Source organism: Pistacia vera, unplaced genomic scaffold (genome assembly GCF_008641045.1).
Source record: "Pistacia vera cultivar Batoury unplaced genomic scaffold, PisVer_v2 Contig301, whole genome shotgun sequence".
NCBI lineage: Eukaryota > Viridiplantae > Streptophyta > Magnoliopsida > Sapindales > Anacardiaceae > Pistacia > Pistacia vera.
In genome coordinates this window covers 110374-251962 of record NW_022196115.1, presented here as the reverse complement: position 1 = coordinate 251962, position 141589 = coordinate 110374, and the positions used below count along the sequence as shown (strand labels likewise).

General features: G+C 37.2%; 11 protein-coding genes and 1 long non-coding RNA gene across 20 annotated transcripts; 10 read left to right on the top strand and 2 right to left on the bottom strand.

The window, feature by feature from the left end:
- Positions 1–41827: 41827 nt before the first annotated feature.
- Positions 41828–42785, bottom strand: LOC116135564. Its single transcript, XR_004128917.1, has 3 exons — positions 42651–42785; positions 42314–42360; positions 41828–41895 (listed from the first exon to the last, which is right to left on the bottom strand). It is a non-coding gene; the product is annotated as an uncharacterized LOC116135564 (long non-coding RNA).
- A 32608-nt stretch (positions 42786–75393) lies between these two features.
- LOC116135652 (exopolygalacturonase-like) lies at positions 75394–77345 on the top strand. Its single transcript, XM_031421368.1, has 5 exons — positions 75394–75763; positions 75861–76187; positions 76277–76566; positions 76663–76876; positions 76968–77345. Exons 1-5 carry the CDS (start codon positions 75530–75532, stop codon positions 77196–77198), a joined length of 1296 nt encoding a protein of 431 aa, XP_031277228.1. The 5' UTR covers positions 75394–75529; the 3' UTR covers positions 77199–77345.
- Positions 77346–79026: 1681 nt separating this feature from the next.
- On the top strand, positions 79027–81320 carry LOC116135649 (exopolygalacturonase-like). Its single transcript, XM_031421364.1, has 5 exons — positions 79027–79471; positions 79706–80032; positions 80127–80416; positions 80512–80740; positions 80821–81320. The coding sequence occupies exons 1-5, from the start codon at positions 79229–79231 to the stop codon at positions 81040–81042; spliced, it is 1311 nt and encodes a 436-aa protein (XP_031277224.1). The 5' UTR covers positions 79027–79228; the 3' UTR covers positions 81043–81320.
- A 233-nt stretch (positions 81321–81553) lies between these two features.
- On the top strand, positions 81554–83569 carry LOC116135589 (multiple organellar RNA editing factor 3, mitochondrial). Its single transcript, XM_031421304.1, has 4 exons — positions 81554–81981; positions 82080–82177; positions 82794–82859; positions 82992–83569. The coding sequence occupies exons 1-4, from the start codon at positions 81626–81628 to the stop codon at positions 83243–83245; spliced, it is 774 nt and encodes a 257-aa protein (XP_031277164.1). The 5' UTR covers positions 81554–81625; the 3' UTR covers positions 83246–83569.
- A 764-nt stretch (positions 83570–84333) lies between these two features.
- Positions 84334–89472, top strand: LOC116135572 (uncharacterized transmembrane protein DDB_G0289901). 4 transcript variants are annotated; one of them, XM_031421282.1, is made up of 3 exons: positions 84334–84458; positions 84573–85911; positions 89005–89472. In XM_031421282.1, the coding sequence occupies exons 2-3, from the start codon at positions 84583–84585 to the stop codon at positions 89176–89178; spliced, it is 1503 nt and encodes a 500-aa protein (XP_031277142.1). In that variant the 5' UTR covers positions 84334–84458; positions 84573–84582; the 3' UTR covers positions 89179–89472. The 4 variants fall into 4 exon arrangements, with proteins under 4 accessions (XP_031277142.1, XP_031277141.1, XP_031277140.1 ...); XM_031421280.1 differs by lacking the exons at positions 84334–84458; positions 84573–85911 and adding exons at positions 86869–86883; positions 86998–88336 and having other exon boundaries at positions 89005–89470; XM_031421281.1 differs by having other exon boundaries at positions 84352–85911.
- A 2693-nt stretch (positions 89473–92165) lies between these two features.
- LOC116135595 (ethylene-responsive transcription factor RAP2-3-like) lies at positions 92166–93712 on the top strand. Its single transcript, XM_031421312.1, has 2 exons — positions 92166–92415; positions 92803–93712. Exons 1-2 carry the CDS (start codon positions 92256–92258, stop codon positions 93369–93371), a joined length of 729 nt encoding a protein of 242 aa, XP_031277172.1. The 5' UTR covers positions 92166–92255; the 3' UTR covers positions 93372–93712.
- A 4602-nt stretch (positions 93713–98314) lies between these two features.
- Positions 98315–99160, top strand: LOC116135602 (ethylene-responsive transcription factor RAP2-3-like; the record flags this gene model as incomplete). The annotated part of the gene is made up of 1 exon (XM_031421316.1): positions 98315–99160. A coding segment is annotated over one exon (603 nt), but the record flags the coding sequence as incomplete, so codon positions are not given.
- Positions 99161–105594: 6434 nt separating this feature from the next.
- On the bottom strand, positions 105595–106377 carry LOC116135576. The gene has a single exon (XM_031421286.1). It carries the CDS (start codon positions 106194–106196, stop codon positions 105702–105704), a length of 495 nt encoding a protein of 164 aa, XP_031277146.1. The 5' UTR covers positions 106197–106377; the 3' UTR covers positions 105595–105701.
- A 446-nt stretch (positions 106378–106823) lies between these two features.
- LOC116135575 (60S ribosomal protein L19-1) lies at positions 106824–108883 on the top strand. The gene is made up of 5 exons (XM_031421285.1): positions 106824–107022; positions 107642–107764; positions 107876–108189; positions 108521–108561; positions 108648–108883. The coding sequence occupies exons 1-5, from the start codon at positions 106911–106913 to the stop codon at positions 108670–108672; spliced, it is 615 nt and encodes a 204-aa protein (XP_031277145.1). The 5' UTR covers positions 106824–106910; the 3' UTR covers positions 108673–108883.
- Positions 108884–109652: 769 nt separating this feature from the next.
- On the top strand, positions 109653–119231 carry LOC116135582 (phospholipase D zeta 1). Of its 2 annotated transcripts, none has more exons than XM_031421292.1 (20): positions 109653–110073; positions 110520–110621; positions 110746–110861; positions 110956–111097; positions 111797–111967; positions 112232–112405; positions 113173–113415; positions 113517–113633; positions 114187–114326; positions 114442–114591; positions 115177–115333; positions 115421–115930; positions 116571–116681; positions 116971–117117; positions 117198–117395; positions 117586–117687; positions 118170–118301; positions 118463–118528; positions 118652–118713; positions 118796–119231. In XM_031421292.1, the coding sequence occupies exons 1-20, from the start codon at positions 109831–109833 to the stop codon at positions 119040–119042; spliced, it is 3330 nt and encodes a 1109-aa protein (XP_031277152.1). In that variant the 5' UTR covers positions 109653–109830; the 3' UTR covers positions 119043–119231. The 2 variants fall into 2 exon arrangements, with proteins under 2 accessions (XP_031277152.1, XP_031277153.1); XM_031421293.1 differs by having other exon boundaries at positions 110048–110073; positions 110771–110861.
- Positions 119232–120722: 1491 nt separating this feature from the next.
- On the top strand, positions 120723–122954 carry LOC116135588 (probable protein phosphatase 2C 34). 3 transcript variants are annotated; one of them, XM_031421302.1, is made up of 6 exons: positions 120723–120918; positions 121022–121268; positions 121362–121661; positions 121976–122093; positions 122199–122422; positions 122514–122954. In XM_031421302.1, exons 2-6 carry the CDS (start codon positions 121029–121031, stop codon positions 122748–122750), a joined length of 1119 nt encoding a protein of 372 aa, XP_031277162.1. In that variant the 5' UTR covers positions 120723–120918; positions 121022–121028; the 3' UTR covers positions 122751–122954. The 3 variants fall into 3 exon arrangements, with proteins under 3 accessions (XP_031277162.1, XP_031277161.1, XP_031277163.1); XM_031421301.1 differs by having other exon boundaries at positions 121011–121268; XM_031421303.1 differs by having other exon boundaries at positions 120723–120923; positions 121011–121268.
- A 2503-nt stretch (positions 122955–125457) lies between these two features.
- LOC116135584 (probable protein phosphatase 2C 34) lies at positions 125458–127695 on the top strand. Of its 3 annotated transcripts, none has more exons than XM_031421297.1 (6): positions 125458–125665; positions 125753–126010; positions 126104–126403; positions 126718–126835; positions 126941–127164; positions 127256–127695. In XM_031421297.1, the coding sequence occupies exons 2-6, from the start codon at positions 125771–125773 to the stop codon at positions 127490–127492; spliced, it is 1119 nt and encodes a 372-aa protein (XP_031277157.1). In that variant the 5' UTR covers positions 125458–125665; positions 125753–125770; the 3' UTR covers positions 127493–127695. The 3 variants fall into 3 exon arrangements, with proteins under 3 accessions (XP_031277157.1, XP_031277156.1, XP_031277155.1); XM_031421296.1 differs by having other exon boundaries at positions 125458–125660; positions 125764–126010; positions 127256–127694; XM_031421295.1 differs by having other exon boundaries at positions 125458–125660; positions 127256–127694.
- The last annotated feature ends 13894 nt before the right edge of the window (positions 127696–141589 follow it).

Below are 141589 nucleotides of genomic sequence, written 5' to 3'. Positions count from 1 at the left end.
AACGGCCAAATCGGTTGTAAAAAACGACCAGATGGCCATAGATCTGGCTAAAAATGGCCAAATCTATTCATATCATAAATGGCTAGATCCATCGATTTGGCAGAAAACAGTCAGATTGACGTCCGACCAGTCAGATCCGATCGGTCGTGCGCTGTTCCAACCACTGCCGCTGCGGCCAGCGGTTGACAGTGGCTTGGGGTGGATGGGGTGATTTTTTTTAAAGAAATTAAACTTTTATGTGGTTGGGGTGTTTTAGCAAAATCTCAAATATAAGGGTTTAAAAGAAGTGATTCAAAAAAATAATATTATATTAAATTATTAATATTTAAAAAGGAGAGCAATCTTGTAATCTATATAACATAGAGCTGGGCAAGGGACCAGTCACTCATGGGCTTGGGACCGGTCCCAGGCCCATGAGAAAATCCAGGACCCGGACCAGGCCTTAGGCCTGGTCGGGACCGGTCCCATGGGGTTTGGATAATTTTATTTTCCCCCTTTAATTTTTTTTATATTTTGGGGGCAAAACGAAATTTTATAAGGGGTTTTTAGTATTTTTTAGGGGTTGATTAGTAAGTTTCTAAAAATTTAATTAATTTTAAAAAATAATAAATTAATAGTTAATTTTAATTTTTAACATAAATGTAATATTCACATTTCACACATTCACGCTTCACAAATAAATATTTCAATAATTTTTTTATTAAATTATTCATCTTCAATTTCATCGTCAACACTAGTTACATTATTCAAATCTGTATTCCTAAAGATTCGAGTAGTTCGGGATCTTCAGGGGTGCTGTTGTAGTTTTCTTTCTGCATGAGTCCAATCCCGTAAACACGTTATCACTTCAATCATCTCATCGGTTAAAGAACATCTTCTGTCTTCAATAATCCGACCACTCGTTAAAATGTTGACTCGGATGCAATTGTAGAAACCGCACAGATAAAATGTCACGTGCCATTTGGATATAATGGGGAATAGACTTTCATGTTAGTTCCACCATTGAAGAATATCCATGTCAAGTTGCTCCTTCATCGTCATAAAAGTCAGGTCCACCTGTAGGTAGCGAGTCATCTCTTTGGGTCCATGTATGTACGAGCTGGAGCTTCCCACGTTCCACATATGCCCACTTGCTCGATCCTTGAGGGGGGCTGCATCAACGCCCTGATCGCCTCTCCTAGACGTCTATTTCCACTTCCACTTCCACTTCCATTGTACCTGTTCTCATATAAAGAAAAAAGCCTATCCAATTTGGTTTAAAGTCAGTCAAATAAGACGTATACATCAGTCCTAAATAATGGCCTAACTCAGTTAATTCACCGTTAACTAACTAGATAATTTAAACTAGGATCTAGAAAAAGGCCTAATCCATATAAGAATGGAATATCTAACCATACTCTTATATTTTTCTTCCATACTTGAAACAATTCACTTAAAATGTTATCATATCTATATTGAGTAAAAGTTTTAGCAATTTGAACTAAAATATCTAACACTAAATTAGTAGTTGGATAATAAATACACTATGTATTAGTAGCATCATAAAAAATTTTAAGAAATGAATAAAAAAGTTCACAACCGCCCAATCATCATAGTCGACAACTTCCTCTGGATAGTTTCTCCGATTGGAGAAATCTGTAATTTGTTTCGCGGTTGGCAAAGCTTTTTCCAACATCAAGTAGGTAGAGTTCCACCGGATGAGCATGTCTGTATATAACTTCAAAGGTCGAACCGGTGGCTCCTCTTGCTTACAATATTTGACGTACTCCTGCCATCTTTTATTGCTACCGCCGATGATAAATCTGATAGCTCTACTCACCCTTTCCATCTTTGAATGTATAGCATCTAAACCTGCTTTAAACTATCAATTGATGATGTGACAAGCACATCTCTGGTGATAAAATTTGCCTTCACTAACGGATCCAATTTCTTTTCAAATAAAGAATTGCCGCGGTGTTAGCACTCATTATCAAGCGTTAGCGCTACAACTATATTAGTTAATAATTCTTGCAAAACTTAAAAGATTGTAAAATAAATGTTTCAGCACTATGTTTTTCATATAATGGTTTAAAATCTATCAATTTTTGTTGTAAACCCCAATTATGACTGAAATGTAATGTGACAGTTAAAAAATCAGTTTTTGATTTACAAGCCCATATGTCTGATGTAAGTGCAATAGATATATTCCTAAAATTTTGAAATTCGTTTTAAGTTTATATTATTTTGTTAAAGTTTTAGTATATCTCTTCTACTTGTATTCTACTAACAGGGGTATCTGCTGACAAAATGCAGTTTTAACCATATTAACAAAAAAAGGATTTTCAGATAAACAAATGGGAGAGTCCGTAAAACTATAATCTTGCTATTTCCTCTCGTGCAACTGTGTATTGTATTGCCATGTTGAGAGAGTTGAGGATTGTGGATTAAAATTAAGTTGAGTTTAAATTTGTCTACCTGATCCGCTTGAAGATGCATTTATTGGGGATGCTTCTTCTCTACGTGTCATCGCATCGTTGAAGTCCATTCTCAGCGCCAATATGGTTCCACATAAATTACTGTCCCATGATTCTTCCCCCTCCCCATTTGTCTTTGGCCGTTTTGATTTGGTGAAGTATCGCCAGACATCAGACACGACCCTCTTTGACGGTCGAGGGGGTTGGCCTATGTCCGTGCCTGTTGACTCGCAGCTCGCATGTGTTTGGCTAACCTCATCCCGACCGAATGTGGTTGGAATTACAACTGCGTCCTGGAGGAAATGATGAAATGGATTGAAGGCTTCAATTTCTTCGGTGGATGGAGCGAAACTCATTTGGGGAAGACATTATAAATTTATGATAAAAAATAATAATAAATGAAAAGAAATTAAATAATAATATGAAATTATGATGAATTGAAAAATAGAAAAAAATTTGAATATATAATAAAATATATGAATAAATTATAAATATAAATTGAATGAGAAATTGATTGAGATTTGGAGTAGAGAGATTGAGAGATGAAAGAATGAGAGAATGTGGGTGAATAAAATGAAAGGTTTAGGGTTATTTAGTTTAGTTGTGGGGGGAAAATGAAAAAAAAACTTATAATATTTAGTTTATAACCATTGGCTGCTGTTTGACTGTTGTGCCAACGGTTACAAAAAGTAAAAAATAATATATATATATATATTTTTTTTTAATAAATTTACAAAATTTCATTTTAGCCCTTATAATTTATACTTATTTAGGAGTTTAATGTATTTTACAAAAGACTTAAATGAAAAAAGTGCAAAAAAATTTAGGCCCACGCCCGGGCCTTGGAGGAGGGCCCCTCTAACGGGACCAGGCCTCTTAGGACTGGTCCTAAAAACTGGGTTTTGATGCTGGGCTTTTAGGCCCGGCCCATGCCCAACTCTAATATAACATACCTACCAATTAATCCAACCTAACCAAACACATTTCTCTAAACATTCTCATACTCTTTGTTTCCATTATATAACATTCCATAATACAACATTCCCTAAACCAAACATCCTTAGGATTATTCGCGGATAACGAATTGTAGCTAGACTCATACATCAGTTAATTCTTTCTTTCTCCTTTTACTTTCCGTCATTTAGGATGAAGTTTTGATTGTGTATCTAATTACCTTATCTTTTCACTACAATACACAGTATCAATTTGCAGTAACATAGATGCAGCAGACGAACGTTGGAAACCACAAAAATTAATGAAAAGAATAATCAACAGTTCAGCAACTACATGCCACTTTTTCAACAAAGTTTTCTGATGCTACCTTGTTCCTGTAAAGCTTCAAACGAGATTAGGACCATAAGAAGATAGGTTTTCTGACGCTGAGTGTGTTGCATCTTAAAGATATGAACTCATTATCATCATCGTAAGGCTTATTGTTAGACCAAGTCAATTTTGCATATTCCATGCATATCAACATGAAATTTAACCCCTACCACAACATGTCATTCAAAAAGTGAAAGATTCACAACTTTGGAAGCCTATATAGACCATTTAAAAATTCATTTCAATTTATTCATATATATCCATATCTATATCATTTTTTTTTTTTTTTTTTTTTACCAATTTCCCTGGGCCTGAAGTTAACGACTAGATAAACCCTCCAGTGGTCACCTCTATTAGCAATAGAAGGGAATCTAACTTAAAACCTTTTGAGTAATACACTGAAAAGTCTTTATCACCCCATCCTCCGACCACCCAAGGATAGTTAAAAAAATAACCCATCTTCAAACTAGCTCACCACTTGCCAACCTTACATGACCTTGCCTTCTCTCTCATCACATATAAGATATTATTTTCATATCTCAGAACATAAACTTATGCTAATGGATTGGAAGAGAGTGGAGGAAAATTATTGTCTTCTCGATCCCTGGTTAGATAAAATTTAATTCATCTTAGTATATTTATTATGGCAAGAATGAGTTGATTTTGGGTTAACGATTCATAATATTATGGCAAGAATAGCAAACTTTACTAAATTAGTTGAACTTGTAAGCAGAAATAGAATTTATTTAAATAATAGCACTGATTAATTCAAGTAGAACTGTCAATTTAAGAAGTAGCAAGCTAGAATTAACAATTATCACCAAAAAATAAAATAAAAATAAAAAACCGAAATTCTATCATAATATCACATCTCTGGAGTTATCATGTATAGATCAATTGGTAGTTCCGATTTCCCGCATCAAAGATATTGTCTGAAGTCATGACAAGAAAAGGTTCTCAATAATCCATTTTGGAGCATCTATTATCTTAAATAATTGACAATACCCTGCTTTTTTCTTATATAAAGTGAAAAATGAAATATAGAAGCTCTTTATACCAAATGCTATGCATGCATAGGGAAATTGTGTTTAGTGCCCTGAACCGAAGTGCTGCTCTTTTTTTATTTTTATGTAACCAATAATTAATACTGGAGTTGTAACTGAATTAATCTTTTTCTCAGAGAACGAACATGAAAGATTCATACACACCAGAAAATTAGCACGGTTGATAAAAATAAGTCAATTTTTTTTATAATTTTTGGGCAGGCACTTTGTTCTCCACTCTAGATTCCTCTACAGTTAATTACTCACCTTAGAGTTGCTGCCATTTGTGATATTACGTATATGTTTGAATGGAATCATAAAAAGCTGAAGAATATTTGAAGGCCAATTTGCTTCTTTTTCTAGCTTCCCACAATACTAAATTACAAGATATCTATTCTTAATTATCTTAATTAGATTTATGATTAATAAAGTGAGAGCTTTGGACTGATGATTCTATATAAAGGAACCTGACTTCAAACGTTGGCACCAAGACAAACACAACAAAAACTACGCTTCTTGTAAACTTACACTGCTAATATGGCCTTCAGGCTCATCGGCAGATCATTACTGTTGGAATTGGAAGCAATAACTTTAACACTTTTACTGAAGGAAACGATGAACTCTCATCATTTTCATTAATGTTTAACTACTTTTATACAACAAGGAAATACTACTTCTACTTCAAACAGATTCTACTTTCCTAGTTAGATACAGCAAACTCTTATGAACTAATATTCCTAATCAAGTTCTACTTCCCTAATTTGACTCAACCAAATCTCTATGAATAAGAGTTATTCTAAAACTAGAATACTAGAAAACAAGAAAAGAATAAAGCTGGAACTTTTTGCGGTCCTACGCCTTGCGCATTCGCCGCGGCCACCATCTCCATCGCCGCGGCTGTCGTTCTTCTTTAAGTTCAGTGCTCGCTGCAGCGACCAGTTCTATCGCTGCAACGATCGATCATCTCTTTTTCCTTCGTCACTTTACTGTAGCTTCCCACTTCTGCCAATGACAACTTCAAGCTCTCCAAAATAGGTTCACACTTTAACACTCCTCCTTGAACCTTTTTTGTGCCCATCCCAAGCAAGTTCTTCAACATTTCAAATCTTGATTTTGGCAAAATCTTAGTGAAGATATCAGCTGCGTGAACTTCAGAGCAACAATACTCCAGCTTGATTTCCTTTGATTTTTCAGCTTCACGAACAACATGGTACTTTATGTTGATGTGCTTGGTTAGAGATAGCGCATTTATTGTCACATGCAATCACCGTTGCATCCATTTGCTCCTCTTCCAAGTCTTTCATTAACTTTCGGATCCAAATTGCTTGATTAGTGGCAGCTGCTGTGGCGACATATTCGGCTTCTGTCGTGCTTTGCGCCACAATCTCTTGTTTCTTTGAGCTCCAACAGAATACTCCAAAACCAAGTGTCAAGCAGTATCCAGTAGTGCTTTTCATATCATCAACACTTCCAGCCCAGTCGCTGTCAACAAATCCTTTAGCCTCTCCTCTTCAATTCTTTTGAACCATACTCCATGGTCCTTAGTTCCTTTTAGATACCTTAAAACTCTCTTCCTAGCAGTGAGGTGTTCTTCGCTTGGTTCCTGTATAAATCTAGATAAAAGATTAGTTGCAAATACTATATCCGGTCTCGTTGCCGTCAAGTACATTAAGCTCCCAACCAAGCTTCTATAGCTTCTACTATCAACCTTTTTCTTCCCATCAGCTTTCATGAGTTTTAAGTTCAGTACCAGAGGAGTTGCCGTAGGTTTGCTATACTCCATTTTAAATTTCTCAAGAATTCCTTAAGCATACTTCTTTTGACATATGAAAAAACCATTTCCCACTTGGTTCACCACTAGACCTAAGAAGTAGTTCATTCTTCCCAAGTCACTCATCTCAAATTCCTTCATCAAGCTTTGTTTGATGTCTTGAATTTCCTTCTTTTCATTGCCTGTTATTAACAAGTCATCCACATAAAGAGAGACAATTAAGGTTCCTCCACCTTTGCTATTCACGTACAACGTTGCATCATTCATATTCCTCCTAAATCCTTGACCCTTCAACCAAGAATCAATTCGGCTATACCACGCTCTTGGCGCTTGTTTCAACTCATATAGAGCCTTTCGCAACTTGTACACCTTTTCCTCTTTTCCATGGACGACAAACCCCTCAGGTTGTTGTACATAAATCTCCTCCTCAAGCCAACCATTAAGAAAGGCCGACTTGACATCTAGATGAAGTGTCTCCCACTTCCTTTGGGCAGCTAAGGCAATCAAAAGCCTTACGGTGTCTAGTCTAGCAACCGGCGCAAACGTATCAAAATAATCCACTCCAATCATTTGCGAATAACCCTTCACAACTAATCTAGCTTTCAACTTTTGTATCGTCCCATCCGGATTCAGCTTAGTTCTATACACCCATTTTACACCAATTACTTTTTTTTTTTTCTTTTGGTTCATCAACAAGCTCCCACGTCTTGTTTTTTTCAATCATAGCAATCTCTACTTCCATTGCATTTATCCATCCTTTGCTCAGGCATGCTTCATCAAACGATATTGGTTCTAACATGGCACTATTACATCTTTGATAGATATCATCAAGTGATCTAGTACCTCTCACTCCCACATCATCCACCTCTTCATTTTCTTCAATGTTTTCCTCTAAGGACTCTTGAACTTGCTCCTCCTTTTGTTGCTTCCAACTCCATGATGCTTCTTCGTCAAACACCACATCTCTACTCACTGAGATCTTCTTCGAATTTGGATTATACACACTGTATCCTTTTGCTTGGCTGCTATATCCCATGAACAGTACCTTTTCTGCTTTCTCATCAAGCTTGCTTCTCTTCACTTTAGGAATCCCCATGTAGCAAACACAACCAAACACTCTAATGTGTTTGAGCGATGGTTTTACTCCACTCCAAGCTTCACAAGGTGTTTTGTTCTCTACAGCTTTTGTAGACAATCTATTTAGTAAATAAATTGCGGTATTCGTAGCTTCAGCCCAAAACTCCTTAGGCAATTTTTTTTTAGCCAACAAGCAACGAGCCATCTCCATGATAGTCCTATTTTTCCTTTCGGCTACTCCATTTTGTTGTGGGAAATAGCTCACGGTCTATTGACGTTGAACTCCATTATCTGCACAAAAAGAGTCAAATTCGACAGAAGAAAATTCTTTGCCATTGTCAGTCCTCAAACATTTTAAAGAGGTTCCACTTTGGGTTTCCACCATTGCTTTGAAACTCCTAAACACATCTAACACGTCAGATTTTAACTTCAAAAAGTATATCCACGTCATCCTTGTTGCATCATCAATGAACAAAAGAAAATATCTACCTCTATTTAGGGACGGCATCTTCATTGGTCCACATAAATCTAAGTGAACCAATTCTAACCTCTCTTTGGCTCTCCAAGTTGCTGAACTTGGAAAAGGTACTCTATGTTGCTTCCTTGGTTGACAACTTTCACACACCTGATTACAAACCCCGATAGTAGGAACATCTTTCACCATATTTTTATCTACAACGATTTTGATTGAATTGAGGTTGAAGTGCCCCAATCGTTTATGCCATAACAATGACTCATTCTCCTCCCTACTACTAAAAGCTTTGACATCCATAGAGCTCCAATTTACTACAAAACTCCTATTTTTCATAGGCACACACATAAACTCTACCCCACTAGGATCTTTTATCTCACATTTATTATCATCAAATTCAAGCCTAAAACCCTTTTGCATTAATTGACCCATACTCAATAAATTTTGATCTAAGTCAGGTACTAAAAGAACATCAGTGATAGATTTAATGCCTTTTGTTGTTGGTACAACTATGGTGCCATTTCCCTTGATTGAAACTCTATCTCCATTGCCAAGTTTGACCATCCCTTTCATGTCTTCCAAATGCATGAATATTTCTCCCTTGCCAGTGATATGCTGAGTGCATCCACTATCGATAAACCAAGAGCTTTCTTGTTGTTGAACTTCTGCCATCAAAGCGGTAAACAACAACTCTTCTTCATCTTCATCTTTCGCAAGATTTACTTGTTGCTGTTGTGATAGACTGGATTGTGCTTGATGTTGGTTCTTCTTTTGATCACAATCTTTCTCTAAGTGACCAGGTTTACTGCAGGACCAGCATGTCTTTGAGGAATCTCTCTTCTTTTTATAACAATCAGCTTCCGCATGACCATTCCGCTTGCAATAATTACAAAGGATTTGACCTTTCTTTTTACCATCTCCCTTGCCCTTACCAGAGTTTTTCCCGTTTCTCTGAAATTTGGTTTTGATCACAACCTTTGTTTGAAAAGCAACTTCTAACCCGCTCTCATTCCTCATCTTCCTCCTTTGTTCTTGTGCTTCAAGAGCACTTATCAATTCAGCCATTGACATTGATTTAATATCCCTGGAATCTTCAAGAGACGAAATCTTGGACTCGAACTTTTCTGGCACACTCACCAGAACTTTTTCGACTAACCTCTCCTCTGGAAGAATTTCGCCCAAGATTGTGAATGGATTCTGATTTCATTCACAATCTTCATTAGCCTATCAGAATATTGTGATACACTCTCCGTCTTTGACATCCTCATACTGTCGAGTTGCCACTTCAACGTGACTATCTTCATGCTCCTTGTCTTCTCAGAACCTTGATACTCTGTCTACAACTTATCCCAAATCTCCTTTGCGGTAGTGCAGGCAATGATCTTCATAAATATGTCTTCACTCACAACCAATTGCAGGTATGACAGAGCCCTTGCTCTCTTCCTATCTGCTGCCTTTTGTAACTCCATTTGAGTGATCGTTGGATCCTCTGGCAGTTCTTGAAAGTCTCCTCCTGTCTTGGTGACTTCCCATAAATCAGCAGCTTGTAGAAACCCCTGCATCTTCACCTTCCAAATATGGTAGAGATTACTTGTAAATATAGGAATTGGTGGCATTGAGTATGATGGAGCCATCTTCTTTTTAGATTCTTTTCTCTCTCAAGTGTATTTGCTCTCCCTCTTAAGAACCCTTCCACAGATCCCTTAAGAAAACTTTGCTCTGATACCAATTGTTGGAATTGGAAGCAATAACTTTAACACTTTTACTGAAAGAAACGATGAACTCTCATCATTTTTCATTAATGTTTAACTACTTTTATACAACAAAGGAAATACTACCTCTACTTCAAAACAGATTCTACTTTCCTAGTTAGATACAAGCAAAACTCTTATGAACTAATATTCCTAATCAAGTTCTACTTCCCTAATTTGACTCAAGCAAATCTCTTATGAATAAGAGTTATTCTAAAACTAGAATACTAGAAAACAGGAAAAAGAATAAAGCTGGAACTTTTTGCGGTTCAGGATGCTCACCGCGACCACCATCTCCATCGCCGTGGCTGTCCTTCTTCTTCACGTTCAGCGCTCATTGTAGCGACTAGTTCTGTCGCTGCAGTGATCGATCATCTCTTTTTTCTTCGTCACTTTGCTGTAGCTTCCCACTTCTGCCAATGACAACTTCAAGCTCTCCAAAATAGGTTCACACTTTAACAATTACAACCGCCTTGCTAAGGTTGGCAGGGAAGGCTTTGCTCTGTTGGAAGAGCTCGAGATTATTCCCCCGCCGAAGAAGTTTGGGTGCAGGCATGTCCCTTAAGCACATGATTTTCATCGTTATCCTCAGCATCAGTATGAGCCCGTGATAGATAGCAACCAGGCTGCTCAACTCTACGGTGGCAAGGTGGTTCTGGATCATCGTATAAGAAAACAAATTCCCAATAGTGGTTATTTTCTTCAGAAATAGGCATACATAATAGCCTTAACATATGCTATCTGAAGTATGCAATTTGTACATATCTTCTTGTTATCCTTTGTGTATTATATATCTTTCTTGGTCTCCCATAGTTTTGTGTAAGCCTAATTGTCTGTCCTTTGTTATATGCTATATGCCTCTCCCTTAGTTATCTAAGTTATTAAGGAGTAGAGGGTGTCAAAGTTTTATCAATCTGAAACTATGAAATTATGTTGAACGATCTATAAAGAAAGCCTTATTTTATGCTCTGAAATTATGTAGTTGGTATAAATGGGCTGTTGGGCACTTGTACTCTTATAATTTTGCCTCTCTCTCGTTTATATAAAGGAGGAGACATGAAGTTGGAAGGTTACATGTACTCCAAAATTACTCAACAATAACTTTGGAGGCCGAATTCAATATATATATTCTGACCAGTATAATCCTTGCTTTCCGTTTGTTATATGGTTTTGCAATGTGAATTAACCAACTAGATTTGTGTGCTCCTTGCAACTACAGTGGCCGCGGGGCCATGATAGGAGTAAAGTAATGGAAACACAATTGTGAAAATTGTTTTTGCAGAGCTTTAAAAGATGGTTCTATGAATAATTGTGGCAACAGATAATAAACTGAAGGGAGACTGATCAAGACATTCAAGAAATTTAATTTAGAGAATTGGCGGTTAAAATTCTTTGTACTTTCTCAAATTAGCCGTTTGGTTAGTCATTTATAATAACATTCTATGCTATTTAGCATTTTTGGAAAATAGGATATAATTCTGAGAAGTTTTTTGTACATTTCTTAATAGCATTTTCTAAAAATATTTATATTAATTTAACCCCCTAAGTTTGTTAATTTAACTAAACACCCCCATCCACCCACATATTTTTGGCAACCGACCACTACCATCGAAAGGTGGCTGGAATGGTGTATGACCAGCTAGATCTGGCTGGTTATGCGTCGATCTAACATTTTTCAGTCAAATTCACCATAGATCTAGCCAAAAACGGCCAGATCAACAGCCATAGATCTCTGGTCAGCCAAGATATGACTGTTGTCAATAGCCAGATCTTTCCAAATCTAGCCGTCAACCGCTAGATCTTTGGCCATTGTTACAGCGGAGGCAACGACGGTGGCGATGACTGTTGGCGGGTGATAGTGGCTTAGGTGGGCGAAGGTGCATTGTTAATTTTAAAACTTCTATTGAGAAAAATAATTGTTAATGTTTTGAGTTGAATATGATAGGATTAAATTTTGAAGAATATTAAAACAAATGCCTTTTTGGGTTTTCAGGAAAGGATGTTGGAATAGGATACTGGGAAAAAAGCGTGCCAAACGGACGCATAAATATTAATCAAAACTTAGGTGAGTTATTTTTTTTTTTTTTTTTAAATTGTATAAAACCCATCATCCAATCTATGGTTCGTTATGTTATCAGTTAACAGTAAAAAGAAAACACGCCCAAGTCTTTGCTTCATTAGAACAAGTAGCTGCTGGGCTGCCAAATGGTCCATACACATTACTCAATAGTAATAAACCAAATTGAATTCTAGTTCGACAATATTATTCTATAGCAATTAAATCCATGCATATTAATATACTTGTTTTTTAACCAAAAACACATAAAAAACATTAAATTATTAAAAGAATTATTTTGGAATTAAAAACAGTAGTCATGATTCCATTTTGATCTTGTTGATATTGTTTATAGCTTGGGCTCTCTTGATTTCTATATAAATGGAGCTTTAAAGAAGAACGTCACAAGGGTTTTAGAGGTTCTAGTTAATTTTGTAGTTGGTATTATGCATGGTTACTTGCAGCTGAGTCTCTTGGAGTTCAGCAATTTTTTAATGGAGTACTTTGTATCTTTTACCTCTCCTTCTGTTATAAATAAATAATAATCTTCGGTTGTTATATTAATTATGCAGTCTCTCTTCTACTATTGTTATAATCTACATAATTCTCTCTAGGTGTTTTGGATAATGGATAATAATATTAATTGTTTAAGATGTAAATATGCGGCAGGACCCAACAGCAAGCTGTAAAGTTCCTAAACACTTATAGGAGTAAGATTTAATTATAAATTTGTGTTATCTATGAAACTAGTTAATTAGAGATTAATTTGCAGATCACTTCATGTTTCATAAAGTATCTCTGCTTAGTCTTGGCTTGAGCTCATGAATGTGTGTTGGCGAGGAAGAGGTTTTCTGTCTATACTTTATGACACACCATAATCATAGAGACAGAAATTGCAAAATCGGCCGAAAATTCTCTAGTGGATATTAATTTTTTATACAGGATTATGAATATGAAGGAAAATTGAGTACAAGATTTCTTACTTCTTAGTAACTTACAAAGATAAAGTTTATGATCTTAAAGATTGTTTCTTCTTTGTTTTTACTTAAACTTTAAATATTTAGCTAGACTCATACATCAGTTAATTCCTTCTTTTCCTTTTTACTTTTTCCTGTCAAATAGGATGAAGTTTTCACTACAGTACACAGTATCAATTTGCAGTAACACAGATGTCAGCAGACTAAGTTTGGAAACCACAAAAATTAATGAAAAGAATAATCAACATTTCGGTAACTGCATGCTACTTTTTCAACAAAGTTTTGTGAGATTATTCACCATAGACTGAATCCATGAATATAATAATGCTATTATTTATTCCTTGTAAAGCTTCAAACGAGATTAGGAGAGAAGAAGATAAGGTTTTCCTTGTGGCATTCATGATATACTGTTCAAAAAGTGAAAGATACAAAAGGCAAAAAAAAATCATGCTTTCTAATTAATTAGATATCTTCTTGATCTTTCTTTGAGTATAGCCTCTCAGGCATTCTTGATCATAAATTTGGAAGCCTGTATGGGACCTTTTAAAAATTCGTTTCAATTTATTCATAGATATCCATGTTCTATATCTCATTTATGTGAGGAAGAACTGACATGGCACATGCTTTACCTAGAACATTTGATAGGAATAAATAACCCATCTTCAAAGAATATCCTGCCATTTGCATTCGCAAATGACCTTGCCTTTTCAATTCACACATAAAGAATATTATTTTTCCAATCTCAAAAACATAAATATGCTAATGAATTTCGACACATATCGGATTACCCTGCAAGACAAATTCTGTCTTTGCAACCCTCTGAAAACTCTTGACAATGCAAAATCTTATCCCCTTCTTCATATGTTTGATAGATTGATGACAGAAGAGGATGTTAGAGGACATTGGACAAATATAAAACGACATGTAGTATAGCTGTAGTTTAATTTGTATATAAGCTGCTGCTTTATTTTCTTTTCCTTTATATTTCTTTACTTTACAGATGGCATTCATTAATTTGTATATACGGTTAGTTTGTTACATTTTTTAGCTGTATATAGCCCAACCTTGGGCTACTGTAGTCGATATTAAAAAAGGGGAATAACAGTACTTCATCTTTTCCATCGCTCTTGGCCTTTCTACTCTGTTTTCATTCTTCTTGGTGCATTTTCTGCATTTTCCTTTTGTTCTGTTACATGGTATCAGAGCGCCTTAAGAGGAATCATCGATGGAAAACTTTGGACTTTCAACCCCTCCTGATTCGCCCAAATCCCTAAACCTCAACACCTCTAATCCATACCTTAACCTTGCTGATCCCACCAATCCTTTCCGGCTTGACCACGACGACAGTCCTGCCGTCACTTTGGTTCCTGATTTACTCACCACCGATAACTATCCCACCTGGTCTAGAGCCATGTGCCGAGCCCTTTGAGCCAAGAATAAACTTGGTTTTATTTTCGATGCTCTTGTCAAACCTACTTCCCCCATCGATCCTTTACTCGATTTGTGGGAGAGATGCAATGACATGGTGGTTTCTTGGCTTCAAAATTCCATCACCTCTTCCCTCAAATCCAGCGTGGTGTTTGTTGATAATGCTGCCGATATTTGGCAAGATCTCCAGGACCGTTTCTCTCAACAAAATGGTCCCTGGATTTTCCAGTTGAAGAAGGTGTTGGCTGGTCTTCTTCAAGAACACGATTTGATCAGTGTTTACTATGGTAAGCTAAAGTCCATTTGGGATGAACTTTCCATTTATGATCCTTTACCAATTTGTACTTGTGGCAGCTCAAAAACCTTCACAGATCTACACCAGAGGGACTCTGTCCTTCAATTTCTGATGGGGTTAAACGATTCCTATTCCCCCATTAGAGATCAAATAATGTTGATGGATCCCATTCCTCTGGTCACTAAGGTGTTTTCTCTAATTCAACAACAAGAGAAACACCATCAACTGATCCCTAGGTTTTCCCCCACTGAAACACTTGCCTTGCCGCCTAGAAATCCTTTCCACCCAAATCTAACCCTAAATCCAAAAAGGACCGCCCCTATTACACTTATTGCAAAATAACTAGCCACTCTATGGAAAACTGTTTCAAGCTTGGTAATGCCATTGCCCCTCTGTGCTCTCATTGTAACCTCACTGGTCACTCTGTTGAAAAGTGCTACAAATTGATTGGCTATCCTCCCGGGCACAAATTCCATACCAAGCAGAATTCCCCTTCTGTCCCACTTGCAAATCAAGCTTCACTATCTGTTGACCATGAATTGGAAGTCTCCAGTGATGACTGGATCGGTTTGACCAAGCTTCAATATCAACAGCTGATGTCTCTGCTTCAACCTCAGGATCCTTCAATAGCGGCTTCTGTTCTTTGTTTGGACATCACCTCCAAACCTCCTAATTCTATTCTCTCAGCATCTAAAATGTCTAGTATAGCATCATGCTTTTCCACACACACGCACGCCACTCTCCAAAATTGTTCTTCACGTTGGATCTTGGACAGATGCTACAGACCATATCATTTGCAGCACTACTCTTTTTACCACCATTTCTTCTGCTGTTGCTTATTCTGTGAAGCTCCCAAATGGGAGTCTTGTTTCTGTTACCCATATTAAAAATAAATAAAAGACCGATACCATTCTTTTAAAGGATGTTCTTTGTGTTCCTTCTTTCTCTTTCAATTTAATTTCAACAACCAAGTTAACACAATCTCTGACTTGTTGTTTGTCATTTTTCTCTAATTCTTGTTTCATACAGGACCGATACCATTCTTTTAAAGGATGTTCTTTGTGTTCCTTCTTTCTCTTTCAATTTAATTTCAGCAACCAAGTTAACACAATCTCTGACTTGTTGTTTGTCATTTTTCTCTAATTCTTGTTTCATACAGGACCTGCTTTCTTGGAAAACGATTGGGAAGGGTGAGCTTCAACATGGTTTATATCACCTTATCTGCTCCTCGGTCTCACCTTCAGCTTTTGTTCAGTCACTTTTTGATTACACAAACCATACTTCCCCTGTTTTACATACTTACCCCCCTAGTGCTCATACTGTTACTCCATCTGACCTATGGCATTGTCGCCTCGGTCATTTATCTTTTCCTAGACTAAGGATGATTTATGATCCCATTGTAAGCACACAGATTAATTCAATGAATGACATTCCTTGCAATGTTTGTCCGCTAGCCAAATTTCATAAATTACCTTTTCCTGACAGCATGCATCAATCATCCAACATATTTGAATTTATTCACTGTGATTTGTGGGGTCTTAGTCCCACCATTGCCCCTGATGGTTCAAGATTATTTTTAACCATTGTAGATGATTTTTCTCAATCCACTTGGTTGTATTTGCTTGCTTCCAAAGCTCAAACCCGACCTTGTATTGAAGCTTTCTACAATTTAGTAGAAACTCAATTTGGACTGAAAATTAAAACATTAAGAAGTGATAATGGTGCTGAGTTCAATATGACAAATTTTTTTAATAACAAAGGCATATTCCACCATAAATATTGTGTGCAAACCCCTCAACAAAATAGCATTGTTGAGAGGAAGCACCAACATTTGCTTAATGTGGCTAGAGCACTTCGGTTTCAATCAAATGTGCCTATTCAATACTGGAATGACTGCATTTTAACAGCCACTTATATCATCAACAGACTTCCTTCTCCTTTTTTTAAACAACAAAACCCCTTTTGAACTCCTTTTCAACAAAAAACCTTCATATGCTCACTTGAGAACTTTTGGTTCTTTATGTTTTGTTGCTACCCTTTCACATGCTAGAAAGAAATTTGATCCTAGAGGTCGTCGTTGTGTCTTTCTAGGCTATCCTTTTGGTATCAAAGGTTACAAGTTTTAGACCTTTCCAGTCACACTACATTCATTTCACGTGATGTTATTTTTCATGAAAACATTTTCCCCTTTCATCAATCTATACATCATTCCCCTGCACATTCAGACTTACCCGTGTTCTACCCCTCCTTATACCCAATACAGCACCCTCCTGCAACATTTCCCAATCTTGATCATAACTAAGAATTTTTTCAATCTCTTTGCATACCACATTCTCATAATCCGAACCCTCCTACTCCTCCCATTACACCTCCCACCCTTCCTCCCACTTCCTCTCCACCTCCACCCCCACCACCACCAAACCATTCCATACTCCTCCCTCGATGGTCCACTAGAACTAGAACCGCCCCCCAATACCTCAAAGATTTTCACTGTCATCAAACCATGCTTGCTGCCCCTGCACCTTTTTTTTTTCCAAGGAAGCATCTCCTCTCAATGGTAAGCCTTTCCCTCTCAATAAATGTCTTTCTTATCATAAATTCAGTCCCTCTTTTCAAGCTTTTGCTTCTTCCATTTCTGTCCATACCGAGCCCACTTCTTACAAACAAGCATTGAAGGATCCGGGTTGGTGCAAGGCGATGGAAGCTGAGCTTGAGGCAATGGAACACAACCAAACCTAGACACTTACTGCCTTACCTCATGGGAAGGAAGCTATTGATTGTAAGTATGTTTACAAAATTAAATTTAAGTCTGATGGTACTGTAGACAGACTTAAGACTAGATTAGTTGCCAAGGGATTCACCCAACGAGAGGGTATTGATTTTCATGAGACCTTTTCCCCTGTGGCTAAACTTGTTACTGTGAGGGGCCTTCTTACTGTTGCTACAATTAAGGGTTGATAGTTGCATCATTTTGATGTCAACAATGCCTTCCTTAATGGTGACTTACAAGAGGAAATTTATATGAAGAAACCACCCGGCTACACTAAAGGCCCACCCCACCATGTCTGTAAATTGCTTAAAAGTCTTTATGGCCTCAAGCAAGCTTCAAGATAATAGAATTTTAAACTTACCTCTTCTCTTCTTGAGTTTGGTTTCATTCAATCCAAAGCTGATTACAGCTTATTCACCAAACAAGATGGCAGTTCATTCACTGTTTTGCTAGTTTATGTGGATGACCTTTTACTTGCTAGCAATTCTCAAGCTTCTATAGATTCCATCCGGTTTTTTCTCAATCATTAGTTTAAAATTAAGGACCTTGGCTGTCTTTGATATTTTCTTGGTTTGGAAATTGCTAGATCCTCCAAAGGGATCCATATTTCTCAAAGGAAATATGCCTTAGACATATTGGCAGATTCTGGCATGCTTGGCTATAAGCCCCTCAAACTCCCCCTTATCAGAATTTCAAGTTAAGCAAGGATGAGGGAGAACCTCTCCTTGACCCATCTACTTATAGACGTCTCATTGGTAGACTTTTATACCTCACTATTTCTAGACCAGACTTGTCTTTTGCTGTCCATTTACTGAGTCAGTTCATGGACAACCCCTTATCTACCCATTTGGCAGCTCTTTACAAAGTTTTGAGGTATATTAAATCTGCTTCGGGACAAGCGATTCACTTATCTTCCTCTTCCAATTTTTAGATTAGAGTCTTTTGTGACTCTGATTGGGCTTCTTGCCCGAACACTCACCGGTCAACAACTGGCTATTACATCTTTTTTGGACATTCTTTGGTCTCATGGAAATCCAAGAAACAAATTGTGGTTTCTCGTTCTTCAGCTGAAGCGGAATATAGGGCTATGGCCATCACTTGCATTGAAATTATTTGGCTTAAGTTTTTGCTTCGGGATCTCGGGATTGTACACCCACAAGCTGCCCTTCTCTATTGTGACAATCAAGCCGCTCTTCACATTGCTGCCAACCCGGTCTTTCATAAAAAGACCAAGCATATCGAGCTCGATTGCCACCTAATCTGAGACAACATACAAGCTGGAATTGTCTCTACTGCTCATGTATCTTCCAACAACCAGTTGGCTGACATCTTTACTAAAGCTCTATCTTCTCATGTACTTGCAACACACCTCTCCAAGATTGGAATAGTTAACCTCTATTCTCCATCTTGCAGGGGGGTGTTAGAGGACACTGGACAAATATAAAATGACATGTAGTATAGCTATAGTTTAATTTGTATATAAGCTGCTACTTTATTCTTTTTTTCCTTTATATTTCTTTACTTTACAGATGGCATTCATTAATTTGTATATACGGTTAGTTTGTTACATTTGTTAGCTATATATAACACAGCCTTGGGTTACTATACTCGATATTCAGAAAGGGGAATAACAGTATTTCATTTTCTCCATCGCTCTTGGCCTTTCTACTCTGTTTTCATTCTTCTTGGTGCATTTTCTGCATTTTCCTTTTGTTCTGTTACAAGGAAGATTATTGTCTTCTCGATCTTGGTGAGATAAAATTTCATTCATCTTAGTTGAATATTGGTTACACTAATATTTAAAAGCTACCACGTCAACTAAAATGAGTTGATTGAGTTAATTGATTTCATATTTATTATAACTAGTGTTATACTGAGCCAAAAAACACAAACATAAACCAGATTTCAACTCCACACAGATTACACAAAACATCCACACAAGAAACGCAAGATTTTTACCATGGTTCGATTATCCTATTTGGATAATCTACGTCCACGTTGAGCTCCGGAAATGGAGAGCTCACAGCATTACTAATCTGAATAATATCAATATAGTACAAGATCCAACACAACTAGATCAAATCCTCTCTATTTCTACCCAAGAATCAACCCGTAACTCACCCAAGAACTCTCACCTGGAATCCTCAAGCCACAAGAGTAAAACTACCCTCAGATTAACTATCATTCACTAATCAACCTACCTAGTTACAATGATTCTAAAAATACAGAAAAAACCAAGAAGAATTGATAACGCAAACTGCAGAAAAACGCAAAAATTCAGATCTAATGCATAGTGAGCAATTCCCTCTTTTATACTGTTAACTCTGTGAAATGCCTCAGCCGTTGGATTTCTGCAGATTGGATGGACAGGATGCACACATGACTCAGGCCAAAACTCTGCGTTTCATTTAACTGTAAAGCTGTAGCATTTTCAGTCTTCACTCCAACAATCTCCACCTTGAAGACTTGAAAACTAATCAATAGTGCAGTAGGCTCTAACCATATCCCTCATAGCTCCAGTTGGTATTGAATTACTCCATAGACAGCAACTTCAAGCAGTGCTTGAATTTTGCTAGTGTGATGATCTTGGTCCCCATATCGGCTGGATTTTCTTCAGTAGGGACTTTCTTCAGCTCAATTAATCCTTGGGCTACCACATCTCTTATAAAGTGAAATCTTACGTCAACATGTTTGGTCCTCTCGTGATAAACTGGGTTCTTACTCAGATGTATAGCACTCTGGCTATTTGAGTAAATTGTGACCTTCCCTTCAGTAAGATTTGCTTCTGTCAGTAACCCCTGTAGCCACACAGCCTCCTTAATCACATCAGCAATGGCTATGTACTCTGCCTCAGTTGATGAAAGTGCAACTATAGGCTGCAACTGAGATTTCCAGCATATGCAGTTTCCTCCTAGTGTAAAGCAGTAAGCAGTTGTGGATTTTCTGGTGTCTTTATCACCTGCAAAATCTGAATCTACAAACCTAACAAGATCAAGCACAGTATTGTTCTTACTATAATTAAACCAACATTCAAAGAATGTTAATGTATCTTATAACCCATTTAAGGGCAGTCCAATGTTCACTACCAGGGTTAGACATGAATCTACTAAGAAGTGATATAGCAAACGACAGATCAGGTCTAGTGCTTATCATAGCATACATTAAGGAGCCAATCAAATTTGAGTAGGGGATATCATTCATTTTTATCAACTCAGCTTCAGATTTAGGACACTGTTCTTTACTAAGTATGAAATGATTTGCCAAGGGCATTGTGACAGGTTTTGAGTCATTATACCAAATTTGTTATCCTTCTGCAAATAAGCACTCTGTCCTTTTTAAGCAGTTGTTCCTCCTATCTCTAGATATTACCATCCCTATATTTTCTTAGCATTTCTCCAAATTTTCATGTCAAATTCTAAATTTAATTTCTTTTTCAGATCTTGTATCCTAGGCTTGGATCTACAGATTAACAGCATATCATCAACATACAGCAAAAGATAAATGGGCAGATTTTTATCAAGGTCAAAGTGAAGCAACTGTCATACTTGCTTCTCCTAAATCCCAGGCCTGTTATAAAGGTGTCAAACCTTTTGTACCATTTCTGGGGGCCTGTATAAGCCATATAGGGACTTGTGGAGAAAGGATACATGGTCAGGGGCCCTAACATCAATGAATCCTAGAGGCTAGCTCATAAAAATTTTCTTATCCAAATTTCCATGCAAAAATGTAGTAGTCACATTAGTTGTTCTAATTCTAGATTATGGTGAGCAGCAGTAGCTAACATTAATCTGATGGTTTTATATTCACTACTGGGGAAAAGACTTCATTGAAGTTATTCCCTCTCTTGTGGTGTAGCCTTTGGCAACTAGCCTGGCTTTATACCTGGTGGGTCAAAATTGAAATACATCCTTAAGTTTATAGAGCTACTTACATTGGATCAGCTTCTGATCTTTGGGTTTGGTACCAAAGTCCAGGTTCTGTTTACCTCTAGAGAGTGCATTCTGCCTATTGCTGCTTCCCATTTTTCTTATCCTTGGACTTCATAGCTTCATCATAAGTCTCTGGTTCTGTTCTCTGGACCTCGTACCTGTAAGCAAAGCAGAAAAAAATCAGTTCTGCCTAAGAATAACGAGCTGGTGGCCTTACCTCTCTTCTGGCTCTGTCTGGCCAGTTGGACGTGGAGGGCAGTTGGTACTGTTGGAGGTCAGTTGGTTGCTGTTCAATGTCTCTCAGTGGTTTCTTCTGTTGGTGTTCAAGTTCAGTTTCTGATTCTATTGGGTTTTAGTTTCAACTTGGGTGGAGTGAGGCTGATGTGTGAGTTGCTCCCCCTCAATTGATGTACTTCCAGTTGGGTTAGGGTCAAGATCAGTGTTTTTAATGCTTCTTTGATCAGTAGCAGATCCTTTGCAAGGGAATTCACATTCATTAAAACACACATCTCTGCTTACATAATCTTTACCCCTAGAGTCTCCCTATCCCACAATCTATACCTTTGTGCCTTCTTGGTAACCTAGAAATAGCACTTGGTAGACCTAGGTTCAAGTTTTCCTCCTACAGTGTGTGCATAGGCAGAACACCCAAAAATCCTCAAATGGGCTTAAGTCTAGTCTTCTACCAAACTAGATTTCTTCGGGACACTTTCCATTAATAGCAATAGAAGGACTCCTATTCATAAGATATGTTGTGGTTGCTAGGGCTTCCCCCCAAAAAGTGTTTGGTAACCCTGAAAAAAACAAAAGACACCTAACCTTTTAGTAAGGTACGGTTCATCCTTTCTGCCACACCATTCTATTGGGGTGTCCTAGCTACAGTTCTATGTCTCAAAATACCATGTTCTTTACAAAAGTGTCAAATTATAATTACAGAATTCCAGACCATTGTTGTGCGAAGTGCCTTCACTTTCTTTCTGATTGGTTTCTACCAATGTTTTCCAATCCTTAAACTTGGTCAAAGCTGATCTTGGTATTAGGAGGAAGGTCCAGACCTTTCTACTGTGGTCACTACAATGGATAAGAAATAGTTGTTCCACCATGGGATTTATTTTTCAGGTCCCCAGAGGTCAGAGTGTAAGTATCTAAGTAGTTCTTGGCTAGGTGAGTTCCTTTGAAAACTAAGTCTATGTTGTTTCCTAACACAAAGTTTCACAGAATTCCAGGTTATTGATGGTGGCCTTTCCAAAACCTCCTGATTACTAGGATGTGCATGCCCTCTGACTCATGTGTCCTAGCTAAGGTGCCATTTTTAGTTATAGTAAGTTTGGGTGGTGACAGAACTGTGCTAAAGCATCAGGGTCAGAATCACAACATAAATGTAAAGACCATTCCTCTTTTCCCCTTTGAGAACCAGGTTCTGGTTTTTGTACACATATAAACAACCATTATTAGCCCATAGGAACACCCAGCCTCATCAGAGTTCCTAAAGAAAAAGATTCCTTTTTAATTTAGGGATATATCACATTAGTCAACTTTACAATTTTTCCATTGTAAGCTTAAGGGTTATACTGCCATACCCTTCACCCTACATGCTTGGTTATTCCCCATATAAACAGTTTCAGTTCCTGAGATTCTAGGTCTGGAACCAGATTTTGTGTGGACTCATATGGAAGGCAGCTGAGTCCAAGACCCATTCCTAGCAGTATCAGATGTTGATACTGTCAAGACTAGGCTCCCCCCATTTGTTATCACTAGAAGCAAGATTACTCTCAGTATTCCTCTGTTATTTTTCTTCAACCATTCAAAACAGTTTTTCTGATATGACCAGGTTTATTGCAAAAGAAGCACTTCCTAGTGTCTGATTTTTTATTACTGTTTCCCTTCCATTTTTTCTGCTTTTGGACCCATGTTGGTTCTGAATAGATTTTCCTGTTTGACTAGATTCTGCCCTACCCTTTACAAACAAGTTACTCCCAGTCTTTCTGAACCTTAAGCTCTAATTCCTAGCTTTAGACCAGCAACTATTAAATCCAGACTAGGTACAGTCTGTACTGAAGGGCATTCTTTACAACTAGTAGTCTTCAGATAAGGAATTTAATAGGATCATGCTAAACTAGTGTCACCTAGTTCGATCAATACCTTTAAGAATTAAAGTCATCTTAAGGAATTCATCTAAATTATCCTCAAGAGATTTAGAACCATCCATTTTGTACGAAAATAAAGCACCCTTAAAAATGCAAGGTAGGTGCTGACTGTAAAGAATACAAGTTTCGAGGACCCCACGGGCTAGTGGTGTTTCTAGCCCATCTACCTTCCGCAGGACGTTGTCTGACAGATTCATACTACGAGGTTGTATGCTTCCTCATTGATTATCCTTCTTCTTCAGCTTCTCTTCTGGCCATTTGGTTTCGTCTTTCTCCAGGGCAATTCCCACCTGTTGTGGGACAGCAGTGCTTCATTTTTCTTTTCCAACTCCAAAATCTATCTTGCCATCATAAGGTGATTTAATCGTGCAGTTGACATCTTGTGTTTGAACAATTTGATACTGACTCAAGAAACCCTAGATCGAACTGAATGTAAATCTTGAATGAATTACTAAGACTCAGACCTGAACTTCACCAAGATTTCCTCAATCAGTGAATTTACCACTCGAATCTGTAAACTAGGACCAAGATTGCTAAGGGAAGCCTTAATTTGAAAAACCCCCAAATTTAGACAAACCCTAATTTTTCAAAAACCCTAAATCACCGAACAGTCTCCAAATCGATCAAGCCTATTTTCTAATAGCTTGATACCACTGTTATACTGAGCCAACAAACACAACATAAACCAGATTTCAACTCCACATAGATTACACAAAACATCCACACAAGAAACGCAAGATTTTTACCGTGGTTCGTTATCCTATTTGGATAATCTTGTCCACGTTGAGCTCCGGAAATGGAGAGCTCACAGCACTACTAATCTGAATAATATCAATATAGTACAAGATCCAACACAACTAGATCAAATCCTCTCTATTTCTACCCAAGAATCAACCCGTAACTCACCCAAGAACTCTCACCTGGAATCCTCAAGCCACAAGAGTAAAACTACCCTCAGATAACTATCATTCACTAATCAATCTACCTAGTTACAATGATTCTAAAAATGCAGAAAAAACCAAGAAGAACTGATAACGCAAACTGCAAAAAAAACACAAAAATTCAGATCTGATGTACAATGAGCAATTCCTTTATACTGTTAACTTGTGAAATGCCTCAGCGTTGGATTTGCAGATTGGATGCAGGAGCACACATGACTCAAGCCAAAACTCTGCGTTCATTTAACTGTAAAGCTGCAAAATTTCAGTCTTCACTCCCAACAACTAGAATTATATTTTAAAACATAACAAGTGAAAAATTAGAACCTCATCAAATACAAGCTAGGATTATCACCAAAAAAAAAAAAAAAAAAAAAAAAAAAAGATGAAAAATAAATAAATAATAAAAGAAATAAAACCGAAATTCTATAATAAAATATTCACATCTGGAGTTATCACGAAGCTCAAATGGTAGTTACGATCAAGAAAATGTCTAATAATCCATTTAGAGCATCATTATCTTAAATAATTGAGAATACCTTTTTTCTTATAAAGTGACAAATGATATTAACAAGCTCTTTTTACCAAATGGAATTGTAACTGAATTAATCTTTTTCTCGGAGAAAGAATAAAGTGTTCAGTGCCCTGAAGTGCTGCTCTTTATACCAAATGGAATTGTAACCAATTAATACTGGAGTGGTAACTGAATTAATCGTTTCTCAGAGAAAGATATAAAGATCCATACACTGATACACAACCAGAAAAATTAGCCCAGTTGATAAAATAACTCATTTTTAAATTTTTGGGCAGGCACTTTGTTCTCCACTCTAGATTCCTCCATAGTTACTTCACATTGGAGTTACTGCCTTTTGTGATATTACTGTGTAAGTTTTGAATGGAATCATAAAAGGTTGAAGAATAATTGGAAGGCCAATTTGCTTCCTTGGTTCTAGCTTTCCCACTATACTGAAAGTTACAAGAAATCTATTCTTAATTATCTTAGATTATGATTAATAAAGTGGGAGCTTTGTGATGATTTCTATATAAAGGAACCTGACTTCAAACGTTTAGTACCAAACAAACACAACAAAAACTACTCTTCTTTGTAAACTTACACTGCTAATTAATGGCCTTTCAGGTCGTCAGGCAGATCATTACAACCGCCTTGCCAAGGTTGGCAGGGAAGATTTTGCTCTCTTGGAAGAGCTCGAATTTATCCGCCCGCCGAAGAAGTTTGGGAACGGGCATCAGCCCCCTCAAGCACATGATTTTCATTATCATCCTCAGCATTATGATAACTATCAGTACCAGCATCTTCAACCTGCTTATTATAGGAACAGGCATCAACCCCCTCAAGCACATGATTTTCATCATCATCCTCAGCATTATAATAACTATCGGTACGAGCCCGTCATAGATAGCAACCAGGCTGCTAAACTCTACGGTGGAAAGGTGGTTGTGGATCATAGTATATTAAGAAAACCAATTCCCAACGGTGGTTATTAAGCTTTTGCTTAATTTTCTTCAGAAACATGCATACTTAATAGCCTTAACGTATGCTATCTGAAGTACGCTATTTGTAATATCTTCTTGTTATACTTTGCGTATTATGTATCTTTCTTGGTCTACCATAGTTTTGTGTAAGCCTAATGGTCTGTCCTTTGTTATATACTATATGCCTCTCCCTTAGTTATCTTAGTTATTAAGGAGTAGAGAGTGTCAAAGTTTTATCAATCTGAAACTATGTAATTATGTTGAACGATCTGTGAACAGAGCCTTATCTATGCTCTGAAATTGTGTAGTTAATATATATGGGCTGTTGGGCACTTCCAGTTTTCTAATTATGGCTCTCTCTTTCATATTAGGATAAGACTTGAAGTTGAAAGGTTACATCCAGTGTTTTAAAAGCCGGACTGTACCCGTCGGTCCAACTGGTAGCCGGATTTCAATCCGTTTACGTTACATGATTTAATCCGGTTTTGACTTTGGGCCAAATTGACCCGGAATGAACAATAACAACAAAACGGACCAGACAAAGAAAACAAAATTTAAAAATTGAAATCCCTAAAATCTAAAAATAAATCCTTCTGCCTCTACATCATCAGCCGTGTGGTCCTTCTTCACCCGTTCGACCTTCATCTCCTCTTTGTGATAGCTCTTCTTGTTTGTGATGGGTTTTGTTGTGACAAATGGTGGTGTTTTGTGGTGGATTAGGGTTTTTGTGGTGGCCTGGTGGTGGTTTTTCCAGCGTTGGAATGATCTGGTGTGGATTGCAGTGACAGCGACTCGGGTTTCTTGGCCATATCACAAGGGTGTATTTGCTAGATTTCAAACTTGCAGGGACTAATGAAATTTCTCAAAGATATGTCGGTTAAGTTTCATAATAAGGTTTCATTCTAACATCACCGATCCGGCTGACCAAACTGGGGATCAGCCCCTTGACCAAGTCAAGGCCCGATTCGAGTATAAATGTAGTTACATCTTCTGCAAAACTACTCAAGAGTAACTTTGGAAGCCAAATTCAATATATATATTCTGACCACTATCATCCCTTACTTTCCATTTGTCATATGGTTTTTCAATGTGAATTAACCAACTAGATTTGTGTGCTCCTTGCAACTACTGTAGCGGGGCCACGATTGATGTAAAGTATTAATAGAAACACAATTGTGAATATATTTTTCCTAACCAAACATATCAATATAATATACTAATCAATTTATTCCAATATAACCAAACACTTTTCTCTTTTAATATTCTTAGTAATCTTCAAGATAATCTATAACCAAACACTTTTCTCTTTTAATATTCTTAGTAATCTTCAAGATAATCTATCTTTCCATTAATATAACGTCCCAATAATACAACATTCTTTAAACCAAACACACCCTTTAGAATTATTTGTGGAATAACGAATTGCAACTGGACTCATACAACGAATCCTAGCTAGGCTCATACATCAGTTAATTTTTTTCTTTCTCCTTTTTACTTTTCCTATCATTTAGGATGAAGTTTTTACTGTGTATCTAATTACCTTATCTTTTCACTACATCAATTTGCAGTTACACAGATGTCAGCAAATAAAGCTTGGAAACTACAAAAATTAATGAAAAGAATAATTAACAGTTCAGTAACTACATGCCACTTTTTCAACAAAGTTTTAGGAGATTATTCACCATAGACTGAATCCATGAATATGATAATGCTACTCTTGTTTCCTAGTAAAGCTTCAAACGAGATTAGGACTAGAAGAAGATAAGGTTTTCTGACGCTGAGTGTGTTACGTCTTAAAGATATGAACTCATTGTCATCATCATGAGGCTTATTCTTAGACCAAGTCAATTTTGCATATATCCATGCATATCAACATGAAATTTAACCCCTACCATATCACTGGCATTCAAAAAGTGAAAGATTCATAACTTTGGAAGCCTATAATGGACCATTTAAAGATTCGTTTCAATTTATTCATATATATCCATGTTCTATATCTCTTTGTTTTCTTTCTTTTTTTCTCAACCAATCTTTTAGGACCATAAAGTTAACGACCAGATAAACCCTCCAATAACCAACTCTATTAACAATAAAGGAGAATCTAACTCATGACCCCTTAAGTATTACACTCAAGAGTCCCTATTGCCCCCTTGACGACCCAAGGGTAGTTAAAAAAATAAAAAATAAAATAACCCGTCTTCAAAATGTCCTGCCATTTGCAACCCCACATGACCTTGCCTTCTCGATTCACATATAAAGAATATTATTCTTCATATCTCATAAACATGAACTTATGCTAATGGATTTAGAAGAGAGGGGAGGAAAATTATTGTCTTCTCGATCTCTGGTTAGATAAAATTTAATTCATCTTAGTTGAATATCTATTGTGGCAAGAATGAGTTGACTTTTGAGTTAATCGATTTCATGATTATTATGGCAAGAATAGCAAACTTTAGACACTAAATTAGTGGAAACTTGTACCAGAATTTTATTTTAAAAAATAGCAAGCGAAAATTAGAACCTGATCAATTCAAGTAGAACTGTCAATTATAAGGAAGTAGCAAGCTAGAATTATCAATTATCACAAAATAAATAAATAAATAAATAAAAGATGAAAAACTAATAAAAAATAAAAAATAAAAGAAAAAGAAATAAAACCGAAATTCTATAATCAAATATTCACGTCTCTGGAGTTATCATGTATAGATCAATTGGTAGTTACGATTTCCCGCATCAAAGATATTGTCTTCAGTCATGAGAAGAAAAGGTTCCCAATAATCCATTTTGGAGCATCTATTTATCTTAAATAATTGACAATACCTTGCCTTTTTTCTTATGAATAAAGTGATATTATGAAGCTCTCTATGCCAAACGGTAGGGCATGCATAAGGATAAAGTGTCAAGTGCTCTGAAGTGCTGCTCTTTCTTTATTTTTATTTGTTATGCCTGAGAAAGTAGGGTTGATGTCGAGCCTTGTCAGTATGGGTGGTTGGAGCTTAAGAAGGTTCTACATCCACTCAGATGCAGCCACGTCGTGTGATAACGTGAGCAGCATGCTCCTGCCAGTGCAGTGGGTATGTGCCAGGTTAGGAAAAGGCTAGAAAAGGTTCACGTGTCCAATCCCTGCACAAGTCGAGGAAATCACTCAGGCGGGTGAGTAATGGGACACAGAGTAGGATTTGCACGGCATCTGCCCCACTCACAGATTTAGTAATTATTACCTTAATTCCTCCCACTATAAATAGAGGGCTCCTCTCCCGTTTGTTGGATTGGCTATTTTTTCTAAAATGGCATACTTTCTCTCTCTCTCTCTCCCCTGTATTCTCTATTTTATAATTCAGCTCGCTGAATGTGACCTGACTTTATACATTAATAGAATACCAGTGGACGTAGAATTCGCTTTTTGGGCATCCGAACCACTTTAAACATTGTTCTTCACCCCTTATTAAGCTAAATCCATATATAATCACGTGTGACTTCTGAGCCCACTCAACATTTCTCACGTGCGAATAGTTGGTGTCAAAATCAAGTATCAACAGTTTGGTGCTAGAAGGAGGGCTTGATTTAGTACTTGTTCTTCATCAAGAGAATCTCTGACTAATTGGTCCCACTATAGCAAATGGCTCACGGATTTGAATTTGAGCGAACCAATTATGGTGACGAAGAGATCCCCTAGGTGCAAGAGGACACTTCTCCTAAGGTGCCCTCAACCCCGCCAAATATCATGGGGGATATCCCATCAAGCTCATGGCTTGATCCAGCCGTCATGAGCTACTTGGAAAGGTTCAACAAGACTCTCCAAACGGTCAGCCAAAGGCTGGATCAGTTGGATCGGGTTGTACCACCCAAATCAAATGAAGCGATGCTACTGCCAAAAAGGCCTGCAGGTCGCATGAAAGCGCGGAAAAAGGCAAAAGCCCATAACACACGCACTATAGGGCGTCAAAGAAAGGGAAAGAAAGTGGCACACAGCGGACCTAGAGGCTCTGAGGAGCCAACGAACTCCGATCATGCCCTGGGTAGAATAACCATGGCATTGAAACTCGGTGACATGTCGCGGCCCGAGTCGTCCCGTGCCACATCTCCCACAAAAGTGCAAGGCAGGGAGATTCTCATTATCGCCAAAATGAAGACTTCGATCGTCGTCGTGCGGGAAGTTCCCACTGTCCGAGGGTCGGTTCGCACCACCGCGGAGGTCAGGAAGGTTCCCCGAACCATTCAGCGCCATCACACGACTCTACCCAGTGTGTGTCGAGATTGGCCTGGACCGTCGGCTGAGGCGAGGAGGAATCCAACCTATGGTCTTTCCTCAACTGCAACCGTGAGGGTTGAACCCACATTGCGGAAAGCTATCTCTCCATGTGGCTCCGCTGCTTCAGATTGAGAAGCTACAGCAAGCCTTGATCAGTTGAAGGCTCAGCGAAATGAGCAAGGGTAGGTCATAGAGGCGTCTCCCTTTTCTCCGACAGTGTTAGCCGTCTCTCTCCCATCAAGATTTAGAATGCCCGACATGCGAGAATTCGATGTGAATTCCTATCCGCGGGATCATCTGTACGAGTTCAACGACCTCATGGAACTCCACAAGTCTTTGACTTAGCAAAATGTTGTTGCTTGGTAGTAACTCTTACTTCTTATGCCAAGCGATGGTTCAAGTCGCTCCTAGCAGGATCAGTTAGCTCGTGGTCTTAGATGAGCTCGACATTTCTTAGACACTTTTAGGCGAACAGGAAGTTCTCGATGCCTCTAAGCTATCTCAGTAGCATAAGTTAAGAGAGCGATGAGCCCCTCCAATCTTATATTGACAGATTCCATAGGGAGCTCCATAAGGTAACTCACACTCTCGAAGAGACTGTTCAGACTCTCATCATCGCGGGAGTTCGTTTACAGACAGATCTGTGGAAAGAGCTGCAATCTGAGGATGATGTTTCCCTCGCCCGCTTCTACAACCTTACAGAGAAGTATCTCCACATTGAAAACTCTGTGGCGGCGCTCAACCGCCATAACCCCTTGTCCTTTGGGCAGTGCACTTGGTCGAGGGGAGAGTAGGAAGGATGATTGCAGATAGGCTAATGACGATCAATGCAAAGGAAAGAAAAAACGATATTAGCCCAAGAAATCCTACGCCCCAATTCCTTGTCCTGATCGCGACAAGATTCAGTACACTCCTCTGAATGCATCGGTCTCTGCTATTCTTGATAAGTTAGAAGAGGCCGACTTGCTCGGGGAGCCTGAGCCCATGAAAAATCCCCCTTCAGCCAGAAACAGTAAAAAGTACTGTCACTATCATCGGGATAATAGGCATCACACCGATGAGTGTCGAACCCTTAAGCAAGCAATTGAAGACCTCATCAAGCAGGGGCACTTCAAAAAGTATGTTGATGACTTTGCTCCCATACGGGAGAAAAATCAGGAGGAACCGAGCAAGATGGTCGCAAAGGTATCTACAACATAGGGATCAACTTTGGGGGGCCACACCTCACAGGAAATTCGTGAGGTTCCCAAGAAAGGTATACTCACGCAGCCCATCACGACCCCATCAGGGTAATGAACACGATGCTGCGACTATCTCAGGTTCGCAAAGAGGAGGAGATTACCTTCTTCGAGAAAGACGCAGTACGATTGCATCATCCCTATGACGATGCTCTCATCATCACACCCCAAATCGAGCGGCGCGAGGTCCACCGAATACTGGTGGACAACGAAAGCGCTGTGAACATCTTGTTCTAGCGAGCTTTCAAAAGAATAAACCTGAAGCATGCCTTCATCCCTCTATATGGTTTCACTGGGGATCATCTGATCCCTTGGGGGACGATCTCACTCCTGGTCACATTGGGTGACACCAACGAGGTGACCAAGATAACTGAGTTCCTAGTAGTGGACTGCCCGTTTGCTTTCAATGGCATCTTGGGACGACCTCTACTAAGAAACTTCAAAGCAATCACCTCGATTTACTATCTCAAGATGAAGTTCCCCACCCCGATGGGGAAATGGAAAGTTAGCAGATCTCAACACGTATCTCGCAACTGCTATATAAGGGTAGTGCAGATGGCGTGCAAGGGAAAAAGTAGTCCACTTGGCATCCCCGAACATGCAATGGCGATCAATCGGATCGAACCACAGCTTAGTCCAGCTGAGGATAACATAGATTCTCGTATCTAGGAATGCCTTTCCAGTAGGCCGGTTGAGGACATATCTGAAGTGTCAATCGACTAGAGTGAGCCGAGCCGGGTGCTAAGAATTGGAAGTAATCTCAACCCCCAGCTCGCCAACAACCTTACTAGTTTCCTTAAGGAAAATATCGATGTGTTCGCATGGACTCATGCCAATATGGTCGGGATCAGCCCGAATATCATTTGCCATGCCTTGAACATCGATAGTAAGGCCAGGCTGATCCGTCAGAAAAGAAGAGCAATAGATCCGGAGCGATATGCTGCCTTGAAAGTTGAGATAGATAATCTCCTTCTAAATAGATGCATCCGGGAGGCACTCTACCCAAGCTAGGTTGCCAACCCGATTTTGGTAAAGAAGCCCAATGGCAAATCGTGGACCTACGTTGAATTCACCGACCTCAATAAAGCTTGTCCAAAGGACAACTTTCCCTTGCCAAGGATTGACTAGCTCGTTGATACCACCTTCGAGCACGAGTTGCTAAGTTTTATAGACGCCTACTTGAAATACAATCAGATTTTGATGTATGCGCTAGACGAAGAGCATACCTCTTTTGTTATAGATCAGGGGCTATATTGTTACAGGGTTATACCCTTTGGCCTAAAAAATGCGGCAGGAACAAACTAGCGACTGGTTAACTGGATGTTTTCTAAATAGATTGGGAAATTGATGGAAGTCTATGTTGATGACATGATGGTCAGATCACATGTCACTTCAGTTCACATAGTACATCTCGCTGAGATGTTCAACATACTCCGAAAGTATAGAATGAAGCTCAATCCTCTTAAATGCTCGTTTGGAGTATCCTTAGGAAAATTCCTAGGGTACATGGTTAATCAAAGGGGAATAGAGATCAACCCCAAAAAAATCTAAGCTCTCCTAGATATGAAAAGCCCGACCAACCAAAAGCAGGTTCAGAGTCTTAATTGACAAATAGCAGCTCTCAATCGCTTCATATCAAAGGCAATAGATCGTTGTTTGCCATTCTTCAATATACTCAGGGCCAACAGGAAATTTGAATGGACTCCCGAGTGCGAACATGCATTCCAAAGAGTTAAAGAGTACCTTGGAAAGCCACCTCTTCTGTCTAAGCCTCTCCCACAAGAAATTCTCCTTCTGTATATGTCCGTCTCTCAGTATGCGGTCAGTGAACTCTAATCTTGGAGGAGGACAGGGTCCAATGGCCAGTATATTATGTGACCAAGCATCTGCTGGACACCGAGATGTGGTATCCGGAGATGGAACGACTGGCTTATGCCCTACTAATCACCTCCAGAAAGTTGCGACCTTACTTCCACTCCCATACAATCCATGTATTGATCAATTACCCGCTTAAGCAAGTCCTTTAGAAACCAGAGGCTTCGAGTAAGTTGCTTAAGTAGGCCATGGAGCTAAGTCAGTTCGATCTGCAATACAGACCGAAAGCAACCATCAAAGGGCAGGTTGTTGCCGATTTCATCTTAGAATTCTCATATCATCCAATCAAGGAATCTGAGCAATAGGCCAGCGAAGTCACCTAGGAAACTGTTCAGAATCTATCGACCTAGAGCCTCTATGTCAATGGATCCTCGAACAAGAGAAGGGCCGGGGCAGGCCTTCTCCTCTCCAGTCTCGAAGGGACTCACATTCATGGCATTCTTCGGTTTGGGTTTAAAACGACCAACAACGAAGCCGAGTATGAAGCTCTGCTAGTTGGACTGCGGTTGGCAAGAGAGATGGGGTTAACTGCGATCAGCATCCACAGCGACTCCATGCTGGTTGTTAATCAGATTTTGGGGGAGTATCAGGCCAAGGAAGAAAACATGATCGGCTATTTGAAGAAGGCTAAGGCCGCACTCGAGCCATTTAAGCACTTCACGATCGTGCAGATCCCCAGGAATAGTAATTCTGTCGCGGATGCCTTGGCAAAAATAGCCTTGTCGTTGGACTCAGATGCGCCAGAGAGTATTCTTGTTCAGTTCATTGAGGCCCCCAGTATAAGCTCACCCGAACAGGCCGTAAATGTGACCGACTCAGTTTCTTGGATGACCCCAATCATCCAGTATCTCTGAGACGGGACCTTGCCCAATGACAAGATCGAGGCAATAACCTTGCGAACCAGAGCTGCTCGTTACACATTTATAGGAGATCAATTGTACAAGCAAGGGTTTAGCGCCCTTTTTCTCCGATGTGTAACCAATAAGGAAGCAGACTATATCATGAGGGAGATACATGAAGGATCTGTGGTAACCACACGGCGGCACGATCTCTCGCCAACAAAGTTATTCCTCAAGGGTACTACTGGCCCCTGCTCCAAGAAGACACTTACAACTTTGTTAAAAAGTGTGACAAGTGCCAGCGGTTTATGAACATACCGCGATCTCATTCCCACCAGTTGATAACCATGTCCAGTCCCTGGCCATTCTCCATGTGGGGAATCAATCTCATCGGACCTATGCCAGTTGATAAATGAGGAGTCAAGTATGCGGTGGTTGCGGTGGACTACTTCACCAAGTGGGTCAAAGTCGAACCTTTGGCCGCGATCACCACCAAAAAACTTAAGGACTTCGTCTTCAAGAACATTGTGTGCCGCTATGGAATTTCTCATACCCTTATCTTTGACAATGGAAAGCAGTTCGATAACGAAGAATTCAAGCAGTTCTGTGATGAGCTGGGTATCCATAAAAAGTTTGCCTCAATCGCGAAACTGCAAGCAAATGGTCATGTTGAAGCGATCAACAAGCCCATCAAGCACACTCTGAAAACCAAACTTGGCGCTACTAAGGGTAATTGGGCTAACAACCTCCCTGAAGTCCTATGGGCATACAGGACAACTCCGAGAACCTCTACCTCAAAAACACCCTTCTCGCTAGCCTATAGTTGCGAGGCAATGATCCCTGTAGAGATAGGAACTGGTTCATTTTGGAGAGACCTGCTCAATGAAATAGGCAATGAGGCGCTTATACGCGCAAGTCTGGATTTAGTTGAAGAACATCGCAGCAAGGCTCAGCTAAGAATAGCAGCCTATCAGCAGTGCGCGAAAAGGTTCTTCGACTCTAAAGTTAGAAAAAGAGACTTCCAGGTCGGCGACCTCGTTCTGAAGGAAGTCCTTCTCGGTACAAGAGAACTGAGTGCGGGAGTAATAGGGCCGAATTAGGAAGGCCTGTACTGCATCGCCAAAGTAATAAGACCGGAGACTTATCACCTCAAAAGGCTGAATGATTCCGAAGTACCGCGAGCTTGGAATGTTGAACATCTCCGTCAATATTACCAGTAATTCCGAACTCACTTTTATTCTCTTGTAAAGACTTTACTTTTCTCAAGACTTGTAAATAACACAAGTTCTTTTATAATATCTTTTCTTGCATGTATATAGTTCTTTTCACAAATATGTCATCCGTATAAATACTATTGTAAACAGTTAGAAAGCGACCTTATGTCCACATGTGTAACGTTTGTAGGGTACGAAAAATTATAAGTACTCACAAATGATTAAGGAAATGATCTCTTTATTTATTAAAATAAAAATAAATAAGTACATATTAAGCGAGCACATGAAAAGCAGTACAAAAGCAGAGGCAATCACTGGTCGTCATCCCTAAGACCGGGACGTGCAACCTCAGTATCCCTAGGCTAGTCGCCAACCACCTGGCCTGCTGCGGGATCCTCTAGGACATACTCCTCCGGATGCTTATCTTCCGGATCAGGTCCCTGAGCTACTTCCTAATCCTCGACCCGCGCCATAGAGGTGAGGATATCCTAGTAATCTTCCAAGAGGTCGGCCAGATCAATGGTGGGATTCTTCGGTCGAAGGGCATAGATGGACTGGATCATCCAGTCGGCAGCCCTCCTCTCCATCTCCAACTCCAACTCCTATTGCTGCATCTCTTCGGTCAGCAAAGCGACGCGACCCTGGGCGATTATGAGTTCGGCCTCAAGCGCTCACCTCTGCTTCTCAGTGGTTTCCCACAGATGTGCCCTCTCCTGCTCTACTCGCAAGGCCCGCTCGAAGGTCGGTCGGAGCTCCAGCTCTTTCTCGCCAGCCTCCTTAGTAAGCCTGGCCACTATCCTTTGGAGCTCTTTGACTTCCTCTCCTCGCTTCTCCAGCTCGGCCTTCTGGAAATCCACCATGCAAAGTGCAGTGTTCCTCTTAGATAAGCACTGATTCGCTTGAACGGTGGATAGGTACTTTTCTGCTTGTGCGGCTTCTAAGTCCCATTTAAGCAGCACGTTCTCTTCTCTCAGCTTGACCAGCCCCTCAGCAGCCCCCAACTGCACCTTCTGTAGGGATAAGTGCATGGTGAGCAAGGCCTGCGTAACGAAGAGAGTAAAAGTCAATTCCCTTTCTATTGAAAAAAGCAAGGAAATGCAAAAAATTCCTCGCCAATGAAAGTTCGTTTTACCTGGCTCAGGTGCTGAAAGGACACAAACATCAGGTCCATGAGGTTGGAGGCCACGAACAGCTCGAACGCTTCCGCGAGCTAATACTCCAGCAAGGTAAACACCACTGGCTACAAATGTTCTAGAAGTTGCCCTATAGAGTCTAGCACGGGCGTGCCCGTGCCCGTGCCCACAGTAGGTAGCATCTCGCCCGCTGGTTCCTTGGCCGTTCTCCTCCCAAGATCTGCAGCCTCCCTTTGCCTCATTTGCAGACCTTCCAAAATGATGGTAATACCAGCTACGCCCTTGGGAAGCCCTCCCGAGTGGAATGCCTAGTACGGCTGCGACCTCTCGGGTTGAATGTCCAAACCCTTTGGCTCAGATTCTGACTCTTCATCCTGAAGCTGCTTCCTCTTCTTAGACTTCTTGGCTATTATCTTCTGCTTGGGGCGACCAGCCGCAAGTTGAAGAGCACCTATAGGTCCAACCGGTGCACCCACCAGAGTCCCTCCGATGGGGGGACCATTGGAAGCCACCCCAGCTAGTCCGGTGACGCAAACTCGGGGGAAGGTGAACTCCCTTGGTCGCTACATGCAAACATCTTTAGCAAAACAGTTTGCTGCATGCGAATAACAAAAGTGGCTAAGGTTATGGTACTTACTCGGTAAGGTTTCTAAGGTCGCTTCAGGATTGAAGAAACCGTATTTCTGCATATTCGTGGTTGTCACAAGCAGCCTGACGTCACGACTTTGTTCGGGAAAAAGACCGAAAGCAGTGATCCTATTGAAATCAGCGAGAGCCAATAACTTTGTTGTCTTATTGATTGTGAAGAAACAAAGGAAGTTCGTTAGCAAAGATAGAAAGAAAGAAAATTCGCCAAGAAAGTGAAAGGAAAAACCTACTTAGCTCCCTAAATTGGCAAATGCCATCATAGTGGAAAAAAAAAAATTTTTGTCTCATACGCCCCAACATTGCTGGGGTAACTGTGTATTCCTCCTTCTATCGTAGATCACTTCGAGAGGTAGAAAGAGTCTTTGTCTTTACTCTTCTTCAGATAATGCAAGCAATCGAGCTCTAGCGCGGTTAACTCGCCTAAACCGTTTTCGCCGCATGCGATATACATAGCCACGACTATCATACACGCATTCGGCAAAGCTACAACGATGCGACCCCAAAATGATCGAAGACCGACCTAATAAAAGGGTGGAAGGGGATCAGCACTCAACACTTAAAAATGTTCTTGGAGATCGTAGCCATTCCTTCTGGCGGATTTCAAGCTATGTACGTCCTATGTTGGTAGACCTGTACGCAGAGAGCATATTGGTCTACCGCTTTCTGAATATCCTCTACGGTGGCTATTGACAAAATCTCTTGAGAGGGACCCGCTGGGCCATCCTGCACCAGCGAGCTCGTTCCCTCGTCTGTCCTGGTCGCTGAGGGGTCCATTTCTTCTGCGGTTTGAAAAAAGTGACATGCAAGAATTACTTAGTCGTTGTACACTGTTTTGTACGATGACGTGGAGGAAAAAGTAAACACTATCTTCCTCAAACCCTAGAAAAACCCTAATGTATCCTTGGGGGCCACCCCCAAAGACTCAAACCCTAGGAGAAAGCTTATTCTCCAATCAACCACAAGCAAACGATCACCATTATCGCATAACCATCTCCAAAAAAATAGAAAAAGGAAAGTGATAAGAGAATCATAATTACCTCTTGAGTATGAAGATTGATCCTCCTACTCTGAACATCAAGTGCGCACCAGTCTGAAAGACGAAAAATTAAGGCTAACAAAAGCTTCTTGTTCTTCTGAAAAGGTGAGTATTGTGACATTGCTTGAGGTGAGCCAGGGGTTTTATAGTGAAGGAAGTGGCGCTTGGTTTTCCCAAAGTCAAACGACATTTGAACGGAAATCGTCTCTCACCGTTGATCATGACCATGTGTCGTCAATCAATGGGAAAGAGTAACCGTCACGCTTCGAGAAATCAAATCATTGTTTCTCTCCATTGAAATACTCAAGTGACGACTTGCTTCTCTCCTCCAAATTAAATGCGTTCACATCCACATTTAATGTTCTGATAAGGAATATCGTTTCAGCATGGCTCGCATTTAATGCGCATGGCTAGCACTTATTGCACATAGGACACGTCTGTTAGAGAAAAAGGTGTTTCATTAATGTATCCGCTACCAAAGTGCAATGGATAACATCTGAAGAGGTCGTTAGATAAAACAATCTTCATCGCGTGTCAGTTGCAAAGCCACGTGACTCTTTGGCTTCAACAAAAAATACACTAAGTATAATCAAGTCATGAACCTCAGTCAAGATCGGAATCATCGCTATGGCACTGAATAAGGTCTAGTATAGGTCGCAAGCCTTACGGAAAAAGACAATTTCAGGTCACCTATATGGAACTATTTCGCAACCTCCTCGCAACCAGGTCGGATCGACCAGCGGTCACTCAGCACATCAAATCAAGGCATGATTGAAACTAGGGGACTTCTGTTATGCCTGAGAAAGTAGGGCTGACGCCAAAACTTGTCAGCATGGGTGGTTGGAGCTTAAGAAGGTTCTACATCCACTCAGATGCAGCCACGTCGCGTGATGACTTGAGCAGCATGCTCCTGCCAGTGCAGTGGGTATGTGCCAGGTTGGCGAAAGGCTAGAAAAGGTCCACGTGTCCAATCCCTGCACAAGTTGAGGAAATCACCTGGGCAGGTGAGTAATGGGACGTAGAGAAGGATTTGCACGGCATCTACCCCACTCACAAATTTAGTAATTATTACCTTAATTCCTCCCACTATAAATAGAGGGCTCCTCTCCTGTTTGTTGGATTGGCTAATTTTTCTCTGAAATAGCATACTTTCTCTCTCTCTCTCCCCCCTATATTCTCTAAGCTATAAATCAGGTCGTGTTCGCTCGCTGAACATGACCTGATTTCATATATTAATACAATACCAGTGGACGTATGATTCGCTTTTGGGGCATCCGAACCACTTTAAACATTGTTCTTCACCCCTTATTCAGTTAAATCCATCCATAATCACGTGTGACTTTTGAGCCCACTCAGCATTTCTCACATGCAAATAGTTAATGTCAAAATCGAGCATCAACATTATCTAACCAATTAATACTGGAGTTGTAACTGGATTAATCTTTTTCTCAGAGAACGAAAATGAAAGATCCATACACAACTAGAAAAATTAGCCTAAGCCTAGTTGATAAAAATAACTCATTTTTTTATAATTTTTGGGCAAGCACTTTGTTCTCCACTCTAGATTCCTCCAAAGTTACTTCACCATTAGAGTACTGCCATTTGTAATATTACATTATCTGTTTTGAATGGAATCATAAAAAGTTGAAGAATATTTGGAAGGCTAATTTGCTTCCTTTTTTCTAGCTTTCCCACAATTCTGAAAAGTTACAAGATATTTATTCTTAATCATCTTAAATTAGATTTATGATTAATAAAGTGAGAGCTTTGTGACTGATGATTTCTATATAAAGGAACCTGACTTCAAACGTTAAGTGCCAGACAAACACAACAAAAACTACTCTTCTTTGTAAACTTACACTTTGTTATGACTAAGAAGATCAAAGGCTGATGTGGAGTTGCGTGACGAAAAGTGGCCTGCTCCCGTCAGAACGGTAAGCGCACGTCAGGCCTGCCAAACGCCCTGGTGCTCCCACGTGTCCGCTAGCCTGCTCCAAATCGCGTGAAATCGGCTTGGAAAATGGGTAATGGGACGTAAAATCAGATTAGGTCCTGACAATCACACCAACCCAAGGATTTAGTAATGATTACGGACATACAACTGGGTATAAGAAGAGGAAGACCCTTTCATTAAGGGGATTCAACAATTTTACACAAAAAACTCTCTCTCTCTGTCTCTCTCATGCTTTTGTATCTATTTCCCAAACTTTTTGTAAGTCAGTCCGCTGTCGCGACCTGACCCACACTATCAATATCAATACAAATCAGTGGACATAGGATTTGCTACCTGAGCATCCGAACCACTTTAAAAACTCTCATAGCATTTATTTCGCTTTTGATATTCATTTTCACGTGTGCTTTTTGATCAATCAACGCTGCACACGTATCGGTTAGTTGGTGCCCAAAATCAAGCATCAACACACTTCTAATTAATGGCCTTTCAGGCTCGTCAGGCATATCATTAACCGCCTTGCTAAAATTGGCAGGGAATGCTTTGCTCTCTTGGAAGAGCTCGAGCTTATCCGCCCGCCGAAGAAGTTTGGGAACAGGCATCAGCCCCCTCAAGCACGTGATTTTCATCCTCATCCTCAGCATTATAACAAGTATCAGTACAAGCATCATCAACCTGCTCATTATAATAACTATCAGTATGAGCATCACAAGTCACTACAAGAAATTTAACATTTAGGGACGAAAATTTCCGTCACATAAAGTGCAAAATTCGTCCTAAAAAGTAATGTGGGACGGTAGACCAAATTGTCTCCAAAGCCACGTTTCCAAAGGGTTATGTCCAAGAAAAAATAGTTCGTCCCCAAAGCCATGCCATTGGGGACGAAATATGATTTCGTTGTTAAAAATTATTCATTTTGTAACTAACTTTTTTGTCCACAAAAGAATAATTATTCGTCCCAACTGAGACTGTTTCGTCCCCAAAAAAAGCACAATTAGGGACGAAAAAAATTTCGTCCCTAACTAGATCAATCATTGGAGACAATATTTTTTGTCCTTAATTATGTGAAGAATTGGGGTCAAAAATTTTCGTCCCCAATAATTTTCATCCCCGATGTTGTGGTGAATTGGGGACAAAAATTTTTTTCCCTCATGGTGTGGTGAATTGGTGACCAAGGATTTCACCCCTCATGGTGTGGTGAATTAGGGACGAAAAATTTTGTCCTTGATTGGGTTGATAATATGATGATTAACCGTAATCCCAATTTATGAATCAACCCAACTAATTTTCCTTCATGATAATACCCACATTCATATTCACTTCACTATATAAACAAACAAAACAACAAAAGCTGAGTTTCCCAAATCAAATTGCACTTCTTTATTAACAAAAACTATCGACATTACAATTCCTACTTACCCACTACCACAGAATCTTCTAAGTAAGTTTCAGGATTCCAATCCCAAAAGAGTGAAACAAGAAACAAAATTGCAAACATCTTTGTTCTTTCCGATAGCCCAAAATCTTCAATGCTGTCATAGTTTCTTGTTTGCTTTCATCCCAACTACTTTGAGCTCAAGTTTATCCGCCCTAAATGCAATCTCTTTGTCTTCAACAACATTTTATTTACAATTCAGATTTTCTTGATTAGCTTCAAAGAATGATTTACCAGTTATTCCTCATCAAGTTGTTGTCGTTGCGACGTTAGTTGCTCTATCTATCAAATGCTTCCTTCAACCACCCATATTGACTTTGACAAGCTTTTCTGGCTCCTGCCACACTCATCTGCACAAAAAAAAGTGACATAATTATCAAAATAAATTCTTTATAAGATATCTAACCAGAAACATCTTTCTGAATGCCTTTGAAAAATAACATCATTCACAATAATTATTCCTCCACTTTACCGTCCGTTCAATTACCCACTATTAACAGAGTGTTCTATATAAAATTTACCATGTATATTAGACACATTTATGTCAACGATGCCATTACTCAAACTAATCAACACAACCAAAACTCAGAAGAAGACAGAAGAAGAGTTTTGATTGTAAGGGCAATAATTAATTGCAGTAGAGCCTGCCAATTTCAAGAATATACAGCAACAAAAATCAATATAAATAATGGTCATTACTGCTTCCAATATATTGTCAAGCACATGAACAAGAAAAGTTTCCCAGAAAGTTGAAGAGGGATTACATACTTGAGATCAATGCCCATAAATTGAGGATTCAGCTGTATTCCAACCACCTAAAGAATTATATATAAGGTAAAAATATCAGGAATTTAAATACAGACTGATAAAAATGACCAGACAGACAGAAAGAAAGTATTTGACGAACACTAACTTTTCCATTTTCAGTTACACGAATTGATAATTTTTTTTTTTTTTTTTTTTTTAAAAAAAAATTATAAAGGGATCTTTGAAAATGATTAAATTATAAGGGCAGTAGTTGTCTCAAAAACCAGATAGGATATATGATTCAAAGAAACATTTATACGCTTTAGAATATATGTGTATTATGTTAATTATCCAATACCAGTCATGTAAAAGGTTTCCTATGACATGAGGCTTTAGGGAAGAACCCTGATTGTGTGACCTGAACCCAGTAACAAAGAGTACCCATGTCACCTGGCATAAAATAGAAAAGGCAAATGCAACAACTGATTAAGAAAGGAAACGAAAGAAAATGTGATTTAATAATAAATAAAAATTAGAGGGAATCAATTCCGGTAGACACCATAATATTAGCTCAACTATAATGGATGCATCAAATAAGTCAAGAAAGAATACTTTTCCCTCTTAGTAATCAATTATTCAACATGATTGCAAACAACAATGGACGTTATGGGTCTTGCCAAGGTTGAAATAGATAAAAGACAGTAAGTTATGATAAAATATAATTCAACCTTCAACAGTGTCAATAAAATATAATGCTGTAAGTTATAATAAGTTAACTTGAAGAAAGATGCTGACACATAAGAGCATGCATGTACTCAAGAATAATGTTTACCAATTAAATGAATAAGTATATTTCATTCAACAACCACATACCAAACTTTCCAGGCACCAAAGGAGAAACTAAATCAATTACAAGAAAACAAAACATTAAAGTTTCTGATAGCAGCTCAAGTTCACATAAATGTCAAATAACATACTAAACCTAATTTAATTAGAAAAAAGACAAAAATACGCACCATCAAAAGTCAAGTCGAATGAGGTTTGTCCAAACATTTCATATATACTTACAATTTGTACCTATAATCTGAAGTTTATCACTTTGAAACTTTTATCATTTCACGCGACAATACCTACTCTGAGTTTCAAAATACTCATGACACAGCATGCAACATTTAAAAATATGTATTTCAAGCCAGATATACTACTTGAATGTTTATTCAACATCATACTATACTATTTACAAATTATAACATAATAAAAGTCACAAAGCCCCAAGTAATTTTAGGAATTGAAGATGACTATATAATTACAAGCCAGTGGATAAACACGGAGTAGCGAGTACTTACAGTAAGTGATATGAAATCCATCTGGGTACCAATTCCAAGTAGCTCAACCAACAATACAAGCATACAAAACAGTTAACCCATTTGAAACATTAAAAAATACAAAATATAACACATCAAAATTCTAAAGAACTTGAGCAAATGAGTAAGCAAACAACTAATTAAAACAAAACATTGCATCGATAATGAAGTCGAGTGCAAAGGGTCGATGGTGGAGTCGGAAGAAGTGGAAAGGTCGGAGAGGTCGGTTTGGTTGGATTGAGCACGGAGAGATACAAGGCGAGATGATGGGCTGAGGGGAAGGAGTTGACGCTTGTGGCGGGGGTGGAGATGGACGGTTGAGATGGATTTGTTTAGAGAGAGAAAGAGGGATCTAGCCATCGGTTTTGGAGGAAATTTGAGTGAAGATTGCGAAAATCTTAATTGGGAGAAGATCTGAAGAAATGACATTTTGGGTCAGTTCGGTTCGGGGTTAAGTGACATTACTAGGGTAATGTCATCTTATATTACTTGATTACCACGTTTAGTTATCAAGTAATATAAGATACCAGTAATCTTCAAATACAATAGTGGTTACTATTGGTAATATAAGAGGTAATCTGATTACCTCCATTTTCTTAGGTTTTATGAGATTAACAAGGTTATATTTTTTAGTTATAATTTTATCCCTTATTAATAAAAATTTTGGACAATAATACCCCTACTTTAAAACAAATTTACATTAATATCCTATTTCAATTTTACCCTTATTTAATTAAAATTTTAGACAAAAATGCCCTTATATTTAAAATAATTTACAGACCACCACTGCCACCAAACAGCCACCACCACAGCCACCCAGCCACCACCGCCGACAGCGGGTCAACCACCACGGACCACCGTCGAAAAATTGCGGGAGTCCGTAAAAACACTGGAAATTCTGTGGGAGGCTCCGGGATATGGCCGTTTTCGGCCATCAATATGGCCAAAAACGGCCATAGCGGAGCCTCTTGGTCACGGTGACGTACTCACGGGCACATCCGGCTGTGGTTCGCGGTGGCGGCTGGAGGTGGGGGTGATTTCGTCATAAATTAAAGTTTTATATAAGCGGGGGTGTTTTAGCTAAATCTGAAATATTTGGGGTTAAAAGAATTATTCAAAAATTAATAATAAAAATAATTTTATATTAATATTTAAAAGGGGGACAATTTAGTAATTTAAATAGATACTCATGTGTGTTTACTAAACACGCAAAAACTAGCAAGTGCACTAGTCGCTCAAGTATAGAGTGATGGGTAGGATTACGTTCCCACGAGGACTGGTAGCAAAGCACTAAGTTTCCTATGGTGTTAACAAGTTGAAGCAATCGAAATCTTGGATTTGTGGGAGCAATTTGTAATGAAAGAAAAACAAAAATAAAATCTAACAAGTAATAAATTCTTAAAAAGAAAAGGAATGGAATTCAGAGATTCAATTTAATTAAAACGGGTAGGGTTTTGACTTCGTTTGGATTATTTATGGGTTTACCTAAAAGTTACACTAATTTACATTTACATGCAATGGTTGTAAATCGGGTTCACTACTATGATAACATACCCCTCGGGCTATGTTTTCCTATATCCTTTTAACATTCCGCACCCAACAATTTGAAGGTTATAAACTCTAAATCATGAAGCACAAGAATCCTAAATGATTTCATTAGTTCTTGAATCTATCTCTAGCATCCATAATATAATGGTTATTACCCAGAAGCTTAACATGAATTATTTCTCAATCTCATCATGTTCATCACATACAACACTTAATTTCAGAGTAACACACAACCATAGCTTATTCACATGAAAATGCACAAACATAAACTCAACCCATTTCAAATCCAAACTACAATCAAAACCCTAACCATAGAAGATTAGTTCATATCTAATTTAACAGAAAAAAAACGGAAAATACAAGTAAACAGAATAAACATAATGAAATAGATGAAAGAATAGAAACTCCCCAAAAGATAATTATTCCAGTCAAAATCTGAACTTGTTCTCTAACAATCGAAAATCAGCTTTTTCTCTCTAGGAAATGCAAAGACGGCTAACCTAACAGCTCGGAACCCCTCTAAAGTTAAAGTTTTTCTTTTATACCTAGTCCTAAAAACCCAGTCAAAACACGCACACACGAAACTGTGCGTTTACAAAACTGAAAATTTTAACTGTCGCCGCGGCGAAGAATTAAAGATCCACATTCGATTCTGCCAACTTCGCCGCGGCGAAGACAATTTCTTGCCGGGGCGAAGCTTCTTCAAGAGTTCTGAAATTTACAGAACTGCCACTCTGCTTGCCTCTTGTCCGATTCTTCGATTTTCGACTTCCACCTTGGAAACAAGCTTCACGTCTGCATTGTCCTCACTCGGAACTCTCCTAACTTCTGAAATCCTTCAATTCTGGTCAAAACTGTTCAAATTGTCTTTATTCACTAAAAGAGTCCATTTTAACTGAACACGAAAAGTAGAGAATTACGCACAATTCAGGTAAAAATGCACTAGAAAGTACCTGAAATCCGACAAAAAGATAAATAAAAACTGTATAATTTACGGATTATCACTAACACCAATTTATTCCCCATAACCAACAACATATTAAATAACATACCACCAACTAACCAAACATATTTTTCTAAAGATTCCCAGTAATCTTCAAGGTAATCTATCTTTTCAGTAATTCAATATTCCCAGTAATCTAACATTCCTGAACAAACGCTCCTTTAGGTTAATGGAATTAGTTTCTGGGGAGAAAACTTTGGGACATTTTGGGACGAAAATTTTGGGTTAATGGGTATTAGGTTTTTGGGGACGAAAATTTTGGGAAATTTTGGGTGGGCGCAAATGGGTGTTTGTTTCCCGGTTAAAATCAAGTATATGGTAACATTCTAAAGTGCTTTGTATTAATTATACTGCAAAGCAGCTCACTCTCTTATTTTTTTTTTTTTTTTTTTTTTTTAATTACCTTAGGTTTTTCATTATATATTATATATATAATAGAAAACCCTATCCATTTGACTTTACCCGAATCTAACCCAACCCAGGCCCAATAGTAAATTAATAACAAATCCAATTATTAATTGAACTTACCATGAAAGAGACGCTGCCCCCTCACCCTTGCTCGCTCATCGGCAAGCGAGATCGCTGCCCACTCACTGAGAGCAAGACCCCGAATGCGTCTGCATAGGGGACTTCAAGCTTATGCAAAATATAAACCATATCCAACAATTGATAGATAATGAGTTATAAAAATATGAAGTTTTACTTATCAAAATTATATTCATAACATTTTCACAAAAAATGCTACCATAGATACATATTAATAACACATTTTAAAAAAGTGCTACCATTCAGTATTACTATAAGTCAATTTTTTTTGTAATGGGTGAAGCAAATAGCAAAATGAAGAGAAAGGGCAAAATGACGGCCCGTTAGAGCATGTCGTGATCCTCAAACGTACCTGCCACACCTTCCAACCATTTTCAACGGATCCTCATTCGCCACTTGCACTTAATTTTAAATTTTTTATCTTGGGTTTCAATCAATTTCAGAGTAGGAGTTCGAGAGTCACTAGCAAGCAAGTTTGGGTTTTGTTTCAAATGAAATAAAAAATGAAGTGGGTGTTTTTACATTTACCTAGAACTAATAATATTTACTCCCTAATTAGATTTCCAAATTTTGTACAATTATAGACAAAAAATTTCATCCTAGAAAAAAAGGGCTTTTATTAATTGCAAAATTTTGCATTCAAAAATAATAAATTCGTCCCAGATTGATTTCCCTCTATATTATTTCATCATTCCATCCAAATGGCATTGTTGGAGGGGATGAAACTGAATTCATCCCTAAATTAAACATTTGTTGTAGTTCTAAATTTCGTCCCTAAAAATGTATTTTTCACAATTTAGGACAAAATTATATTTCCTCGCTAATAAGTTTTCCAATTTTTGTACAATTGGAGACAAAAAACTTCGTCCCAAAAGAAAAAAGGTTTTTAGCTACAAAATTTTTTGTCCAAAAATAATACATTTCGTCCCAAAAAATGTATTTTTACAATCAAGAACAAAATCATATTTTGTTGCTATTAAGTTTTTCAAATTTTGCACAATTAGAGACAAAAAATTTCGTCCCAGAAAAAGAAAGTTTTTAGCTACAAAACTTTTCGTCCAAAAATAATAAATTTCATCCCAGAATGATTTCCCTCCATATTATCCCATCCTTCCCTCCAAATGGCATTGTTGGCCTAGGGCAAAAATTGAGTGCTGATCATTTTGTGACAAAATTATAATTTCGTCCCCTAAAATGACCATTCTGGGACGAAATTAAATCCGTCCCTAAATATTTCGTCCCTAAATGTTAAATTTCTTGTAGTAAGTCTGCTGCTTTTATCTACCGGGGTCCCCAAATTATCACCATACTGAAAGAGCCCATCATAGATTGCAACCAGGCTACTCAACTCTATGACGACAAGGTGAGTGTGGATCACAGTATAAGAAAACAAATTATTAAGCTTTTGCTTAATTTTCTTTAGAAATATGCATACTTAATAGCCTTAACATATGATATCTGAAGTATGCAATTTGTACATATCTTCTTGTTATGCTTTGTGTATTATGTATCTTTCTTGGTCTCCCATAGTTTTGTGTAAGCCTAATGGTCTGTCCTTTGTTATTTACTATATGCCTCCCCCTTAGTTATTAAGAAGTAGAGAGTGTCAAAGTTTTATCAATCTGAAACTATGTAATTATGTTGAACTCCGTAAAGAGACCCTTATTTTATGCTCTGAAATTATGTAGTTAGTATATATGGGCTGTTGGGCACTTGCACTCTTATAATCAGGATTGTATACGAGCCGAGCTGAGCAGAACAGCACGGTACTCGAAGCTTGGCTCATGAAAATTTATTGAGCTCGGGCTCGAGCTCGAGTTTGTCGAGCTCTAAAAACCAGGCTCGAAGCTCGGCTCGAGATGATTTGCTGAGCTCTCTGTTTCTTCCTCTTCCTCTTGAACGAAATTACAATATTAAAAATCAAAATCAAAATTGAGTTTTGTCTATGCCATCAAAATTACAGTACACCCATCTACCAAAATACCCAGCTAAATTTTCACATCAAAATTACATTTATAATTATAAATAAATCACAAACAAACAGATCACATCCTCTCTCTTTCGTGAACAAAAGATGAACTCAAATCCACCATAAAATAATTTAACAAATCAAACCCATTTCTGGAATTACTACTTTCAATCACTTCAACATGTGAAGCATTTCGCAGAAGAAAAGGTAGCTTGGTTAATGAATGAGCAAGACAGGAAAGAGAAGAGAGAAGACAAGAAGAAGACGGAGAAAAAAAGACAAGAAGAAGAAGGAAAAGAGAAAAGAGAAAAAGAGAAGGAGAGACAGGAAAGAGAAGGAGAGACAGGAAAGAGAAGAGAGAAGACAAGAAGAGATGGAAACAAGAAGACAAGAAGAAGAAGGAAAATAGAAAAGAGAAAAGGAGAAGTGTCGGTTGCTGAAGTGAAGACTTTAGGGTTTTTGCAGTTTGGAATAATTTATATAGTAAATGTTAAATAACATATATCCCCCCATACTTGAAAACATTACACTTATACCCTTTTGAGCTGTTTGTGAGCCTATTGAGCCAAGTACTTGTTGGCTCGGGGCTCGACTCGATGGATAATCGAGCCATTCGAGCTCGAGATCGGCTCAACTTTTGCCGAGCTGAGCCATGAGCTACTTGCGAGTGGCTCGGTTCGCATATAGCCCTACTTATAATTTTGCCTCTCTCTTTCACATAAAGGATGAGACTTGAAGTTGAAAGGTTACATGTACTCCAAAATTACTCAATAGTAACTTTGGAGGCCGAATTCAATATAAATATTAATTCTGACCAGTATCATCCTTGCTTTCCGTTTGTTATATGGTTTTGTAATGTGAATTAACCAACTAGATTTGTGTGCTCCTTGCAACTACAGTGGCGGGGCCATGATTGGGGTAAAGTAATAGAAACACAATTGTGAAAATCGTTTTCCAGAGCTTTAAAAAGATGGTTCTATGAATAATTGTGGCGGCAGAGAACTAAAATAAACTGAAGGGATACTGATCAAGACATTCAAGAAATTTAATTAAGAGAATGGCCAGTTAAAATACTTCATTCTTCCTCATAATCAATGATTAAAAATATAAATATTCATCAAAACATGGGTGTGTAAATTTTTTTTTTTTTTCAAATTGCATAAAGTCCATCATCCAATCTATGCTTCGTTATGTTATCAGTTAACAGTTATAAGAAAACACGCCCAAGTTTTTGCTTCACTAGAACAAGTGGCTGCTGGGCTGCCAAATGGTCCATACATATTACTCAATAATAATGAACCAAAATTGTTATTCTATAGCAATTAAAAGCATGCATATTAATATACTTGCTTTTTAAACCAAAAACACATATATAACGTTAAATTATTAAAAGAAATATTTTGGAATTATTTTGGGATTAAAAACAGTAGTCATGATTCATTTTGATCATGTTGATACTGTTTATAGCTAGGGCTCTCTTGATTTCAATTTTTATGGAGCTCTGTCTCAGACCTTTTGGTTAAATAAATAATAATCTTTGTATCTTTTACCTCTCCTTATGTTACAAATAAATAATAATCTTCCATTGTTATATTAATTATGCAGTCTTTCTTCTACTATTATTGTAATCAACATAATTCTCGCTTGGTGTTTTGGGTAATGGATAACAATATTGTTTAATCTGTAAATATGTGGCAGAACCCCAACAACAAGCTGTGCAACTCCTAAACACTTATAGGAGTAAGATTTAATTATAAATCTGTGTTATCTACTAAACTAGTTAAATGGCGATTTATTTGTAGATCACTACAGGTTTCATAAAATATTCTGCTTAGTCTTGGCTTGAGCTCATGCATGTGGCCAGGAAGAGGTTTTCTGTCTATACTTAATGATACACCATAATCATAGAAGCATAAATTACAAAATCGGCTGAAAATTCAGAAGTGGATATTTGTTTTTTCCTTAAGATGTGAAGTGTATCTATTTTTATACAGGATTATGAATACGAATGAAAATTAAGCACAAGATTTCTTATTTCTTAGTAACTTACAAAAATAAAGTTTATCTTAAAGATTTTTTTCTTACTTGTTTTAACTTAAACCTTAATCCTAAGAGGCATTTGGCTGGGGGTTATCCTCCATTACTGAGGTAATGTCATCTTATATTACTTAGATTACCACGTTTGGTTGTCAAGTAATATAAGATTTTAGTAATCTTTTAAAACTAATAGTAATTAATGTTGGTTATATATGTGGTAATCTAAATACCACCGTTTTTTAGGTATTTTAAGATTACTTGGTAATTCATGTTTGTTACAATTTTACCACTTAGGGGCGTTTGGATTGAGGGGGGGGGGGGTGTGTGGGGGGTGCTATTATTAAAACTTACCTAGGGTAATATATTTTGTTTCCCTTATTGCCCCTAAATAATTGAGCATTTAGTCTAAATTAGCCTTATATTTGTTAAGATTTACAAAACACCTAATTCAGTCATGCAGACCCTTTTGTCCTCATTTTTTAAATTTTCTCGACGACATTGCCCTTGTTATTATCATTATTTACGGAAATGTCATCGTACCCAAAACTAGCCACCACCGCCAGCCATCGTGGACCACCGCCAGAGGCTACCAAAAGTCGTCATAATGGCGTACAATCGGTCGTGCGTCGGTGAGGCCTTTTCCGACCATGGATCACAAATCCATAGTCGAAAATGGTTAGGTCTTTGGTCGTGAAACGTGAAATGGTTGGCTTTTCACGGCCAACTCTATGGTCATTTCATGGCCACATCTTTGGCCGTGAAACGACCATGGCCAGATCTATGGCATTGCCAGCATCACAGCCAGATCTGGGGCATTGTTGCGGTCTCCAACGATGGTGGCTGGCTATCGGCAGTGGCTTGAGGTGTTTTTGTTAAGTTTAAAACATTTTTGGTTGCTAGGGTGTTTTTGCTAAATCTAAAAAGTTGGGGGTTAAAAGAAACTGTCCAAAAAATAATAATAAAAAATACTATTATGTTAATATTTAAAAAGGAGGACAATTTAGTAATCTATATAACATATACACTCATTTATCCTCCCAACCAAACATATTATTTACCAATTTATTCGAATCAACCAAACACATTTTTTTAATATTCTCAGTAATTTTTAAAGTGATTTTTTATTCCGTTAATATAATATCCCCCTATTAAAAAAATTATATGATCCAAATGCCCCCTTATTAATAAAGTTTTAGGACAATAATGCCCTTATTTTGAAATTAATTTACATGAACCTACAGTTACAGTTTTACCCCTAATAACTTAAGTTTTTACATAGTAATGCCCTTGTATTAAAACAAATTGCAGGCCACCCAGGACCACCACTGTCTACCAATCACCACCACCAGCCGTTGGCTGACGTTATCGAAATAGCACACCGTCAACCAGATCTAACCGAAAATGGCTAAATCGGTGGTCGAAAACGACCAAATGGTCATAGATCTGGCTGAAAATGGCCAAATCTATTCAATCGGAAATGGCTAGATCCATCATTTGGCCAAAAACGATCAGATTGACGTCCGACCAGTCAGATCCGATCAGTCGTGCGCTATTCCAACCACTACCACTATGGCCAACGGCTGACAGTGGCTTGGGGTAGATGGGGTGATTTTTTTAAAAATTAAACTTTTATGTGGCTGTGGTGTTTTAGCAAAATCTCAAATGTAGGGGGTTAAAAGAAATTATTCAAAAAAAATATTATATTAAATTATTAATATTTAAAAAGGAGGGCAATCTTGCAATCTATATAACATACCTACCAATTTATTCTAACCTAACCAAACATATTTCTCTAAACATTCTCAGTAATCTTTAAGGTAATCTATGTTTCCATTAATATAACATTCCCGATAATATAACATTCCATAAACCAAACACACCCTTAAGATTATTCGTGGAATAACGAATTGTAGCTATACTCATACATCAGTTAATTCTTTCTTTCTCCTTTTTACTTTTCCTGCCATTTAGGATGAAGTTTTGATTGTGTATCTAATTACCTTACCTTTTCACTACAATACACAGTATCAATTTGCAGTAACATAGATGTCAGCAGACGAAGCTTGGAAACCACAAAAATTAATGAAAAGAATAATCAACAGTTCAGCAACTGTATGCCACTTTTTCAACATAGAGTCAGAGAATGAATCCATGAGTATGATAATGCTACCTTGTTTCCTTGTAAAGCTTCAAACGAGATTAGGACCATAAGAAGATAAGGTTTTCTGACGCTGAGTGTGTTTGCTCTTAAAGATATGAACTCATTATCATCATCGTGAGGCTTATTGTTAGACCAAGTCAATTTTGCATATATCCATGCATATCAACATGAAATTTAACCCCTACCACAACATTGGCATTCAAAAAGTGAAAGATTCACAACTTTGGAAGCCTATAATGGACCATTTAAAAATTCGTTTCAATTTATTCATATATATCCATATTCTATATCTTTTTTTCTTTTTTTTTAACCAATTTCCCAGGCTCTGAAGTTAACGACCAGATAAACCTTCCAGTGATCACCTCTATTAGCAATAGAGGGGAATCCAACTTAAAACCTCTTGAGTAATACACCCAAAAGTCCTTATCGTCCCATCCGACCACCCAAGGATAGTTAAAAAAATAACCCATCTTCAAAATATCCTACCACTTGCAACCGCACATGACCTTGCCTTCTCGATTCACATATAAAGAATATTATTTTTCATATCTCAGAACATAAACTTATGCTAATGGATTTGGAAGAGAGGGGAGGAAAATTATTGTCTTCTCAATCTCTGGTAAGATAAAATTTAATTCATCTTAGTTGAATATTTATTATGGCAAGAATGAGTTGATTTTTGGGTTAATCGATTTCATAATTATGGCAAGGATAGCAAACTTTACTAAATTATTTGAAACTTGTAACCAGAAATAGAATTATATTTTAAATAATAGCACTGATCAATTCAAGTAGAACTGTCAATTATAAGGAAGTAGCAAGCTAGAATTAATAATTATCACCAAAAAAAAAAGAAAAAAAGAAAAAGAAATAAAACCGAAATTCTATAATCAAATATTCACATATCTGGAGTTATCACGTATAGATCAATTGGTAGTTCCGATTTCCCACATCAGAGATATTGTCTGAAGTCATGACAAGAAAAGGTTCTCAATAATCCATTTTGGAGCATCTATTATCTTAAATAATTGACAATACCCTGCTTTTTTCTTATGAATAAAGTGAAAAATGAAATATTGTGAAGCTCTTTATGCCAAATGCTAGTGCATGCATAAGGGGAATTGTGTTAAGTGCCCTGAACCTGAAGTGCTGCTCTTTTTTTATTTTTATGTAACCAATAATTAATACTGGAGTTGTAACTGAATTAATCTTTTTCTCAGAGAACGAACATGAAAGATCCATACACAACCAGAAAAATTAGCCCGGTTGATAAAAATAAGTCATTTTTTTTATAATTTTTGGGCAGGCACTTTGTTCTCCACTCTAGATTCCCCCACAGTTACTTCACCTTAGAGTTGCTGCCATTTGTGATATTACTGTATATGTTTTGAATGGAATCATAAAAAGCTGAAGAATATTTGGAAGGCCAATTTCCTTCCTTTTTTCTAGCTTTCCCACAATACTGAAAGTTACAAGATATCTATTCTTAATTATCTTAATTAGATTTATGATTAATAAAGTGAGAGCTTTGTGACTGATTATTTCTATATAAAGGAACCTGACTTCAAACGTTTGGTACCAAGAGAAACACATTAAAAACTACTCTTCTTTGTAACTTACACTGCTAATTAATGGCCTTTCAGGCTCATCAGGCAGATCATTACAACCGCCTTGCTAAGGTTGGCAGGGAAGGCTTTGCTCTGTTGGAAGAGCTCGAGCTTATCCGCCCGCCGAAGAAGTTTGGGAACAGGCATCCCCCTCAAGCACATGATTTTCATCGTTATCCTCAGCATCAGTATGAGCCCGTGATAGATAGCAACCAGGCTGCTCAACTCTACGGTGGCAAGGTGGTTGTGGATCATCGTATAAGAAAACAAATTCCCAATGGCGGTTATTTTCTTCAGAAATAGGCATACTTAATAGCCTTAACATATGCTATCTGAAGTATGCAATTTGTACATATCTTCTTGTTATACTTTGTGTATTATATATCTTTCTTGGTCTCCCATAGTTTTGTGTAAGCCTAATTGTCTGTCCTTTGTTATATGATATATGCCTCTACCTTAGTTATCAAAGTTATTAAAGAGTAGAGAGTATCAAAGTTTTATCAATCTGAAACTATGTAATTATGTCGAACGACCTGTAAACAGAGCCTTATTTATGCTCTGAAATTATGTAGTTAATATATATGGGCTGTTGGGCACTTGCAGTCTTATAATTTTGCCTCTCTCTCGTTTATATAAAGGATGAGACCTGAAGTTGGAAGGTTACATGTACTCCAAAATTACTCAACAGTAACTTTGGAGGCCGAATTCAATATATATATACTCAACAGTAACTTTGGAGGCCGAATTCAATATATAGATATATATAGATATTCTGACCAGTATCATCCTTGCTTTCCGTTTGTTATATGGCTTTGCAATGTGAATCAACCAACTAAATTTGTGTGCTCCTTGCAACGACAGTGGCCGCGGGGCCATGATAGGAGTAAAGTAATGGAAACACAATTGTGAAAATCGTTTTCCAGAGCTTGAAGAAGATGGTTCTATGAATAATTGTGGCAACAGATAATAAACTGACGGGAGACTGATCAAGACATTCAAGAAAATTAATTAAGAGAATTGCCGGTTAAAATTCTTCATACTTCCTCATAATCAACAATAATCCGTTTGGTTAGTTATTTAGAATAACATTCTATACTATTTAGCATTTTTGGAAAATATGATAGAATTCTGAGAAGTTTTTGGTACATTTCTTAATAGCATTTTCTAAAAATATTTAGATTATTTTAACCCCCTAAGTTTGTTAATTTAACTAAACACTCCCACCATAAAAGTTTATAAATTGACAAAAACACCCCCACCCCCCACATATTGCTGGCAGCGGGCCACCACCGTCAGAAGGTGGTCGGAATGATGCATAATCGACTGGATTTGGCTGGTCGTACATCGATCTGGCCTTTTTCGGTCACAGCCACCATAGATCTAGCCGAAAACGGCCAGATCTACAGCCACAATTCTCTGGTCAACCAAGATATGGCCATTGTCAATAGCCAAATCTGGTCATTGTCAATAGCCAAATCTGGCCAAATTTGGCCGTCAACAACTAAATCTTTGGCCATCGTTATGGCAATGGCAGCGACAGTGGCGGTGACTGCTAGCGGGAGATAGTGGCTTGGGTGGGCGGAGGTGTTTTGTTAATTTGAAAAGTTTTATTAAGAAAAGTATTTGTTAATGTTTTGAGTTGAATAGGATATGATTAATTTTTGAAGAATATTAAAACAAATGCATTTTTGGGTTTTTATGATAGGATAGTGGAATATGATACTAGGAAAAAAGTGTGCCAAACAGACCAAAAATTAAAGTAAATATTAATCAAAACTTAGGTGACTAAAATGTTTTTTTTTTTTTTTCAAATTGCATAAAGCTCATCATCCAATCTATGGTTCGTTATGTTATCAGTTAACAGTTATAAGAAAACACGCCCAAGTCTTTGCTTCATTAGAACAAGTAGCTGCTGGACTGCCAAATGGTCCATACACATTACTCCATACTCAATAGTGATGAACCAAAATGATTTCTAGTTCGACAATATTATTCTATAGCAATTAAATACATGCATATTAATATACTTGTTTTTTAACCAAAAACACATATAAAACATTAAATTATTAAAAGAATTATTTTGGAATTAAAAACAGTAGTCATGATTCCATTTTGATCTTGTTGATACTGTTTATAGCTTGGGCTCTCTTGATTTCTATATAAATGGAGCTTTACAGAAGAACCCCACAAGGGTTTTAGAGGTTCTAGTTAATTTTGTAGTTGGTATTATGCATGGTTACCAAACTTTGCTTAATGCATATATAGTTTGATACATATATGTATGTGTGTGAAAATAATTGTTTTATAGTCTTGTAACATACTGAGTCTCCCAGAGTTCAGCTTGTTTAATAGAGTACTTTGTATCTTTTACCTCTCCTTTTGTTATGTTAATGTGAACCCCAAAAACGACGTCGTTGAACTTAAAGTTCAACAATGTCATTTTAGCAGACTGCCACAAGAAGAGATCCTAACCATTGAAAGTATTTAGAATCTAACGGCCAGAATTATTCCTCCTTAAAATAGTATAGATCAAGACTCTCACTCTGTCGAAGAAGCAGGTTCTTCATACTGTTCTTTAGATTAGAAAATACTCTGTTAGGGTTTGCTGTGAATCTCTTTTATTGATTGTAATCTTGAGCGATTGGTTGTAATCGTTGGTTGAGGGTTGAGCTTCCTTCAAGTCTTGGGAATCTGGGTTAGTATTCTCATAGGAAAGGTTACAGTTTGTCTTGAGAGAGTGTTACATAGTGTGTAAACAAATTGGGTGTAAATCTTGGTTGTATTGGTGTAGAAACTTAATCTCTAGTGCAGTGAGCCCCAAGTTTATTTGAGCTCAACGTGGATGTAGTTTATCCTATATTGGGTAAGTGAACCATGGTAAAAATTTGTGTTCTTGCATTCTTGATTTCTTTATAGTTTGATTATGTGGTTGCGCATGTGGAATTGTGGATTGTTAGGTTAGTGAATTTGCAGATTATCTCTACAGTGGTATCAGAGCCATCAATTTAGGGTTTGTCAATTTTAGGGTTTACTGTTGAAATTAGGGTTTGATAATTTTTGGGGGGTTTCTTGATTTAAAGATTCAGTGTAGTCTAGGGTTAGGAAATCTATGAAATTGAGGCCCTGATTTCTTGAGGTAATCAGAATTCGAGCAAAGCCCTTGTTTAGAATCTGTCTGTCGAAATTCACCAAACACCATTCTTTTCTGTTTCACACAATGAGTACCACACGGGTTAAGATCGCACACTATGATGCCAAAATCGATTTCAACACTTGGAAGAATAAAATGAAGGCACTCCTGTCACATAACAAAGTGGCAGTCGCACTAGAGAGGGACCAGACCAAATGGCTTGAGGATAAGCTGAAAAAGAAAGTCGAAATTGATGAGGAAGCATATAATCTCATCATCATGAATCTTGCCGACAACGTATTATGGAAGGTAGATGGTGTTGAGACACCGATAACTCTCTAGGGTAAGCTTGAATCTCTTTATGCAATTCAATCTGCTCCTAATCTTGCTTATTTGAAAGGTATATTGTTTTCGTATAAAATGGATAGTGCTAGAACCATAGAGGAAAACTTAGATGAGTTCTTGAAAATGACCCAAGGGCATTGATCAAGAACTCAGTGAGTCTAGTTTAGCCATTATTCTTTTGAACTCTATTACCGAGGAATATCAGGTTGTCAAGAATGCTCTGCTTTACACGGGAACTATCCCTAGTCTAGACCTAATTGCATCAGGATTGAAGGCTAGAGAACTAGAGCTTAGGGTCCGAAAGAAAAACAACAATAGTTTGTTTGTAAAGGGAAAGGGAGATTCTAGGCAGTCTAGGGGTAATTCACAGTTTAATACTGGGTTTAGAAATAAAAAGAAGGGCAAGAACACTCATAAGACAAAAGGAGAAACAAGGAAATGTTTCTTCTGTAATAAGACTAGTCACCTGAAGAAAAAATTGTTATGATTGGATCAGAAAACAAAAACAGAATAGTACAGAGAGTAATTTAGCCTATAGTAAAAATAATGTCCAAGAATCAGAGGTCTTGAATGTATCTAGGTCTGAAAATATAGATGAATAGGTGTTAGACTCTGGGTGCTCATTTCATATGAGCCCCAATAGAGAGTGGTTTCAAGATTTTAAAGCTAGTGAGTTAGAAACGGTGTATATGGGTAATAACAATGCCTGCAAGGTTCAGGGAATTGGGAGTATAGCCTTAAGACTCAATGATGGTAAATCTGTCAAACTAACTATGGTGAGATACATACCAAAATTAAAAAGAAATATAATTTCCCTAGCACATTAGATGAGTCAGGTTGTTGCTATAAAGCTGAATGTGGTTGTCTAAATGTGAAAAAGAATAAGAACTTAGTCCTAAAAGGTGTCAAACGCAATGGCCTCTACTTCCTGTGTGGTAATTGTTGTTCAAACTATATTTACTCTTCTTTGTTTACTACTAACCTTACTGTTTCAAAGAAGTGGCACCTTAGAATGGGCCACATAAGCCAGAAAGGACTCAACATTCTTAGCCAGTAAGGTATGTTTGGTAAGGATCCTATTGACACCTTAAATTTCTGTGAGACTTGTATATTAGGTAAACAACACAGGGTGAGTTTCCAGGGAGGAACTCACTTGGCAACCAATTGCCTAGAATATCTTTATGCTGACTTGTGGAGGCCTGAAAAAAAAACCAAAACACATGGGGGAAGCATTTATTTTCTGTCTATAGTTGATAACTATAGCAGAAAAGTTTGGGTTTACCTGCTTAAGACCAAAGATGAGACCCTTGATAGGTTTAGAAGTTGGAAAGTGTTGGTAGAAAACCAGACTGATAAGAGAGTCAAAGCTCTTAGAACAGACAATGGCCTGGAATTCTATAATTGTAAGTTTGACCAATTTTGTAGTGACCAAGAGATACTTAGACATAGGACTGTAAGGAAGACTCCACAGCAAAATTGAGTCATTGAAAGGATGAACATGACCCTGTTAGAGAAGGTTAGATGTTTATTGTTTACATTAGGTTTACCAAAATCTTTCCAGGGAGAGGCCCTTAACACTGCAGCATACTTGATTAATAGGAGTCCCTCAAGTGCTATTAATTTCATGTACCTAGAAGAAAAAAATGTCTAATAGAAAGCCCAACCTAGGTCATCTTAGAGCCTTTGGGTGTGTTGCCTATGCACACACTAGTGAGGGAAAACTAGAACCTAGGTTTCTAAAATTTGTATTCTTAGGATACCAAGAGGGGACTAAAGGGTACAGGCTGTGGGAAAGAAATGCACCAGGGGTAAAAGTTATTATAAGCAGGGATGTAATCTTTAATGAGAATTTGTTTCCTAGTAGAACTTCTAATAATCCTACAGGTACCTCAACCGGTGAGAGTATTAGTCAAGATCAACGTTATGGGTCACAAATTGAGGTGAAGCAAGTCAGAGTTCAAACTGAACTGGAGAATCAAGAAGAAATACCTGCAACATCAGACTTGGAACATGAATCAGAAGATGATCAAACTGAAAATTCATATCAGCACAATACCAACTCACCAAAGACAGGACCAGAAGAGAAATCAAACCCCGTGCCAGGCATTCGTATGCTAACTTAATCTATACTACTCTAGTTGCAAGTGTTAAAATCCAGAGAACTAAACCAGATAACTATGATGAAGCTATAAGGTCCAGAGACAAGGATAAATGGCAAGCTGCCATGGAAGAGGAGATGCACTCCTTGAAGATAAATCGGACTTGGTCCTTAGTACCCTGTCCAAAAAGTCATAAGCTTATTGACTATAGATGGTTATACAAAGTAAAGGAAGATATGAATCCCTCTAATCCACCTATATTTAAAGCTAGACTTGTAGCAAAGGGCTACACTCAAAGGGAAAGGATTGATTTCAATGAAATCTTCTCCCCTGTAGTCAAATATAAGACTATTAGGATTATGTTATCTGTAGTTGCACACCTGAACCTAGAACTGAAGCAGTTAGATGTAAAAATTGCATTCCTGCATGGTAACTTAGATGAAAAAATCTTCATGAAACAGCCTAGGGGATTTATTGATAGAAACTGCCCTGATCATGTGTGCTTGTTGCATAAGTCCTTGTATGGGCTTAAACAAGCCCCTAGACAATGGTATAAAAGGTTTGACACCTTCATTACCAGTATAGGATTTAAAAGAAGTGAATATGATAGTTATTTTTACTATGACTTGAATGCTAGTATGTATGTGTATTTACTGCTTTATGTGGATGACATGCTATTGATTAGTAAATCAAAAAACAGGATAAATGATTTAAAGTCTAGGCTGAATTCTAAGTTTGATATGAAGAACCTAAGGAGTGCTAAAGAGATCCTAGGGATAGTTATTGACAGAAAAAGAGAGGATTGTGAACTAAAACTTCAGTAGTCCTCCTACCTATTGAAACTAATATCTAGATTTGGAATGTCTGATTCCAAGTTAGTGTCCATACCCTTAGCCAACCATTTTACACTTACTAAGACTCAGTGTCCTAAGTCTGAAATTGAACTAATTAGAATGGAAAAGATATCCTATGCTAATGTGATAGGATCAATCATGTACGCCATGATTAGCACCAGGCCTGGCCTATCTTATACCATTTCTCTACTTAGTCGTTTTATGTCCAATCCAGGTATAGAACATTGGTCAGCATTGAAATGGTTACTGAAATGTATTAATAGTACAATATATGTTAGGTTAGAATATAAGAAAAGAGGAAATTCACTTGATCTTGTGGGATATGTAGATTCTGATTTTGCAGGAGACAAGGACACAAGAAAGTCTACCACCTCATACTACTTCACATTGGGAGGAAATTGCATAAGTTGGAAGTCATAGCTTCAACCCATTGTTGCCCTCTACTCTACTGAAGTTGAATACATTGTTGTGGCAGATGTATTCAAAGAAGCATTATGGCTTAAGGGGATTCTATCTGAGGTAGAGCTAATTGATGGACAGATAACAGTGTTTTCTGACAGCCAAAGTGCAATTCACCTGACGAAGCATATTGACGTGAGGTTCCATTTTGTAAGGGATCTAGTGGCTCAAGGAATTATAGATCTGAAGAAGATATCAACAGAGAACAATCTAACTAACATGGGCACAAAGGTAGTAACCGTCACAAAGTTCAAACACTATTTGAACTTGCTGTTTATAAAATAATTAGCAAACAATAGAGTTGAGAAGGGTTCTTGGGAGGTAGTTGCACTAGGGAGACTTGAACTGAGCAGTGTGGCTGTCTTTGAGGTTCAAGGTGGAGAATGTTAATGCGAAGTCCAAAAACGACATCGTTGAACTTTAAGTTCAACACTGTCGTTTTAGCAGACTGCCACAATAAGAGATCCTGACCATTTAAAGTATTCAGAATCTGACAGCCAGAATTATTCCTCCTCAAAACAGTATAGATCGAGACTCTCACTCTGTCGAAGAAGCAGGTTCTTCATACTGTTCTTTAGATTAGAAAATACTCTGTTAGGGTTTGCTGTGAATCTCTTTTATTGATTGTAATCTTGAGCGATTGGTTGTAATTGTTGGTTAAGGGTTGAGCTTCCTTCAAGTCTTGGAAATCTGGGTTTAGTATTCTCATAGGATAGGTTACAGTTTGTCTTGAGAGAGTGGTACATAGTGTGTGAACAGATTGGGTGTTAATCTTGGTTGTATTGGTGTAGAAACTTAATCTCTAGTACAGTGAGCCCCAAGTTTACTGGAGCTCAACATGGATGTAGCTTATCCTTTATTGGGTAAGTGAACTATAGTAAAAATTCGTGTTCTTGCATTCTTGATTTCTTCACAGTTTGATTGTGTGGTTGTGTGTGTGGAATTGTGGATTGTTAGGTTAGTGAATTTCCAGATTATCTCTACATGTTATAAATAAATAATAATATTTTGTTGTTATATTAATTATGCAGTCTCTCTTCTACTATTATTATAATCTACATAATTCTCTCTAGGTGTTTTGGGTAATGGATAATTATATTAATTGTTTAAGCTGTAAATACGCAGCAAGACCCAATAGCAAGCTGTACAGTTCCTATACACTTATAGGAGTAAGATTTAATTATAAATTTGAGTTATCTATGAAACTAGTTAATTAGAGATTAATTTGTAGATCACTTCATGTTTCATAAAGTATCTCTGCTCAATCTTGGCTTGAGCTCATGAATGTGTGTTGGCGAGAAAGAGGTTTTCTATCTATACTTTATGACACACCATAATCATAGAAACAAAAATTGCAAAATCGACTGAAAATTCTCAAGTGGATATTAATTTTTTATACAGGATTATGAATATGAAGGCAAATTGAGTACAAGATTTCTTACTTCTTAGTAACTTGCAAAGATAAAGTTTATGATCTTAAAGATTGTTTCTTCTTTGTTTTTACTTAAACTTTAAATATTTAGCTAGACTCATACATCAGTTAATTCTTTCTTTCTCCTTTTTACTTTTTCCTGTCAAATAGGATGAAGTTTTCACTACAGTACACAATATCAATTTGCAGTAACACAGATGTCAGCAGACTAAGTTTGGAAACCAAAAAAATTAATAAAAAGAATAATCAACAGTTTGGTAACTACATGCTACTTTTTCAACAATGTTTTGTGAGATTATTCACCATAGATTGAATCCATGAATATGACAATGCTACTCTTTATTCCTTGTAAAGCTTCAAACGAGATTAGGATAGAAGAAGATAAGGTTTTCCTTGTGGCATTCATGATATACTCTTCAAAAAGTGAAAGATACAAAAGGGAAAAAAAATCATGCTTTCTAATTAATTAGATATCTTCTTGATCTTTCTTTGAGTATAGCCTCTCAAGCATTCTTGATCATAAATTTGGAAGCCTGTATGGGATCTTTTACAAATTCGTTTCAATTTATTCATAGATATCCATGTTCTATATCTCATTTATGTGAGGAAGAATTGACATGACACATGCTTTACCTAGAACATTTGATAGGAATAAATAACCCATCTTCAAAGAATATCCTGCCATTTGCATTTGCAGATGACCTTGCCTTTTCGATTCACACATAAAGAATATTATTTTTCCAATCTCAAAAACATAAATATGCTAATGACTACACATATCAGACTACCCTACAAGACAAATTCTATCTTTGCAGCCTTCTGAAAACTCTTGATAATGCAAAATCTTATCCCCTTCTTCATCTATCTAATAGATTGATGACAGGAGAGGAGAGGAAGAATATTGTCTTCTCGATCTCTGCTTAGATAAAATTTAATTCATTTTAGTTGAATATTGGTTACACTAATATTTAAAAGCTACCACATCAACTAAAATGAGTTGATTGAGTTAATTGATTTCATATTTATTATAACCAGAATTATATTTTAAAAAATAACAAGTGAAAAATTAGAACCTGATCAAATAGTAAGCTAGGATTATCACCACAAAAAAAAAAAAAAAAAAAAAAAAAAAAAAAAAAAAAGATGAAAATAAATTGTGGTGACATTGTGTTTTGCCACGGTGGAGTCAATTAAAATTGGGTGAGTCAAAGGGTGCAACGACGTCGTTTTATGATGAGCTAAAGAGGGTTTTTTCAACTCATTCGATCCAGCCCTCATTTCTCTTCTCTAACTTCATTTGTTCCAGAATGTGCTAATGGGAGACGAAATCTGATACTCATCTATGGCTGGAAATCCTTGGGGTTCCAAATGGAGGCTGATCCTGGAGATGACTGATGTTAAATTGATTTCATCTAATATGGATTCGCAGCAAGGGGAAAAGAGAAGAAAGCTAGGGTTTCTTTGGGTTGTATTCTTCCTTGCTCATTCTGTTTTCTTGTTCAATACTCTGTAAATTGTCTACTTGACTGTGATAGTAATGACATCCTATTTACGCCTTGAAGAGTGGATGTAGGCTACCCAGCCAAACCACTATAATTCCTTGTGTTGATCTTTATCTCTTTACTTAATCTGCTGTTTGGTTAAATGCTTGATGATTCATTGTTGTTAATCTGTGATTACTTTCATGTTTGGGGATTGGTAGTTAACCAAAGAATCGGAATCTGTGATTATCATCTTGTTACACAGTTGATTAGTTAGGCATAGAATTGTAATCTGTGAAAACTCAGTTCAAATTCCAACAGATTGGTATCAGAGTTTGATTTAGGGCTTCGTAAAGTGTTCTGTTTTTTGTTTTGAGTATTCTGTGACCAATTTCTTAGGCTAAACTCCAATCATGTCTACTAAGTTTGAACTTGAAAAGTTTACAGGTGAGAATAATTTTGGTCTGTGGAAAATGAAGATGGAAGCAGTACTGATCATGGAAGGGCTAGCCCTAGCCCTAAAGGAAGAGACTGAACTTCCAGAGACTATGACAGCTTCTGAGAAGCAGGAAATGCTAAACAAAGCCAAAAGCTCCTTGATCCTCGGATTGGGTGACAAAGTCCTTCGGGAGGTCAAGAAGGAGAAGTCAACTGCTAAAATCTGGAACAGGTTAAATTCTCTCTATCAATCTAAAGCTGTCCCTAATAGATTATTTTTAAAGCAGAGGTTGTTTGGCTTTAAAATGGATGAGCAGAAATCTTTAAAAGATAATAAAGATGATTTTTTTTAAAGTGATTCAGGATCTAGAAAGTATTTCTATAAACATTAATGATGAGGATCAGGCAGCAATCCTGTTGAATGCATTACCTAAATCATATTCTAATTTTGTGGAAACCCTTAAATATGGTAGACAAACACTGAAGTTAGAAGAGGTAGTGGAGGCTATTTCTGCCAAGGACAGTGAAAATAGGATGAGAGATAAAAATAATAGTGATGATGAAGGCCTTAATGTTAAAGGGAGATCAGAAAGGAAGAATTGGAAAAAAGGAGGGCAAAATAGGAACAGGTCAAAATCTAGGTCAGGGAATAGAAAATGTTTCTTTTGCCATAAGGAGGGTCATTTGAGGAGAGATTGTCCCAAGAGAAAGAACAAGAAGAAATCTGAAAGAGATAGTGAGGGAGGTAGTGCTAGTGTAGCATCTGAGGGATATGAAAGTTCAGAGGTTTTAGTTATTTTCGAGGGTAAAACTAGTGAGGAATGGATCCTAGACTCAGGGTGCACCTACCACATGACACCAAATAGAGAATGGTTCAGCTAATTTCAACCTTTAGATGGTGGGAAAGTTATGATGGAGAATAATGTTGTGTGTCATATAAAAGGTGTAGGTACAGTTAAGCTAAATCTTCAAAGTGGTGTAACTAAAACTCTCACAGATGTTAGATATATTCTTGACCTGAAAATGAATTTAATCTCACTAGGAACCTTAGATTCTAATGGGTTTAGCTATAAGGCAGCAAATGGAAGCCTTAGTGTTATGAAAGGATTTCTAGTTGTTATGAAAGCTGAAAAGAGAAATGGGTTATGTGTGTTAAAGGGTAGAGTGGAGGGTGGGATTGCTACTGTTGGGTCAACGGAAGTTCAAGATAGAACTTCATTGTGGCATCAAAGACTTGCACATGTTAGTGAGAAGGGCTTAGTAGAACTAGGCAAGCAAAACCTGCTGTGTGGGGATAAGATTGGAAGTCTAACTTTCTGTGAACATTTTGTCTTTGAAAAAATGAGTATAGTTAAATTTGGATCTGGTTAACACTACTCAAGTTCACCACTTGAGTATTTTCACTCAGATGTTTGGGGGCCATCTAGGCACTACTCACTTGGAGGATGTAGATACTTCATTAGTTTTGTTGATGATTTTTCTAGGTACGTGTGGATCTATTTCCTCAAAACCAAGGATAAGGCATTCTCTAGGTTTACGGAATGGAAAGTCATGGTAGAAACACAAACTGGAAATAAGTTAAAGAAACTTAAGACTGATAATGGTCTAGAGTTTATAAATGAAGAATTTAACAGTTTATGTAGGATACATGGAATTGTAAGACATAAGACAGTAAGGAATACCCCACAACAAAATGGTCTTTGTGAGAGGATGAATAGAACCATTTTAGAAAAGGTTAGGAGCATCATGTCTAGCTCTAAGCTGCCACTTAAATTATAGGCAGAGGTAGCACACACAGCAGTCTACCTAATCAACAGAACTCCATCTTCAACAATAGGTTTTAGGGTCCCTCTGGAGAAGTGGACTGGTCACCCTGTAAAACTAGAAAATCTTAGAGTTTTTGGATGTCTAGCTTATGTCCATGTTAGAGAAGACAAATTAAAACCTAGAGCCATTAAATGTATCTTCTTAGGATACCCAGATAGGGTAAATGGCTATAAACTCTGGAACTTAGAGTCTAAGAAATGTATCATCAGCAAAGATGTTGTTTTTAGAGAAGAAATCCTACCTGGACTTGAAAAGGATTCCGAAAATTTAGAGGGCAGTCCATCAGGATCATATTACTTAGAACTAGAACTTCAAAACTCCAAAGTTGATCAAACTGTGAATCAAGGTGGAGCTGATGAGATTCAAGCTGAGGAAAATAATCCTAAAAATTCTGTGGGTAATCAAACTGGTGAACTTGAAGGTAAGCAGTTGAACCATGGTGATGCGTTAGCGCTGTCTAATTACCAACTATCAAGAGATGGAGTTAGAAGGGTAATCAAACCTCCAAACAGGTTAGGGTATGCTGATCTGGTGGCTTATGCTTTACAAGTTGAAGATGCCATGAGTGATGAACTTAAGTCTTTTCAAGAGGTTGTGTCAGGACCAGAAAAATTGCAATGGCTTAAAGCAATTGAAGAAGAGTTTTCTTCTCTGATAAAGAATGAAACCTGGATTTTAGTAGATAAGCCAAGAAATTGTAGAGTGGTCAAGTGCAAATAGATTTTTAAAAGAAAATCTGGATTAAACCCAACTGAGCCACCAAGGTATAAGGCAAGGCTACTCGCAAAGGGGTTTACACAAGTGGAGGGCATAGATTACAATGAGATTTTTTTCCCCGGTTGTCAAGCATTCCTCTATCAGAATTTTGTTGTCACTTGTTGTCCAATTTAATCTAGAACTGGAACAATTGGACGTGAAGACAGCTTTCTTACATGGAGATTTGGAAGAGACCATTCTGATGGAGCAGCCAGAAAGGATACAGAGATGTTGTAGGTAAAGTTTGTCTACTTAAAAAATCCTTGTATGGTCTAAAACAGTCACCACGACAGTGGTATAAAAAGTTTGATTCATTCATGATTGAAATAGGTTTTAACAAATGCAATTATGATAGTTGTTTCTATTTTAAAAGAGTTTTTGAACTGACTTACATTTTCCTGCTTTTGTATGTGGATGATATGCTTGTGGCTTATCATGAACAATCTGAGATATCTCAGTTGAAAAAGATTCTTAACACCAAATTTGAGATGAAAGAGTTGGGTCAGGCTCAAAAGATACTTGGGATATCAATCATTAGAGACAGGGTTCATGAAAGTTTAAAGCTAGTTCAGCAAGATTATGCTGAAAAGATTCTGCAGAAGTTCAATATGAAGGATGCAAAGGCTATCCAAACTCGTCTTGGTCAGCATTTTAAGCTTTCTCATGATCAGAGTCCTCAAACTGAAGAAGAAAAACTTGAAATGTCATCAGTCCCTTATGCTAATGTGCTAGGTAGTTTAATGTATTTGATGATATGTTCAAGACCCAACTTGGCTACTTAGTAAGTATTGTGAGCAGGTTCATGAGTAATCCAGGGAAGATCCATTGGTCTACATTGAAATGGATCTTAAGGTAGATAAAGGGGACCAATTCAGTAGGTATAGTGTGTAGGAGGAATCAGAAAGAAAACTACTGTGAAGGATTTGCTGATGCAGACTATGCTAGTGATGTTGATAGAAGGAAATCAACTTTAGGTTTTGTCTTTACAGTATGGGAAAACATTGTTAGTTGGAAGTCTAAACTCCAACACATGGTTACACTATCTTCAACTGAATCCGAGTATGTGGCACTAACAGAGGCAGCAAAAGAAGCAAAGTGGCTGAAGGGTTTTGTGACTAAGCTAGGTTTAGAACAGAGGGTATTAATAGTTTACAGCGATAGTTAAAGTGCCATACATCGTTGTAAAAATCAAGTATTTCATGAACGGACTAAACACATTGATGTTCGACTCTACTTCATTAGAGAGATGATTGATAAAGGTGAAATTAAGGTTGAAAAGGTGGATGGTTCTCATAACCCAGCAGATATGCTTACAAAACCTGTTACTGCTAACAAACAAAGGCTCTGTATGATCCTTCTTAACGTTACATGAGCAAGAGCCTATTTCCAAGGCCAAATAGGGTGTCAAAACAAAAGCCAAGGTGGAGACTTGTGGTGAAGTGGCTTGTGTTTTGCCACGGTAGAGTCAATTAAAATTGGGTGAGTCAAAGGGTACAGCGACGTCATTTTATGATGAGCTAAAGAGGGTTTTTTCAACTCATTCGATCCAACCCTCATTTCTCTTCTCTAAGACCATCTCCAACCCATTGCACCAATTTGGTGCAATTTTGCACCAAATTGGTGCAAAATTTGGTGCAAAACACTATTCCATCTCCAACCCACAACACCAAATATTGCACCAAAAAGAATATTCCCTATAATATTCTCTAAAATATTCTTTAGAATATTCTTTTTTTTCTTTTATTGTAATAATCAACAATTAATCTATTTCACTCATTATTTTTGTATATATTAATTAAATATTGGGAATGATATTTTTATTAAATAATAATTATTTTGAAAATTATACTAATTATAGGAAATTAAGCATTTATTTAATCAAATAAACATTACATTTAATATAGAAAAAACATTACATCAATAATAAATGATACAAAAAAAAAAAAAAAAAAAAAACAACAACAACACAAAGGTAAAATTCATATTGATAGTAATTTAATTTTCAAATTAGTATGTTCTTCCCACAAATGATCAATTAATGCATTTCGAAGAGCTGGTGAGCCTCTGTATCCTTGATTTGTTTATGTCAAGCAAGAAAATTTCGAAATCGGACATTCTCATCTATGACAATTTCAACTTCGGGAGTTGGCGCTTCCATCTAATTCTCAATCGATGCATCAACATTACGTTCATCCTCGATTATCATGTTGTGCATAAAATACACGCAGTCATTATATCATGTAATACATTTTTATCCCAAAAACGTGTCGGTCCTGCCACAATTGCAAATCGCGATTGGAGAACTCCAAACGCAGGTTCCACTTTTCTACATCCTTCCTGTTTCATTGCAAATAATTTTTTTTTGGGACCACGTGGATCGTGAATAGTTTGTACAGGAGAGACCACTTTGGGTATATACCATCAGCTAAATAATAACCATATTATAATCTTTTCCTTGAATGCATAATGAGCGGGAGGAGCAATACCTTGAGTTAGTTGGCAAACAAATGAGATGCCTCCAACACATTAATGTCATTGTTGGAACTTGGCAAACCAAAAAATGCATGCCATATCCAAAGATCATATCAGCTACAGTCTCGAGAATAATAGTTGGGGTCCACTACGACCAGCATATTGTCCTGCCCAAGTGTTGGACAATTTTTCCACTTCCAGTGCAACAATCTAAACTACCAACATTCCTGGAAAACCACGTTGTTCACCAATATGAAGTAGCCTTGCAACATCATTAGCATTAGGTGATTTAGATATCGTTCTGCAAATACCTCAACAACAGCACGGCAAAATCTCTTCAAACTTTCAATGGTTGTGACTCGCCTATTTTAATATACTCATCAGTAGCATCTGCCGGTAGACCATACGCCAACATCCGGAAACCGCTGTTATTTTTTGAAAAGCAGACAATCCGAGCCTACGAGCCATCCCTTCGTTGTACAAAGTAGTTGTCATGACCTTTCACCTGAACAATACGAATGAATAAATTGCGAGACATTCGAAATCGTCGGCGAAACATGGAATCATTAAACCGTGGATTCTCGGCAAAATAATCTTTGAACAAATTGCGATCAGCAGTTTCTCGGTTGCGATTGAGACTCTATACCAGGAATTGATCCTTACGGATCACCTGGTTGTTCTGTTGATTTAGATAGTGAAGGAGGAGGAGGTTGTTGTTAGCTCTCATGCGAAGGATTGCTTCTTGCTCTGCATCAATGCTTCAAGATCATTCATCAATTCCTCATCATCAATTTCATTGTCGGAAAATGATGAGAATTAGAAGATGATAAATGAGATGGGCCTCCAAAATTGAAATTCATCTTTGTAGATATATTAGTTGAATGATTTGGAAGTTGATTTGGTTAGAGGTTTATAGTTGAAGAAAACACTATTCTAGAAAAAAATAATAATAATTCAAAAAGATGTGTTGTCCATTCAAGCTTTTGAGTTGTGGTTATTCAAAAAGATGTGTTATCCATTCAAGCTTTTGAGCTTTGTGGCTTATTCAAAAAGATGTGTTGTCCATTCAAGCTTTTGAGATTTGTGGCTTATTCAGAAAGATGTGTTGTCCATTCAAGCTTTTGAGCTTTTGGACTTATTCAAATAGATGTGTTGTCCATTCAAGCTTTGAGATTTGTGGCTTATTCAAAAAGATGTGTTGTCCATTCAACTTTTCAGCTTTGTGCTTATTCAAAAAGAGTGTTGTATTCAAGCTTTTGAGATTTGTGGCTTATTCAAAAAGATGTGTTGTCATTCAAGCTTTGAGATTTGTGGCTTATTCAAAAAGATATGTTGTCCATTCAAGCTTTAAGATTTGTGGCTTATTCAAAAGATGTGTGTCCATTCAAGCTTTGAGCTTTGTGGCTTATTCAAAAAGTGTGTGTGCATTCAAACTTTTGAGATTTGTGGCTTATTCAAAAAGATGTGGTGTCCATTAAGTTTTTTTTCAATATTTGATGATCTTACTTGATCCGGAACTAATCTACCAGAATACTAAATTGTTATTTTAGTTATGTTGTATTTTCTTTTAATTTAGTGTTTTTAAATTAGTGTTAATTTTATTTTGAGTTATTGTAGTTTAATATTTGCGAATAAAGTTCTATTTTTAATTTTTCATCATTTTTTAAATTATATCATTATTATAAATTTATTATTATAAAAATAAGCAATTAAATAAATACAATACTCAAATTTGGGTATTTTTGGTGTAAAATTTTACTCAAATTAACTTACAAAATTAAAAAAAAAAACAAAAAAACCAAAATTAAAAAAAAATATTTTTTTTTATGTTGTACAGTACCGCGCCATTTTGGCGCAGTGCTACAGTGCTGCGCCAAAATGGCAGTGTTTAGCGTGGGTGGGTACCAACCCACGCCAATTTGGTGTTTTTTGCACCATTTTGGGGTGGGTTGGAGATGCCCTAACTTCATTTGTTCCAGAATGTGCTAATGGGAGACGAAATCTATTACTCATCTATGGTTGGAAATCCTTGGGGTTCCAAGTGGAGGCTGACTTGGAGATGACTGATGTAAAATTGATTCCATTTAATATGGATTCGCAGCAAGGGGAAAAGAGAAGAAAGATAGGGTTTCTTCGGGTTGTATTCTTCCTTGCTATTGTTTCTTTGTTCAATACTTTGTAAATTGTCTACTTAACTGTGATAGTAATGAATCCTATTTGCGCCTTGAAGAGTGGATGTAGGCTACCAGCCGAACCACTATATTCCTTGTGTTGATCTTATCTCTTTACTTGATCGTGTTTGGTTAAATGCTTGATGATTCATTGTTGTTAATCTGTGATTACTTTCATGTTTGGGGATTGGTAGTTAACCAGAGAATCGGAATCTGTGATTATCATCTTGTTACACAGTTGATTAGTTAGGCATAGAACTGTAATCTGTGAAAACTCAGTTCAAATTCCAACATAAAAATAAATAAAAGAAATAAACCGAAATTTCTAATCCAATATTCACATCTCTAGGGTTATCACGAACAGATCAAAGGGAAGTTACAATCAAGAAAAGGTTCTAAATAATCCATTTGGAGTATCTATTATCTTAAAAAATTGAGATACCTTTTTTCTTATGATAAAAGTGAAAAATGAGATATTAACAAGCTCTTTTAAAAGTGAAAAAAGTTGATGACAGGAGAGGATAGGAATGGTAACTGAATCAATCTTTCTCAGAGAAAGAATATAAAAGATCCATACACTGATACACAACCAGAAAAATTAGCCTAGTTGATAAAAATAACTCATTTTTTATAATTTTTGGGCAGGCATAGATTCCTCCATAGTTACTTCTCCATGGAGTTACTGCCTTTTGTGATATTACTGTGGAAGTTTTGGATGGAACCATAAAAAGTTGAAGAATTGGCAGGCCAATTTGGTTCCTTTTTCTTAGCTTTCCCACTATACTGAAATTTACAAGAAATCTATTCTTAATTATCTTAATCAGATTTATGATTAATAAAGTGGGAGCTTTGTGATGATTTCTATATAAGGAACTGACTTCAAACGTTTAGTACCAAGACAAAACAAAAAAACTACTTCTTTATAAACTTACATGCTAATTATGGCCTTCAGGCTCGTCAGGCAGATCATTACAACCGCCTTGCTAAGGTTGGAGGGAAGGCTTTGCTCTCTGAAGAGCTCGAATTTATCCGCCCGCCGAAGAAGTTTGGGAACGGGCAGCCCCTCAAGCACATGATTTTCATTATCATCCTCAGCATTATAATAACTATCAGTACGAGCATCTTCAACCTGCTATTATAGGAACGGGCATCAGCCCCATCAAGACATGATTTTCATCCATCCCTCAGCATTATAATAACTATCAGTACGGTCCGTCATAGATAGCAACCAGGCTGCTCAACTCTACGGTGGCAAGGTGGTTGTGGATCATAGTATATTAAGAAAACCAATTCCCAACGGTGGTTATAAGCTTTTGCTTAATTTTCTTCAGAAATATGCATACTTAATAGCCTTAACGTATGCTATCTGAAGTATGCAATTTGTAATATCTTCTTGTATACTTTGTGTAGTATGATTTTTGGTGTCTACCATAGTTTTGTGTAAGCCTAATGGTCTGTCCTTTGTTATATACTCTATGCCTCTCCCTTAGTTATCTTAGTTATTAAGGAGTAGAGAGTGTCAAAGTTTTATCAATCTGAAACTATGTAATTATGTTGAACGATCTGTGAACAGAGCCTTATTTATGCTCTGAAATTATGTAGTTAATATATATGGGCTGTTGGGCACTTCCAGTCTTATAATTATGCCTCTCTCTCTTTTATATTAGGATGAGACTTGAAAGGTTACATCCAGTGTTTTAAAAGCCAGACTATACCGGTCGGTCCAACCGATAGCCGGATTCCAATTTGTTTACGTTACATGATTTAATCCGGCTTTGACTTTGGACCAAATTGACCCGGCATGACCAATAACAATAAACCAGATCAGGCAAAGAAATCAAAATTTAAAAATTGAAATCCTTAAAATCTAAAAATAAATCCTTCCGCATTTGCATCGTCGACCGTGTGGTCCCTTTTTACCCATTCGACCTTCATCTCCTCTTCGCTATAGCTCCCCTTGTTTGTGATGGGTTTTGTTATGACGAATGGTGGTGTTTTGTGGTGGATTAGGGTTTTTGTAGTGGCCTGGTGGTGGTTTTTCCAGCGTTGGGCTGATCTGGTGTGGATTGCAGTGACAGCGGCTAGGGTTTCTTGGCCATATCACAAGGGTCTGTTTGCTGGATTGCAGTGACAACGGCTAGGGTTTCTTGGCCATATCACAGGGGTCTGTTTGCTGGATTTCAAACCTGTAGGGACTGATAAAATTTCTCAAGGGTATGTCTGTTAAGTTTCATAATAAGGTTTCATGCTAACATCACCGGTCCGACCGACCAAACTAGGGACCTGCCCCTTGACCGAGTCAAGGCCCGGTCAGAGTATAAAAACATTGGATACATCTACTGCAAAACTACTAAAGAGTAACTTTGGAAGCCAAATTCAATATATATATATTCTGACCAGTATCATCCTTTGCGTTCCATTTGTCATATGGTTTTGCAATGTGAATTAACCAACTAGATTTGTGTAGCGGGGCCACGATTGGTGTAAAGTATTAATAGAAACACAATTGTGAAAATCGTTTCCCAGAGCTTTAAAAAGATGGTTCTATGAATAATTGAGGCAACAGATAACTGAATAAACTGAAGGGACACTGATCAAGACATTCAAGAAATTTAATTAAGAGAATGGCCAGTTGAAATTCTTCTTACTTCCTCATAATCAAGAATAATTTGATTAACAATATAAATATTAATCAAAACATGGGTGTGTAAAATGTTTTCTACTTTTATTTTTCAAATTGCATAAAGCCCATCATCCAGTCTATGGTTCCTTATGTTATCAGTTAACAGTTATAAGAAAACACGCCCAGGTCTTCGCTTCACTGGAACAAATGGCTGCTGGGCTGCCAAATGGTCTATTTCTAGTTCGACGATATTATTCTGCAGCAATTAAAAGCATGCATATTAATATACTTGTTTTTTAAACCAAAAACACATATAAAACATTAAATTATTGAAAGAAATATGCTCATAATCTTGCCGTGTGATTGCCTGATGACTCTCTAATCGAGGAAACTTTAATATAATCAAGACTCCGATCACAGTATCTTCTTTACACCTCTTACCTATTTTTTAAAAGATCACTTCTTCTGGTCTAGTTGACTGGCCAATAAAGCAACTAATAATTATGGTGTGATTAATTAAAAGATGGTGATTAATAAAGAATCTTCTTGTTTTTTCCATTGTTTGGTAGTTTGCTGGTAGTAAATTGGTGCTAAAAGAGATGTTTACGCAGAAGAAATAGCACCCACTTTCTAAAGACCAACGGATAAACTCCTATATTTGGAAATACATCACTAAATTTATCACCAATTCATCAACCAACCAACCAACATTCTGAGGATATATAAACGCCACTGGGTTCATATCTATTTTACCATAAATAAGCTAAGGTAGAATTCAGCTAGACGCATAGAGAAGAGAGCCTCTTTGGCATTCCATTAGTTATCGAATTTATCATCTCCAGTGGTAACTATACTGGATGCTCTTTCTGATACTTTTATATTAAATATGTTAAAAGAAGAATAATATATAATATAATGTCTCGCGCGAGCTCGGGCTCAATGGCCTTCATCATGACAGGTACTCGAACAAAAGCTATTCTTCTCTTGTGTTTAGCTCTTTTCAATGCCTCCCCAGCTAAAAGCCGGTCCAATTCTACAAGTCGAAGCGTTCAGGATTCTAACGAGAAAGTTTTTAACGTGTTAGACTATGGCGCAAAGATGGGTGACAAGGAAGTTCGAACTGAAGATGGGGAAGATGGTAACCGCGGGGTAATAAAATGAATCAACTTCAGCAAGTTTCAGTTTAATTTTCCAGTTCAATCGAACTTCATTGAATAATTCTATTTGAGTTGATTGATTTTTGCAGGCATTCGTTCACGCGTTTCAAGCAGCATGCCAACATCCGGGGAAAGCGAGGCTTATTATACCCAGAGGGACTTTTGTTGTTGGTCCAGTAACATTTATGGGGCCATGCAAGAACACAGCTCCACTATCTGTTCACATTCAAGCTACCATTAAAGCAAGCACTGATATTTCTTTATACCCTGGAGAAGGAGAAGAATGGATCAATTTCAACGGCATAAATGGGTTGATAGTTACTGGAACTGGCACTTTGGACGGCCAAGGTCCCGCCGCTTGGAAGTACCGTGACTCAGGAAAAAGCAACGATGATCCTGGACAACGTCTCCCGGCGGTAATTTAGCTAGCTCCAAAAACATAATCAATTCTAATTCTCTTCTGAATTAGTCAATCTTAATTTCATTTTTCTGCTTCTTGGTGCAGAATATACTATTTTTTAATGTGCAAAACGCAATTATAAGAGGAATAACATCCCTTAATAGCAAAGGGTTCCATTACTTCATTACTCAGTGCCAGAATATTAGGCTTGCAAAAATTCGTATCACTGCTCCGGCCGACAGCCCTAACACAGACGGCATTCATATTAGCCAATCCAATTCGGTGAACATATCCAAAAGCGTTATCGGAACTGGAGATGATTGTGTTGGTATGATTCAAGGATCCAACAACGTTACTATCAAAAAGGTAACTTGCGGGCCTGGACATGGAATAAGGTACAATTCGTCTCTTCGTAAGCTTTAATTACTCTCAGTTTTTGCTTAAATTAACATTCCCTGAGAATTTCTTTTAATTTTTGCTCCATATTTTAGTGTTGGCAGCCTCGGCAGGTACAAAAATGAGGCAGATGTGCAAGGGATCATTGTCAAAGATTGCACCTTATTAGGCACAGACAATGGCCTTCGAATCAAAACAAATGTCGGGAAAACTCCAAGTCAAGCTAGAAGTATGGTTTTTCAGAACATCCTCATGAGGAATGTTAGGAATCCGATCATCATAGATCAATTTTATGAAAGCGAACATAAGGTAATTAGCATTAATTTATAATAACTTAATTAGTCTTCTTCACAAAATTTAATTCTGGGTTCTAATCAAACTTTTACATATGTATCTGCAGGATTCAATAATAAAGATCAGCGATATTCGTTTCATAAACATTACAGGGACCTCAGTCTCGGAAGTTGCAGTGGATTTGGCATGCAGTAAGCAGACTCCATGCACAGATGTTCACCTCAGCAACATTAATTTGCGTTACAGTGGAAACCAGAGCAATGTGCCATTCTCATCTTCATGTCTTAATGCTCAAGTTGGGTATCATGGAACGCAATTTCCACCACCTTGCCGTTAGGGTTCCTCTTACATATCATATAGTTTCAGTTAATTAAAATCACCCTGGTTAAATTTGTATTTGGCTGGGTAGAGATGATTAAACATTTCGGGTCTAGCTTCAGAAAGTATAATTTTGTAGTACAATTTTTGAAGAATTAATTAAAAATCTAACTATATAGTCATTATCTGTTTCTCTGTGTGATTCAGTCACCTATTTAATTAATTCAGAAATCGAATTAATTACCTCGCTCTCTTCACATGATTTTAACCCATAAAAGGAAATAAATATGAGCAAATCAATTAGCCACTAATCAGATGTATAGAATCTGACAACACACCAAATAAATAGAAAATATTCCATTGCCTAGTTATTCCTTTGACAGAAAGAGTTTACATGGTAATCTATGAACTGCTAACATAAAAGTTTATAATTTTTATTTCAAACTACCTCTGGGTGACCGAGTGATTCGATAGGGACTTTTGGATATATTACTCAAGAGATCTTGAGTTCGAGTCCCTCCACTGTTACGAATAGAGATAGTCATTGGAGTTCTTATCGAGTCCAAAGTTTCAGGGTCCCGGAAGATTAGTTGAGGTATACGTAAGCTGACCCAGACACACCCAATCATTAAAAAAAAAAAAAAAAAAAAAATTCAATTCATATTATAAAAGTAACTAACTACTGCCATGAGATAACTATATTTATCAGCCAACAATAATAAAGGATTCGATATATACCTAATCCCCATTTGTTTCACATTGATGGAGGGCAAAAAGTAAACCCTTATCATATTTTTCATGATTAAAACTCCAGTATTAACAAAAATAAAATAAATCAAATCACGTATATATTTCCAAAACACTTAACAATGATGCAGCAGCTCCAGTAGCAGCAACAAAAAAAACGAGGCTCCAATATATGCCAACATGTTGAAATAATAAAATATAGTATTCATGTGGCTGCACCTGCATATTCGATTTCCAGAATCCAGCCTCATATTTTAAACAATTATAAAATCTGGAAAGTTTTATGAATGCATTCAAAAGCAATGAAAAGAATAAGCCAATACAATGTATATATTTAGGAACATATATAAACACATGATAAATAATGTCAGAAATAATTGATTGATTGCATGCAAAAATACTTTAATTCAAAATTATAATTTTTCGTCCCATGCAATAAATCAAGGCGTTCGTCCCTCTAGAATCTTTGTGAAGAACTAATATTGGAATATTAATTCTTCAATAAATTGAAATATTAACAGTTAGTCCATGAGGTAAACACTTGCAGAAATCTCTCAGGTCAATGCAGAATATTGTACTGTAATTCCAAAACAAAGATGCATAATTCCGTGTAACTTCCGTGTGTGTATCCGGTTCAGGTTAAGCAAGCTCCAGCCCCCAACTTCTACCGGAACCAAGAAACAAGAAGCAACCCAAATGTTTCTTTTAACTAAATAAATATAAAACCGCACGTTAGACAACTAATTGAACTTTGTCGTTTTTGTTTCTGTTTTTGTTTTTCACACCCCTTTACATTATTAAATCACCATCGCTTTGTCTTTAGAATTTTCCAAGAATTATAGATCCTCGAGACAATTCCAAGTAGTAAATAAATTAATGTATGTCTTTATTATTTTTCAAGAACTGTAGATCCTCGAGGACAATATGATTATAATACCAAAACCCTTTAATTAAACGATTGTTTCATCCTTCATACTCAAATTGCCATTGATTGCTCGGCCATGAATATATATTATATTGCTGTGGGGTACTGCACGTAGAAGCTTTATATATATCACCAAAATATTTGTAAAAATCTGTCCACGAGTAGAAGTTAATTAAGCTTATATCATTGATTAATTTATCACTCTAATAAATACGAATAAGATGTTATTTTATATATAAGTAACTTGCAGCTTTCTCCAAAACATTAAGTGTATTCACTTTCTTTATAGTGCCATACGAGATAAAACAAGGCTTTGAAGCTCTGCTGCCATTGTACCAAAGAGCTTACAAGATAATACAATTCACAAAGTAATTACAATGGTGGCATTCAGGATGTTCAGAAGTATAGCTATTTTTTATTTAACTTGTTTTTATATAGGTAGTACAGTGGTAGTCCGAGCTAAGTGCCGCAAGTGTTCTTCAGCTCATAAATCCAAATCCCGGCCAGTACCACCTCCTCGCCCCCCGCGGCCTCATTCACCAGAAAAAAATTATCCGGAAGCTATTTTTCATGTCACAGAGTATGGAGCAGTGGCTGATGGGGAGACAGACAGTACCTCAGTACGTTTCTTGTTGTATTTACGTTTATCCAATTTGTTTTTTACTTTGTTAATTAATAGCTTTAAGGGGATGTTTCTGATAATTTAAGAACGTTTGGGTCTAATTACTGTTTCCAAACCTCTAGGAGGTGAATAGGTGATTGGAAAATGCAATTACCGTTGACCTCAATTATCTTTGTGATGTAAGGCATCATTTTTACTCTAATAACACGTTTTATAATATGATAACCTGTAGGCATTCTTAAAAGCCTGGGAAGCTGCATGTGATCATGTTGGGAGCTCCACTTTTTACATACCAGAGGGTAAATTTCTTGTTGGTCCAATAACTTTTAGCGGCCCCTGTCGCAATAACCAGCCTCCCGATGTTCAAATCAGAGGCACTCTGCTTGCTGTACCTGATCTCAGTGCCTATCCGGCTGATGATTGGATTGTGTTCAATAATCTTCACGGTTTCAATCTCATTGGAGAACATGATGAGGCAACTTTAGATGGGCAGGGAGGTCTAGATGCCTGGAAACAAGAAAGCTGTGTCCAGTCTGCAAATTGCGACCGATTGATAACAGTAAGTTTGCATTCCATTATTGTGCCAGAAGGTACAGAGTTAATTAATTGGTAATGATAACACATTAATCTGGTTTACCATTTGATTGCTGCAGTCAGTGAAATTCAACAATGTTTCAAATGGGACTATTAGCGACATTTCTGTGACAAATAGCAAGGCGTTCCATATTAGTTTCAATAACTGCGACCGGATGGACATGAACAATGTGAACATTAAAGCACCTGGGGATAGTCCAAATACTGATGGTATTCATGTTCATGAATCCACAAATATCAACATTGTTTCTGCTGATATTGGAGTGGGAGATGACTGTGTCTCCATTGGACCTGGCAGCATCAACATCTCTGTTTCTGATATTCGATGCGGTCCAGGCCATGGAATCAGGTACCAATTCTGATGCTTTTCTAGTTTTAAATTGAGTGGTAACGCTCATAATCTGTACCATATTTAACAACATCGAAATTTCTGCAATATGGCAGTGTTGGGAGCCTTGGCAAGTACCAAAATGAAGCGGATGTGGTGGGAGTTGTAATTAGAAACAGCATAATCAGTAACACGCAGAATGGAGTGAGGGTAAAGACCTGGCCTGGGTCTCCAGCAAGCGTTGCTTCCAACTTTACATTTGAGGATATTGTCATGATCAATGTCTCAAACCCCATAATTATAGATCAAGAATACTGTCCATCGGGTAGCTGCGAAGAATATGGGGTAAATATCTATGAAATTCTGAATATACGAATGCATTTGTTACATGCCGCTAACTGTTTGATTTTTGTTTGTGTGCTCAGCCCTCGAAAGTGAAGATCAGTAACATGTATTTCAAGAACATCACAGGGACATACAACACACCAACAGGAGTGAGTCTGTTATGCAGTTCTGGTGTTCCTTGCGAGAACATTCACCTGGCTGACATTAACATGCAATTCATCAAACGGGAAACGCCGGGCCAAGGCCATTTCAGTGTGAAGGGTGTTGTTCATGGATTAGAAATTTTAACTTCAAGTTTCTAAGTTGAAGTTATAAGAATTAAAACCATTGGGAGGTTGGCCCTAGCAGCCCCTTTGGTTACATTCTCAGTAATCCCTCCGGTGATTGTTACAGTTGTTGGAGTGTAAGAATTATAGGTTTATGTTTCAATATGAATTTCCCAAAATTTTGCAATGCTATAACTTTGTATTAAACTCTCATCAAGACCAAGCATCATCAATTAATACTCAAGGTTACCAGAACTACACACAAATTCTGTATAATTTTTGTTTACAAATTGATGTTGCACAATATAAATGAAAAAGTGTATGTAATATGATCTACTTAATAAAATAAAATCAACTATATTCGCATTAAATTGTGTAGAACATTATAATAAACTGCTTAAAAATGCCTATCTGGGCAGCCCTATTTTTTCCTTAATTCATGCATTAAAAGAAAAAAAAAAAAGTTGCCAAAAATTAAAAAAAATGAGTCAAAACGATGTCGTTTAAAGCTGAAAGGCAAATAAGGTTTCGCTGCCTCTCCCAGAGATAAATCACCTCGTCAGTACTCACCACTAAGTAATCAAGACCTAAAACACAGTAGACCAATAACGCAGCGGACATGGCGCAAATTGTTACCCGGCGCACAATAGCATCGGTCATTTCTCGAACAATCTCTTCTCGCTCTGTCTCTCGCTTCTCTTTACCTCTTCTAGACAAGAACCCACTACTACAACCCCAGCTCATCCCGGACTCGGTTCGCATCCCGACCCGTTTCAAAACATCCGGGGTGGGCCACTCGCCCCTCAACGACCCCTCTCCCAACTGGAGCAACCGTCCACCGAAAGAGACAATCTTGCTCGATGGTTGCGACTACGAGCACTGGCTCATTGTTATGGAGTTCCCCAATGATTCCAAGCCCACCGAAGACGAGATGATCAACGCTTATGTCAAAACACTCGCTTCTGTTGTGGGCAGGTACTGATTCGACTCATTTGGTTTTTCTTTCCGTGTGCTTTTTTTTTTTTTTTTAAAGTAAAAAAAGTTTCTGATTTTTGTTTGGGTTTATGTCGTAGTGAGGAGGAGGCGAAGAAGAAGATATATTCGGTCTGTACTACGACGTATACAGGGTTTGGGGCTTTGATCTCTGAAGAGCTCTCTTACAAAGTTAAAGGTGTGTATTTCAGTCTTACTCATTCATGTTGCCTGTTGGTGGGTTTAGGGTTTTAGGTTTTTTTTTTTTTTTTTAAGTAATTTTAATTAGGGTTGTTTCTTAATCTTTATATTACAATTTGTTTGGGGTTTTGGGCATTAGGTTTTTTTTATTTCATTGTATTTTGAATGTTTGTTGGAGTTCTAATTATTATTATTATTTTTTTTTTTTTTTTGGTCGGTGGATATAATTTTGTTGGGTTTTTTTTTTTTTTTTTGGTCGGTGGATATAATTTTGTTGGGTGCCCAAAGGTTTAGGTTGAGTGAGTTGTTTGTAGATTTTTTATTTTAGTTTCAATGATAGCTATTTGATGGAATTCGCTTTGATTAGTTTTATTCAATATAAAAGTTTCGGGCTTTTGCGGGGTTATTCGTGTTGGTTGGCTTACTCTTTTGTGGATTCAAATTAGCGGTAGGCGTTTGATGAAGAATGATCTATTGTTTGTCTCAAATTCTGGATGTTTGATTGGATCAGCATTGATTTATTTGTCACTGGATCTTCAGGATTTAGGCTCAGATGTTTCCTTTTTTCAGTACTTATTGGTTTGATTTTTCATTGGATTTTTCTGGTGGAGTAGGGCTACCTGGCGTTCTTTGGGTTTTGCCGGATTCATACCTTGATGTCCCCAACAAAGATTATGGAGGTCGGTATTTTCTGAAATAAACCTTTATTGGATTTTAGTGGAATATGGCTACCCAGTGTTCCTATTGAAATATATGTATCATGAAAAAAAAAAAAATTCAATCTTTTCTTGTCTTGTGTGATTGATGATTAGGTGATTTGTTTATCGATGGGAAAGTTATCCAGAGGCCACAGTATAGATTCAATGAGAGACAGCAAAACACTAGGAACAGGCCTCGCCCCCGGTATGATAAGCGCCGAGAAGCAATGCAGGTTGAGAGAAGAGAACCTATGCAAAAACAGAACTGGTCTCAGAATCAGACTGCACCCATGCAGCAACCAACATCAATGAATAACCAGAATTCTGCTCAAGGTGGAGGGTCAGATTTCTTTGTGAACAAAGGATAGTTTGTCCAGAAACATGCTTCAAATTCACAATATAGTTATAGGATATCAGATTAATGTTTGTTGTTGCATTTCTTGTTTTGTTAATAGCGACCGGGTTTTCTTGCTTCCTTTGTTTCATGGCAAAATTATGCATATTTTTGGTCATGAACATATGTGATTATCTGGTGCGCCTTAATTGTGGAATTATCGAAAAAGGTGGTCATTGAAGCCTTGAATCCTTCTAATATTTCGTACGTCCAAACTGAAATGTGCTATATTTCTTTATATATTGATGTTACTTCATCAACTGCAGCATTATGGGCCTGACTCTAAAGATTTCATTTATGTAATTTTCATTTTACTTTTGTTTGTTATGAAATTTTGAAGACAAGCACTCCATGGACAGAATAACTTCATAAGACTGCATCATTTAGGTCACCCCCTGGAACTGCCCTTGTCGGCTGGCTTGATGCTTGTCCCAACCATTCTCTGCTGATTCTTCCTAACTCCTATGCCCTGATAACATCATTGAGCATGAAAGATTATGAATTAGCACTCAACTGTGTTACTTCTGAATGACCATCAAACTCTGGATAGGATTTTTCAGCTGTGAGGGTAAGGTACTAAGGTCAGAATATTCAAATTGTCAAATATTTGTAAGCTTGTCTGGTGGTGCTGAAGGTGTGTTAAGAGACTGAAACTGCAATGGAAAAGTTGCTCCTCGTACCTAAGGGGCAGAGAATCTTACATGCTTCTTTCAGTTGGTGGAAGGATATAATATTTAGATCAAAGAAGAGCAAGAAAGAGATTGAGTAAACATTTGCAGCTGGGAAAAGGGAAAAGAATATGATTGCTTAGCTTAAATATGTATCTTTCATTAATGGATTAACATGACCCTTTGATAGAGCCATATGCAAATATGAGTTCTGTAATTTCATATTTTCATACTTTCTCAGGTCACCTAGCTAGCAAAAGGTTTGAGATGTCTTTACCAATCAATTAATTCCACTGATAGGGCCAATGTTTTAAAATTCAGAAGAACCAAAAAAGTGAGTAGAATTTTACAAAAATACCCTTCTAAAAGGGCAGAATTACTATCTGCTCCCTACTAAAAATGGTTTTTGGGATCCAATTCCATATCAGTGATGTCAACTCAGAAGCTGTCCAAATTCCCCACCGTCTCTGCCTGCAGGAATCCCTCCGATCTCCATTTCTCGAGATCTTGTTTTACAAGGTATGTTTTCTAGCTAAACCAGATCTACAAATTTTATCACCTCGCTTTTAATTCACAAATTTTTGCGTATTTTATTTCTCTATTTCATTTTTTAATACAAAATTTACAAATTAGACAATAAACCATGAATTCCAATTACGGAAAACCTAAAGGATCAACATCCGGTTCACTCAATAACTTCAATTTTGATCTCGATCTCGGTCTCGGGTCTGGTCGGCCCAAGTCACTTAATGACCAAAAAAACAGAACCACGTCGTCGTTTCAATCTTCATATTCATCGTCGACGACAACACAGACTCAATCAAAGCCCACGTGGCAGCCAAACAAGCCATCGTGGACTCATCAACCGGCGCCGAGTCAGTCCGGGGTACAAAATGCACCCACTTCAATGGTGGGTGATATACGTGGCAAGAGTTGGCCGGCAAAATCAAGTTCTGGGATTGGGATTGGAATAGTTGATAAGAATCCTAATCTGTTTGGTGATCTTGTTAGCTCTGCTTTAGGTCAGGGTAAGAGTAATAGTAATGTTCCTTTGAAAAATGCAACACCGGTGGCATCCAATAAGAGTTCATATTCGAAGGGGAATTTGGCTGATTCATTACCGAAAACGAGTAATTCATCGAAAAGTAGTGGAAATTGGGGGTCTGGAGAGAGTTTTGGGAGTTATACTGGTGGATTTAATAGTAGTGGTGGTAGTAATGTGAATGCAAATGTGAATGTTAATGCTAATGTTAATAAGAGTTCGAATCTTGGGGGTCAGTCGATGAAGAGCATGACTGGAAATGGGATGCGTGGTAATAAGGATCCATTTGGTTCTCTGTTTGATATGGGATCGAAGCAATCGGGTAGTCTTAATTCAGCAAGTAAAGGGGATAATAACAGTCGTGGTGTTGATTCTTTTGGAGAGTTCCAGAATGCCTCTAAACCCAGTACAACAGCATTCCCTTCAAGCGGTGTTGCTTCAAGTAATAATGATTTTATGGCATCAAATTTGGGCTCTGATTTTGGGGCATTCAAGGATCATGGTTCTCAGAATAAGTCCTCTGGTCAAAGTCAAAGTACTGGTGGCGATCCACTTGACATGTTCTTTTCCTCATCGTCAGCTGCAACAGGAAGTGCTGCTACTGCATTTAGTGGAGGGCAGCAGTTTTCAGAAGATGATTGGGGATTGGAATCCGATTTTGGAGGAGGAAACGATACTGGCGGTACTACCACTGAGCTTGAAGGGCTGCCTCCTCCTCCAGCTGGGGTAACTGGTGCTGCTGCAAAGAACAAGGGTATAGATAATCAAAAGGCAGGCCAATATGCTGATGCCATTAAGTGGTTGTCTTGGGCTGTTATACTTTTTGAGAAATCAGGTGATGAGGATGCTACAAAGGATGTTTTATCGACTAGGGCTTCATGTTATAAAGAAGTTGGGGAGTATAAGAAGGCTGTGGCTGACTGTTCAAAGGTATTATCAATCATCTCTTTCCTTTGGCTTCATTATTTCTAGCAGTTTGTTAGGAACTTTATTTTTAATCTGAAACATAATTGTTTAGTTTGCAAATAGGAATTTGTGAGTATGTGTTGGTTTTTGAATCATCTGAGCACGTACTATATGTTGTGGGCCTCAAGTTATAAGTATCACAAAATTCTTATTGGTCGTTTGGGGCTGAAGAATTAGCTGGCTACTATTTGGTCAGTATTCAGTCTACAAATATTAATAATGTTGAGAAATTTTAGCGGTAGAATTTTGGTGTCAGTGAAGTAGATTCTGGATCATTCTTATGTTACAAGCTTCTCAAATCAATTGAAAGCTTCACTTTGCTCAGTTTAAAGTTGATTGATGATTAATTCTTTGCTCTNTCTGGTGGTGCTGAAGGTGTGTTAAGAGACTGAAAGTCTGAAACTGCAATGGAAAAGTTGCTCCTCGTACCTAAGGGGCAGAGAATACTACATCCTTCTTTCAGTTGGTGGAAGGATATAATATTTAGATCAAAGAAGAGCAAGAAAGAGATTGAGTAAACATTTGCAGCTGGGAAAAGGGAAAAGAATATGATTGCTTAGCTTAAATATGTATCTTTCATTAATGGATTAACATGACCTTTTGATAGAGCCATATGCAAATATGAGTTCTGTAATTTCATATTTTCATACTTTCTCAGGTCACCTAGCTAGCAAAAGGTTTGAGATGTCTTTACCAATCAATTAATTCCACTGATAGGGCCAATGTTTTAAAATTCAGAAGAACCAAAAAAGTGAGTAGAATTTTACAAAAATACCCTTCTAAAAGGGCAGAATTACTATCTGCTCCCTACTAAAAATGGTTTTTGGGATCCAATTCCATATCAGTGATGTCAACTCAGAAGCTGTCCAAATTCCCCACCGTCTCTGCCTGCAGGAATCCCTCCGATCTCCATTTCTCGACATCTTGTTTTACAAGGTATGTTTTCTAGCTAAACCAGATCTACAAATTTTATCACCTCGCTTTTAATTCACAAATTTTTGCGTATTTTATTTCTCTATTTCATTTTTTAATACAAAATTTACAAATTAGACAATAAACCATGAATTCCAATTACGGAAAACCTAAAGGATCAACATCCGGTTCACTCAATAACTTCAATTTTGATCTCGATCTCGGTCTCGGGTCTGGTCGGCCCAAGTCACTTAATGACCAAAAAAACAGAACCACGTCGTCGTTTCAATCTTCATATTCATCGTCGACGACAACACAGACTCAATCAAAGCCCACGTGGCAGCCAAACAAGCCATCGTGGACTCATCAACCGGCGCCGAGTCAGTCCGGGGTACAAAATGCACCCACTTCAATGGTGGGTGATATACGTGGCAAGAGTTGGCCGGCAAAATCAAGTTCTGGGATTGGGATTGGAATAGTTGATAAGAATCCTAATCTGTTTGGTGATCTTGTTAGCTCTGCTTTAGGTCAGGGTAAGAGTAATAGTAATGTTCCTTTGAAAAATGCAACACCGGTGGCATCCAATAAGAGTTCATATTCGAAGGGGAATTTGGCTGATTCATTACCGAAAACGAGTAATTCATCGAAAAGTAGTGGAAATTGGGGGTCTGGAGAGAGTTTTGGGAGTTATACTGGTGGATTTAATAGTAGTGGTGGTAGTAATGTGAATGCAAATGTGAATGTTAATGCTAATGTTAATAAGAGTTCGAATCTTGGGGGTCAGTCGATGAAGAGCATGACTGGAAATGGGATGCGTGGTAATAAGGATCCATTTGGTTCTCTGTTTGATATGGGATCGAAGCAATCGGGTAGTCTTAATTCAGCAAGTAAAGGGGATAATAACAGTCGTGGTGTTGATTCTTTTGGAGAGTTCCAGAATGCCTCTAAACCCAGTACAACAGCATTCCCTTCAAGCGGTGTTGCTTCAAGTAATAATGATTTTATGGCATCAAATTTGGGCTCTGATTTTGGGGCATTCAAGGATCATGGTTCTCAGAATAAGTCCTCTGGTCAAAGTCAAAGTACTGGTGGCGATCCACTTGACATGTTCTTTTCCTCATCGTCAGCTGCAACAGGAAGTGCTGCTACTGCATTTAGTGGAGGGCAGCAGTTTTCAGAAGATGATTGGGGATTGGAATCCGATTTTGGAGGAGGAAACGATACTGGCGGTACTACCACTGAGCTTGAAGGGCTGCCTCCTCCTCCAGCTGGGGTAACTGGTGCTGCTGCAAAGAACAAGGGTATAGATAATCAAAAGGCAGGCCAATATGCTGATGCCATTAAGTGGTTGTCTTGGGCTGTTATACTTTTTGAGAAATCAGGTGATGAGGATGCTACAAAGGAGGTTTTATCGACTAGGGCTTCATGTTATAAAGAAGTTGGGGAGTATAAGAAGGCTGTGGCTGACTGTTCAAAGGTATTATCAATCATCTCTATCCTTTGGCTTCATTATTTCTAGCAGTTTGTTAGGAACTTTGTTTTTAATCTGAAACATAACTGTTTAGTTTGCAAATAGGAATTTGTGAGTATGTGTTGGTTTTTGAATCATCTGAGCACGTACTATATGTTGTGGGCCTCAAGTTATAAGTATCACAAAATTCTTATTGGTCGTTAGGGGCTGAAGAATTAGCTGGCTACCATTTGGTCAGTATTCAGTCTACAAATATTAATAATATTGAGAAATTTTAGCTGTAGAATTTTGGTGTCAGTGAAGTAGATTCTGGATCATTCTTATGTTACAAGCTTCTCAAATCAATTGAAAGCTTCACTCTGCTCAGTTTAAAGTTGATTGATGATTAATTCTTTGCTCTCAGGACTATAAGTAGACCATTTCTCACTGGCTGCTATTGTGCCAATTGCCAATTTGAGGCTTGTATTATTTTTTAAGTGGAATATCATTCAGTTTTTTCAGTTTCTATTCATTGATTAGTTCTGTTAATGCAAGTAATCGACAATGGCTGATTTAAACAATGGTAATCGGCAGAGCGATTCAAATTCCCTTATATGCAGATAATAATATAATGTCCTATAATTTTTCTGACTATCATTTGTGTGGGGCTTATTAGTTTGAATTCTTCTGTGCAGGTGCTAGAACAAGATGAAGCAAATGTATCCATTCTTGTACAGCGTGCACTCCTGTATGAAAGCATGGAAAAGTATAAACTTGGGGCCGAAGACCTGAGGACTGTTCTGAAGATTGATCCTATTAACCGGATTGCAAGAAGTACCATTCATCGCTTGGCAAAAATGGCAGATTAGAGAGGTTTTGGGATTATTTTTTGTTGTTTGTATTAGCTCCTTTATTTAGCTCAATGCCTTTTCCCCTCCCACTATACGAAGTTGTGGGGAATTATAACAATTTTCCATGATACGTGGATTTGATATGATCATTGTGTCCTTCTGGAGGATTTTACATGTATGATGTGTTTGATATCTTTTATTGTTTTGTGACTGGAAATGATTTTTCTTTGTTGCCATAAAATGGTTTTCAAAATTTGCAGTTGGATTGTCAAGTGTACTGTTTTTTTTTCATATATATGAAACTATTAAATCTATTGCCTTCTTGTTTTCGTTTGTTTCTCTGTTTTCACAGTGACCTCAGAATTTATTTAATATTACAGAGTAGATTGAATCTCAGAGCTGCGCAGTTGTGAAATAATTGAAGCTGTTGATGATAGAAGTAAAGATAAGTTGGTCTCAGTTAAAAACAGCACACCAGAAGGATGGTAAAAATTTGAGAGAAATTCTGAAGAGTTAAGTAAACGACATAAAGTATGAGATATAGATGAAATTTAAAAGCAAATGATATTTGAAAATGGCCTGATACTACTGAGTGATGAAGATGAGGTCAGTTGTTGATAGACTGGGGACAACAGAGTCAAAACATTATAGCAAACAAACAGAGACAGCCGCACTTATGATAAAAAGTGTTGAGCTGAGCATCGATGTTCAAAAGGTCCAAACTTCTCTTACTCGCATTCAGTCTTGATGTTTGGCCACATTACCGCAATTACCAATTTTTAGTGATAAATGAAAGCGGCCATTTGGAAGATACCTTTGTAGTTTGTTACGAGCGAAGAATACTATGGACAAGTTGTAGCCGTTAAAGAAAAAAGGACGAAACTGAATCACAAGATCTCCTAATCAATTGATTGATTGATGGAGTATATCCGTGATATAAAAATAAAAAAAAAAATTAAAAAAAAAACTTTTTTTTCTTGTCCTACCTATCAACAACTATTCCTTGTTTAATACTCCGTTAAACTTTGTGAGTGTATTATTTAAGATATTTTGAATTCAATTCAGGATCTCTATTGAGAAATTTTACTCGGTTATCAACTTTAGAACCCCAAAAGATTAGTTGAGGTACACGTAAACTGGATCAGACACCTCTTGACCAAAAAAAACAAAAATCATCTACTATATTTGTGATTTATTGACTCGTTGTGGTTCATTAAACTATATTACTGATAGATATTATATGGCTGTAATTATGATTTTCCCAGTTCAAAATATCTGTTGCGCGGGTTGGAATGAAGTGGGAAAACCTCCTTCATCTGGGTGTAATGTAAACACTGTTAACAGCTGTTGAAGGATGGCTGATAAAATATAAAATTGAGTAAAGATCAGAGAGAATACGGGTTAGGAAGCAGAAACAGAAAGCGTTTCTTTGCAACTACGGCCTTACCTGTTTCCTAAAAGCCTGCAACATTTTGGCCCTTTTTATGATGCAATCAATATTATCCTCAAACCACCTCATGCTTTATAGTTTATCCTTCTGTGGTTTCCCCGCGGCCCCCCCCCCCCCACAGTCACGCCGATCTTAGGCTACTGGGTTTATTTTTATTTACTCACGTAAATCGCTTTACGTAAAACGGGTTTATTTCATTTCCTTGACATAAATGGCTTAATATGAAACCAACGGCCTAGACAGGATTTCTGGCTACTGGGATCAAAAGGTTTAAATTGAAAAATTTACCATAAAATATATATGCTGGAGTATTAAACTGAACAAAAATCAAATGCATTATTCAAAATTAATTAAACCTAGCTCATTCAACATGCAATTATGTCAATTATATATATAAAATGGTAAAAATAACCTAAGACAACACAATTCATAATCTTTCATCAATTAAAAGAGATATAAAAAGGGATTTTTAAGCAAAATAACAAAAAAAAATAAGCATATCTTACCTTGTGACCTCAAAATGAGTAGTTTTTTTTATTAATTCAATCAAATGAAAAAGAAAGTATGAGAGAAGAGAAAATGAACTAAAAAATAAAGAAAATGTGAGTATTTTCGAATCACATGATCAATGAAATATGAAAATATCTTAGGAAAGTCAATAAAATATGAGTAATTTTAGTGGGATCAAAATTGTTAATTATTATGAAATATAAACCTATTTTTAATAATTTTAGAATTCCAATAGGGTCAAGTGACCTCACTAAATATACTTTAGTGATGCCCTTGTATGAAATATATCGATTAATTATTAAAATATATTAATAACGGAAACATTCATATTAAACAATCTCATATGAGGTAAATGGAATAAACATTTATTTACGTTTACAATTTTATGTTTGTTTAGTTTACGAGATTAGCTAAATTTAGATAGAAAAAAAACAAAAATCCAATATACATTAATTAGTTTCCGCGTTTGGCAAAGCCTACTTGATACCACAATACAATGTGATAGTGTCAAAGACTCAAGTGTCATTTAATTAGTAGGTTAATGGCTTGATTGGAATTATGCCTTAAATTTAAGGTAAAATAATAAAAACGCCACTCAAAATGACCAAAGTACAAACCCACCCTTCCGTTAAATTTTGTAGCTACCCTGACGTACGTTACATGACAACAACAATCCTCGTGAAGAGCACAACTTACAGAACCGTCATTTCCTCTGTCAGTCACCGCTCGCCACGTCACCATTTCACCACCAACTTGTCTTAATAACCCCACATCTGGACCCCACTTTCACTTATTTCTAAATCCCCCCCATAATCGCACGGTCATAATCCCTTTTTTTCTTTTTTCGGGCCCTGGTCCCGGCTTTTGCGTTGATTCAACTTTACTGATCTTCTCTCCACCGTCTGATCATCAAAATCGAAACAAAAACAAAAGAAAATAAAAAGAACACAGAGAAAGTTAATGCCCATTTGTCTGTTTGTGGGGAGATTAAAAAAGTAACCGCCGCAGGCTCTATAAATATAAGACCTTATGTAGTTAACCTTCTCTCTCACTGCAACACATTACAAGACAAAACTATATAGTTATCTTCTCTCTTCTCTCTCTTTGCTTTCTCATAAATTAAACACAGAAAAAGATGTGTGGCGGTGCCATTATTTCCGATCTCATTGATTTGAAGCGTGGCCGGAAATTGACCGCGGAAGACTTGTGGTCGGAGCTTGACACCATTTCTGACCTCTTGGGCTTGGACTACAATAAGCAGTTTGATGCTCAAAAACCTGGCCAACCTCAGAAAGGTAACATTAATTTCTTCTTCTTTTTCTTCATCTGGGTATCTTTAAAGGTTCAATCTTGGTTGCTCTTTGCTAATTTTTCTACTTTGCTGCCGTGAAAACCTATGTTTATTTCTCTTGTTAGTCAGCTTTTTTTTTTTTTTTTTTGGGTCGAGATTATCATTTAATGCACCTTAATAAATATGGCAGAGCCAGAATATAATATGAAATCTTACTCTGCCCATAAATTAATAATTTCAGTGTTTCATGTTACCTCAACTAAACTTGGTTTATGGTGGTAAAAATTTTAAAAAGAAAATTATGATTACATAAATATAATTTAATTTTGTGTTCATACATAAAGAGTTTAATCTCTTTGTAAAAGTAATTTTTTTTTTTTAATATATATAGTGAGGAATGAAAAAGGTGAAAAGAAGAAGCAGACGGATGGTAAAGCCAAGACTCAACGAACTCGGAAGAACGTGTACAGAGGAATAAGGCAGAGGCCGTGGGGGAAGTGGGCGGCTGAAATTAGAGACCCTCGCAAAGGTGTCCGAGTCTGGCTCGGTACCTACAACACAGCCGAAGAAGCCGCTAGAGCCTACGATGAAGCCGCCAAGCGCATACGTGGCGACAAGGCCAAGCTCAACTTTGCTCAACCACCACCTCAAGCTGAACCTTCGTCTAAGAAACGCTGTATATCACCACCTGAGTTGACTCAGACGAGTTTACCAGCAGCGTGCGTGGATTTCGGGTTTGAAAACGAGTTTTATCAACCCAGTGAAGTGGGGAGTAACGAGCTGGCGCTGGAAGAGCAAATCTCGAGCTTGGAATCGTTCCTGGGCCTGGAGCCAACAAGTCGGCAGCTGAGCGGAAACAGTGAGTGTGACTCGAATGACTTCTGGATGCTGGATGACGCGGTGGCGCCTGTGCCTGTTCATCAGCAGAATCTTGATGAGGATCAGCTCCTAATGTACTAGGGAAACCAAAAAAAACATAATAATAGCAATAACCAAAGTATAGTGTGGTTCTTTTTCTTTCGTTTGTGTTATGCTTTGATGTTGGGTTTATGTGGTTGAAATTAAAAGACTCTAGTGATTCTCTGTGCATTGTAAAGACGAGATAATAAGCAGAGAAATAGCTAGCAGTTGCTTCTTGTTCCATGCAGAAAGAGAAGCATCTTTTCTTTCTGTGTCTTATATTGTATGCATGGCTGTTTTCGAAACTGTCGGTGCCTGTACAAGATCTTCCTGCTTATGTTATTACATGCATAACATTGTTATCGTTGTTTCTGAAATTAATTTGAGACCTTTCGTAGGAAGGAGGAAGATGTATTACTGTTTGGTTGGTTTATTATATTAATCCTAGATATTAACGAAAGATTTTCTGTATCTGATACACTGTCGCTACATGATGCATCAGCGTCACCATTGACTGCCGGCCATTAAATATTTACTTCATATATAAATCCTACCCTTAACTTATCCTATTCTTAAAGGGGTCTTACACATGAGGCAGAGCTAATATTATTTTATATGTCAACTTGATGCACATTATAATATTGTTATTGTTAACTTTTTGAAAACTTTTTTTCGTTTTTAACCAAGCTGTCCAGGATCAATGTTATGAAACCCGACCCGGGTGTTACCCAATCAAAGGGTAGGTCCTAGGTTGACCGGTTTAATCGGCATTCTGTTCGTGATCTAGCAAGTTTAAAATCTAACAAACACACTCTTAATAAATACTATCAATCCATATAAGTTTGAAATCAAGCAAACACACTCTGTAACAGTGGGGTTTTTTTCCTTTCTCTCAATCTCTTTGAGTTTTTAAAACAAATGTTTGGACTAGTTTATACGTACCTCGATTAATCATCAGACAGATTAACGTGCGCAACAATCTACTGTCATACCCTCCCACTTAAACCACGAATGTTTAGATAGAAAGCCTTTAGAGAACATTATTGGGGCTTTCGTTTATTCCATTTTTGCTTTATATTATTATAGGAATGAACTTGGCAGATGGAAGATAAATGAGATAAATACGTAGAAGCTTCATTACCCAGAGATTCCCATGGAATATGCAATTTAAACAGGTTAGCAATATTTCATAATGAGTTGAGTGAACTAGTTGTTGTCATAATATTATTATTTATTAGGGTGGTCTTTCAAGAGATCTCATTCTCACTTTGAAAAGCTGCTTCAATCTGTAGAATTCAACTATGGTAAAATAAAATAAAAGGATCAATCAAAATGCAGTAATTAAAGTCAGTGATAATAACTTTCCACCATAAAATAAAATGCATGCACCATCCGTGAAAAGGGTAAACAATTAAAGTCCAAGATGAAGACCTGTGGATGACTCCTTCGACGACTGTTCTGTAAATAGCTATAAACCTAAATAATTGACTCCATTATTCAAAGCTTGAGGTTGTCGGATTTTCTGATATATGGATGTCACTACTTGCGCAATCGCTTTTCAATTTTTAAACAATCAATCAGGTTTTGAAATTTGCCTTTAATCAGTTGATGCATCAAAGTCAAGAAGCTCTGGAAATTAAGTGAAAATGTGAAATAGAGACCTAATAATTATCACACTCGTCAACCTATTTCTCTGTTGTTGAATCTGCAGGAATTAATTTCTCTTAATACCAATGAACTCCATATAACGTAAGGGTCGAAAATATGAAAACTATTCTAAGAATCGTGATTGATACGAACACCACAGGTATGAAACTCAAAGACTGGCCCATCTTTAGAGCATGCAGAAGACTCTCTCCTGCATTGAAATAATACAGGACAAATGTCACAAACTCCGCTAAAACTGTCTATATATATATATATCAGCCAAAGAGCTAATTTGACTGTAACTCTATCGATCACAAGGGTTTGTATCGTATGCAGTATTCAACCAGAAATTATGATTAAACTGTTAGGATATTATTAAAAGGAAACAAATAGACATATAATTTTTAAGTCAAATCGAATTTCAGAAGGTTGGTGAGACACCAGACGGAATAATTGAAAATTAGAATCCTCGGGTGAGAAGGTTCATGAACCAAACTAAGCGTGTGTCATACCATCAATCCAAGTGGGGCCTCTATATTTAGTAATTATAAATTACTGGAAATTAGATTCATGTTAGCTGACTCATCATCTCCGACTTCTTCAACAAAAAACAATTATGAATTAGCCTCTTATTTTTTTTATTTTTTTTATTTTTTTGTTTTTTTGGGTGGGGGGAGTGTTTTGAGCTAACTTGCGTCACCTCTAGTCACTCTCTCAAACCTTAAAATTAATAAACAAGTAACCTTTCAAATAACCATGGGCTAATCTATCAGGATTTTAAAGTTAATCGAGAAATAAATTGGTCAATGATCACCTTTATTAACAATTGAGAATAATCGAATTCAAGATCTCTTGAATAATATATTCAAAAGTCTTTATTATTCTACTCAATCTTCCATAAATGGTTGACTTAGCTCTTATTGTGAGTTGAAAATAAGGACCCATGAATGCCACTTTGGATTTCTTTTATAAAGTACCCAATCCAATTGCATTTATTTAAAGTATAAAATTATTTTCATTCATATCTTTTAGTTTTGAAAGGAACACTGGTCGTAAATTCATGCATTTAAGATATGGCAGAGCTTTCAGCACTCTTAAGAATAATTGTAAAATGGATAAATTTGATCTAAACTCAATCATTAACAAAACACTAAATATTACGAAAAGAATTTCAACACTCTTAGATAAATTAAAAGGGATAGAGATAGATTCACTTCACATGGCTGCATCACCTTCACACTCAATCTATTGTTCATAGTTGTACTCGAAATATTAAAGAATTACAACTTGCAACAACAGATAACCACCAAGTAATGTATATGCCAAGACTCTGCCTGATCATTCTTCTGTCTCAATCACCTTACAGAAACAACTATATTAACAGTGTGCAGCATTGGTTACAAATGTCATTGCCTCTGATGGGAAAGGAAATGGAAATAGCTAGGAATGGCAATAGCAGTGGCTCCTGGTGTAACAAATCCCACATCGAAAGCGTATTGGACAGGTCTTGGGCTTATAAATAGGGAGAGTTATTCTACCTAATAGGTTAACTTTTTGGGTATAAAACTCCCAACCCGTGACAAGTGGTATCAGCATAGGCCTGATCCGTCTTTCGATGTCTTGCCAAACACCCACGCGTTCACGTGTAATTGTGGGTCCATATGAGAGTGAGGTGGATGGGTAGGCAAGGGATCCCACCTGTGACCAGAGCGTCAGAGAATTGGTTGGAGAAGAATATAACGAATCTCATATTGGAAGCGTATTAGGGAGGTCCTGAACCTATAAATGAGAGAAGTTCTTCTACTTAATAGGTTAACCTTTTGAGTGTGAAACTCCCAGACCCGTGACGCTGATTAAATTAGATCTATCAATATGTGCCCTCGCTATTGGTTTTTTGCAACTCAAATGCGATTAAAAGGAGGAACAATGCAAAGGATCCATCTAATCGACGACAATGCGAATCCCAAACTTTCTAAGCAAATCACTATACTAATCAGTCATGAGCATTCAATGATCCACACCAGTTACAATGTAAATTAATGAATGGGGCACAAAACACAATCGAAACATTAAAACAATAAAATATGAATTCTAACTTTGAGAATTTCCGATTTTGGTAGCAATTAACAGACCAAGAGATTAACGATTTGGCTAAGCCACTTAGAATTTCATTATTGTTATAAACAGTGATAAAACAAAGGGAGCTAGAACATGTTTCCACCCAAGGTTTGGTGAAACGACACTTTCTCACCCTTCAAGTTTCAAAATGACACTTTTCAATTCTTTGTTAGATTCTATTATGTTTTCTATTAATATTTTACTGAAAAGACAAAACTACAATTTATTTGAAATGCAAATGCGAATGGTCATAGGAAAGAGAAAGATCATTGTGCTGGGAATGGGTAAGGGAAGGGGAAATGGAGTTGGAATGGGAGTGGGAATGGGAAAGGGAAGGGGAAAGGGAGTTGGAATGGGAAAGGGAAAGGGAATGGAAATGGGAACTAGAATAAGAATAATAATTGGAATAGGAATAGGAACCCGAACGTTTTCTTCAGCGTGTATATATATATATATATGTATATATGTAACATTTCCTTCAATCTTTCGCTAATGACAACGCCACAGTCTCATGCTGCAATACTAATCTATGTGATGTCCAAAATGCTGATGTCTCAACATGACGAGAATTGTCAATCAACGGCAGTAACTATATCCTCCCTTGACATCAACATTCTAAAGCGAGTGCTTTCGTGAAAAAGGCCTAATTCAGACCAAACAATCAGCAAACTCAAACCTTTTCTACAAAAGTTGCCCTTGACCTAGGGGTGTGCAAAATTACCCATTACCCAAACTGAACATGGTAATCGAACCGAATCTTATCGAATTTTTCGGATATCCAAAAATCTAGGTCAAGTTCGAGTAGTACATTAGGAGATACCCAAATTTAGGGTTTGGGTACCAAGTTAGTTTTAAAATAAACCGGGTACCCGAATTATACCCGATTTAAATAAAAAAGAATTAAAAAAAAAAAAAAACAAATAGACATATAATTTTTAAGTCAAATCGAATTTCAGAAGGTTGGTGAGACACCAGACGGAATAATTGAAAATTAGAATCCTCGGGTGAGAAGGTTCATGAACCAAACTAAGCGTGTGTCATACCATCAATCCAAGTGGGGCCTCTATGCAGAGCCAGAATATAATATGAAATCTTACTCTGCCCATAAATTAATAATTTCAGTGTTTCATGTTACCTCAACTAAACTTGGTTTATGGTGGTAAAAATTTTAAAAAGAAAATTATGATTACATAAATATAATTTAATTTTGTGTTCATACATAAAGAGTTTAATCTCTTTGTAAAAGTAATTTTTTTTTTTTAATATATATAGTGAGGAATGAAAAAGGTGAAAAGAAGAAGCAGACGGATGGTAAAGCCAAGACTCAACGAACTCGGAAGAACGTGTACAGAGGAATAAGGCAGAGGCCGTGGGGGAAGTGGGCGGCTGAAATTAGAGACCCTCGCAAAGGTGTCCGAGTCTGGCTCGGTACCTACAACACAGCCGAAGAAGCCGCTAGAGCCTACGATGAAGCCGCCAAGCGCATACGTGGCGACAAGGCCAAGCTCAACTTTGCTCAACCACCACCTCAAGCTGAACCTTCGTCTAAGAAACGCTGTATATCACCACCTGAGTTGACTCAGACGAGTTTACCAGCAGCGTGCGTGGATTTCGGGTTTGAAAACGAGTTTTATCAACCCAGTGAAGTGGGGAGTAACGAGCTGGCGCTGGAAGAGCAAATCTCGAGCTTGGAATCGTTCCTGGGCCTGGAGCCAACAAGTCGGCAGCTGAGCGGAAACAGTGAGTGTGACTCGAATGACTTCTGGATGCTGGATGACGCGGTGGCGCCTGTGCCTGTTCATCAGCAGAATCTTGATGAGGATCAGCTCCTAATGTACTAGGGAAACCAAAAAAAACATAATAATAGCAATAACCAAAGTATAGTGTGGTTCTTTTTCTTTCGTTTGTGTTATGCTTTGATGTTGGGTTTATGTGGTTGAAATTAAAAGACTCTAGTGATTCTCTGTGCATTGTAAAGACGAGATAATAAGCAGAGAAATAGCTAGCAGTTGCTTCTTGTTCCATGCAGAAAAAGAAGCATCTTTTCTTTCTCTGTCTTATATTGTATGCATGGCTGTTTTCGATACTGTCGGTGCCTGTACAAGATCTTCCTGCTTATTTTGTTACATGCATAACATTGTTATCGTTGTTTCTGAAATTAATTTGAGACCTTCCGTAGGAAGGAGGAAGATGTATTACTGTTTGGTTGGTTTATTATATTAATCCTAGATATTAACGAAAGATTCTCTATATCTGATACACTGTCGCTATACGAATCATACGATGCATCAGCGTCACCATTGATTGCCGGCCATTAAATATATACTTCATATATAAATCCGACCCTTTACTTATCCTATTCTTAAAGGGGTCTTACACATGAAGCAGAGCTAATATTAATTTATATGTCAACTTGATACACATTATAATATTGTTATTGTGAACTTTTTGAAAACTTTTTTTGTTTTTTGTTTTTTAACCAAGGTGTCCAGGACCAATGTTATGAAGCCCGACCCGAGTGTTACCCGGCCAAGGGGTCAGATCCCAGGTGGACCGGTTAAATCGACAGTTTGTCCTAAGGAAACCTTTTGAGATCATTATGGGGGCTTTCATTTATTCCTTTTTTGCTTTATATTATTATAGGAATGAACTTGGCAGATGGAGGATAAATGAGATAAATACGTAGAAGCTTCATTACCCAGAGATTCCCAGGGATTATGCAATTTAAATGAGTGAACTAGTTGTTGTAATAATATTATTATTTATTAGGGTGATCTTACAAGAGATCTCATTCTCACTTTGAAAAGCTGCTTCAATCTGTAGAATTCAACTATGGTGAAAAAAAAAAAAAAAGATCAATCAAAATGCAGTAATTAAAGTCAGTGATAATAACTTTCCACCATAAAATAAAATGCATGCACCATCCGTGAAATGGGTAAACAATTAAAGTCCAAGATGAAGACCAGTGGATGACTCCTTCGACGACTGTTCTGTAACTAGCTATTAACCTAAATAATTGACTCCATTATTCAAAGCTTGAGGTTGTCGGATTTTCTGATATATGTATGTCACTACTTGCGCAATTGCTTTTCAATTTTGAAACAATCAATCAGGTTTTGAAATTTGCCATTAATCAGTCGATGCATCAAAGTCAAGAAGCTCTGGAAATTAAGTGAAAATGTGAAATAGAGACCTAATAATTATCACACTCGTCAACCTATTTCTCTGTTGTTGAATCTGCAGGAATTAATTTCTCTTAATACCAATGAACTCCATATAACGTAAGGGTCGAAAATATGAAAACTATTCTAAGAATCGTGATTGATACGAACACCACAGGTATGAAACTCAAAGACTGGCCCATCTTTAGAGCATGCAGAAGACTCTCTCCTGCATTGAAATAATACAGGACAAATGTCACAAACTCCGCTAAAACTGTCTATATATATATATATCAGCCAAAGAGCTAATTTGACTGTAACTCTATCGATCACAAGGGTTTGTATCGTATGCAGTATTCAACCAGAAATTATGATTAAACTGTTAGGATATTATTAAAAGGAAACAAATAGACATATAATTTTTAAGTCAAATCGAATTTCATAAGGTTGGTGAGACACCAGACGGAATAATTGAAAATTAGAATCCTCGGGTGAGAAGGTTCATGAACCAAACTAAGCGTGTGTCATACTATCAATCCAAGTGGGGCCTCTATATTTAGTAATTATAAATTACTGGAAATTAGGTTCATGTTAGCTGACTCGTCATCTCCAACTTCTTCAACAAAAAGCAATTATGAATTACCACTTTTTTTTTTTTTTTGGATTTTTTGTTTTTTGGGGTGGAGGGAGTGTTCGAGCTGGCTTGCGTCACCTCGACTAATCCTCTCAAACCTTAAAATTAATGACCGAGTAACCTCTCTAATGACCATTAGCTAATCTCCGAGGATTCTGAAGTTAATCGACGAATAAATTCGTTAATGACTATTCCTATTAACACTTGAGGGGAATCGAATTTAAGATCTCTTGAGTAATATATTCAAGAGTCTTTATTGCTTCACCCGATCATCCAAAAATAGTTGACTTAGCTCTTATTGTGAGCTGAAAATAAAGACCCATGAATGCCACTTTGGATTTCTTTTATAAAGTACCCAATCCAATTGCATTTATTTAAAGTATAAAATTATTTTCATTCATATCTTTTAGTTTTGAAAGGAACACTGGTCGTAAATTCATGCATTTAAGATATGGCAGAGCTTTCAGCACTCAAGAATAATTGTAAAATGGATAAATTTGATCTAAATTCAATCATTAACAAAACACTAAATATTACGAAAAGAAATTCAACACTCTTAGATATATTAAAAGGGATAGAGATAGATTCACTTCACATGGCTGCATCCCCTTCACACTCAAGTTATTGTTCATAGTTGTACGCGAAATATTAAAGAATTACAACTTGCAACAACGGATAACCATCAAGTAATGTATATGCCAAGACTCTCTGATCATTCTTCTGTCTCAATCACCTTACAGAAACAACTATATTAACAGTGTGCAGCATTGGTTACAAATGTCGTTGCCTCTGTTGGGAAAGGAAAAGGAAACGGAAATAGCTAGGAATAGCAATAGCAGTGGCTCTCTGGTGTAACGAATCCCACATCTAAAATGTATGAGAGAGGTCATGGGCTTATAAATGGGGAGAGTCCCTCCTACTAATAGGTTAACTTTTTTTATGTGAAACTCTCAGCCCGTGACAAGTGGTATCAGAGCAGACCCAATCCATTTTTCGATGTCTCGCCAAGCGCCTATACAGGGGCGTCTACGTGTGATTATGGATCCATACGAGAGTGGGGTAGACGGGTAGGCAGGGGGCTTCACTTGTAACGAGAGCGTCACAAGATTGGGTGGGGAAAAATGTAACGAATCTCGCATTGAAAACTTATTAGAAAGGTCATAGACTTATAAATGAAAGAAGTCCTTCTATTTAATAGATTAGCCTTTTGAGTATAAAACTCTAACCCGTGACACTAGCTAAATTAGATCCATCAATACATGCCTTCGGTATTGGTTTTTGCAACTCAAATGCGATTAAAAGGACGAACAATGCAAAGAATCCATCTAATAGACGACAATGCGAATCCCAAACTTGCTAACCAAATCACCATACTAATCAGTCATGTCAATGATCCACACAAGTTACAATGTAAATTAATGAATGAGGCACAAAACATGATCGAAACATTAAAACAATAAAATATGAATTCTAACTTTGAGAATTTCCGATTTTAGTAGCAATTAACAGACCAAGAGATTAACTATATTGCTAAGCCAATTGGAATTTCATTATTGTTATAAACAGTGATAAAACAAAAATTACAATTATAATATACCATACTTCATACAACCTCACTTGTTAAACTACAATTTACTTGGAATTGGAATGCGAATGGGAATAGGAAAGGGAAAGGTCATTGTGCTGGGAATGGGAAAGGGAAGGGGGAACGGAGTTGGAATGGGAGTGGAAATGGGAAAGGGAAGGGGAAAGAGAGTTGGAACGGGAAGGGGAACGGGAAGGGGAACTGAAATAAGAATAATAATTGGAATAGGAATAGGAATAGGAACCCGAATAGGGAATAGAAACCGAAACAGGAATAGGAACCGGAGCAGGAATAGAAATCAGAATAGGAATGAAAACCTGAATAAGAATAGAAATTGAAATAAATCTTAAAAGTTTTTTTGAGGGTTTTCTTCAGCGTGTATATATATATAACATTTCCATCGATCTTTCTCTAATGACAACGCCAGTCTCATGCTGCAATACTAATCTATGTGACGTCCAAAATGCTGTTGTCTCAACATGACAAGAATTGTCAATCACGGCAGTAACTATATCCTCCCTTAACATCAACATCCTAAAGCAAGTGGTTTCGTGAAAAATGCCAAATTCAGACCAAACAATCAGCAAACTCAAACCTTTTATGCAAAAGTTGCCCTCGACCGAGGGGTGTGCAAAACTCAAACCTTTTATGCAAAAGTTGCCCTCAACCGAGGGGTGTGCATAATTATTTGTTACCCGAACCGAACACGGCAATCAAACCGAACCGTACCGAATTTTTCGGATATCTAAAAATCCGGGTCGGGTTCTAGTAGTGCATTAAGAGATACCCAAATTTTAGGTTCGAGTACCAGATCAATGTTAAAATAAACCAGGTACCTGAATTATACCTGATTTAAATAAAAAAGAATTAAAAGAAAAACCTTAAATCTAAAACTCTTAAAACACAATTTCGATTACTCAAAACTCCAATTCTCCAATTCTCATCCCCTTCTTCTTGAATCTCAACTTCTCCAAATCGATTTAACCTTACCCCCCACCACCCCTTTCTTCCCTAAGCCTCACCAATCAAAACCCCTCAACCTTTGTTCTCGCCCACGTCGTCTTTCGCCGTAAATCGCATGATTTGTGGATCACACGAATGCTGCCTCCCTCATCAGATTCTAACCAACTCTGACCACCAAAATCTAACCTTTAACTACCAAAAATACTCTCCAGCCTTTCCTCTCCATAACCCCCATCTGACTGGCCCGAGATTGTTCACCGTTCGTCGACAGCTTCCTCTAGGGTTTCTTTTGTATGATTTTGTAGTTGGATTTGATTGGAGCACTTGTGGAGTTGATTGGGAGAAATTGTTTGTGCTTTTTTGGAGTCGGTGTTATTTTCTCTGTTGTGATGGGTTTTTCCGATTGTTTCTTGTCGCTGGTGAGCTGTCCTTCTTGGGTTTCACTTCACACCCACCAATTGTTCGGAGAAAGGCTACAGCTGTTGTGTCGTAATTACAGTGTTGATATTGATGGCAATTTGAAGAAGCGAATTCGGTTCAGAAACTAGGCACCCGATAACCAAACCAAAAATTCCAGTATCCGAATACCCTAAAAACTGGTTCGATTATCGAGTATACTCATAGGGGTACCCCGAATATTCGGGTCGGGTCAGAAAGTTGCAAAACTAGTTTGGGTACCCAGTTTTGCACACCCCTACCTCAACCTCGATTCCAGAAGCATGAAGTCGTTGTAGCCCCTTCTGATATTATGTTTCACTCTCAAAATCATCTATGCACTATCTATATACTGTTACTCAGCAGATTTGCCTCTATAGGACTTCCAAATAACCATAATTGCCTCCCAAATGTGCAACTTAACATTCCCCTTGGGGCCATACCTGGCCTCCCTACATGCTTGATTGAATCAAACCAAACTCAAAAATCATGAAAGTAAAATAACATTATGTCCCTTGATTTTTCACACAACTTACTTAGTAGAAAAGAAATTGACAAATGAAGCCTCCAATAATATAAATAATAAGACAACAAAAACTCGTTTCCATGTTCCTAACATATACTTCTACAAGAAATATATCAACTATTTAATCTAATAAAAAAAATGATGGAGAGAGCACTAGTTCATGATTAAAGTGTATGACACAATCAATAACGAAAAGAAGATCAAATCACATTATTTACCACATGGCAGTTATTATCTTCCTTTATGAAGTACTTTTTCATTTTCGCTATTAATGCACAAATTAATTAAAAGAGGAAGAAAAGTAAAGGGGAGACATTTAATCAAGAAGAATATTGACAAGAAAGCCTTAAAAGTACAATGAGAAAAGTAAACAAGGCAGAATGACAAAGGAGAAACTAGGATGCCATTAAGTTATCAATTCTTGTGCATGAGAATGGACATGCAAGTAGGCACCTGCATGTAAACTACAAAAAAGTGGAGAGAACAAAACAGTGGCAGGACATCAATGCAATAGGTGAGACTCTGGTTAACAGATGTAATTCATACAAGTATTTATGCTTCTGAGAAAATAATGCAAATGAATTTAGTTGTTCAACAATGAATAATGGATCGCTTTCAGCCATGATAAAAAAGAGGCATACCCTAATTGAGAGTGGCAGATCAACTCCTCAAAAAAGCCTCCAACTTTACAAAACAAAACCACAAAATAATAAACATTCAACAAACTCGTTTACAACTTCAACATAAACAAACATCTCATTTTCTGGCATAGAATGTCTAATTTTCTATGACAAACTTAAATGCAACATTCTCAAATAAAAAACCATTTCACCACCAATGTATACATATTTCCTATCACAACTAAACAGCTATTTCCTATCTGAAAGTTCCAAAATCCCACATTCAGACAGTCCTTAAGCAAACAAAATCCATGAGCCCACAAGATTAAAACTCAAATCAACTACCCTCTAATCTGAAGACTTACATTTATTTCTATTACACCAGAATATACCGAACTTATTTAGCAAACACGAGATCGAAATTACCAACCTTGATGAGTATGGACTATGAATCTCAACTCAGATGTTATAGAATCAAACCAAAGGTTTGACCACTTGACTAACACCTAAGATTATAGGAGTCCATGACTATGAACAGTAAAGCAATTGACAACTGAATCAATTTAAAAACCAAAGAACTTATAAAATCAATTATAATATATACAATATGTACAATTAACTGCGCAATTAAATATAGACAGGGTGTTCGTAACTATCCAATTAAATACATAAACAATCGCAAGTATCAAATTGAAGTCAATCTAATGGGAAGCTTGTCTCTCACCATCAGCCACGCTCCTCAATACCTTCTTGAACGCGAAATGCACGCAATTCGATAATGCAATCCAATAAATCACCTCATAAACAAAATCAAAAGCGAAATCATTTGACGACCAACGCGATGATTCATCCCAATTTTGGTCTCCAAAACCGTCAAAGTTCCACCCCCTCCCACCATAACCACCCCCACCAAATATTCCATCATCGTTACCACCACCGAAAAACCCGTCGCCTTCGCCGCTGTCCTCGGAATCATCGCCGCCGCTGAACGATCTCCTCTTCGTCCGTCGCTTTTTGCGGAGAAGTGTTCGACGGGCCGTTCTGGGTGAACTGGATTTAACAGGCGGCGGCGCCAGGGCGTCCATCGGGAGAATCGCGGCAGAGAGTAAGTAGGGTTGGCGTAGAATGAGTTTCGCTAAGCCTAGGGTTTGCGATGTGGCGAGTGATACGGTGTCCGACAGAAGAGCAATGTCCATGGTCAGTGGGAGATCTGGAGAATCAGATTAGAAGGGAAGACTGCTAGGATTTGCTTGGTGAGGGAATATAAATATTCCCCGTTGAAATTGAGAGAATAGAAAGAAGAAAAGAAAAAAAAAGGAAAGGAAATTCCAAATTCGGCCCTGATTTGGGAGGGTAAGGACAGATGTTGTGTGAACTGAATACGCAAGGTGTTACGTGTAATAGCATAATGGCGGGTTTGGTGTGACGTGTCGTTTGTGTTTGGCGGGTGTGATCTGTGCTGCATGCGCGTCAGATATTGATACAAAGCTTTAACCGTTGAATTGTGCCTGGGCTGGGCCTCAAATGGGAAAAAGTCCCCAGCTTACTCGGGTTCTGGGCTCGGCATTCTCTAATGGGATGTTGCCTGGGAATGTCTGGGCTTAACTTAGGCCCAAGAGCCCAGCTCATGGTTGCATTATAATTTTGTGGTCTATGTGCTTTGTATTATCCTTTTGAAATATAATGGGCCAAACCCGAAGATCAATAAAGGCCCGAGATCAAAGCCAATCCACAACAGACAGCTGTTGGTTCAAGCCCAGCCGTCGTTCAGCAGTTGGCCCATTAAATGTTGCCGCTTCAAAACCCTAACCCTAACAAATAGGTTCCCCGTGATATAAAAGCCGCCAAATACTTCAGTCGCAAAAACCCTTGTTGGCCACTCATCGAGAGGGAGAGAGAGAGGAAGAAAAATGGTGTCGTTGAAGCTCCAGAAGCGGCTCGCCGCCAGCGTCCTCAAGTGTGGACGTGGTAAGGTCTGGCTCGACCCTAATGAGGTCAACGAAATCTCAATGGCCAACTCCAGTAAGTTCTTTTATTTTTTCCTTCTCAATTTATCCATCTTTCTTCACCTCATTTTTGCGTTCATATGGTGTAGTTATGTTAATAGAAGGTATCATGTACAGTGGATCTAGGAGCTTAACCGTTTATTGGCGAATAAATTACTAGGGTCGAAGAGATATTTCTTATTTGGTGCAATAATTGTGTTTGAACTTGATGTCTATAGCGTATTGAAATTTTGATTTTCGATCATACATTGTTAGAAAATGGGAAGTTTGAGAGATTATTTTGTAAGCACCAGGTTCTGTTGTGGAGTTGTTTCTTGTTGACTTTAAGATATTTTATCGCTTTTTTTTTTTTTTTTTTTTTTTGAGATAAACTATGAAGATTATATGGTAACTAAACTGGAAGAGCCTGTTTATAAATCATACTGTACGGAAATGAGATAGGTTAAGGGCAATACTGTTTGTGGAAAAATGTAGTTAAAGTTTTGTGTGCAGATTGATAATGAGTGGAATTTACTGTTTTTGGTTTGGCTTGTTGCTTAATAATTTGAGTGTCAATGGCTATATTGCTCTAGTTTTATTGTTTTATGAGGCCCTGTCAATTAATGTTGATTGTGCACTGTGGTTAATGAGTGCAGGGCAAAACATCAGGAAATTGGTGAAGGATGGTTTCATCATCAGGAAGCCAACAAAGATCCACTCTCGTTCTCGTGCTCGCAGAATGAAGGAGGCCAAGAGAAAAGGACGTCACTCTGGATATGGTATGCATTAATAATAATTAGTGTGGCAATCAACGTGCCTTTCTTGAATTGAATCATATCATTTCAGTTTTATATTTCTGCCGAGTCATTCGGTGCTTTGAATACTTTCAGGTAAGCGCAGGGGTACCAGGGAGGCCAGGCTGCCCACAAAAATCCTCTGGATGAGGAGAATGCGTGTTCTGAGGCGTTTGCTCCGTAAATACAGGGAGTCAAAGAAGATTGACAAGCACATGTACCATGATATGTACATGAAGGTTAAAGGTAATGTTTTTAAGAATAAGCGTGTTCTCATGGAGAGTATCCACAAATCCAAGGCTGAGAAGGCTAGAGAAAAAACTCTTTCTGACCAATTTGAGGCCAAGCGTGCTAAGAACAAAGCAAGCAGGGAGAGAAAGATGGCCAGGAGAGAGGAGCGTCTAGCACAGGTGATTGCTAGTTTATTTTAACCAGTTATTTTTGCTTGAATATTGTCATATTTAATTCCAGAAAAGTGACCTTTTAAGCAGGAAAACTCTTTGTATGAGATCAATATGTTATCAAGTCTCTTGAACACCCTTGTTAAGATAACTTGGTGCCAGGATATCTAGTAGTCATTGATACTTAATAATACTGTAAAACCTTTCTTAGTTTCAAATTGTTTTTGGAGAGTCAAGTAGCAACATAAACAAACAGTTAGAATTTTTTGGAATTGTGTTTGTTTGATTAGTTGTGCTTTTAGCTGAAATGTGGGTTTATTTTGTTATTATGATATCTCAGGGGCCTGGAGAGAAGGCAGCACCAGCTCCTCAGCCGGCTGAGTAAGAAACTTGATATTCGCTTCTTTTCTTGTTTTATTTATCTCTATGCGACAGGAGTAATTGATAATTTTCTCGACTATTTGTAGGGGAGCTAAGAAAGCCAAGAAATGAATGATCAGTGAGGACATTGTAGAGAAAACTGAAGATCTATAACCCATATATGTTAATGATTTTGGTTTTCTGAGTAGGAATTTGTTTCCTCGAGTTATCTTGTTTTTTGTGTTATGGCAAATTTTTTATTTATGAAGCCCTGGAATTTTGGGACCATATGAACTGTAGTTTCTTTTTGTTATATGTTGAATGATGATGAATGTTTTTGACATGAGCTGCTTGTTCATTTGAGATCCATGCAAGTTTTGATTCCTTAAAAGCACTTTGGCGTTTATACACTATTTGTATTTGTAGCTGCGGTAATTGCACATACATAAGGCTGTTAGATAACAATATAACATACAGAAGATGAAGTTGCAAGTTATACCATGTGACTTTGTGGTATACTAATTCTAGATCGTCATGAATCTGTGAAGAAATTACTTTAAAGAAGAAATTGGATTTCTATCACTATTGTTTTTAATTTTTATAGTTTAATAAACGTCTTCTAAATAATAATTTAAAGAGCCCACTCAGCAACAAGCAACTGAGGTTTGGTTTGGCCGTCTTCTAAATAATGATAATTTTATCATAAACTGCCTATTATTACTATTATTGTTATTATTATTTCTCTTAGTAATTGTCACCGTTATTGATTATTGTTATTCTTGTGAAGCACGTGATTTGATATTTTTGTTTGCTTGTAGTGGACAGTTAGGTAGATCCGAATTTCACTAAAGCGCCCCGGTTTGAAAAGTTGAACTTGAATTGAAACCCACCAGAAAATTGCGGTCAAATGGTAGAAGTCCATTATCATCACCATCTAATCTAATACAATTTCATTAAATAATGATTGGCATTAATTCAACATGCCCCGTTTCTCGATTTCCGGACTATCCACAACCCATTAAATAAAAATTCAATTCGATCAGGTTCTTGTCCAGTACTTTTCGTCGGTACTAGTTTTTAACTTTTTTTTATTATTATTATTCCAAAAGCAAAAACAAATTACGCTTCTTTCTTTCATTTCCTTCTCGATAGTTGGATCGAAACGGACCCACAAAATACAAATGATCAATCACTATTCGTATTTAATCATAAAAATTATCTGATTTTGTTTCAAAGCTTTTTACAGTTAGGATCAAAACAGAATTCAATCCAAACCCCGAAGAAAAAGAGATGGCGTCAGAGCAGTTGATGTCCGATGGTGGGCCCCGCTACGTTCAAATGCGATCAGAGCCGCCCACGACCACCATGGCGGTCTCGTCTTTTTTTACGTCGTTCGGTTCGGGTCCCGAACCCGAGTCGTCTCGCATTTTCGATGAGTTGCCTGAGTCCACCATCGTTTCGGTTTCTAGACCCGACGCCGCAGATATCAGCCCCATGCTTTTATCTTACACAATTGAATTTCAATACAAACAGGCGAGAATACGATCTCTTTCTGTAATTGATATTTTTGACTTTGAATTATGAAGAACGCGTCGTGAATTTAATTTGAATTATTGTCTTACTCTGATTGGATTTTGTTTTGATGATGAGAAACCATAGAAAATGAAAATTTGAATAATGTTACAGAGTTTTCACTTTGTGTGTTTACGAATAAGCGTGAAAGCTTATCTGTTGCGAGGAAATATTAAAATATTTTTCATCTTGGATTTTAATGCATTCTACTTCTGTTCTCCGTTTTAGAAAGTTTCTGTTTTTTTTTTTTTTTTTTTTTTAATATTTTGAATGTTAGTCTCATTAACACTGTCTTTGATTGAACGTTGAATGTTTTACTGCTTCTATTGATTGTTAGATGCATTCTTATGTCGTTTGGCAGTGTAAGTATTTGTTGACGGGAATGATTTTGTGTTTTTATTCACCAGTTCAAATGGAAGCTAGTAAAGAAAGCTTCACATGTATTTTATTTGCACTTTGCGTTGAAGAAACGTGTTTTTTTTGAGGAGATTCAGGAGAAGCAAGAGCAGGTGTGTGTGAATACAGTGCTCTGCCTTTGTTTTTGCAAGTATGAACTTTCATGTTTTGTTTTGAATTTGTTTTTGTTTGGGAAAATTTGGGGTTTGATGTGGTTTTTGGAAAATTATATTAAAGGTTAAAGAATGGCTTCAAAATCTAGGAATAGGCGATCACATGGCAGAAGTACAAGATGATGATGAAGGTGATGATGATACTATCCATGTTCATAATGATGAAATTGCTAAGAACAGGTGACTACTACCACGTGTTCTGACCGGTTCTGATGGACATTAAACATATTCTTTGACATTTGTTATAGTTTTGAAAGTGGGGTTTTTTGTTCAGAGATGTTCCATCAAGCGCTGCGCTGCCAGTCATTCGGCCAGCTTTAGGAAGACAGCATTCAATGTCGGACAGAGCAAAAGTTGCAATGCAACAATACTTGAATCACTTTCTGGGAAATATAGATATTGTTAACTCCCGAGAGGTATGCTTTGGTGCTTTATCTTAATTTACGGTACAATTCTTTGAAACTTTGGGTAATTCTCATAGTATTTACATCTCTGCAATCAATTGTCTTTTTTAGTTATGTATGTGTTCATGAGTGTTGGTTCATATGGTTTTTCTTTCTGTTGCACCATTGTCTCTTGTATTGCCAAATGTATATGTGAGTTTCAACCTTTCTGGTTGTTATGAGCTCTACTATGCTGGGATCAGCCTCTCACTTTGATTCACTCCACTTGTCAATAACTCCCTGGCATTTCCCACTTGTTATCTGTGAGTTGTCCATAAATTATAAAATCTGGCATCATCTGCCTTTTTCTTTTAATGCAACTACTAGTTTTTCGAAAGTTATGCTTTGTAAACTTGTTAGTAACATCGTTTTTCATGGTTGAATTTTTACTCAATTGATTAATTATGTGTGCAAATGATTTTTTGTGTCATGTAAAGCAATGATGAAGTACATGCAGTTGTGCTTTAACCTTTACTTCTTGTGCACCTTTTGAATACACTTGGTCAATGACTCTGAAGGATTCAGGGCCAGAGTTCTTAAAATTGAGTGGCTCCGATTTAGTTTTAGAATACTAATGCACCGTTAGTCACTATGTGCTATAAATACGAATCTTTTGTGCACCTCACTTTCCTATTGCACCATCTTTTTCTCAACATGGAATTTCATATGTAGGTTTGCAAGTTTTTGGAGGTTTCAAAGTTGTCATTTTCACCAGAGTATGGCCCTAAGCTGAAAGAAGATTATGTAATGGTTAAGCATCTTCCAAAAATTTTAAAAAATGATGATTCAAGAAAATGCAACTGCTGTCCTTGGTTTAATTGTTGTAATGACAATTGGCAAAAGGTAACGAACTTTCGTACTTGAAGTTATGGATATGCTATTCAAGGCTATATATATGAGAGATTTAGTTTTTTCTTTTTTAATTTATTTCATTCGTGCTGTTATTTGCTATTAAAATGAGTGCTTTCATTTGAAAATTTGCGTAATTATTAAGAATTTGGGCACATGGATTAAAACTTGATATGGAAAATAGGCTATACTTCATTCAGTTTCCTTTTTGAGTGTACTTTTCTTACTTTGCCTTGTTGTTTGCCTTCTGTTGTACAGGTGTGGGCTGTACTAAAACCTGGATTCTTGGCCTTTCTGGGAGATCCTTTCGATACCCAACCTATAGATATAATTGTTTTCGATGTGCTACCATCCTCTGATGGGAATGGTGACGGTCGAGTATCATTAGCAACAGAAATTAAGGACCGTAATCCTCTACGTCATACATTTAAGGTAAGCAGCACTCAGGCTGTTTATATTCTGAAATTTACATTATTTTAGCTTATATTTTGCTTTGATTGATAGGTTATTATTCAATTTTACCTTCTGCCTTAACCTTTAAAATTAAAGTAATAATTTTTTATTATAATTGATTTTTATGTGTAGCCGAACATGGCTATTTCTAGTCAATGAATCTGCTGATTACATGTGATGAAGAGACATCCTAGAAGCCTAAAATTTAAAAACATAATGCCTATCGACTGATATAGGGCACTCTGTATCATAAGCATTTTGTTTTCAGGCATGACGAAGTGGACTTCTTTCTAACTATTTTTTGGTCAGACTTACCTCATGAGTGATCTCTTTATAAAGTTACTCTGTTCATTAAGGAATTGCTGGAGAAAACACTGAATGAAGCAACTGATGGGAAAATGTAATTCTTAAGAGTTCTCCTACTTTAAAATTAAGGCTGAGCAGAGCCAAATTCAGTGGAAGTCTTTAGGTCTAGTTGGTGTCCAATTTTCATTTCCAGAAATACTGCCATACCTAAACTTTTAGATTGACACTTGAAATATATGGGTTAACTGTTTTGTCCCTAATATGTAAGTTCTATTGATTCTTTTTCTTGTAATTATTTAAAGTCTTTTGGACCTGCATTCTTCTGTGTACTTTTAGGATCGACAAAAAGTCTTAACAAATTAATTGGCTGGTGAAATTTATATGTTTTGAACAAATCCTGAGAAAATTTATCTCTAACGAGTAACTGAAAACTTTAAAAGGTGACTTGTGGAAACCGGAGCATAAGTTTGAGAAGCAAGAATAGTGCTAAAGTTAAAGATTGGGTTGCTGCAATTAATGACGCTGGCCTCAGGCCTCCAGAGGGCTGGTGTCATCCTCATCGCTTTGGCTCTTATGCTCCTCCTAGGGGTTTGACTGATGATGGAAGTCAGGCTCAATGGTTTGTAGATGGTAGAGCAGCCTTTGAAGCTATTGCTTCATCAATTGAGGATGCTAAATCAGAGGTTAGTCCCTTTCCCATTTCCACGGCACAGAAATTTATGGTAGTCCACATATAATAACTATATCATGGTTTAAGCATCTGATGATCTTAAGTTTCTTGCAGATTTTTATTTGTGGCTGGTGGCTGTGCCCAGAATTGTATATGCGGCGTCCTTTTCATGTTAATGCTTCTTCACGGCTTGATGCTTTGTTGGAAGACAAAGCAAAGAAAGGGGTTCAGGTATTCATTTGTGATAATGTTTTAATGTCATTACTTTATCTAGATTGATAAAGTGACCATTTGCAATACGTTTTTTTAATTCTATACTCTTTACCTGATAGGCCAAATGGTGTGGTTTGACTGTGATTTGTGAATCATTTCTATCGAGATGAATTCTTTGGCTCTTTCTGTCACAGTATTCTATTGGTGCTACCATTGTCTTGAACCTTTTGGAGGAATTATGACCATTATAGGCTGTATATGATGCTTGTGGCATCAGATCGTGCAAATAGCGTACTAGTGTTCAACCAAATATAACTACTATTTATTTCTACCATCTCACTGTTTTTCCTATCAGAACCTTTCATTATAGGTGTACTTGTAGCATGTTGATTGCATACCATCTACACTGCACATCTTGGCTGTACGATTAATTTTACATATTATTTTTTCTTGATATGTAGTTCTTTTGTGCTTTAATGCTGGTCAGATCTTGATTCAAATTTTTTATGTTTTAGCTTGGTGGCATTTCATTTGAATGAGCAGTAACAGTAATATTATCTTATGACTACAGATCTATATTCTTCTCTACAAAGAGGTTGCTCTTGCTTTGAAAATAAACAGTGTGTATAGCAAGAGAAAGCTTTTAAACATTCATGAGAATGTGAGGGTACTGCGTTATCCGGACCACTTCTCTACTGGTGTTTACCTATGGTATGGATCACTTGAAAACCATTATAGAGTATTTTCAGATGTAAATACTTTATCCCATTTTTTGCATTATACTGGATTATTTCTGTTTCTGATTTCCATGTTTGATTACATATAGGTCCCACCATGAAAAACTTGTCATTGTTGATTACCAGATTTGCTTTATTGGAGGACTGGACTTATGCTTTGGTCGTTATGACACATTTGAACACAAAGTGGGTGATAATCCTCCTCTGGTATGGCCTGGAAAGGACTATTATAACCCAAGGTATGTTCTCCTTTGTGCAAACATTCTACTTCTAGAATGTTTGCTAGCTTTTGTTTGAGAATTGCTTAGAAAATATCAAAGCTCTAGTCTCTGTGGTTACTGTTGAACTTGTATTCCTTGTAATTAGTCCGTATTTGTTTATAGAATTCTGTATCCTTGAAGTTGTACCTTCTGGATGGTGAAATTTTCTGGAATACAACTTCTTCTGATGCTTTCCTTTAGTGGTCAAAGTGAACTAGATGCTCATGTTTTAATTATATTTTGGTAGTAAAAACTTGCTTCTGCAGTAAATAACTAGTAGTTGGAAGTTTTGAAGTTTATATGGAGAGAACTTCTACAACAGTTTGCCAACTACCATTTGGTTGGACATGCTATGGTAGGGATTAAAAGACACGTGTTTACAATATGTTGGGACCTAACATTTCAAGGGTGCCAATGACCAGTTGGTTTGGTCTGAGTTCTTCTATTGCTTTGAGAAGGAAGTTTGGTTATGATTTTAAGTTGGTTGGAAGATGGAATGGTGTTTAGTTGATATATATATATATATACACACATATATTGTTAAAGTCAATTCCATTTTGTCAGGGAATCTGAACCCAATTCATGGGAAGATACAATGAAGGATGAACTGGATCGTGGAAAATACCCTCGCATGCCTTGGCATGATGTCCATTGTGCCCTGTGGGGACCACCTTGTCGTGATGTGGCTAGGCACTTTGTTCAGCGCTGGAATTATGCTAAGGTACGTGTTTTTATTTAATTAATATGGTTCTTTTGTGGAATTTATTGTAATTGGAAATTCTAATACAGGAATGTTTTTTCTTTCCAGAGAAATAAAGCTCCTTATGAGGAAACAATTCCACTACTTATGCCTCAACACCAGATGGTTATTCCACATTACATGGGAAGAAGCAGAGAAGTGGAGATAGAACGTAAGAATGGTGAAGACAATACTAAAGGAATGAAAAGACAGGATTCCTTTTCCTCTAGGTCATCTTTTCAAGACATTCCACTGCTCCTACCTCAAGATTCGGGCGGGTTGGATGGTTCTCATGGAGGCCCAAAATCCAATGGGATGGATATTAATACAACCAAAAGTGTTTCTTTCCGCTACCAGAAAGCCAAAATTGAACCGGTAATTACAGATACACCAATGAAAGGCTTTGTAGATGACTATGACTCCTCCCCCCCGCCTTTGAAAATACCTTTAGATGTAATGACACAGACAAGCAATAAAACTTCAGATTCAGAGTGGTGGGAAAAGCAAGAACGTGGTGATCAAGGTGGTTCCATGGATGAAACAGGACAAGTAGGTCCACGTACTTCGTGCCGTTGTCAGGTTTGTTTTAAATCATGTGGTATCTAAAGCTTTCTCATTCTCGGCTAAATATAAATAATCTACTCTCATTTTTACTATGATATCATTGAATCTTCTAATTTGATATATGGTTTATTTATTTCAAGCTTTTGTTGTAGTTCACCTTGTTTCCAATTTTATCAAAATTATTAATGCCAATGCTCTAGTATTCTATTGATTAAGGGGTAACATAGTATTTGAAATCTTCGGGACTATTAGAATTTACCTCCATATATAAATTTAGGACCTATATGCTATGGTGGGTGGACAGAAGTGTTGTAGTTGTTGCGTCTCTGGTTTGTCAAATTGGAACAGCTTTGTTCGTGTTTAAGATATGGCTCACTTTGCTATCAACGTTGGTTGAAGTAGACTAGTTTTTTATATCAGGCCTCTGCACCCTTCTAGCCCATTTAGGAATTTCATTTGTGCTAGATGACAATTAATTATTAGTTATGCATAACATAGCTGGAAGAGTTTTCTTGATTGATGTATCTATGTGATCCATTTTTTTTAACATGGCAATTTTATAATTTTCACCACTTACTTGTTTTCCACCCGAATTGTTTGAATTATAAGTAAAATGTTGTATCCTCTGCCATCAATAATGGTCTCTAATTTTCAGATTTTAAGGAGTGTCAGTCAGTGGTCTGCTGGAACAAGCCAAATTGAAGAAAGCATTCACTGTGCTTATTGTTCTCTCATTGAGAAAGCAGAGCACTTTATCTATATAGAGGTATATACTGGACTTAAAAATCTTTTACATGAAAGAAAGTAAAGCAGTTTATCTGTTTTAGCACTTTCTGCATCAATGACTTAAAAGAGTATTGTACTCTTGCTGCAGAGATTTTTGCTTGATAGAGTTTCATATGCAAATTTACTTTTGCCTTATATAATAGATTACAAATTTGGTTTTTTTGGTCTTTAAGAGTAACTGTTCCTTCAACTTGAGGAGGCTTGCAGAATTTCTAATGTATAGTTTCCTTATCCTGACTTTTCTTTAACTTTTGGGCAATCGTTCCCAGAATCAATTTTTTATATCAGGTCTTTCAGGGGATGAAATTATAAGGAATCGTGTTTTAGAAGCATTATACAGGCGTATTATGCGAGCATACAATGATAAGAAGTGCTTCAGGGTTATTATTGTCATACCACTGCTTCCAGGTTTTCAGGTTTTACTCCTTGCATGTGTGTCTTGAAATTTAGAGTTATTTTGATTATATATATTTGTACTGAATCCAAATTGTTGCAGGGTGGTGTTGATGATGGTGGTGCAGCATCTGTGAGAGCCATAATGCATTGGCAGTACCGAACAATTTGCAGAGGACAGAATTCAATACTGCATAACCTTTTTGAACTTCTTGGTCCAAAAACTCATGATTACATTTCTTTCTATGGTCTTAGGTCTTATGGTAGACTATTTGAGGGTGGTCCAGTGGCCACCAGTCAGGTATTTTTTTTCATTTTTGCAATTTATTATATGCATATGTGATCATTTATCTTCCTGAAATATTGGTGAATTCTGTCAGTATTTCTTTACTGGAATCTGGGTGTCATTGTATTCTAATGTTTTAATGGTTGGATTGGCATGAATATAAGAAAGCTAAAGTTTTGTTCCTTTTTTTTTTCTTTTTTGGCAGGTGTATGTGCATAGTAAAATTATGATAATTGATGATTGTGTAGCCTTGATTGGATCAGCTAATATAAATGATAGGAGTTTACTTGGTTCAAGAGATTCTGAGGTATCATTTTATTCTAGATGGGTTATCTTCAGTATGTGATTTCAGACTTTGAGGCCAACATGCATGATTTTGTTAACAAATCATGGTTTCAGCTTCCAGTTTTAACAGCATGCTCTGTATAGAATTTTTTTGGTGACAAAAAAGCATATACATGTGTTTGCCAGGTCCAGCAAATCTGGTGTAAAAAATTTTCAAAGAAAAATGATGACAGATTTTGAAGCTAGTTTTGTTTTTCTGCTGTAGCTAGTTTACCATCCTGATTCAGTACCTAAATATACCTTTTCAAGTAGGGAGTAGGGACTGACTGCTGGGCAGGAAATAACATGGCCCAGCACAGCCCTTGGTTTCAAAGAAAAAATTAAGGAAAAAGGCTACTGTGCCTGACTCTGACAGCATAGCGTTTTTCCTTTCTAGTTCTTTCTTAGTCAATGTGTCCACTTCCTGAAGAAGTTGCCCTTGCTGACGACATGGATTTTTTTCAGATTGCAGTACTTATTGAAGACAAAGAGCTGGTTGATTCATGTATGGGAGGAAAACCATGGAAGGCTGGAAAATTTGCTTTGAGTCTTCGCCTGTCGCTGTGGTCTGAACACCTTGGTCTTCGTGCAAGAGATGTTAGTGACCTCACAGTTTGCTTTTACCTCTAGAACTGTTTACATTTTGCATATCGGAAGCATGCATTAATTTTTTAACGGTGTAACGGGAAAACATATTATCATGATAAAGCATCTCAGGTCTTTCAGCTGATACTGTATTTTTCCCTTTTTTTCCTCAGATAAAACAAATAATCGACCCAGTAATTGATTCAACATACAAAGATGTATGGATTGCAATAGCAAAGGTGAGAACAGAATGAGCGTGTAAACATAAGAGTTATTGACATGACGTTTTTGCTGTGCTTCTCTTGCACTTTGTCTCTGAGTAACAACAACTTACGCTGTGAAGAATGTTATTGATTTGACAGACAAATACGGCTGTCTACCAGGATGTCTTTTCTTGTGTACCCAACGATCTTATACATTCCAGGTATGATACTTATGTGAGTTAGTCCCTTCACTTTTATTTATTGTGCTAATTTATATTTTTCGTCAAATATGTCAACATGCAGAGCTGCATTCAGACAAGACGTTGCCATGTGGAAAGAGAAACTTGGACATAATACCATAGACTTAGGAATAGCTCCTGTGAATCTTGAATCATATGTGAACGGAGATATTAAAAAAACTGATACAATGGAGAGATTACGGTCAGTGCACGGACATCTTGTTTCATATCCTTTGGATTTTATGTGCAAAGAAGATTTAAGACCAGTGTTTAATGAGAGTGAATATTATGCTACTCAAGTTTTTCATTAAGCTGCGGAAGCCTAAGCTTATCTTTTCACAATCGTGGAAAATACCCTTTTTCTTTCCAAAAATTGAATAGAAAACACACACACACATACACGGAGGAAGACAGAGAGGCAGAAAAGAGGCAGGCACTATTTTATGCTTTGCCCTACAGATTTATTGTCGAAGTGGTCATTTTTGTATAAAATACATTAATATATACTGCATTATTTATCTTCCTTGGCAGCAAAAAAATTGGTTAATATTATCTATTTTTCTACAAATTTCTAGAATTTTTTCGGTTTTCTTTTCAGGTTATGATTATTTATTTCGAAGTTTTGGTTAATATTGCCGAATTTGATAAGCATTTTGCTGAGAGTGATTTACTTTTATATAAGAAATTTGCATTTGCGAATCAAGATTATGGTTGGCATCGTGGAAAGGGTATGGGTTACTCTGCCCATTGAAATTTGAGGCCACCTTTCTGGGGAGACAAGGGCCAACCGGCCAAGAGGAGTGGTTCATGAGTCGACCCCTCCAATGTGGACCGCTACAGCAACGCCACCTTCACTAATTGAGGCCCCAAACTACGTCAACTTCTTCAACTCCCACTACAGAATCTTTGGCAGCTCGAAACAAACACACCATACACTTCCATATAAATAAATTCCAGCCCCACCATTTTCCTTCCCCTTTTGTATGGAAGAAGGAATCTGGCCAACTTGTCCAAATCAATACGTACCAACTCTATAATTATTTTATCTTCATCACCGAACACCGTAATCCTCCACCAAATCTAGCTAATGTCCTCACACACACTACATCCAATCCAGACCCAGACCCAGACCCAGACCCAGAATCTAGTATTTGCTTACAGGGTTCCACCATTTTTAGAAGCTGTAAAATCATGCATTGAAAGGGTCACAAATGATTAAAACTTGTTTGACCTTTGAGTTTGATATCTATGGTCCTGTAATCAACTGGCTAATATTTAGCCATGTGTTTGGTTAGCTTTATTAGCAGGCAGAAAAAGATATCTTATCTTCTTGACTATCTATATTTATATATTCATGAATTTGGTTTAGGAACTTAACCACTATACAATCTTTTTCTAATACAATAACCCTTCACAATCATCCTTTAGTTTAACGTTCTTAATTAACTATTCTTGTAGATATACTTTTTTAATTCTCAACCATTTACACCCACGAAAATATATTAATTAATTTCCATGAACTTGTTTGTTAATGTTAAATAATATGAACCATCCCAGGGTGGTCAGTTGAGACAATTGATTAAGAAGTCTTGAGTTCGATTTTTCTCGATTGTGAATATGGATGACCACAACCGAACTTACTTGATCGTTAACTTCATCACTCCAAACGATTAGTTGAGGTGTGCGCACCTTCAGTCACCGTCCAAGTGCGAGCACCCCCAGTCACCAAAAAAGAAAACGTTAAATAATATGTATTTTTTTTTTTTTTTTTTTTACCGACTTAACATAGTTTAATCTAAGTTCCTCTTATTATTTAGTTATTTACTTGTCTTAATCTAAAAGCATGTCTTAAGTTAATGGGCATGACGTTTGCTTGAAATGACCAAAATACCCATTACTATTGGATTATTTGGTAGCCTAACCATAGGTATTATGGTAAATTACATGGTCAACCAACAATTTTTGTAAAGCTATACATTACGTAGGTATATTTGAGCTTGCAAGTTGACGACGACAAACAATGGAGTATAAGCGATACGAAGCTCAATTCTCTCCAATTATCAGCTCTGTTTGCGTCAGATACATCGGATTCTGGCAGTTAAGATCAGACTGCCGATAATTCAGCCGTCAGATTTCAAACAATCAAGTTCTGAGAGGTGCTTTGTAGGAACTTAACAAAGGACAAAGGTTTTGTATGGTTAATCTGACTGCTGTTCTATTATTATTATTATTCATTTCGTTGAATATGGAAAAGGGTGCGTGATTTATATTTAGTATAGTTGAACTGCAGGGACAATATGACTTTTCCATCTCTTCTTGATGGATTGGCGAGGACTGTAACGATCAAAAGAGGTAAAAATTGTAGAAATGATAGTGGGAGAGAAGCTGCAGAAGCCTTGGCAAAAGATGCAAAGAAGAAAGAGTTGATGTTGAGTTCATCTGGTAACATCAAATCCAACAAGTCAAACAACTTTGCCTCAGTTTGCTCGAAGAGAGGTCAAAAGGGAAGTAATCAAGACTCTGCAATTGTGTGGGAGGTACAAGAATATATATATATATATATATATATATATATGAATATGTTATATATAGATTAATGTAGTATTGATTGTTGTACGTTGTTCTTGAAGGAATTTGGATGCCAAGAGGATATGATCTTTTGTGGGATATTCGATGGACATGGTCCATGGGGACATGTTGTTGCCAAAAGGGTGAGGGAATCAGTGCCTTCTTCTTTGTTGTGCAATTGGCAAGAAACCCTAAGTAATTCAACATCTGCTCAACCGATTTTGGATCGAAACCTTCACCAGTTTGATATTTGGAAGCAAACTTTCCTCAAGACTTACGCAGCCATTGACAAGGAGCTCAAGCAGCAGTCTGGGATTGATTCTTTTCGCAGCGGTAGTACAGCTTTAACAATTGTTAAGCAGGTAAATATGCTTGTAACATATTATCAGCACCAGTTTCCTTTTTTGATAGATGATGATAAACGTGTTAATGATTTGATTTTGCATCTTATAGCCTCTTTATTCAAATTTTCTTGTTATTTTCTTACCCTTTGATGGATAACCAAGAGAACTAATCCCACAAATTTGATTCCATTACTGAAATTTAAGACTTTATCTGTCTCTTTAGTCTTTACTATATTTGTTTCCTGGGATCTGGTTGATTTTGGAAGTTTTCAAGCTCAATCAAAAGTGGCCTAATTTTTGTTTTTATTATTTTCTCTGATGTTGATCGTCAGGGCGAAAACCTTGCGGTAGCAAACGTAGGTGATTCTCGGGCTGTGTTAGCAACTCTTTCCGATGATGGAAATTTGGTACCACTTCAGCTGACCATTGACTTCAAGCCAAATTTGCCTGGTTGGTTATCACTCTTAGTAATTTCTGTACACGTTTGCTCTTTATAAAATTATGTGTTTTATTGTCAAGGGTTTGCTGTACTGATGTTGATTTTGCTGGATTCAGAGGAAGCTGAGCGAATAATTCAGTCGAAAGGGCTAGTGTTTTGCCTACATGATGAACCAGGAGTGTACAGGGTGTGGATGCCGAATGGAGAGACTCCAGGACTAGCAATTTCAAGAGCCTTTGGTGATTACTGCGTCAAAGATTTCGGCTTAATTTCTGTGCCTCATGTAACACTAAGAGATATAACTAGAAAAGACCAATTTGTCATCCTGGCAACAGATGGGGTATGCACAATTTCATCTAATATAAAACACTCTAATTAATGGATGAATGAACAAGTCTTCTCTTAATTGATCTCTTTGATTTGTTCTGAAGGTATGGGATGTGATCTCCAACCAAGAAGCTGTGGAAATAGTTTCTTCAACTGGCGAAAGAGAACAATCAGCAAAAAGACTGGTGGAATGTGCTGCTCGTGCATGGAAATATAAGAAACGAGGCATTGCAATGGATGATATCTCTGCTGTTTGTCTCTTCTTTCACGCTTCATCTTCGTCACCTCCACATGTTGACACTTTGAAGCTCTCAAAACAAGCTGCTGCTGTCATGAATTGACCAACAAAAGCAATGGAAATAATATATGAGTTTGTATACATAGAAATACCCATCTGGGATATGAGTGGAATAATGTTAGAACCTATTTTCATTACTTATGAAATTACTACCAAACAAACGTATTTTATGTAATTACTACCAAACAAACGTATCTTATGTATTGGGTTATTTGGGTTGATCGCATATTGTTTTCAATACACTAAATTTAAAAGAAACATTCTTGCAATCTATAATGACCTAATTGAACAATTAAGTACTTAATTTAGCGAATGAGATCTCTTATGAGTAAAGATAGTTGAAATTATTGTTTCTCGCTTCTTAAAGATTGTATGTTTCGATAAAACTTCAATTTATCTCCTTTTGTAGTTGAATGGTAAGTCTTTCGGTAATTAGGATTAGTTATACTTAAAGGTTTTGTTTTGATTCACGGGAGAGGCAATTACCGAGTTTATCCTAAAAATCTTTGATTTGATATTTCATTATTTTGGTTATATTTTCTATTTAATCAAATGTAAATTCTTAATTACTTTTTTAAAATTTAATAATGGGTACATATTCATTGGATAAAGCTATTTGTACAAACTCTCGTACAAAGAGAGTTTGTATAAACTGACGTGACACAACAAATGAGTGTCACGTGACATAAGAGCCCACATGACATTAAGTTATGTGATTCCTAATACCACGTGAGATGTTATATGACGTGTTACGTCAGTTTGTACAAACTTTATTTGTACGAGAGTTTGTACAAATAGGAGGGGGAGTTTATTAAATGGTCATTTCAAGTTAAAATTTAATTAAAAGGCTATATAGTTTGTAAATGTTAACTAAATAGCCTTATTTTTTATTAAGCTTAATTAAACATGATTAGGGTTAATTAGGATTAATAAATAATTGTGTAATCTTTTTAAAAATTATAATATGTCCCCAAAGAGTCGAAATGGTTGCAAACAAACCCAAACACCTTCTTCTTCTTCCTCCCGCCACATTAACGCATTCCTTCGCCATTAACATCTTCTCCAACACAGATCCTCCTCCTTCTCCACCTCCTGACATTTCGTCCAGGTATGTGTATCTCCCCTTTCGATTTTATATTTTGATTTACAAAGATTTAATGATGGATTGAGTTTGGGTTATGATTTTGATTTAGTTGTTTAAGTTGTTGGGTTGTGTTTGATGTAATGGAAGTTGAAAGGAGTGAAATTTGTTGAAATATTTTTTGCATTGTGGGTAGCTGCGGGTGGTAGCACCGATTGTAGGTTGAGATGACTGAAAATGTGTTCTGGATATGATGGATCGCTTAAGCGATCTAGTGTATCGCTTAAGCGATCTAATACGTCTGGTAATGCAGCAGATAGATTGCTTAAGCGATCTGGTGTATCGTTTAAGTTATCTGGTACGTCTGGTAATGCAACAGATAGATTGCTTAAGCGATCTGGTATGTGGCATAAGATCACTTAAGCGATCTACTAAAAGTCTGGTGTATAGCAGCAGATCGCTTAAGCGATCAGTAAATGGCATAAGATCACTTAAACAATCATGGTTATTTATACTGGATCGCTTAAGCGATCCAGTAAATGATATACCAGATCACTTAAGCGATACACCAGATCTGTCAAGTGACTGTGCATATGCTTTTTAAAATATTTCAACCCTTAGTATAGTAGTTAAGAATATTTTTTTCTTGCGTTATAGGTAATTGGCTATTATTAGACATGGGACAAGTCGTTTTGGGTGTTGAATATTTTGATGAGTAGGTGGAGGAAGAAAGCAGCTGGAAGTAGAGAATTTCCTCCACCAAATCTAGCTAATGTCCTCACACACACTACATCCAATCCAGACCCAGACCCAGACCCAGACCCAGAATCTAGTATTTGCTTACAGGGTTCCACCATTTTTAGAAGCTGTAAAATCATGCATTGAAAGGGTCACAAATGATTAAAACTTGTTTGACCTTTGAGTTTGATATCTATGGTCCTGTAATCAACTGGCTAATATTTAGCCATGTGTTTGGTTAGCTTTATTAGCAGGCAGAAAAAGATATCTTATCTTCTTGACTATCTATATTTATATATTCATGAATTTGGTTTAGGAACTTAACCACTATACAATCTTTTTCTAATACAATAACCCTTCACAATCATCCTTTAGTTTAACGTTCTTAATTAACTATTCTTGTAGATATACTTTTTTAATTCTCAACCATTTACACCCACGAAAATATATTAATTAATTTCCATGAACTTGTTTGTTAATGTTAAATAATATGAACCATCCCAGGGTGGTCAGTTGAGACAATTGATTAAGAAGTCTTGAGTTCGATTTTTCTCGATTGTGAATATGGATGACCACAACCGAACTTACTTGATCGTTAACTTCATCACTCCAAACGATTAGTTGAGGTGTGCGCACCTTCAGTCACCGTCCAAGTGCGAGCACCCCCAGTCACCAAAAAAGAAAACGTTAAATAATATGTATTTTTTTTTTTTTTTTTTTTACCGACTTAACATAGTTTATTCTAAGTTCCTCTTATTGTTTAGTTATTTATTTGTCTTAATCTAAAAGCATGTCTTAAGTTGATGGGCATGACGTTTGCTTGAAATGACCAAAATACCCATTATTATTGGATTATTTGGTAGCCTAACCATAGGTATTATGGTAAATTACTTGGTCAACCAACAATTTTTATAAAGCTATACATTACGTAGGTATATTTGAGCTTGCAAGTTGACGACGACAAACAATGGAGTATAAGCGATACGAAGCTCAATTCTCTCCAATTATCAGCTCTGTTTGCGTCAGATACATCGGATTCTGGCAGTTAAGATCAGACTGCCGATAATTCAGCCGTCAGATTTCAAACAATCAAGTTCTGAGAGGTGCTTTGTAGGAACTTAACAAAGGACAAAGGTTTTGTATGGTTAATCTGACTGCTGTTCTATTATTATTATTATTCATTTCGTTGAATATGGAAAAGGGTGCGTGATTTATATTTAGTATAGTTGAACTGCAGGGACAATATGACTTTTCCATCTCTTCTTGATGGATTGGCGAGGACTGTAACGATCAAAAGAGGTAAAAATTGTAGAAATGATAGTGGGAGAGAAGCTGCAGAAGCCTTGGCAAAAGATGCAAAGAAGAAAGAGTTGATGTTGAGTTCATCTGGTAACATCAAATCCAACAAGTCAAACAACTTTGCCTCAGTTTGCTCGAAGAGAGGTCAAAAGGGAAGTAATCAAGACTCTGCAATTGTGTGGGAGGTACAAGAATATATATATATATATATATATATATATATGAATATGTTATATATAGATTAATGTAGTATTGATTGTTGTACGTTGTTCTTGAAGGAATTTGGATGCCAAGAGGATATGATCTTTTGTGGGATATTCGATGGACATGGTCCATGGGGACATGTTGTTGCCAAAAGGGTGAGGGAATCAGTGCCTTCTTCTTTGTTGTGCAATTGGCAAGAAACCCTAAGTAATTCAACATCTGCTCAACCGATTTTGGATCGAAACCTTCACCAGTTTGATATTTGGAAGCAAACTTTCCTCAAGACTTACGCAGCCATTGACAAGGAGCTCAAGCAGCAGTCTGGGATTGATTCTTTTCGCAGCGGTAGTACAGCTTTAACAATTGTTAAGCAGGTAAATATGCTTGTAACATATTATCAGCACCAGTTTCCTTTTTTGATAGATGATGATAAACGTGTTAATGATTTGATTTTGCATCTTATAGCCTCTTTATTCAAATTTTCTTGTTATTTTCTTACCCTTTGATGGATAACCAAGAGAACTAATCCCACAAATTTGATTCCATTACTGAAATTTAAGACTTTATCTGTCTCTTTAGTCTTTACTATATTTGTTTCCTGGGATCTGGTTGATTTTGGAAGTTTTCAAGCTCAATCAAAAGTGGCCTAATTTTTGTTTTTATTATTTTCTCTGATGTTGATCGTCAGGGCGAAAACCTTGCGGTAGCAAACGTAGGTGATTCTCGGGCTGTGTTAGCAACTCTTTCCGATGATGGAAATTTGGTACCACTTCAGCTGACCATTGACTTCAAGCCAAATTTGCCTGGTTGGTTATCACTCTTAGTAATTTCTGTACACGTTTGCTCTTTATAAAATTATGTGTTTTATTGTCAAGGGTTTGCTGTACTGATGTTGATTTTGCTGGATTCAGAGGAAGCTGAGCGAATAATTCAGTCGAAAGGGCTAGTGTTTTGCCTACATGATGAACCAGGAGTGTACAGGGTGTGGATGCCGAATGGAGAGACTCCAGGACTAGCAATTTCAAGAGCCTTTGGTGATTACTGCGTCAAAGATTTCGGCTTAATTTCTGTGCCTCATGTAACACTAAGAGATATAACTAGCAAAGACCAATTTGTCATCCTGGCAACAGATGGGGTATGCACAATTTCATCTAATATAAAACACTCTAATTAATGGATGAATGAACAAGTCTTCTCTTAATTGATCTCTTTGATTTGTTCTGAAGGTATGGGATGTGATCTCCAACCAAGAAGCTGTGGAAATAGTTTCTTCAACTGGCGAAAGAGAACAATCAGCAAAAAGACTGGTGGAATGTGCTGCTCGTGCATGGAAATATAAGAAACGAGGCATTGCAATGGATGATATCTCTGCTGTTTGTCTCTTCTTTCACGCTTCATCTTCGTCACCTCCACATGTTGACACTTTGAAGCTCTCAAAACAAGCTGCTGCTGTCATGAATTGACCAACAAAAGCAATGGAAATAATATATGAGTTTGTATACATAGAAATACCCATCTGGGATATGAGTGGAATAATGTTAGAACCTATTTTCATTACTTATGAAATTACTACCAAACAAACGTATTTTATGTAATTACTACCAAACAAACGTATCTTATGTATTGGGTTATTTGGGTTGATCGCATATTGTTTTCAATACACTAAATTTAAAAGAAACATTCTTGCAATCTATAATGACCTAATTGAACAATTAAGTACTTAATTTAGCGAATGAGATCTCTTATGAGTAAAGATAGTTGAAATTATTGTTTCTCGCTTCTTAAAGATTGTATGTTTCGATAAAACTTCAATTTATCTCCTTTTGTAGTTGAATGGTAAGTCTTTCGGTAATTAGGATTAGTTATACTTAAAGGTTTTGTTTTGATTCACGGGAGAGGCAATTACCGAGTTTATCCTAAAAATCTTTGATTTGATATTTCATTATTTTGGTTATATTTTCTATTTAATCAAATGTAAATTCTTAATTACTTTTTTAAAATTTAATAATGGGTACATATTCATTGGATAAAGCTATTTGTACAAACTCTCGTACAAAGAGAGTTTGTATAAACTGACGTGACACAACAAATGAGTGTCACGTGACATAAGAGCCCACATGACATTAAGTTATGTGATTCCTAATACCACGTGAGATGTTATATGACGTGTTACGTCAGTTTGTACAAACTTTATTTGTACGAGAGTTTGTACAAATAGGAGGGGGAGTTTATTAAATGGTCATTTCAAGTTAAAATTTAATTAAAAGGCTATATAGTTTGTAAATGTTAACTAAATAGCCTTATTTTTTATTAAGCTTAATTAAACATGATTAGGGTTAATTAGGATTAATAAATAATTGTGTAATCTTTTTAAAAATTATAATATGTCCCCAAAGAGTCGAAATGGTTGCAAACAAACCCAAACACCTTCTTCTTCTTCCTCCCGCCACATTAACGCATTCCTTCGCCATTAACATCTTCTCCAACACAGATCCTCCTCCTTCTCCACCTCCTGACATTTCGTCCAGGTATGTGTATCTCCCCTTTCGATTTTATATTTTGATTTACAAAGATTTAATGATGGATTGAGTTTGGGTTATGATTTTGATTTAGTTGTTTAAGTTGTTGGGTTGTGTTTGATGTAATGGAAGTTGAAAGGAGTGAAATTTGTTGAAATATTTTTTGCATTGTGGGTAGCTGCGGGTGGTAGCACCGATTGTAGGTTGAGATGACTGAAAATGTGTTCTGGATATGATGGATCGCTTAAGCGATCTAGTGTATCGCTTAAGCGATCTAATACGTCTGGTAATGCAGCAGATAGATTGCTTAAGCGATCTGGTGTATCGTTTAAGTTATCTGGTACGTCTGGTAATGCAACAGATAGATTGCTTAAGCGATCTGGTATGTGGCATAAGATCACTTAAGCGATCTACTAAAAGTCTGGTGTATAGCAGCAGATCGCTTAAGCGATCAGTAAATGGCATAAGATCACTTAAACAATCATGGTTATTTATACTGGATCGCTTAAGCGATCCAGTAAATGATATACCAGATCACTTAAGCGATACACCAGATCTGTCAAGTGACTGTGCATATGCTTTTTAAAATATTTCAACCCTTAGTATAGTAGTTAAGAATATTTTTTTCTTGCGTTATAGGTAATTGGCTATTATTAGACATGGGACAAGTCGTTTTGGGTGTTGAATATTTTGATGAGTAGGTGGAGGAAGAAAGCAGCTGGAAGTAGATTGGGAAGAGCAAAGAAGTTATACCAATTGATATGAGCACAGAGGTTAGTTTTGATGAGTTGATTGATGAAATAATTAGAAGAGATGATTTGAGTTGCTCACGTAGTGATATAATTGTGAAGTATGTTTTAAGCAGAGTTCCTGAACATTATAAGGTACCTCCTGTTATATTAAAGTCAGATGAAAGTGTGAAGTTATATATGATTGATATCGCCGATAATGGTTCGAGGCCGATTTTAAGGGTTTCTTTTGTAGAAAAACTGTTGGAAGTTGGTTCAAATGAAGGAGATAACGAGAAAGTAGGTGGAGATTTGCCTGGTTTTAATTTGAACTACGAGGGCATTGATTTGTTAGTTGAAAAATCAAGAGCAAACGGTGAATTGGGTGGTGAGGAGGACACTGTAGAAGAGGTTGGTCATAGGGGGCATAATGAAAATGTTGAGGAGGAGGACCCCGTACATGTTCCTGCAGATGTAGAGATTCTTTTAAATACATATTATGCAGAAAGTGTAGTTTGTGAGGAAGAGAACACTATGGTCGTTTATGCAGGTTCAGAGGGGGCAATTGCAGGTAGTAGTGAATCAGCTCATGTTTTTATGGATGGATCAAAGTTGCGCATAAAGTATTTATTTGACAACAAAGAGGAAGTGGTGAGGAAGCTAAAACTTGTTGCCGTGAGAGGTAATTTTGAGTTCATCACCAAAAAGTCAAATTCATTGGCTGTGACGATTGCATGTCGTGACCGAAAGTGCAAGTGGCGGGTTTATTATAGAAGGTTGGCAGAGTCAGAAAAATTTATTCTTAGCACATATACCCGTGAGCACACATATGGTTTGGGACATATTTCAGGTGAGCATCAACGAGCCTCCGCTAATGTTATTGGACAATTTGTCAAAAGTTGGTTCGTTGAAGGGAAAGGTTCATCTCCTAAAGACATCAGAGACTTGTGCGCACAGAGTTGAGATGTGCTATTAGTTACTGGAAATACTAGAAAGGGAGACAACATGCACAAGATTTTGTGAGGGGCACGCCGGAGCACAGGTACGCAGTATTAGAAGCGTACCGTTATATGCTTGAGTTGACAAATCAAGGTAGCAAGACGGCTTTGAAGTGGGACAGGAATATGATGTTTAAATATTTTTTTGTTGCTTACGGTTCTGCTATAAGGGGTTTTGTAAACATGAGAAAGGTGTTGGCTGTTGATGGTTGCTTTCTGACGGGAAAGTATGAAGGTACATTGTTGGTGGCCACTACACATGACAGCGAGAATCACACATATCATGTTACATGGTGTGTGGTTGACTGTGAGAATGACAAGTCATGGACTTGGTTTTTTGAGCAATTACGTACGATAGTGCTTGACAGTGACGAGTTGTGCATAATATTCAATAGGCACAACTCTATAAAGAAGGGGATTGCCACTATTTACCGTCAAGTACATCACAGATTCTGTATAAGGCACCTTGGTGAGAACATAAAACAAAAGTTTAAGTGTGCTGGCCTCCTTTAGACATACTACATGGCAGCAAAAGCTTATCGGGTTGATAAGTTCTAAGAGTACTTCCAGCAAATCCGAATCAAGGATGATAAAGTTGCTAAGTATCTTGCATGATGTTGGTTTCGAGCGATGAAGTAGAGCTTACTTTCCTGGAAGAATGTTTGATGTCATGACCACGAACATAGACGAGTCCATAAATTCGAAGTTGTTAATAGAAAGAGAGTTTCTAATAGTTGCACTTTTTGATGCAATCCAGAGGATATTGTCACAGTGGTTCTATAAGCATCGTACGGAGTCAGATAATTTTACTACAACCCTTGTTCCGTCAGTTGAAAAATTATTGCGAGAATGTATGGAACTGTCAAATGCACTGTTTGCCTATCCTCTTAATGCTCAAGAGTTCACTATGCACAACTATGATCTGAATGCCTTAGTTAACCTTGTTAGTAAAAGTTGCAACTGTAAAGTGCTTGACATTCAACATTTACCTTGTCCTCATGCACTAGCAGCACTGAAACACCAACGGAAGTCGGATTTTGGTTCAAGAATTTACATGGAACTTTGCTCCCCTCTTTATATGGAAAATCACTACATGCTAGCTTATTCAAAAACGATATATCCAGTGCCTCCAGAAGAGCAATGGGTAGTGCCGCCAGAGTTGGCTGACATTATCATCTATCCGCCATTCAAGAAGACAGCAAATGGGAGAAAAAGAGTTAAGCGTATTCCATCAGCCTTTGAGGTTCCCCGGAAGATGAATAAGTGCTCAATTTTTAAGCAACCTGGCCATAAGAGAAGCAGTTGCCAGAAGTAATCACATGTAGATCCAGAAAATTAGGTTCGAAGAAGGATGAAATTCAGGTAGTTGTCAAGGCCAACCGTTAATGAGTTATTGTTTTCAATTATTGATGTTTTAAATTTTATTGTTACCTTGAATAAATCATTCTTTATATTTAGTATTCTTGTTACAAAACATAAATATATGTTGGTGATTTTAGTTTGAAATTAGGTTGTCAAATTGAGGAGAAAGTATGGAATTAATATGTGTTGGTAATTTTAGTTTGTCAAAATTCAGGAGAAAAGATGGAAAAGTATATATTGCCTATGATCGCTTAAGCGACTAAGTATATCGCTTAAGCGACAAAGGGTTTTTCATAAAGGATCGCTTAAGTGATATCATGGATTGTTTAGGCGATCGTGCACCTAGGCAGATATTGATTCTGCCCATCACATGATCGTTTAATCGACCAAGTGAAAAAGAGAAGAATCACTTAAGTGATATCACAGATCGCTTAGGCGATCATGCACCTATACATATATTGATTCTACCTAGGACTTGATCGCTTAAGCGACACTTTGTAAAAGCAAAGAATCGCTTAAGCGAGACCCCAAATCGCTTAAGTGATCGTGCATCTAGCAAATTGATTCTGCGTCGGACTTGATCTCTTAAACGATAGAAAATCGCTTAAGCGACCCTGAGTAAACGAAGTTTGAATGACTACTCAACAAATTGTTTGTGCAAATGGTTTTGCAAAGTTACAACTCCATACATAAAATTAAATTATCTACACTTATTATATTGCTGTTGTTAGTCCTTTTTTATTTAATATTTATTATTATTAATTATTTTTTTCATTTCAATAGAATGTGAAAATAACACTTCGGTCTTTGTCGGTTAGCACCGTACATAAAACTGAAGACCTATTGTTATTCTATTATTTTTGTTAGTTGTTGGCAATAAAGTATTCTTTATTGAACGAATCGTACGAGCTATAACTCTGCAAAACCATTTGCACAAACAATCTGTTGATTAGTCATTCAAACTTCGTTTACTCCTTAAAATAACAACTCTTTTAAAATCAGACCGAGAAGAATCTCAAAAGAGTGTAATATGTATCAATGCTCTAAAAATTTTACCGTCTTCTTCTTTATCCATATCTCAACTCTGAAGTCATTTTCTTGCTCAAACTCTTAACATATAGGGTGTACGATTCATTCAATTGACCATGACCGTTATTATATTTTAATTAAACATATAGTTCTTGTACGTCTATATCAAACATATATGGTGTAGAATGTTTACGTCTATATTAAACATATAGGGTGTACGATTCGTTTAGTGGAACATGACCGTTATTATATTTTAATTAAACATATAGTTCTTTTACGTCTATATTAAACATATATGGTGTAGAATGTTTGCGTCTATATTAAACATATGTCCATAAACTTGGAAAAGAAATATTGAAGTAAATTACCCTTAATCACTTAAGCGACCCCGTCTATCTAGCCTTGGTCGCTTAAGCTTAAGAAGGTTACAGCAGTTGTGCTGAAAAACTTATTGTGATAACAAGAGCGAGCCGTTGTTCATAGTGAAAAAGTTTTTGAAAAATTCTGGCACTCTCTTGGTCTACAGAGTGCAGAGCATATGGTTACAGAATTCAATTTTATATTATTATTATATTTTATATATATTACTTTCTTGCAAAAAATTAACAAAAATAATAGAATAACAATAGATCTTTCAGTGTTAAGCGAGATATTAAATCGCTTAAGCGATCAAGCGAATTTCCTTTTATAGAATAATCATTGTCAAATACAGGATCGCTTAAGCAATGTTATATATCGGTTAAGCGATCCTATATACATAAGCCATGATTTGCTTAAGTGATATCTAGCATTGCTTAAGCGATCATGCATAATTTCCTTTGTACTGTACAATAATCATTCTCAAATTCACGGCTAGAGATTTGGGTCGAAAAGAACTAGATAACCATGCAAGCTTAGTGAACATATCTTATTCTTCTTTCTTCAGAACATAAAGGGTGTGTTTAGTTGAATATTCTTATCTATATTCCCAAAATATTTGTTTGTTTAATTATTTAGGAAATATTAGTATATTTTTTAATTGTTTTAGACCCCTTAAGTTTATTAATTTCATAAATACCCCTAAAAAAAGTTTAAAAATTAACAAAAACACCCTCACCTACCCACAGTGCCAGATTCCGACTACCACTGCCGGAATCTAGCCGGAAAAGGGCGTTACCATGCCACTTTGAGAAGTTTTTGAATTGTGTATAATCATTGTCTGAGATCATTGTTTAGTACCATGCCTTGCTGGCAGCCTTGATTGTAGATGCCTCCTCCTGGCCACCAACCTTGATTGCAGATGCCTTGTCGGCAGCCTAGTGTGACACCCCAAGCCACTTTGAGAAGTTTCCTCTCATTGTTTGCCAGGAACCTGCAAAATTATCCGGCACACTTGCAGCCACGTCAGCTTTTGTAAATTTAGAAAAAAAATCAAAAAGTTTTTCAAGGCCAATTTGTTAAATGGAAACTTGGGATGTCCAGGGAGCCAAATTTTCTCTCTTCACGAACCCAACTATTGCTTTCACCATCTGTTAATTTATTTAACCAAACTAAGCTTAAAGTATGAGTCTCACTCGCTTTCACGAACAGAGGGAAGCCGAAACAGAAGCTTTGATTGTGTATAATGGTTGCGTCCAAAGAGGATAAGTTATGGAGTGCAAGATTGAGAAGTTCACTGAGTCTGTCTCTTTCGGTAAAGCTCTGTATAAGTATGACAATTGCTGTATCAGCACCACAACCCAAGTATCAACATCAACATCACATAAACTACAAAATTCAAAGTCCAAATTCCATACCTTTTGATTGGGTTCTGGTCACTCAAAACGGATCCATATGCCCATGGAAGCACTCAACAGCCTAGCGCTCCCGACAGTTGCTCATTGTTTCATCATTTAAGCTGTCCATCGAGGTGTTGGTCATGTCGAACTAAATAAATTTCAGGGCATATGCCCTACAATCAGCACTACAATAGGAAGAAGACATTAGCATTAGAATCAACTTATAGAACAATTATATTATGTAAATTAGTTTTATACAAAATTTACCTTGACTGATTTGTTAAGACGGAAAAGCGCTTGAGTGGCCACTTTCCGATCAGTACTTGATCACTGAAGTGCTCAAACATCCCACTGTCGCACAATAGCTGCGAGAACAACACGGACAGTGGCTCCAACTCGATCTCTAAATGCCTATCTCGACAAATAGTTGGGTTGCAGTCAAGGATCTTCAGCAAACCCTCTTCTAGAAGCGCAACGACTGCTATCCAGTGTATATCCTTGATGTTGATGATGCAGTAGACTTTTTAACCTTTGCCCAATTGTGGCCATATTTGGGCCTTTCCCCCCGTACATACTACATGATCTTGTCATCAAACTTAAAATCATCAAGGACAAAGTCCAAGTCTTCTGTGCCCAATCTTTTTCGCTTGGCTCCTTTTGCTGCACCTCTACCAATGGCCTTTTTCATTAAACTGCGATATGTCGTTACTAGCGTTTGGCCAAAGGCCACATTGGTGATGGCACAATCGGGATACAGTAGATCACCATTATTGGTCTGTCGTAGCCTCATCAGTGTCAATACCTCATCGATGTGCTGCATCAATTAAAAACAACATGATAAGTATACAATAGCTCATGGAAAACATAAGCAAAAATAAGGAAAATTAAGCGAAAATAACTCATCGAGTCGTCAAGCCACCTGCCCATCGTCAACATCTATTCAAACTAGTCCCGAGGATAATTCCCGGTCATACACTTTACATGGACATCACTTCCAGATTCATTGTAATAGGCATAGAAGAGTTTTTTCTTTTCCTCCTCTATTGGCCTATACAAATTGACCTTTGACTTTATTTTCGCTTGCCCACTTCTCCCCTTTCCTCCATTTGTACATCACTGCTTCCTTTGCCTCCCGCCTTACCCTCCTCCATTATCACTGCCCCACTTCCTCCAACAACCTCCTTAACCTCTTCTATTTTTGCTTCTTCCTCAATTTGTTTCTTCATTTCCCTCTTCTTTCCATGTGTTACTATGACGTAAGGCGATTTGACAAACTTGCTCTTTCGGCTCCCTCTTTTCAGCCCAGGTTGTACTTTAATCGCCTTCAATACTCCACCAACTTCCTCCTCCACTCTACCAACTTTCTCTGCCACCTGATCCACTTTCTCCTCCACTTTTTTCATCCGCTTTTCTATCTTGTCAAACCTCTCATAAACAGCTGTTGTAAAACTCTCAAACAGACTGTTTATGAGGTCAACCATCTCATTCTCCAGACCCAGACGCCTCGACAAAACAGAACTTGTTGTACCAGTTTGCTAAGGCATACGAACCTCTTCCTCCTTCTCCTCCTCCTCCTCCTCATCCTCCCTCCCGCTGATTGGAGCTTCATCATCCTCAGTGTCAACCACATTCTTAAGCAGTGACCCTGCAACTGCCCTCACATGCGTGACCTCTTCTAGGTCCCGCATCAGGCGGTCTATCCCTTCATCACTTTCATCCTCCAGTGGTTAGAAAGGTGTGACATAATGCTTTTCCGTTTCACCCCTAATAGCGGTGAGAAAGGGACGGACGACTCCCTGCAATAAGAAACAAAATCAATCAGATTTAAGCAACATTTTAAAGCAACTGCATATTCAAAAGCTTAATCCTTTAATCTTACCCGAGACACTTCTATTTCAATGTCTATTTGGTTGTAATCCTAATAGGTACACTTCTCGACGTGCCACCGCAACATCCTAGGAAATTGTTATCGCACATCCGAAGTCTTCATCCTCTCCTTTGCCTTAGCGAAGACAGGGATGACCTCATACATCCAAGCCTCCATTGTAAAAAAACAGTCCATAACATAATTCAAACACATATATTACAAAAAATATAACAAAAAGCTATTAATATTTACCTACATTGCCCATGGGAAGCCAAATAAATTGTACGTGCTCGGTCTATTCTTCCCGGGCCATTGGGAGTGTTTTAACGCCATGTCTTTTAGTTGCAAGGACTCCATGGTTTGCTTAAATGATACCTGTCCCCACGGATAAGCATTAAAGAAGTCCAAGTTACTTGCAAATTTCACCCAATCAATATCAAAGGCTTTTGTTGAGTCAGCAGCCATTAGGATCGAATGTAAGAACAATACCAAGCACAGTTTGAACTTCTCTGAATCTGTTAACCAAACTGCTTCTATCCTCTCCTCTAAATCGCGTCCCGTAATAGACGGTTGCCCCTGCAAAACCTTGTTAGCCAACCTTATGGCTGCCTTACTCTCCTTTATTCTTTTTTCCTCAACCGCATCTGGCAATTCCCCAGATCTTAGGCCTGCCACCAAGGCATATTCCATCATCCCAAAACATAGCGGCTTTCCATCCACCACGAACCATATTTCTTGCTTTTTTTTTTTGCTTTTTACTGAGTGCAGCAACATATAATGCACTCCCTGCCCCCAGAACGCCTTTTTCCAATTTGTTCCAATATCAAAAAAATGACCGAAACAAGTCTCTTTGAATCGGTCTTCACCATTCCTCACTTCCTTTAAAATCCCCTTTATTCTCTTAAAAACTTTCCAACTCGACCTGACTATCACTCTTACAGGGAAGTATGGTACCTTATCGCTTACAATCTCCAACTTGTATTCTTTATAGTTTACGCTCTGCAAAATCTGCACAATCGATATAAACAAAATATCAGCAAAAAAAAATAAACCAAAATAACTAATAGGCTACCAACATACTTTGTAAACAAATAAAAAGTATCATACAATCAATTTAGAAATTACCTCTATAAAGAGAGATTATTACATAATTCAGGAGAAAAGTAGGAAAAATCTGTTTTGACCATGATCGCTTAAGCGATATATGAGCGATTGCTTAAGCGATCATTTCTGAAAAACTCTTGGTCGCTTAAGCGATATATGAGCGACCACATATATCGTTTAAGCGACCAAGAGTTTTTCAGAAATGATCGCTTAAGCAATCACCTAAATCGCGAAAGCGACCAAGAGTAAAAGCGAAGAATCGCTTAAGCAATCTTAGATCTGGGCAAATGTTGATTCTGCCTCATACAAGATCTCTTAAGCGATCTGAAATCGCTTAAGCGACCAAGAGTAAAAGCGATGAATTGCAAAAGATCGCTTAAGCGATCTTAGATCTGGGCAGATGTTGATTCTGCCTCGGACAAGATCACTTAACCGACCAAGAGTAAAAGCGATACAAAAGATCGCTTAAGCGATCTTAGATCTAGGTAGATGATTCTGCCTCGGACAAGATCGTTTAAGCGAACTGGAATCGCTTAAGCGACCAAGAGTAAAAGCGATGAATCGCTTAAGCAATAAAAAAAAAAGATAAAACGATCTTAGATCTAGGCAGATGTTGATTCTAGCTCGGACATGATCGCTTAAGCGATAGTACAAAGCAAAGGGATGTTATTACGACTTGCATACAGTTCTTCCTACCGATATATGAATTTACTAAATTGAAAAACTTAATTGCACTCTCTTATTTCATCATAGGATAAAAATGACCCCTGATTAATCCATCTATCAATAGTTCAATACACAACTTTCTCTTATTTAATCAACAATTACTTGAAAAATTTCAGGCAAGTGTTTCAACAACCAAATACAATTTCTTTTTTCCATTTTGGGCAATAGAAAAGTAAAACCTCACCACAAAACACAAGATCTAACATTATCAGTTACTAATAACCAAGTAAAAGGTTCTTCTAACCATATATTCAAGATTGAAGTAAACAAACAAAACCTACCAAATTCTTATATTACTTCCTTCAAGGAATAATTAAATTAGATCCTGTCTCTTGAAAGCAAATGACTGGCCATCAAACTAACATCACATACACACAAATTCAAACCTGTGATCTGAACTGGCAGGTTAATCAAAGCCGCATAGAAGCACTGATACAATAAAAAGCTTTTAATCATTCAAATTCCACCAGTGGTTTTTCATCCACAAGCAGCACACGAGAAGTACACCATCACATATCTAAACCAGTAGCATCACTGACATGAAAGATGTTAACACCACAGCCATGCACCAAACAAAGGCTAAGCATAGAATTGGTATGACAAACTAAAATACAATACAGTACCAGAACTCCCAAAACAAATACGTACCCTTTCTTCGCTGGCCTCCTCGTCTGAATTCTCGCCGGCCTCCTTCTTCTCGCCTGAATTCTCGCCGGCCTCCTTCTTCTCGCCTGAATTCTCGTCGGACTCCTCCTCCTCGCCTGAATTCTCGCCGGCATTCTCCTCTTCGGAACCGTTTTGCAATTCTTCTCTCTGTTGTTGTGCCGCCCTTGTCTCCTCTGCCTGTGAACCACCTTCACTGATCGGATGATCCACCGGAGCAGCCATTGAACTGCTTGCATCATCGGACTCTAAGATTCGAAGTGGCGTTGGGTTTTCCTCCTCAATGTGAATATCAGCCATGGTTTTAAGTAGAGCTGGGCATTTGGGACCGGGCCCAAAAGCCCAGCCCCAAAACCCGGTCCTAGGACCGGTCCTTGAGAGGACCGGTTGGGACCAGGCCTAAGGAGGAGGGCCCGAGCCCTCCACTGGGCCCTCCCCCAGACCCAGACCCATATTTTTTTGTATTTTATCATTTTAGTCCCCTGTAAAATTACATTAAACCCCTTATTAATTTTAAATAAATATAAATTACAAGGGTTAAAATGAAATTTTATAAAATTTATTAAAAAAAAGAAAAAGTTTTTTAACTTTTTATAACCGTTGGCTGGCAGCAGCCAACGGTTATAAATTTTTTTTTAACCGTTGGCTGCCAACGGTCACAGCAGCCAACGGTTATATAATCTTTCATTTTTTTCCCACCAATCAATCTCTCATTCTTTCATTCTCTCAATCTCTCTACTTCAAATCTCCAATCAATTTCTCATTCAATTTATATTTATAATTTATTCATATTATTTATTTATATTATTCAATTTTTTTCTATTTTTCAATATCATCCTTTTCATTTTAATTATTTATTAATTTCTTTTCATTTTAATTATTTATTATTTTATCATAAATTTATAATGGCTTCCCCAAATGAGTTTTACGTTCCATCCACCGAAGAAATGGAAGGCTTCAATCCATTTTCACCATTTCTTCAAGAGGAAGCAGCTGCAATTCCACAACCACATTTGGTCGGGACGAGGTGTAACCAAACACATGCGAGCTGTGAGTCAATGGGCACGAGCATGGGCATAGCCCAACCCCCCCGACCGTCAAAGAGGGTCGTGTCTGATGTATGGCGATACTTCACCAAATCAAAACGGCCAAAGACAAATGGGGAGGGGGAAGAATCGTGTGGGATATGTAATTTTTGTGGAACCATTATTGGCGATGAGAAGGGGACTTCGACGATGCGACGACACGTAGAGAAGAAGCATCCCCAAATAGATGCATCTTCAAGCGGATCAGGACCATCAGGTAGACAAATTCAAACTCAACTTAATTTTAATCCACAATCCTCAACTCTCTCAACATGGAAATACAATACACATGTTGCACGAGAGGAAATAGCAAGATATATAGTTGCTACGGACTCTCCTATTTGTTTATCTGAAAATCCTTTTTTTTGTTAATATGGTTAAAACTGCATTTTGTCCAGCATATACTCCTGTTAGTAGATATACAAGTAGAAGAGATATACTAAAACTTTATAACAAAATAAATAATAAACTTAAAAACGAATTTCAAAATTTAGGAATGCATCTATTGCACTTACATCAGACATATGGCTTGTAGATCAAAACCGATTTTTAACTGTCACAGTACATTCTCTAGATCATAATTGGGGTTTACAACAAAAATGATAGGTTTTAAACCATTATATGAAACATAGTGCTGAAACTATTTTTTTACAATTCTTGAAGTTTTGCAAGAATATTTATTAACTGTAGAGTTGTAGCGCTAACGCTTGATAATGCAGCTGCTAACACCGCGACAATCTCTTTATTTGAAAAAGATTGGATCCGCGTGGTGAAGGCAAATTTTTACCAGAGATGTGCTTGTCACATATCAATTTGATAGTTAAAGCAGTTTAGATGCTATACATTCAAAGATGGAGAGGGTGCGCAGAGCTATCAGATTTATCGTCGGTGGTAGCAATAAAGATGGCAGGTTACATCAAATATTGTAAGCAGAGAGAGCCACCAGTTCAACCTTTGAAGTTATGTACAGACATGCCTATCCGTTGGAATTCTACCTACTTGATGTTGGAAAAAGCTTTGCCAACCGCGAACAAATTACATATTTCGTCAACCGAAGAATTCAGAGGAAGTGTCAGCTATGATGATTAGCGATTTGTGAACTTTTTTATTCATTTCTTAAAATTTTTTATGATGCTACTAATACATTAAGTGATCTTATTACCAACTACTAATTTATGTTAGATAGTTTAGTTCAAATTACTAAAACTTTTGCTCAATATAGATATGATAACATTTTAAGTGAAACTGTTTTAAGATGGAAGAAAAATATAAGAGATATTGGTTAGATATTCAATTCTTATAGGTTAGGCCTTTTTCTAGTCCTAGTTTAATTATCTGTAGTTAACGGTGTAATTACTGAGTTAGGCCATCATTTAGGATATGATTATACGTCTTATTTGATTGACTTTAACACAAATTGGATATGCTTTTTTCTTGATATGAGAACAGGTACATGGAAGTGGAAGTGGAACGTCTAGGAGAGACGATCAGGACCTTGATGCAGCCCCCCCCAATGATTGAGCAAGTGGGCATATGTGGAATGTGGCGAAAGCTCCAGCTCGACAGACATGGACCAAATGACCGCTACCTACAAGTGGACCTGGCCCTTATGATGAAGGAGCAACGGACATGGAATTCTTCAATAGTGGAACCACCATGAAAGTCGATTCCCCATTATATCCCAAATGGCACGTGACATTTTATCTGTGCCGGTTTCTATAA

Coding starts and splice junctions, on each gene's coding strand:
- LOC116135652 (XM_031421368.1), top strand. CDS start 75,530: ATGTCTCGCGCGAGCTCGGGCTCAATGGCCTTCATCATGACAGGTACT. Junction 76,188..76,276: donor CTGGACAACGTCTCCCGGCG/GTAATTTAGCTA, acceptor TTCTTGGTGCAG/AATATACTATTTTTTAATGT. Junction 76,877..76,967: donor TTTATGAAAGCGAACATAAG/GTAATTAGCATT, acceptor ATGTATCTGCAG/GATTCAATAATAAAGATCAG.
- LOC116135649 (XM_031421364.1), top strand. CDS start 79,229: ATGGTGGCATTCAGGATGTTCAGAAGTATAGCTATTTTTTATTTAACT. Junction 80,033..80,126: donor ATTGCGACCGATTGATAACA/GTAAGTTTGCAT, acceptor TGATTGCTGCAG/TCAGTGAAATTCAACAATGT. Junction 80,741..80,820: donor GTAGCTGCGAAGAATATGGG/GTAAATATCTAT, acceptor TTGTGTGCTCAG/CCCTCGAAAGTGAAGATCAG.
- LOC116135589 (XM_031421304.1), top strand. CDS start 81,626: ATGGCGCAAATTGTTACCCGGCGCACAATAGCATCGGTCATTTCTCGA. Junction 81,982..82,079: donor CTCGCTTCTGTTGTGGGCAG/GTACTGATTCGA, acceptor TTTATGTCGTAG/TGAGGAGGAGGCGAAGAAGA. Junction 82,860..82,991: donor CCCCAACAAAGATTATGGAG/GTCGGTATTTTC, acceptor ATTGATGATTAG/GTGATTTGTTTATCGATGGG.
- LOC116135572 (XM_031421282.1), top strand. CDS start 84,583: ATGAATTCCAATTACGGAAAACCTAAAGGATCAACATCCGGTTCACTC. Junction 85,912..89,004: donor CTGTGGCTGACTGTTCAAAG/GTATTATCAATC, acceptor TCTTCTGTGCAG/GTGCTAGAACAAGATGAAGC.
- LOC116135595 (XM_031421312.1), top strand. CDS start 92,256: ATGTGTGGCGGTGCCATTATTTCCGATCTCATTGATTTGAAGCGTGGC. Junction 92,416..92,802: donor ACCTGGCCAACCTCAGAAAG/GTAACATTAATT, acceptor TAATATATATAG/TGAGGAATGAAAAAGGTGAA.
- LOC116135576 (XM_031421286.1), bottom strand. CDS start 106,196: ATGGACATTGCTCTTCTGTCGGACACCGTATCACTCGCCACATCGCAA.
- LOC116135575 (XM_031421285.1), top strand. CDS start 106,911: ATGGTGTCGTTGAAGCTCCAGAAGCGGCTCGCCGCCAGCGTCCTCAAG. Junction 107,765..107,875: donor AGGACGTCACTCTGGATATG/GTATGCATTAAT, acceptor GAATACTTTCAG/GTAAGCGCAGGGGTACCAGG. Junction 108,190..108,520: donor GAGAGGAGCGTCTAGCACAG/GTGATTGCTAGT, acceptor ATGATATCTCAG/GGGCCTGGAGAGAAGGCAGC.
- LOC116135582 (XM_031421292.1), top strand. CDS start 109,831: ATGGCGTCAGAGCAGTTGATGTCCGATGGTGGGCCCCGCTACGTTCAA. Junction 117,118..117,197: donor CACTGCTTCCAGGTTTTCAG/GTTTTACTCCTT, acceptor AAATTGTTGCAG/GGTGGTGTTGATGATGGTGG. Junction 117,688..118,169: donor TTGGTTCAAGAGATTCTGAG/GTATCATTTTAT, acceptor GATTTTTTTCAG/ATTGCAGTACTTATTGAAGA.
- LOC116135588 (XM_031421302.1), top strand. CDS start 121,029: ATGACTTTTCCATCTCTTCTTGATGGATTGGCGAGGACTGTAACGATC. Junction 121,269..121,361: donor ACTCTGCAATTGTGTGGGAG/GTACAAGAATAT, acceptor TTGTTCTTGAAG/GAATTTGGATGCCAAGAGGA. Junction 122,094..122,198: donor CTTCAAGCCAAATTTGCCTG/GTTGGTTATCAC, acceptor TGCTGGATTCAG/AGGAAGCTGAGCGAATAATT.
- LOC116135584 (XM_031421297.1), top strand. CDS start 125,771: ATGACTTTTCCATCTCTTCTTGATGGATTGGCGAGGACTGTAACGATC. Junction 126,836..126,940: donor CTTCAAGCCAAATTTGCCTG/GTTGGTTATCAC, acceptor TGCTGGATTCAG/AGGAAGCTGAGCGAATAATT. Junction 127,165..127,255: donor TCATCCTGGCAACAGATGGG/GTATGCACAATT, acceptor TTTGTTCTGAAG/GTATGGGATGTGATCTCCAA.